This window comes from Juglans regia, chromosome 5, assembly GCF_001411555.2.
Source record: "Juglans regia cultivar Chandler chromosome 5, Walnut 2.0, whole genome shotgun sequence".
Lineage (NCBI taxonomy): Eukaryota > Viridiplantae > Streptophyta > Magnoliopsida > Fagales > Juglandaceae > Juglans > Juglans regia.
Genome location: NC_049905.1, coordinates 12,017,588 through 12,161,766, shown reverse-complemented (window position 1 = coordinate 12,161,766; position 144,179 = coordinate 12,017,588). Strand labels below are relative to the sequence as shown.

General features: G+C 37.5%; 5 protein-coding genes, 1 long non-coding RNA gene and 4 other non-coding genes across 11 annotated transcripts; 8 read left to right on the top strand and 2 right to left on the bottom strand.

The window, feature by feature from the left end:
• Nucleotides 1-3,812: 3,812 nt before the first annotated feature.
• On the top strand, nucleotides 3,813-3,919 carry LOC118348566. The gene has a single exon (XR_004801643.1). It is a non-coding gene; the product is annotated as a small nucleolar RNA R71 (small nucleolar RNA).
• A 13,231-nt stretch (nucleotides 3,920-17,150) lies between these two features.
• Nucleotides 17,151-26,049, top strand: LOC108985107 (secoisolariciresinol dehydrogenase-like). The gene is made up of 3 exons (XM_018957273.2): nucleotides 17,151-17,191; nucleotides 17,330-17,668; nucleotides 25,590-26,049. The coding sequence occupies exons 1-3, from the start codon at nucleotides 17,151-17,153 to the stop codon at nucleotides 26,047-26,049; spliced, it is 840 nt and encodes a 279-aa protein (XP_018812818.2).
• A 4,447-nt stretch (nucleotides 26,050-30,496) lies between these two features.
• On the bottom strand, nucleotides 30,497-30,602 carry LOC118348543. The gene has a single exon (XR_004801621.1). It is a non-coding gene; the product is annotated as a small nucleolar RNA R71 (small nucleolar RNA).
• A 28,955-nt stretch (nucleotides 30,603-59,557) lies between these two features.
• Nucleotides 59,558-61,228, top strand: LOC108981300. The gene has a single exon (XM_018952413.2). It carries the CDS (start codon nucleotides 59,558-59,560, stop codon nucleotides 61,226-61,228), a length of 1,671 nt encoding a protein of 556 aa, XP_018807958.2.
• Nucleotides 61,229-70,947: 9,719 nt separating this feature from the next.
• On the top strand, nucleotides 70,948-97,783 carry LOC109017798 (uncharacterized mitochondrial protein AtMg00810-like). The gene is made up of 2 exons (XM_035690052.1): nucleotides 70,948-72,091; nucleotides 97,713-97,783. The coding sequence occupies exons 1-2, from the start codon at nucleotides 70,948-70,950 to the stop codon at nucleotides 97,781-97,783; spliced, it is 1,215 nt and encodes a 404-aa protein (XP_035545945.1).
• Nucleotides 79,544-79,650, top strand: LOC118348565. The gene has a single exon (XR_004801642.1). It is a non-coding gene; the product is annotated as a small nucleolar RNA R71 (small nucleolar RNA).
• Nucleotides 97,784-98,714: 931 nt separating the features above from the next.
• LOC108991076 (secoisolariciresinol dehydrogenase-like) lies at nucleotides 98,715-99,950 on the top strand. Its single transcript, XM_018965217.2, has 2 exons — nucleotides 98,715-98,819; nucleotides 98,964-99,950. The coding sequence occupies exons 1-2, from the start codon at nucleotides 98,779-98,781 to the stop codon at nucleotides 99,760-99,762; spliced, it is 840 nt and encodes a 279-aa protein (XP_018820762.1). The 5' UTR covers nucleotides 98,715-98,778; the 3' UTR covers nucleotides 99,763-99,950.
• A 9,638-nt stretch (nucleotides 99,951-109,588) lies between these two features.
• Nucleotides 109,589-109,694, bottom strand: LOC118348539. Its single transcript, XR_004801618.1, has one exon. It is a non-coding gene; the product is annotated as a small nucleolar RNA R71 (small nucleolar RNA).
• Nucleotides 109,695-128,839: 19,145 nt separating this feature from the next.
• Nucleotides 128,840-130,405, top strand: LOC108983148 (secoisolariciresinol dehydrogenase-like). The gene is made up of 2 exons (XM_018954698.2): nucleotides 128,840-129,256; nucleotides 129,390-130,405. Exons 1-2 carry the CDS (start codon nucleotides 129,216-129,218, stop codon nucleotides 130,186-130,188), a joined length of 840 nt encoding a protein of 279 aa, XP_018810243.2. The 5' UTR covers nucleotides 128,840-129,215; the 3' UTR covers nucleotides 130,189-130,405.
• An 11,031-nt stretch (nucleotides 130,406-141,436) lies between these two features.
• On the top strand, nucleotides 141,437-143,167 carry LOC109020729. Of its 2 annotated transcripts, XR_004801546.1 has the most exons (5): nucleotides 141,437-141,689; nucleotides 141,783-141,845; nucleotides 141,993-142,068; nucleotides 142,667-142,720; nucleotides 143,136-143,167. It is a non-coding gene; the product is annotated as an uncharacterized LOC109020729 (long non-coding RNA). The 2 variants fall into 2 exon arrangements; XR_004801545.1 differs by lacking the exon at nucleotides 143,136-143,167 and having other exon boundaries at nucleotides 142,667-142,770.
• Nucleotides 143,168-144,179: the final 1,012 nt, after the last annotated feature.

The window sequence follows — 144,179 nt, the reverse complement described above, 5'->3', positions numbered from 1 at the left end:
AAAAAAAAGTTGTATATTTCTAGGATCAACCTATGTATTCAATTGTTGGCTAAAAGGAAGACTATTATTTGGCTAGACCCCGATTTTATACTATTTATGCTAACTAACCTTATTGGGAGATCTTCACTTGCATGTTGTAATTACTGTCCAAAGACTTGCAACGATGCACTAGGTCTCTCATAGCAACCTATTTTTATAAATTGATAGAATTTTCATTTAATTTTATATCTTCTTGTCTGATAGATTTTGTTGTTCCATTAGACTAAAACTTGCATGATGATAATTATGATTTGTTTCTCATTGTCAATGCATTAACATTCATGGGATATTTGCTTATTGTGAGTTTTGTTTTTGCTTTTAGTGAATGCATCTTCCAATTTGAATTACATTCTAGCTCTTAATAGATCCAATTTTACAAAATGGAAAAAACATGTTACTATTGTTCTTGGGTATATGGATTTGGACTATGTGCTTCGGGTTGATGAGCCCTCCAAAGTTTACTAATCAGGGGGTAGCTTATGAGAAAACAGAATGTGCTCACTTGGCAACTTTTCCTCATGAAAGTCCAGGCAGTAAGAAAATAAAGAGGAATAATAAAGTTAAAGTAACTGTAGATTCTGAGACTTCACATACAATTGTGCAATAGAGATAGGATAAGATTTCTACTTGTTACTTTTGCAAGAAGACCAGTTATGTGAAGAATAGTCTCCAGTATCAAAAGTGTCTTGCTAAGAAATATGATTTTTCTACTGTTGTTTTTATTGAAATTTGTGCCACCTAAATCTGGTGGATAGATTTATGAGCTACTATTCACAAAAGTGTTACCATGTAGGGTACCTAAGTGTTGAACACCTAGTGAGGTCGAAAAAGTTCATTTACTTGGGAGATGACAATAATGTTAGAGTGGAGGCAATTGAAGTCTATAGTTTAAAATTAAAGTCTGGTTTTTATTTGGATTTGGATGAGAGTTTTTTTCATACCATCATTTAGACATAATTTAATTATGTTTCTTGTTTAACAAAATTCGGTTATTCTTGTTCTTTTGAAACGAGAAATTTAGTCTGTTACGAGTTTCAAGTGTTATTGGTACTCTCTCTCTTTGATAATCTTTATTTCCTAGACTTGCATGCCTCTCACTTAAACATAATTGAAACCTTGCATGTAAATAATATGCTACAAGTCAAAGATTAATGAATGGTACTTTTTCTATACCGGGGCATTAGTATTTGAGATAAATCTCGAAAGAGAGAATTTAAATGCTAGTGTCAATTAAAATTCTGGGTCCTCTTGATTTTTCAGATTTTAGAATCTGTGTTGAATGCATATAAGGCAAACAAAAAAATAAACGGAAAATAGGTGTCAATAAGAGTTCTGGCATCTTAGAAGTGATACATATTGACATTATGGTCCATTCACTATGAGATCATGGAATGGCCAAAAATATTTTATCACTTTTATAGATGATTTTGGTCATTATTGGTATACATGAAAAATCACAAGTACATGACATTTTTAGGGCTTACAAAGATGAAGTTGAAAATTAAGGCCATTAGATTAGACCGTTGCGGTGAATAATATGGTAGGTATGATGGATTAGGTAAACAATGTCCAAGTCATTTGTGAGGTATTTAAGAGAATGTGGCTTAGTTTCTCAACACATCATACTTTGGACTCCACACCAAAATGGTGTAGTTGCGAGACGAAATTGAACCCTAAAGGACATAGTTAGGAGTATGATAATTGATTCTTTTTAACTAGAGTCACTATGGGGAGATGTCATAAAGACCGTAGTTTTCATTCTCAAATGAGTAGCTAGTAAAACAGTAGCTAAAACTCCATACGAGTTATAGACTGACAAAAGGCCTAGTATTAGGCATTTTCATGTGTGATAACCCGGACTTAGCCAAGTTCTCGTCTATTATTTTCATTATGTTTAGTCTTAGCCCACTTAGTTATCTTGTTAAGTTATGGCATGTAGAAAACCTAGAAAGCAACAAGGGCCTTGCCCATCTTAGGAAAGAGGCGCCAAAGCTCACTAAGGGTCCCAACATGGGCTAGTGAAAATCGACCACCAAGGGCCTTAGGCTTAGGAAAAACCCTAACTAGGTTTTGGCATGGGAGGCGTTTACTTGGAAGAGGGGAAAAGTGTAACACCCAGGCCCAACCTGAGTCTGTTAAATAATTTTGGGCTTATAGATGAAAAGTTCATTTGAGTTTTAACGAGTAATTTCAGAGTAACTTATGGGGTCAACAAATTTATTTTGGCAAAGTTGATTTTTGATTAGGCTCAATGATTGGATGAAGGTCCAAATAATAAATCACGGACCATGGTAGGGCCAGCATATTTAGAACTTGGCCTAATAAAATTTTTCTAAATGTCGAAGATATTGTTGGATGAGAGATTTATTTTGGTCATTTATGGCCTAAATTATTTATTGAGTCCTTGCCCATTAACGTGTCCAATTTTAAGCACACTAGAGTTACAATTTTAGAGTCCCCTTCATGATAAAATTTCTTAAACCACTGCTTCTATATATTTAGACCCATAGACATAAATCAAGCCACACCTTCTACTTAAATTTCTATCAAGCACGACAAGGCCAACACAACACTGAGTCCCACGTCCCCACGTGTCCAGGAAACAACAACAACAGCTAACTTCCCACCTCATGCACATCTTTATCCCTCTACATTCACGACAACAATCTCTATATACATACTACACGTACACGTTAGACCCCATCTTCTAAACTAGGGTTCCCATTGCTTGGATTTTTCAGTGAAAATGGTCTTTTACGTGGCCGCCAGCAAAAGCACTAGCTTCACTACCCAGTTTATGTTCAGTAGTATTCTCCACGCCTTACCTCCAGAATAAGACCACCGTGAACAAGCCATGCCATCCAACAACCTCGCCCCCCAAAGCAAAAATCAACCACTGCAAGCCTCTATCGGAAGCAACAAGATCACCACCAAAAGAAGCCGAAACTGCTCTGTCATTGCACCAAGAAACAGAGCACTTCCATAGCCAGACCTTCCTTCCCAAGCACGCGTTCTGCCACCATTCTCGATGGAAATGGCCACAACCCGGTCTTGCTACACCCTACACCACCTTGCTACACTACTGCCGCCTTCCACCACCGTCGCCCAAGCTACCATTGCTTGTCCAAGTGGCCTCTGTTTTTACTCTACAAAATAGAGGAAATTATTACTTCCACTGAGTGCCACAAACCAACCATCCCACGCCGCCAACTCCCACCTCCACATCGCCACCTTACTGCTCGGCCGCCGCATCAAGCCACTACTCTCTCTTCTTCACGGTAACATATTCTTCCACATGTCATGATCACTCTCTCTCCGTCCTTCCGTCGTGATTTCTCCATCTGGGATTGAACGTGTTTGAATAAGGATTATTTTGACATTGAAAATTAGACACAAAATGGACTTGTTCATAACTCGGTTGGGCAAACGGATTCCCCACTTGGCCATCTACACTAGAATGATTTCCCATGCAATGTTCACAAACAACATTAGTTTGAATAACATTAACATTCATATTACCTACTTGTTGTGATAGATTTGCCATTTGTGCCGCCAATGTGGTAACAGAATCAAGTTCAAAAACTCCAGCCATCTTTCTTGGCACTGCTCTCTCCATAGACCATTGATAGTTGTTGAATGTCAATTCTTCCAGAAGTTCATATGTAGCTTCATGGGTCTTACTCATTAATGTTCCTCTTGTAGCTGAATGAACCATAGATCGATTTGTGGGTCCCAAACCATTGTAAAATGTCTATACTTGAAGACAGGTTGAGAAGTCGTGATGTGGACAGTTGCGTAAAAAATCATTGTATCTCTCCCATGCCTCATATAATGATTCACCCTTAAATTGGGTGAAGGTAGTGATATCATTCCTTAACTTCGTTGTCATGGCCGGAGAGAAATATTTTGTTAAGAATTTTTGGGCCAACTCCTCCCAAGTGGTGATGATGCTGGGGGGCAAAGAGTTCAACCAAGCTTTTGCTTTTTCTCTAACTGAGAAAGGAAAAAATCTCAATCGAATCACATCATCTATCACTCCGTTGTTTTTAAAAATATCACAAATTTTTAAGAAACTTGCAATATAGGCATTAGGATCCTAATGTGACAGCCCCCCAAAATGGACGGTTTGTTGAATCACTTAAATGATGGCTGACTTGATCTCGAAGTTATTGGCTAGTATGGTTGGCTGCCTGCAATGACCTGATCGTATATTTTTAGGGATAAATGATGGATAATTTTATTAGGTACAATAAATCAGTTAAAGCCTATAAAGAATTTATTAGAAAGTTATATTTAATTGAACCTAGTGTTAAGGCTCCATTATTATTATTATTTTTAAAAGTCCAAGCACGTGAGTGTTAGACTCCAAACACTATTACTTTTATGTTTTCCTTTTCATAATAAAACTCCTAGCTATCAGATTCCTTTCATAAATTCTAACCACGCATGGAACTAGTGATTGAGCTGAATTATTGCATATTTTATACATTTAGAACCAATATATTTTATTTATTTCATTACATTATTATTAGTTTTAGATGAAAAAATGGTTAAGATGAATAAATCCGAGTTGTAATTTAAATTGGTTAATAGCATGATTTATGCTTAATTTTATAACTTGTGATTTAATTGGACAATGTTCATTCACATGCACAACATATTTTTGATATTCTATGATTCTTATTTTATTTTATTTCTAATTTTTATTATTTTATTTCTAATTTCAAATTCAAAGGACTTTCAAGTGGGCAAGACATTCGAACAACCTAAGAACTTTCAACTAGTGTAGGACTCTTTGAATAAGGATAATGATGGGGTTTAAGAGTAATTCGGATCAGAGTCCAAAATGCGTTAGGAGACAGAATGGACACACTTTAGTATTTTAATCATAACTTTCCGTTCAATATCGGATTGGTACGATTCTTGATGCGTTGGAAAGCTATCTTAAAGGGCTACTAAGTTGTCTCTAATAAGGATTTCAAAATTTGAACTCCTGAAATGCGTACGTGGTTGCCAAGTTGAGTCCTAAAATTTAAACGATTTTGTGTGTGGAAATATGAAGACATTAGGGTTTCTTTCCTACCCTATTTAAGCATATCATTTGCACGAAATTGGAGACTTTTGCAGAGCAAGGCCGTGCAATTGAAGAACTCTTCCAGAGTCCAATTGCCGCTCCAGCTGCCTCCTCCATTGCCTACCATCTCCACTCCATTCATTTGGCTTGCTCTTTTCACTCTATACTATTTATTTAATTTTAGTTTAAAGTTTATGAAGTAATTTTGAGATTTTTGGCTTAGAAATTTGGGCAATTTATTTGCTATTTATTTTACTTAATGTTGCTATTTTTCTTGCTACTTTAAGATTTCATTGAACAGTGATAACAACTGCAATGGATTAATTTTGAGAATTTGTGATTTGAATACAAGGATGAACCGTAGAATCTTGATTTTGGGAATTTGTGATTTGAATTTGTGCTTTACATTTCATTTCGACACTCAAAAATTCAAAAATATGAATCTAGTCCATGACTAGTGCCCTTTTCATTCTTGTTTCACTCTTCCATCTATTGCACATACCATCATTTTTATTTTCTCTTTTTGAATATTTTCACCATTTTAAATGAGTTTGATTTTAAGTAACTTTCCTTGAGGAGACGATCTAGGAATTTATTCCTAATTATTACGCAACACCCTCTTGCACTTGGGATAGCCTTTGTGCTACTTAGATTCCTTTAATAAATTCCTACCACGCACGGAACTAGTTCCACTGATCCCAAGCACGTACGTCTCTCTTTCTTCACCACTAGGGTTTTCCATTGGCCTATATATAGAGCCCCACTTTAATTTTGTTTTTCCCTACATAACTTGTAACACGGCCAACGAAAGCCACCAGCAACCAATGGAGTAGCCCTCACGTTACCCAGCTCCTTTACGTCGGCCCTTGCACAACAATGCCACGAGATAATCACAAGCACCACCAAGCCCATGGGCAAACCGTGAACCTTCACTCAGTCGTCTCCTCCAAGAAGCCGATCACCACCACGAGTAGCAAGAAGAACATGAATACAGCCCGAGCTGCAGATTGTGTCACGGTCCATAATTGCCACTGCCCCATGTCAAGCCACCACCTCTTTCTTATGCATTGTCCAACAAGCACCTCGACCAGTTGCTCTTTATGCCAATGACCACTGCACGGGTTGCCCCTCCACGTCCTACAATTCATCAACGCCCTTAACCTCATCGAAGGACCTCTGTTCTTGCATCAGAAAACAGAGCACGACTCTTCCCTTCGCAAGCTGCCTAGCCATGAACCACCCTCCACCAAAGCAGTCAACATCTCCAAGCATGGCAGCAACGCCCCGCACGATGAAAATATCACCACCCTCTCTCTTGGTAACTTGCCTCCTCTCCCTTCCACTGTGTCCTCTCCCTCTCGTTCATCTCATCTCTCTCACTCTTCGTCTCTCTCTCTCTCTCTCTCTCTCAGTTGCATAGTTGCCCACTTGCTGGAGTTGCCACCGCGCCCAGCCACGAGCCGCTGCTTGTTGTTGATCACGGTAAGCCACTGCCCACTAGCACTACCTCTCGAGTAAAGCCATTTCGTAAGTTTTTATATACCTATACCATGAAATATTGTGAGGTGTGTTATGGTAAATTACAAAAGTACCCCTACTCAATTAGTGTTGATAGAAGGGTCTATTTATTAGTGTGGTGGGTTCCTATAGTAAAAACCAAGGGAAAATAGATGTTGGATGACAAGAAGTTTTTGAGTATTATTTCTAAGCGACATGTCGATAGTAGAAATCAGGATAAATAAGATACTTAGGCTTGATAGTATTTTAAAGTTAATCATCTGATAAATTGTGAAATTATGCGAAAGGTAAAATAATTGGAGAATGGCGATTTTTTAAGTTTTTTGAGGATTTTAGGTTTAGGAAATATAGATGATTTTAGTAGTTTAGATTTTAAATAAAATCACATGTTTAATTAGAAATTTATGCAAATTACGTGTTTATTTTATAGGCGACCGATTATGTGCCGAAAATAGTGGATTAGCATTGCAAGGCAAGTTGCATGATCATACCCTTACATGTATGTACGGTAAATGACATATCTTTTATGAAAATATTATTCATGTACACCCTCCATTAGAAGCCCCTTTTTACGTACCCAAGACTTGATAAAATTATAAAAATCTATGATTTAATGAGAAGAATTATGCATTAAGTATTTTATGAAAATTCATTTTTTATGAAAGGAGTTATGCATCAAAAGAATTATGAAAAGTCATGATTTTATATGAAAGTTATGTATAAAATAATTTATGAAAATCCATGCATGATTTTATGTAAAGATTTATGCATTAAAATATTTAATAATTTTATGTGCGGAAATATGTATCACGACATTTATGAAAGATTGCAATTTCATTTAAAATCTATGATATGATATGACAAGATACAACAAATATGTATGTGATTTCTTTTGAAATCTATGATATGACAAGTATGCAAGTATGATTACGATGAAGTATGAATTACAAGATATGTAATGGCTCGTGTTATGATATGAAGACGGTATCTATGTTATGGGCATAATGCATTGCTAGGTCATACATGCTGGTTGTGCACCCACTATGTCTTTCTTATGTATGGATTTCACAACTCACGGTCACGGGCGGAATCAGAATCTACTTAGATTCGCTAACCCTAACTCACATGGGTTAACAGTGGGTATCGGCCTACGACAAGTGAAAGATAAGTTCATGTTCATGTTAATGTTATTTACATATGTATTTATGAGTATGCACAATTTTAAGAAATCTTATGTTTATTATGTAACACCCGGACCCAATCAAGCTCAATTTTTTTTTTTTTTAATATTAGTTCATTTTATTTTCTTCACAGGTTATATTTTTTTCTTTTTGCACGTTTTTATTCTTTCCGTCTATATTTCTTTTTCACCCGTAATTCTTCCGTCCACTCCATGCACAAACACAACACAACCCGCACACACGTCTCTCTTATCTCTAGGGTTTTCGCATTATATTTATAGACACATGTTATTCCATGCTAGTAAAACTACTACCCAAACACAAGCCGCCGCACCACCTTAGAATCGCAAGCCAGCCTCCATCCTCTCGGTTTCCTGCACTCCTGTATCAAGAGTCACCCCCACGTAAGCCAGCCCTCCGTCGTCCATACTGCTGCCACCAGCAACCTCCATGCCCAGCTCAAACGAAATCGATGCAACATGTGCACTTCATCTCCACGGATCACGGCTCTTCTGCCGTACACCACAGTCACCACCTTTAACCTATCTTTCCCTCAGCCTCCATGCATGAAGCCGCCATGGTCATTACAGTGAACCCATGCCCCACTGTACGAAACCAAACAGCCCAAAATAAAACCACCGTGATTGCCACTGTTCAGCCTTGGTGCAACACCACAGCTCACCCACAATTCTGCCTTGCATCACCGTACCCGACACGATCTTATTGTCCCCTGTTTTAGCCACCGAAAATAGAGCAACCCAACCCGGTGCACTTGTCGTTCAAAGCCACCACACACGGTGCCAGCGCTTCCACGTCGTTACCACTAGCACAGAGAACTCCGACGGTCACTCCACACCATTCCTATCTGCCGCGTCCCGCTCTGTAAGCCACCGACAGCACCTCCATGTTACACTCTCTCGGCTTACACTATGTCTTTCATTTTTTTTTCTTTTCCTCATTCGTTGGTCTCTCTCTCTCTCACTCTCTCTCTCGTCCAGTGCTCCACCGAGATCACTGTCATCTGCCTAGCCCCTCACCTACGTCGCACGCTACTGCTTGATTTCCTCCTTGAGTAAGCCCTGTCGTGTGTGTTATGCTCGTAAATTTACGTTGGTTTTTTGTTAGTTTTCAAAGAATTAAATGAAATTACCGTAATACCCTTTATTACATGTTATATTAATGGGCTTTTAAACTTTTATTATGTATTAGTACATTGTTATTTAATTATGATTACAGAAAATTATTTTAACATGTTATTTAGTAAAGTTTTATTTTTAAAGTAAATAATATTGGTGTAATGTTATTTTTACATTTTAGATATGATTTAATCTATTTAAAAATAGTTGTGGTTTATTTTAAAATATTGTAGGATAATTATATTATTTAGTATTAAACTTCATAAGTTGTTTTCATTAATAAATAGGTCTGACTTTCAAATGTTTTAGTCATAGTTATTAAATCATCAGTGATGATTTGAAATTTTAGGTTTTGAGGAATTAAATAAGTTATTTTAGAAGCTTAGGATTAAACATCGAAATAAGTGGTTGATTGGAAATTTACGGGAATTACTTGATTATTTTATAGGTGATGATTGTTAATTGTTCGACATTTTGTGAAAAATTCTGAAAAAAAAAGCTAAGAAGTCCAGGTAAGCGGGATTCCTATGCTAGACTTTCCATTAAAATAAAATGAGCTGAGGTTATTTTTGGAAAATATGCATGTTCTGTTATGAAAATAAATTTGAACTACCTCAGTTATTTGTTCTGCATTACTCATGAGATTCTACTTAAGAAGAAAGTTTTTTCTGTCATGATTGGTGTAGACTTGAGCTTACTTTTGACATTTTGTTTCTAAACTTTGAAAAAGAGAGCAAATATGAAATTTTGTGCATAAATTATGTTGTTATATGATTTTGTTCTGTTCTGAAGATTTTGTTCAGTACTCTGTTTCGATAAGACATGATTTCTGAAAACCTTTGGCATGACTCTCTGATTCTGAATTTGATTATGTTTCCGCTTTGTTCAGTTACGGCCCTGCCATGGGTGATAATAGTGGCATACGGCCCAACCATGGGTTACAATAGTGGATACGGCCCAACCACGGGTAATAATAGTGGATACGGCCCTACCACAGGTTATAGTAGTGGTCTCTATTTTGAGTGCACACCTTGGTGACAGAGTGATTTATGTTCTACTTGGCTATCCGCAGATGCACAACCCTACCACGGTGACAGAGTGATTTATGTTCTGATATGATGTTCTGATGATGATGATGATCATTTATGCTATGCCAAAGAATATTTTGAGTGAAATTATTTCTAAATCTTTGCTCTGATATTTTGATAACATGTTTTGCTTCCGCACTATGAAAATGAAAATGTTTTGTTCTGCATTCTGATTTTTGTAAATGCTCATGTTTATATACTGGTATATGTTCTTTGCTTACTGAGTTGTTGAGAACTCACCCTTTATCTCCATATATTTTTCAGATAATTTTGATGGATCAGCTGGACAACAAGAGAAGGAAGTTTTAGCAGGTATCATGATCAAAGTGGAATAAGTGCTCGAGGGTACAAGTGCTTATTTGAAAGTCGTAGTTAGTAAATTGATTTTACTTTTCGGGTATTTTGATTTGATGAGTTAAGGATAATTTCGAATTTTGGAGAGTTTTTTTTAATTTATGTTATTGAGATTTTCTTTATCGTCCCCATGAAGGAACTTAGATATTTGGATTGATTAAATTGATTAATATTTTATTGGATTTTCTGGATTTTATAGTTGTACTATTTAAGTTGATTTGAGGTATTAAGAATTAACTCTCCGGACCTCCGGGAACGGGGCGTTACATATTATGTTTATTGTATGAAGTGTTACTTATTGAGTATTCAATTTATTTTTGTATATTTTTATATTTTTAAACCACCCTAAGTGATGAAATTTATGATGATGAGACTACAGGACAGGACATGACCATAAGAGGCGAGGTAGAGGCCTAGATAGATGTCATGTTCTGTAACGCCCCAAACCTGGTTGGCTTGGAGAATTACTACCTGTCACTTAAGAACATGATTCCCAACACAACTAAATAAAACTCCAAAACTTTATTAGCAAAACTCAATCTCATGTATTCTAAATAACCACATTGAAAACTCTACAAAGTCATTACTGTAGCAAAATAAATTAAGGAGTCCACAATCTCCCGGTAGTCATAACAAACCAAACTAATAATTTCATAAGTCGTACTAAACCCAAGCCCAAGACATAATTAAATCTAAAAGGCATTAAAACTAAAGGACATCAAAATTCATTCTTCTAACATCCTCTCATCAGCTTAATCATGCTCACCAATCTAATCCAGGTCCTCAGATGGACTCTCCACATCATTTGAAAAATATTATGAAGATAGGGGGTGAGTTATCAACAACTCAGTAAGCAGAGGATATATGCTAGCGTGCAAATATGAGCATTTAAAAAGTATAGCATGCAGAACAAAATATTTTCCAGAGTTATCATGCAGAACAGAACCTATTTTCAAAAGTAACAGAGTGATGGTTTTAAGACAAGTAAAACCCATAATACTTTGGCATAACATAAACTGAGTATCATCACCAGATCAAAACAGAGCATCACATAGAGCAGAGACCATGTTTCATCCCCGTGGTAGGGTTGTGCTAACCCCGGTGGCCAAACCAGGCAGAGACAAAGGTGAAATTTTTCTTTCATTCTTCTTAGAGCCCCGAGTGTACACACAGGAAAGATCACAATAAAACCACTTTATTTCCAAAGTGGGTGCACTCAGAGACAGAGAAGTTGGTACCAACCCAAGCAGAGCAGAGCATAACAGAGTAGAGTAGAGCAAAGCAAAGATAGAGTCAGATACAAATACCAGTACACCATGCCAAAGGTTTTCAGATGTTATATCAAAATAATACAGAGTACCAAAACAGAATCAGATAGTTTACACACGCTGACAACAAAAGCAGAATATCTTTCTAAATAAATGCACAATTTTTCATATTCTCAATATCGCTCCCTTTTTAAGATTTCAGAAACCACATGATAAAATTTAGCTCATGTCTACACAATGCATGTCAGAACATATTTTTCCTTTTCTACACAGACTTCATGAGTATGCAAATAAACGACCGAGGTTGGTTTTGTTTCTCCCAAGTTCTCATTTCATCATAAAAATATACAAAGTTTTCAGAAAATCAACATCAGTCTGAATAATTTGTGTAAAGCCTAGCATAGGAACCCCGCTTGCCTGGACAACTTAGTTTTTCAAAATTTTCCTAAAAAATGTCGAGTTGAATATAAATCGTCACCTATAAAAATAATCACATAATTTTCGTAAGTTTTCAATCAATCACAAATTTCGATATTTAAGCCTAAGCTTCTAAAATAATCCATTTTAATATCTCAAAATTTAAAACCCTCATAATCCTAAAATATATCATCACTTCCTAAAAATCACCAATATCCACCATAACCAACGTTAAACTCAAAACCCCAATATTTAAATTCAAAACAGCCAACAAATTTCATAGCATAAACCAATCTCACACAATGAACTCCATCATCCAATCCAACCGACCCCCCTTACTCCTCGGACTCAGTCCGGCATAACCAACAAATACACAGTAAATATGAGTTAGCACGAAAATACATTTAAATCTCAAAATTTCTTTGGAAAAATACTTACAATGCTATAATATAATTTTTGAAAGATCACGGAGGTGCTAGAAGCGGCAACGCAGCAACAAAACAGTGCCAAATGCACTGTGGCCGTGGGTCTCAAAAACCCACTATTAAACAGGAGTAAACGAAGACCTGAGATTGATAGGGTATGGCTTAGGGATGTCGATAAAGTTAGTGGTGGTGGTGGTTGGCCGTGGGTGGCGGCGTAGAGGGCAGTCGAAGGCTAAAATACCCAAAACGGAAAATATTGATGGATGTGCTTCACTAGTGACGGATCGGAGGTGGGGTTGGGTCCAATGGGTTGCTAGGAGGTCGAGGATGATGTGGTGAGAAGATGGTGGCCGGAGGTGGCACGACGGTGGTGTTGGAGTGAAGATAGTGCCGAGGCTTGGTGTGGTGCGTGGGGGCTATCGGCGCCGAGTTAGGGGCTGAAATTACAGGGGGAATCGCCAATCGAATGGGAGGTGAGAGGGAGGGGCGGTGTCGGTCACCGCCGGCGCACGGCAGTGGGCTGGGGGAGATGGAAAATGGACGGGAGAGGAGAGAGGGAGAGACGTGCGTGCGGGAAGAGCCAGGAAAGAAAAGAAAAAAAAAGGAAAAGAAGAAAAAAAACGAGGAAAGAGAAAATGTAGGGAAAGAAATGAGGTTCAATCCTCACATATTGGGTCATAAAAATGATCCAACGGAAACGATTTTTAAAACAGCAAGTGAAATAAAATAATTCAAATGTAATGATTAAAATGAAAATAAATAATTAAAACCAACAATAAGTTAATTTAATTTGAAAAGAAATTTAAACGCATAACAATAATTAATTTAGAGAAAGCACTTCAAAAATAATTTTCGTAAACTAAAAATCATAAAAATAACCCAACTAAAAATCCAATAATTTTAAAGCAAGAGAAAAAATTTTTAAATTAATAACAAATAATCTTTCAATTAAAAAAAATACACTAAAATACGGGGTGTTACATGTTCAGTTTATGATTTAAGATTTAAATAAATTATTCTGATAAGCATATGAGACTTTCGTATATTTTTAAATAAGTACTTCCACAGACTCTATTTTGAATTTTAAGTATTTATTAAACTTTGTTTTATTTATAGAATCTTTCGCATCTGGCGCGTTGTGAAAAAGAAAAGTTATAAGTTCAAGTTTAGTAGCACACTGGCTCTCCAAAAATTCTAAAAATGTCTTTATTGGGGAGCGGGGTGTTACACTGCCTTATACTAGATGTCGCTCGATTGACAGAAGGGATATCATGCAAGTGGCAACCCACACACACACACCACTTGCCAAGTGGCAAGCATGCACACGTTCATCCTCCCAAGGATGATTGAGGGTTTTGTGCTTTGACCTTTTTAGCCATCAGCTTCATTGAACCAAGACACATGAGGACGGTTACTTTTGGAAACTTGGGTTTCGGATGAAGAGGTTTCACACACCACTTGTCAAAGGGACTCTTGATTTTCCCAAAGTGACACCAAGATGAGGAGGATGAGGGGTTTTGGCCATGCTTGAGTCTCTTGCTTTTCCAAGGCTAGAATGTGAGATAAGGAAGGATGTCTATAAAAATGGAAGGGCCGATGGGTGAAGGGTCTTTTTGGACAAATTTCAAGTTCTCACTCTTACTTCTCTTCTCCTCCAATATGCGCTTCTCTTCTCCTCCAATATGCCTAAGCCATTTTCTCACCATTTTTGTCATCATTTCTTGCCAACCATACACCATACCATACATGTACCCTCCACCTTCATCCAACAGATCTCACGAGTGAAGAAGAAAGTGGTGAATCTACCCAAGAAGGAACGTGCACGGTAAGAACCATATGCCCATCTTCATCCACACACACACACCGCCATGTTGAGTGAAGTTGGATCCATGCTTTATTCTGCACATGCACATTCGGGAAATGCTAGGGTTTCTTCTTGAGGGAAGAATTGACCCACCACTAGCATTATACATGTGAGCATGAGATTTTGGAAGAGAGAAAGGCCACGACCGCCCTCTTGAGTTGAAACTACGATCCCTTATCTCTATAGTGTTTGGTCATATGAGTGAAGTCCGAATGTAGGAGGAACCCTTCTAGTCATGAAATGGAGTTCATGAGCCAAAAGGGAGTAAACCCTAGACAAGCCACTCCCACACATGCATCAACTCTAATTTGGGCTTTTGCTTGTGTCTTCATGTAATATTGTTTAACATATTTTAAGCTTGTTATTTGTTAACTCTTCAAATTTTCTATAAGTAGACTATCAACTTACTTTAGATAATGTTTGTATATGTCGTGTAAACGTTGCATTTATTTGTTATCGTATGCTCTCGTTGATTGATGATAATATCTTGCTATGAAATTGGATTTACATGTTGACCTTGCCATACTTACTTGTTATGATGTTTTTGGGTATGGTTAGAATATAGTAGGTCAAGTTGTTGGTTATAAGATGATTTATGAGTTTCAATGATTTGGCCATGTCTATATGTATATGCACGGGTTTAAACATTGTTCTTCTATTGGTTATGAGTTAAGTGCTTTGCCTATGTCGTAAACTGAGTATTCGAATCTTCTAATATTTTTAAGTCGTAACCTGAATTTTCAATGTTTGACTACATGATTACATGACTCACGGCATTCACATGTTCATATGGTCCAGGAAAAGAAAAGTGTTACGAGTCTTATGCCACATGCATTTGGGTTGTATATCAGTTTCAGAGAAAAGAGTCTGTACATATTTTAAAACGACCCAAAATGCTAGGACGAGGGATTGTCTCGGAGGAAGTCCTATATCCACTCTAGAGTGTTTAAATTGGAGTGGTAGCCCTTGGGTCGACAAAGTATCGTCGGCGGGCCTCGAATAGATCCTTGTAAAATGGATACTGGAGCGTGGTAGCACCTAAAGCTAGTAGGTGCCTCACACGTGTCATATGAGGTGAAGGCAAAATTATGAACTGCTGCATAGTTAAAGATTATGACATAATCACTACAGTCGAGTGGGGAACCAACGGTGCATAGGGGAGCCGTGAGGTTCCCAACTATATGCTACAAGAAGTGAACAAGGCAATGAGTTAACGATATCTTACTTGTATATTGTTCAATGTGCAAAGATGAAAAATATGTTTTATTTAAAAGTTAAGTTGCATAAGCCAATTTTTTGTGTCAAGCATATGTCTATGCATTCATTTCATGGTTTGTCTTTATATGCCTATGTTATCTATTGTATGTTGTTTGTTTCCTTATTGAGATTTCTTGAAATCTCACCATGATAATTTACATTACCATTCCCAATCTGGAATGGTAGAAGTTGGTACAGGACAAGAGACCGAACATGGGGGGAAGCACAAGAGGCTAGCACCCCGGATAGTCAAGGAGGCCCTAAAGAGGCCTGAGAGCTCTTCGGAGCTATCCATAGTGGAGAGACTTGAAGCTATCGACCATTTCATTACAGAAGTGCTACAACTTTTTGAAGAGCTAAGGAGGATACTTAACAAGGACAAGGCCAAATAGAGAAGACCTTGTAGGGTTTTGAGAAGGACCTCGGAATATTTTAGTCAAATGGAAACAAGAAAAGAAAAAGGGGTTTATGGTTTATTTTTGGAGATCCCTCTTGTTTTGGGAGATTTCAAAACACTGTTTATTTTGAAGTACTTTGAACAAAATGAAATCTTTTGGGATAATTAATTTGAGTAATGCTATTATGCCACCTCATTTTGTCCCCTCATTTTGACCGCTCATGCATTTATTTCTTTTTTTCTTTTTTCTTTTACCTACTGATTAAGGAAGTGATTGTTAGTGTATTTGTGTATTTTTTTAATTTTTAAAAATATTTAAATATGTTAAAAAAAGGTAAAGAAAAAATGAAGAAAAAAATAAAAGTAAAATTTGTACTATTGGGCACGCCCAACGGTGAAAGTTTGGCAGCACACTAGCACTACCCAAGTATTTTACAAATTTGCTTTAAATCTTACTTAGATTTAAATGAATTTTCGTTGCGATTTATCGCATACTGCTAGAATATTATAGATGCATTGCATCTTAATTGTCATGTACAGGGGGTATGTAGCCTTGAGTTATATGTCCTGATGTTTCAGTCACTATCCAATCCCAAGCGGGAACTAGGGGTGTCACATCATGTCTGGAATTTTTTTGCTGAGGCTAGGCCCTATAGGACTAATGAAAGGAAACTAGATCGAATTAAGAACAATTATAAGCTATTTTGTTGGATACTCGAAAAGATCAGTCTTGATGTAATATTTGGCAAGGATATAATTTTTCTTGTGTTTTTGTATATATAAGTATCTTGTTGGAATGAGTCTGGCCTTCTCGAATACAATTCAAGCCTGGAAAACTTTGTTCAATTTAAAGAATTGTGAGCTATTAAATTGTTCTAGTTTTCTTTTTTGATTCTCGAATACATTAATCGCAAATCAGAAATAGTCAGATAGAGTACTTCTAATTCAAACGCTTGATGTCATGCAACAATACTTTTATAGGGCTTCACACAGCATATAGGTAACGTTTCTGAACTGCTACAATTGAGTTCTCTCCTTATAAAACATCACCAGATCATCACAAGATCATATCCTCACATCAAATTAGCAAGCACTCCCCGCGAGAACACAACCAATAACAAATATCGATATCATGAACGCCGCATCGTCCCTGCTAGCTCCCATTGCTAAGAGGTAATAATAAGAAGCAAAGCTTTTGGTACCTATTTGAGTTAATTTCCTAGCTTTTATATAATTATTCTCTCTCTCCATAGTTTTTGTCATTCGTTGTGATATTTCGAAATCTCCCGTAATAGAATTTGGAATATGCAGGTTAGTAGGCAAGGTTGCTTTGATAACCGGAGGTGCAAGTGGCATTGGTGAGAGTACGGCAAGACTATTCGCTGAACATGGTGCTAAGGTCATCAATGCTGACGTCCAAGATGAGCTTGGTTTCTTAGTTTCCCAAGACAAAAGCATCAATGGTGCCATTTCCCACGTCCACTGCGATGTCACTAGCGAGTCTGATGTCCAGAATGCTGTCAATACTGCGGTGTCGAAGCATGGAAAACTAGACATAATGTTCAACAATGCTGGCTGTATTGGCCAAAACAAAGCATCCATTTTAGACCACGAGCAGAAGGATTACAAGACTGTTTTTGATGTGAATGTCTTGGTGTAACGCCCCGATCCCGGAGGTCCGGAGAGTTAACTCTTAATACCTAATGTGACTCCCCCAAATTCCGCTTGGGATTGGACGGACATTTGAAGTGTCGAGACATGCAACACAAGGTTACCTGCCCCCGTTCATGACATATAGGATACAATATTCCTAACATGCATCTAGCATTATGCAATATTCGCAACGGATAATTTTTTTCTTTAGCAATACTATGCACCAAACTAAAATATCCCAAATACTTAAAACATACTCCATACTTAACGACATACTAAACAACTAAGATCACAATAATAGTCCATAAGGTTGTGATCAAAAGAGTGCTGGAGATTGAACTCCACCAATACAAGTAGTAATCTGAGGTAACTATTGTAATACCATCTACGTCGCACCGTCGCTTAGTCGGCCGTTTCCAGTTGGTCGATTCCCGGTTCTCCTTCAGATCCTATAACAAAATCTACCATTCGGGGGGAATGGTAGTTGGGACTACCATAGTGAGATTTGATTACAAATCTCAGCAAGTTAACGGAAAACTTCCACACAGGTTAATGATGCATGCATGGCAGTAAAAGTATGAATGCATAATCAAATCATAAGTAATCATAGCATAACTTGACATAGAACATAACATAACTGGCATAACTTAAACTGAAACTGAAGCTTAGCATGAACGTGACTTGAAACATAGCATGAACATGAACTTGAAATATAACATGGATTTAAAACATAACATGAACGTGAACATGCATAATTTGAACATGAACTTGAGCATGACATAACATAGATGTGAACTTGGAACATAACGTAAATGTGTACATAACATAACATGAACTTGAAACATATTCTTGTCTCATGGGATTACCATGATTGCGTGAACGTAAACTTGAACGTAACATAACGTGAACTTGAAACATGACTTGAACGTGAAATACATGAACTTGAAATCTTAGTCAATAGACTTAATCATTAAAGTGACCATATGGATACTACACAGGTCCCCTTGAGTTGTGTGTCCCTGCCGATTACCGCATCACATCACAGGTTTCTATACCAGCTGTGGGTGCGTTAATACGTACTCCACAGTTGTTGTGGCCCCACGTATTCTACGTGTCACAATTGTTGTGTCTCACGTAGTGTATGCTCTACAGTTGTTGTGGCCCCATACTTCATGCTCCACAGTTGTTGTGGCCCCATGACTTATTTGTTTGTGCCACACTTGCTGTGGACACACGTAACGTAATGTGTGGCACCATCGGCGTTAGTGCCTGGCGCGCTCCGGTGACCAGCTAATTAGGCCCCATTCGCAACCTGTTGACTGTACTTTGTCAACCTAGGGAATTTCACACCTATTTAGACACTCCAGCGTGAACAAAGGAGTTTCACTAGGATATTACCCCATCCTAGCGCTTAGGGTCGTGATTGACATGAATAACTTAACTGGCATACATGACATTTCGTAACGTGACGTAACATGATCGTGACATAAAAGACAAAAGTCCTGACGTAGCATAACATGACATGAAGATAAGATGACAGACATGACATACTTCAAGACATAAATGTAACAGAATACATTTCATAACATGGCATACATGTAACATGCAACATTTCGTAACATGGCATACCAAATAACAGACAACATTTCATAACATGTGACAGTGAATCTTACATGACATGAAATACATGTAACAGATGACATACTTAACTTAACATGACATGCTTGCAATGTATAGGAATACGTGACAGAATATCTTTTGTAACAGATGAATAATTCATGACAGAATAAATTCTGTGTAACAGATAAATATGTAATGACTTGGCATGACACATATGATAACATGCATACATACAATTTAGTTCCCTTACTTATCACTCATACACATTAAATGATAGTAAGTTAAAAGCTAACTTACCTCGATCGTCGCGTTCTACTAGAATAAAGCACGAAACACGAGGAACTGTAAAAGGTTATTCTAAAAGTTAGAAATTAATTACTAACAATTAGAAATGTGAAAAGAGACAACTTAGAGTAAAATTACCATTTTACCCTCTACATGTGGGTAAATGACCATTTTACCCCCTAACTTAAGGATTTGATATCCTAATTCCAAAAAATTACCAAAATTTACATTCCTCATGTAAATTTTGTCCCAAACTCAAATCTCAACTCAGAAAAATTTAAAACCAATCACAACTATGAAAAACTCACTATGGCCGAAACCTACATAGGCCATTTGTCTTATTTTGGTTGCAATTCTTTCAAGTTCCAAAACTCATGAATAAACCAAAATCTTGTAACAAAGATCTTCCTATCCTAAGTTTAAAAACACCCTTAAAACTATCCATTAAGAAAAAGCTAATTATCAATACCAAACTTTTTGTAAAAAGACCCAAACTTTTTAACAAAAAGTAAACCTTAAATCACAAGTTTTGACCTTAATAAAAACATCTCCAAGAATTCCAAAAAATCAAATCTTACTTCTAACATATTCATAACATCATCCTAAGATCAAACATGCTTTAAAACATCAAACAAAACTCACCAAAAAACACAAAACAACACTTGGAGTTTTTGGTTTTAAACTTAGTCCAAAACAGAAACTGATTTTCCCAACTAACTATGATCAATCTCTTGATCCATGGCTTAAAGACATGTGATCTTCAAACTAACACATCACATGGTTTAAAAATGTGTCCTAAAGAAGATCCAACCATCAAACTTAAAATCACATGGCTAAAATTTAATAAAACATGGATCTAACTCAAAAACATCAAAGTTTAGGCCTAACCAAAATCCTCTTGCATAGAAAATCGTATCTTTAAAAATAATACTAAATATCTTCGAAATAACATCCTAACATGTATATAAGAGGCTTAGGATCATCATATAAAAATATCAAAGCCTTTGGAATAAAATTAAACCACGAAATATTCAAACTTTCACCAAACAGAAACTGTTTTTCCACTTCCAGTTTTCAAGTTTCTAACTCTAAGCAAATCTATCATCAAAAGCTTTATTCATGCAACAAAACCTCAATGAACATTCATAAACACATGTTAACAACACTCCATAAAATTTTCGGACCAAGTTAAGTCCATTAGCTTGGTCAAAACTTCCAAAACATAACAAACTCTCCAGCTTCAAGCCCAGAATGACCTTTCCATGGTTAAAAATACTTTTGACTGACCAAATGAGAATGGAATGAGACTAATAATATATCCACGAAAACTAGGCTCAAAGGTGAACAACTTATGTGAAGGAATCATCGTGCGAAAATACTTACAAAGGGTCGTAAATGGCCACGTAAAAAGTCCCAGAAATCTGCCCAAGAGAGAGCTCTTTTGGGTTTCTCTCTAAGAACGGGAGAAAGAAGTGATAAAATGGAGAGAAGTATGTCTTGCACGACTTTAGACTTCTGGAGGGAGAAGTTATGGGCTTGAATGACCCTTGATTGGATGTGGATATGTGACATAAAGTGGAGAATAGAGAGGGGCAGAGACTGCTTGCAGCAGCTGTGAAAGATGGAGGTTGATGGAGTGGATTTCTCCTTCACATCAAGGCACTATTGGGTGCAGCCAATGGCAGTGGATGGTCTGCCATGTGGGGAGGAAACTTCTCCAAGAAGCTTTGCCAAGGTGGCCAATTTCGTGGGCCTTGGTGGGCCCCACCAAGTGGGCTTCAATTTGGGGTTTAAAGGGGGTTTGGTTAGGGTTTGAGATGCCATCAAGCCCAAAATTAATTTTTCTTGGCCCAATCAAATTCCCAAGGTTTAAAAGGTTGAATAATGATGTCATAACAAGGATTTGATTAATTAATAGCATGTGGAAGTGATTTAATCAAGTGATTAAACACAATGCTAGAAATCGGATTAAAAAGGGTTTGGAGGCCAACTTTAGGGTTTGGGAAAACCATTTAGGGTTTTGGTTTCAACCAAGCTTTTGGGGTTTCAATTGGATTCCAATCATTTAGGGTTTTGCTAGGGTTGAAACCCTCTTTGGTCTGGCACAATTTGGTTGAACAGATGAAACACAACTTTGCTTAGGTGGCATGATCTCACACCTTGATTCCTTCACAAATCTATCTAATGGTTCTTCTTTGTGTCAAGTGCCTAATACCATTCACTAAGTGTGGCTAAAATCTTGCCAAGTGTCCAAATAAAACTTCTCTAACCTAATTTGAACATTCCACACTGTGATTTTGAAAACACTGCAATGGGTGCGCTTATCGAGATTACTATTCACTCCAAAAAAATACATAATAAACTTAGTACTAAAAAATTCTAAATATTCATATTAACTTATAGTGAAAATCGTTTAACGAAATTCAACCCCGAAGTGCCCCTAAAAATAATTTCATAATTTTCAACAAACGTTTCGTCCGGAATTATGAAAATAAGTTAATGCGCCACAAAATCCAAAATAATCCTCTGAGTCTAATGGCGTAGACCATAACGCATTCTGACACTTCTAACTACCTCAAATAATTAAACTCATATTACTTGCACCATAGTGAGTGATAACACTGACTATGTTGATAGACTAAAACCTATGCGATTGGTCGATTTGTAAAAACTTATGGAATTTTCACGAGATTCCTAAAATCAATAGAAATTCCACCAATGAATATCTAGCGGGCTGTTATACCTAATATGAACTTCGATAATACAACTATGAATCCAGAAACTTTCAAAAAATATTAATTCATTTACTCAACCCAAAAATCTATGTTCCTTCATAAAGACAATAAAGAAATTCTCAATAACATAAATTAAAAACTCTCCAAAGACTCGAAAATATCCTTAATTCATCAAATCAAAGTAACCGAAAATAAATCAATTTATGACTACGACTCTTAATAAGCACTTGTACCATCAGACACTTTTTCCACTATGATCATCATACCTTGTTAAAATTTCCTATTCTTGTTCTCCAACTGGACCATCAAAATTATCTGAAAAATATATGGAGATAAAGGGGTGAGTTATCAACAACTCAGTAAGCAGAGGACATATGCTAGCGTGCAAATATGAGCATTTACAAAGTACAGCATTCAAAACAAAATATTTTCCAGAATTATCATGCAGAACAAAACATGTTTTCGAAAGTAACAGAGCGATGGTTTTAAGACACATAAAATCCAGAGTACTTTGGTATAACATAACCTGAGCATCATCATCACATCAAAACAGAACATCTCACAGAGCAGAGACCATGTTTTACTCCTGTGGTAGGGTTGTGCTATCCCCGGTGGCCAAACCGGGTAGAGAGAGAGGTGAAATCTTTTCCTTATTTTTCTCGGAGCCCCGAGTGTGCACACATGAAATACCACTATAAAACCACTTTGTTTCCAACGTGGGTGCACTCAGAGACAGAGAAATTGGTACCAACCCAAACAGAGCAGAGCATAACAAAGCAGAGCAGAGACAGAGTCAGATACAAAATCAGTACATCATGCCAAAGGTTTTCAAATGCCATATCCAAAATAGAACAAAATACCAAAACATAACCAGGTCATTCTTACATACTGAAAACAAAAGTCGGAGCATCTTTATAAATAAATGCACAATTTTTCAGAATTCTCAAATATCGCTCTTTTTCAGATTTTAGAGACATATAAGAAAAGTTAGCTCATGTCTACACAATGCATGTCAGAAAATAATTTTCCTTTTCCACACAGATTTCATGAGTATGCAAATAAAGGACCAAGGTTGGTTTTGTTTTTCCCAAGTTCTCATTTCATCACAAAATATGCAAAGTTTTCAGAAACTCAACCTCAGTCTCAATAATTCGTGTAAAGCCTAGCATAGGAACCTCGCTTACCTGAACTTCTTAGCTTTTCGAAAGTTTCCTCAACAATGCCAAACGAAAAATAATCGTTACCTATAAGAAAATCACATAAACTTTCATAAATTTCCAATCAATCTTGTATTTCGATATTCAAGCCTAAAACTTATAAAATAATCCATTTTTAATTTCTCAAATCCAAAATTCTCATTATTCCTAAAATACCAACATCGCTTTCTAAACTCATCAATATCCAACATAATAACTCCGACTAAAACATTAAATTCTAACTTATTTATGATTGAGATCTTACTATAATTTATAAAACTAAAATAACATAACTATATCGAAGTCATTATAAATAGATAATCGTACTTTTGTTTAAATAAAAAATACTCTTTTAAAAGGATTCAAAATAAGATTTTGCACTTACCGATCACTTCAAAAATTTGTCAACATTTACAAGATAAATATTCCGTTAAAATATCAGTCTCTTAAAAAAACCCAACTTATCAAAATCATTTATGTAAACTTGGAAAATTTTAAAGTTTACAAATACTTATTAAAGGTTTAAAACACAATAATGAAACTTGTAATCTCAAAAGTAACAATGTAAGTTTATTTATTTATTAGATCAACTATGCAATAGCTTACGAAATTCTTCGTCATTTGAAAACATGATCAGAGGGCATAACAGTTATTACTCCTATTCTATTAGGTTACAGACTTACCCATATATATATATATATATATATATATATAAATATATATACACAACAACATGGAAAACAAAAGAAACGAAGTGCAGCGGCAATGACTTACGACTAAACCGAGAGTATGCGTGGAGGGGCATGGCTCGACGGCTAGTTGGAGGAGCTACGGTGGCGCGACTAGAGTGGAATGGAGGTGTCGTCGAGCTAGGTTGAGCACGAAAGAAAGAAAGGGAAAGGTGAGCGAGAGAGAGAGACACATGATGAGGGAATGAGGGAGACACCGAGAGAAAACAGAGGAACACACCAGAAATGGCGTGAGCTTACGGGGGAACTTGAGGCCACGTGCGGCGGACTGGGGTCACCCGGGGCAGTGTCCAATGGTGGAAGCTTGTCCTCCGGCGACTTCTGCTTTCAACAGCATCTTATGCGGCTGCGTTGGTAGTGGCTTAAGGGCAGTGGGTATTTGAGACAAAGATACTCTGTTTTTGAACATCGAAACAGAGGTACTTACGATTTCGTGTGGGCTGAGCATGGTGGCGAGGCTGCTGGATGTAACAGAGGTTGTGGGCTGCAGGTAAACCGTGAGGGTGCAACTACGTGGGAGGCTACGGTGTAGTTTCTGTTTGTTCTTGGCTCTCGATGATGGTTAAGCAGCGTCTCCGTGGGTGGTGCAGTGGCAGAGCAGCGGCTTCCATGGTGGTGTTTTCCGACGTGGGTTCACGGCCATGCTATTGGTGGCGTCAGTTTTCACGTGGGGATGGTGTTTTTTTTTTTCTAAGTGGGTGAGGACCGGGCCGCGGTGATTTTGTGCGGCAGCTAGGTGAGCCGTGACTGGGTGGTTCTGTGATCATTTCTGCATGTGGAGTGGCCGAAAAGCAGTGGATGGTGGCAGACGGGGGAGATGGCAGCAACGGGATGGCTACTTAATCTAGAGTTGAAGATGAACGATAAATCATGAGGAATGAGCGTGAACTATGAAGTTAACTTTGGAATATATATATGGGAAACCGAAAAATAAAACCCTAGAGAAAGCAGGAAGGAGAGACGTGCATGAAGTGAAAATAACATGTGCGTGGCGTGCATGGCATGGAGACTAAAGGGATTTTCTCGTCTTGTGTTTTAGATGGGGCTTTTTCCTTAAAAAAAATTTGGATCTCGATTAACCTCTAATATATATATATATATATATATATAACTTCTCCCACTAATTTTCAGTCCAATAAAAACTTCACCTAATCCAACATATTTAAACATTTAAACCTAGTCGGCAAAATCCCAGAAATGATTCGATATCCATAAAAAATAATATAAAAACAAATTTGAGCTCGTAGTCTAATCCAACAATAATTGCAAATTTCAAGTGGGCTTCGTCATAAAAATTTCAGACCCGAATTCCTTGCTTGGCCCGGGTGTTACCCTTGGGGTCATTTCTGGGGGCAAAACAGGCGGCCAAAGTAATGAGTCCAGCGAAAAGGGGCACCTTTCTATTCACCGCAAGCTGTGTAACACAGTCACATGGATTGGCCTCACACAGCTACCCGGCGTCCAAGCATGCCGTTGTGGGACTAACAAAGAATTTATGTGTTGAGTTGGGTCAGTACAGAATTAGAGTCAATTGCATATCACCATATGGTGCGGCCACCCCTTTATTCCTAAAAGGGATGGGAATAGAGAAGAAGGAAAAGGCGGAAGAGATTTTATCCTCCGCGGCAAATTTGAAAGGGCCAGTTTTGGAAGCAGGAGATTTGGCAGAGGCAACGCTGTTCTTGGCGAGAGAGGAGTCCAAGTACGTGAGTGGGCTCAACCTAGTCATGGATGGGGGTTATAGCGCAACCAATGTAGCTTTTACAAAGACCATACAAAAGTTCTACACCTAAGAACAAAAACATTATGGTCATCTTTTTTCCAAGCATATATATATGCATGTTTTAAGCGTAACCACGAGTCTCAATCGTAATGTTTGTATGTTGAGATCTAAATAATTTCCCATGATGTTCAATAATTGAAATTTAATAGCATATTCCGTTTCTAATCTTGAATCGAGTATTTTATTCTTTATAAAGAGGTTTTCTCATTACTATAATATTTAAATAGGTACGTAGAGGGTATGTTCAAGGTGGATAATTGTTCAATAGCACAGTAATTGAATCAAGATTTTCCCTTATGATCTTCACGGAACACATGCTGGAAACGACAATTGAGAGTACAAGTCAAACAAACAAGCTCTTCCCAAAAATCCTCCAGGTATCGAACACCACATCGCCCTCTATTCCACCAAGAAATAACCACCATCGAATCAATCTCTACTATCACATTTGAAATATTTAATGATTTGCAAAGCCTTAAACCTTTAAGGAGCGCTAGGAGTTCTGCTCTATTGTTTGATCGAAAACCAATAGGATAGGCAAAGGCCTGGGCAAGCAGACCTAAATCATTATGAATAACACCACCAATGCCACAAGAGCCCGGGTTACCGAGACTACTACCATCCGTGTTCAACTTGAACCACCCTGGCGGCGGCTTAAGCCACTTTACCACTTTGCAATAGTTAGCTTTCGGTGCAACCAATTTAATCCGTTGGGCCTCCAGGATAATGCTATCCCAGCGGAACAACCTATTGGGGTTCTAAGCCGCATGATAAAGGGAGCCTATCCACACACAAATAGAATGAACAACAGCTTCATGAGTTTCCAAATTACCTTCCATTCGAGCAAGACATCCTCTCCTCCAAAGACTCCAAGTAACAATAATGGGCATGACAACAATTATAAAACCCACCTGGGAGGAAGAGCTAGAATGCCTGAACCAAGTCATAGAATTAGATTTCCAAGATCTACCAAGAGGAATACCAAAAAGGTTGCCAAAAAAGACCATACTTTTTGAGGAAATTCATCCTCAAATAGAACATGGTTAATATCTTCATGATGGCCTACAATATAATAATCACATTTGGGAACAAGGGGAATACTAATACGGCGCAATCTATCATCCACACTCAAGGCCATATGCCAAGCCATCCAAAAATGGATAGACATTCTTAACGGAAGGCTTTTATGCCAAATCCAAGCATGCCAATCAAGAGAGGAACCTCTGAAACGAGTATAATGCCACACAGATTTGGTAGAGAACATACATGTCTCTGTAGGAGTCCAAACTAGTACATCGTTTTCGGAATTAGGCCCAGATAAAGCGACTATAATATCATCCAGATTATCTTGACCTACTAAGTTCTCAAGAAGATCCACATCCCAACTATCCGGCAATCTATTCTCTTTAACTTTTAGCAGAATTGAACCCACTAATGGCATCTCATTAATTAGAGGACTATTATCCCTCCATTTATCATACCAGCAAAAAATTTCTCATTCGTTAATCTTCCATTTAGAGTTATTCAACAGCAACGGAATATAATTAGCAACCATTCTCCAAAATCTTGACCCTTTAGTAGCATCTACTAGAAACCAAGGTTTTAATCCCACATATTTAGCTTTGAAAAAATTAGCTTATAGAGAAGTACCTTGTAGAAGGTTCCAAGCAAAATGTATATGTAAGGCTCTTTGAGAGTCCTGTAGATGCCGTAAACTGAGTCCCCCTTCTTCCACTGGGTTGCAAATATGTTTCCAAGCCACCCATTTCTTTCTATCTCACCCATTGGATTCTCCCCAAAGGAAATAACTCATCAACCTATGAATCGTGTTGATAGTAGCTTGAGGGACTTGCAAAACAACAAAAAGGTGAAGGGCCTTCTGGATATAACATGCCTTAAGAGAATAAGTTTTTTGCCGATAGACAGAAGCCTCATCTTCAAACCACTGATTTTTTGCCTCACTTATTCCCCATGCCTTCAAGATGAGATTGCTTAAGATGCCCCAGAATTATAGGCACCCCTAGATATTGAAAAGGGAAAGTCCCCTCCACGAATATATAGAATCATCTTCCTTGATAATGTCTCTAGTATAACCTTTGGTCTCCTTTATATAGGCCACCTTGTATAGAGTATTCGTTTTGTGATTAATTAATATTGATCCCAACATGGTATCAGAGAATTCCTTCTAAATCACCTGGTAAAAATTCTACCTATTTTATTTTTTCTGGGGGAGCTATTCTGTTTAACTTTTTTCCGGTACCACTCGTCGTTCCAACGATCTTTTAAGCTTCTTTCTAGTATCTTTTCAAAGGTTTCAACATACTGTTGGAATCCTCCAACAAAGAACTACTCAGAGCTACATCCAGATCTCCAACTAGAGTCTTCACGCATCGCAAGAAGTTTCTACCATGCCTTCTTGCACCTCCATGTTCGTCAGAGCTTCTGCTTCACCCATGTGCACGTGTCCCTCTATCACCTAAGCATCCACATGACCTCCATCAGCACCATTGATCGTCGACTTTTGACCGTTGACTCTGACAGTTGATCAGATGTTTTCTACTTAAATGTTTGCCCTGATTTCATATTTCTAGTCTATGTTTTCATAATATCTCTAGCAATGATTCAAAATTGTATTTCATGTCCAATTCCCATTATTTTGGATGGTACAAACTACACTATTTGGGCTTAATTTATGCGTAGCTTTCTCAAGGGTCTTAAACTTTGGCTCTATGTAACTGGAGATATAATGACATCCACAAAGGGCTCTACTGAGTCTGATAACACCTTTTGGACTCGTTTGATTGATTTGGAGAGTAATCATTATCGTATTCTCACTTAGTTTCATAATACTACCACTCCATGAATTGTTTCTTATTTGGCCCTTTTGATGAGTCATAGTCTTCCTAGGATATACTTTTCACTCCCTACTTATCGGTTGATTGTTCCCAAGAGTACTTACTGATACTTGATCTCTATCAACTAAAGCAAGAACCGTGCTAGAGTATCAATGACAATTTTGCCCACATGCAAATCTTATTTGACCGGCTTTCTCTCTCAGATCCAGCTTGGAGGGATCCAGAGGATGCTAAACTATATGATACACCGAGAGAACATACTTGACTATAATAGTTTTTTATGGCACTACGTGATGATTTTAAACCACTGAGTGAAACTTTAGCATAGGACACCTCGTCAATCATAGGACACAGTCGTTTTTAGCCTTGTTCGAGAAGAGGCTCACTTCTAGACATTGCTTTCCCATCATACCAATTCAGTCTAATCTACCACATCTTCTAGTTCATCATCTTCTCAACCAGAGCCACTTGAAAACGCGAGCCCTCATCGCCCTCCTTCCAAGAATCAGGAATATTGTTGCTATTGTAGACAAATAAGTGTGATTTTTATTATTCTTTTATTTATAATAAATGTCATTTTTCCTTCAATACTATTGATTTTATTTTATTTCTATATATTTTTCTTTATTTTCTTGGATTTGAAAGATTGAGAAGATTTAGTGCGAAAGGAGGGCATTTTGATATAAAATAAGAGACTACGGATCTAGACCAATGAGAGACAGCAAGATCTGAAGAGAGTTGAGGAGATTTGGGCTAAGAAATTTGCTTCCTGAAGGTGTGACAAGAGTTAGGCGATAAGCGAGACATTTTACTTTCTGGGCGAGAAGACATAGCGCATGGCTCCGGGTGGCTAGATTGGGCGACCAGTCTAAGCGATCAACTTAAGCAACCAACCTAAACGACATCGTGGGCAACAACTAGAAAATGCGAGTAGCTTTACTGCTCTGTAGGTTGGTGAGAGAGTTCTATCATCCCGGTAAAGAGTCTTTCCTCTCGGTAGGCGAGGAGACCAGTTATATTCAGTGCACACAACATCTACTTGTTACAATTCTGTGCACTTGCAGATATTTTTAGTACAACAAGTTTTTGGCGCCATTGCCGGTGATTAGTTATTAGTTATTGATATTGATACTAGCTAGATTTTTAGTACTTTGGATTTTATTTTATTAGTTTAAATTGGATCTCAGTTTGATTTTTCTTTTCAGGAATTAGAGGTGCATGCCCCGATGTAAATCATTAGAGCATACACTTTTCGATCTCGAGATTGAAAAAACCATATGTCGAATTAGTAAAGAGAAAAAAGAAAGAGGTCGCTGCATTTAAATTTAATATAGCCAACCAGGAGCACAAGACATTAAGAGACTATGCTATGCCCTTTGTCAGTGGGGCGACATGTAGTATAAGGCGGCCAGCCTAGAAATTTGTGATACTTTTAAACACAAAAGAGTGACAGATGATGTGATTTGACTGAGAATTTTTCCTTTCTCACTTAGGGAAAAAGCAAAAGCTTTGTTGAACTCTTTGCTACCTGGCATCATCACCACCTGGGAGGAGTTGGCCCAAAAATTCTTAGCAAAATATTTCCTTCCGGCCAAGACAGTGAAGTTAAGGAATGATATCACTACCTTCGCCCGATTTGAGGGTGAATCATTATATGAGGCATATGAGAGATTCAAGGTTTATTGCGCAAGTGTCCACATCACGACCTCCTAGCTTGGCTTTAAGTACAAACATTTTACAATAGTTTTGGACCCACAAATTGATCTATTGTTGATGTGGCTGTAGGAGGAGTATCAATAAGTAGGACCCATGAAGCTGCATATGAACTTTAGGAAGAATTGCCATCCAACAACTATCAATGGTCTGTGGAGAGAGCAATATCAAGAAAGACGGCTAGCGTTTTTGAACTTGATTCTATTACCACATTGGCGGCGTAGATGGCAAATCTATCACAACAACTGGGTAAGATAACATTAATGATATTCAAACTAATGTTGTTTGTGATGATTGCGCAGGAAATCATTCAAGTGTAGATTGCCAAGTGGGGAATCCGTTTGCCCAACCGAGTTATGAACAAGCCCATTATGTGTCCAGTTTCCAACGTTAAAATAATCTTTACTCAAATACGTTCAATCATGGATGGAGAAATCACTCTAACTTTCTATGGAACAATAACTAAGTGCTGACTAAACCACCCCAACAGTTTCCACAACACAAGAAGAAGTTAACACTTGAAGATATGATTATGCAGTACATAAAGACTGATATGGTGATCCAAAACAACTTGGCTTGCATGCCAAAGACTGATATTGTGAGCCAAAAAAACTCGGCTTCAATCGGTAATCTTGAGGCACAAATCGGTCAGCTCTTAAACATACTTACCGAGAGGACAACAAGGACTTTACCAAGCAACATTGTGACCAATCCAAGCAACATTAAGAAGTGGGAGACATATGACCAGCCACAGACAATAAATATTGTTAGAATGTTATTAATGCCCACTCATATATCTGAAACTTATTCTCCTTCAATTTCTGATCCACCAATTCCTTTTCCACAAAGATTAACAAAAAATAAGATTGGTAATCAGTCCTCTAAATTTCTTAGTATATTTAAGCAACTGTATATTAATATTCCTCTCAATGAAGGTTTAGAGCAAATGCTTAAATATGCAAAATTTTTTAAGGATATATTATTAAACAAACTGAAGTTGGACGCATAAGACTGTAATGCTAACCGACGAGAGCAATGCAATTTTACAAAAGAAACTGCTGCCTAAGGAACCTGGCCTTAGAGAAGCAAAGCCGACCACTATCTCTCTACAATTGGCGGACATATCTATTAAATACCCTAGAGGACTCATTGAGGAAGTACTAGTGAAACTTGATAAGTTCATCTTCCCGGCCGACTTCATTGTGCTCGATATGGAGGAGGACGAGGAGATCCCTTTGATACTGGGCCGACCTTTCCTTGCGATGGGGAGAACTTTAATCGATGCCCAACAAGGGAAACTCATTTTGAGGGTCGACAAGGAGTAGGTCACTTTTGACGTATTTAAATCTATGGACTTCCCTTCTGAGGTACATTTTTGTTTTCAAATAAGTGACCGAGATGTGGTCATGACCGACGAGACTTATGGAGCTAAATTTCCAAAGCTACCACTTAAGGAACCACCCAAGCTAGAACTCAAATCACTTCCATCAAATTTAAGGAACGAAGTGGCCAAGGAGATCTCCAAGGGGTACACGGCTGCACCTTCAAGGAAAATATTCAATTGGATACCAGAAAAAAAGGGTACATCTCTTACCTTCTCTCATTTTTTGCTTTAGTTTTTCTTCCTTTTTACCATTGAGGATAATTTGTTATTCGAGTTTAGGGGGAAATGATATTATTTTCTTTATTTAAAATAATAGTAATAATAATTGATGATGATGATAAAAAAAAGTATGGTTTGATGAATAAAAAGCCTATAATAAGAATATGATTGAAATTGAATATAATTTTTAGGAAAAATTCTCATTACTTAAGTCTAGTTGTTAATTCTTTACTTGATCTTACTTAATTTGATATTTTCTATATTCAATGAATGCTTCTTATGATCATTAATCGTTTTGCATACCTAGAGAAATTTTATGTGAATTTTGTGAATTTGTATGATCTCAACTTACTCTAGAATTTGTTTAATTACACTCGAGGCAAAATCCTAGACAGAATATTACTGGGGAAATGATTAAGGCATTTTTTTGGACTGATTGAGCCTTTCAAGTTTACCAGTTTATTATCGTTATCCCTAGCCACCACTTTGAGCTTTATTGAATTATATTTTAGCCTTGTATTTTTCTTTCTTGCAAATCTCATATTCCCTACCCTATTTGAGCTTAAACACTGATTTCCTTACCTTTCAAGAGAACAAAATTTAGACAGAGTCACAGACTCACAAGAGCATGAAAGGCAAGAGAAGTAGAAGCTCTGCAAGTAAAGTTAATTATAGCAATATTATCAAAGTAATAAGTTTGGGGGTGTGAAAAGTCAACTTGTCTACTATGTGACCAACAAGAAAAGGTTGACGAGAGTCATCCACAAAGATAGTCGAAAAGGTATGGAATATTTTCATAATGAAAAAAAAAGAAAAAAGAAAAAAAGAAAAGAAAGTCCAACATGGCGAATAGCGGGGTAAAGAGATTGATACTTGAAAGAACAAAAGAAGAGGTATGTTAACAGATTTACAATGATTGAGAAGGGATGTTAGAAATGAGAATACTCTATTTGTATGTTTGTGCTCAAACTTAAGTTCTCTTGTTTTGTTTGAATCTTAAATTTTCTTTGTAGCTTTCTCCCTAGCCTTACCTCACAAACTTAATAATGACCTATTGCTCCTTGGTAATAGTTTCTGTTCTACAATTAGTGGAGAGTATTGTTTTTTTTTTTTTTTTTTGAAGAGCTGATAGCCACACACATAGTGGCTCCGTCCCAAATTTATCAATATGCCCTCACTTATGGCAGATGAATATTGTGGTTACAAGCGAAACATCTAGGAGATTACAAATAAGCAAATAGAACCCTCCCAAATACAAACCAACAAACATAAAGCAGGTAAACAAACTAAACAACTATAATAAGACCAAGACTAAACAGGCCTATATAATAAAACCAATAATCTCTAAACAAGCCTAAAAAAATGACAATCAAAGAACATAAACAAAAAGAACAACCAACCAAGATAAAACTATGATTTTTATATAATTTTTAATACTATTTTATTTATGAAAAATGTCATTTTCCTTCAATACCATTGGTTTTATTTTATTTCTATATATTTTTCTTCATTTTCTTGGATTTGAATGAATGTGAAGATTTAGTGCGAAATGAGAGCATTTTGATTTAAAAGAAGAGACTACGGATCCAAATCGATGAGAGGCACCGAGTTCTAAACAGAGCCGAGGAGATTTAGACTAGGAAATTCTCGATCAGAAGGCACAATAAGAGTTAGGGATAAGTGAGATATTTTACCTTCTGGGTGAGAAGACTTGGCGCAAGGCTCCGACCGACTAGATTGGGCGACCAGTCTAAACGACCAACTCAAGCAACCAACCAAAATGACATCATAGGCAACAACTAGCAAAGGCAAGGAACTTTACCGCTCGGTAGGTTGGCAAGAGGATTCTATCATACTGATTGGGAGTCTTTCCTCTCGGTAGGCAAGGAGACCAACTATATTCAACACGCACGACATCTACCCGGTGGGACCCTTCCGAGTTCTGCAATCAATCTGTTGACCACCAAATCCTCCCAAACACCGTAAATCAAGCCGCTTATTACTGAATCTTCCATTTTAGATAATCTCTTTATTCTTGGGATAATTTCTTTTATGTTAACATTTATCTTTATTTAGAAACTATTTTCTAGATCTTTAGGCTAGATTGTAGCCGCATTTATCTTATTTCCAGATTTGAGTTTTGACATCTATTTAATCTCATCTTGTGTGATGAGTAGGGGAGTTAGTTTTTACGAAAGTCTTGCGTTTAGAGTGAAAATATTCTAGATAGTAGATCTGGAAGAGGCCGATCTGGAGGGTAGAGGCGAGAGCTTCATGCTTCATCAACCAACTCCAACGAAAAACACTAGTTTTATTCTTATTATTTTCAATTTCATTCCGAACTAATTTTTTTTTCTAGAGTTTTGATGTAGTATAGCATTGAACACATAATTTATATTCTAAGTTGTTATATTTTCAATATTTCCATGATTGAGTGTTTATTTTTTGTTCTTAATGCTTGTAATTTTCTAACTAAGTATTGTTTGATCTATTGAATCGCAAAGAGACCGAGAGGTGCTTTGTGATTAAAGTTCTAAAATTAACCACCATTAGTTGAGTGAAAGTAGAGATACTTTATCGTCATTAGTGTGATTTTCATGAAAAATTCAAAAAACTTAATGAGTCTCTAATTAGTTAAATTCACATAGAGATATAGAGTTATTAGTTGGAGATATTTATGTATTGTTCGAGAGAATATATTGAGTAGTTAAGGGATTTTTATCATCAACTTGGGATAATTAGAATTCTATAATGTGAAAGAATAAATTGTGTGGGATTTACTAGGTGTAATCAAACGCTCTAGATCTATTCTTATTATCTTTAAACTCTTAATTTTAATGATCTTTTCTTTAGTTTAGTTTAGATAATCTATTATTTAAATTTCAGTTTACCAAATAGTAATTAATTTAGTAAATTTTAGTATTCGATAGCATAATTAATCCATTTGGGTTCGACATCCGTTTTCTTTAAAAACACTTTACTACTTGATTTTGTGTACTTGCAGATATTTTCAGCACATCATAGACATCCACAACACACTATTGAGAATTGTAGGCATCACTGGAAGGCGCCCCAACCCACAACAATTGCTGCTCATACTGAGAGTCCCACATATCTCATTGGTCCTTCTAGCAAGTCTTCTGAGCCTACTTTCACCCTCTCCAGAGCTGATCTCAAGGATCTAATCAACTAGGCTCTCACCAATTCTAGTAATGCATCTTCCTCTGCCCTCTTAGTCTTGCCAAGTAAAACCTCTCCTTAGATCTTATTCTGCATGTTGCAATCACATGACACCTAACCGATCTACATTTACCAAATCTACACCGTTATGACATTCATCTTCAATACACACAACTAATGGCTTTACTATGACCATTCAAAATATAGGGATGTCCATACATCTAATCTTTCCCAATCTTTTTCATATCCCTAAACTTTCATTCAATCTTCTCTCTGGGCCAATTGTGTGAACCTAGTTACAAGATTGTGTTTGACTTCCTTGGTATTGTTGTATAGGATCCTTGGACTAGTTAGATACATGGGATTGGACATGGAGTTGGGTGATTGTTTCATCTCTCATCCCTCCACCTTCCTAGCCCTAACATTGCTGGAGTTGCATCCACCACTTCTTCACCCTCACTTTCCTTTTGGCACTCTCGTCTTGGTCATGCATCTACATCTCGAGTACAGTCTAAGGGCTTAGTAGGTTCTACATCTACTAGTCCTAGTCTTTTTTATTGCATTTCTTGTCATCTTGGGAAACAACTCATTCCCTCTTAATACTAGTGAGCCTATGGCTTCTACTTGTTTCAATCTAATTTATTCCGATGTTTGGAGATTTTGTAAATGTACCTTTGGTAATACCGTTCCTAGTACGAGTGGCTCAAGATATTGTATAATCTTTGTAGATGATTTCTCTCATAATAAAAAAAACCTGATGTACAACACAACAAACAATGGAGTTTATGCTTTAATCCCTACTCCATCCTCGGATATGATGTAACCATTCACCAAATAAATAGCATCTTAAAAATTACTTCCTATATTCTTTAACCTCTCGTGAGTTTCGCAAACAAAATTATTAAAAGAAATACTGACCGAGACAAATTTTTTAAAATATTTGGTAAGTGTGTGTATATCCAGGAACTTATTACCTACATTTGATATCATTCTCTATTGAGAATGGCAAAAGACATGACTAATTACACATGACATATAGAAGAGAAAGACCTTAGAAATAGAAATATGTCACAAAGAAATATAAACACAACATCAAGAACACATGAGGCTCATTGAGTATACACACAAAGGACGTTAGTTGCACAAACCTGGCAGTGAGAACTAATTCTTTCGATTTCCTTCTTTATTTTCAAGGAATCATCTTTAAATGATCCATCCTACATTAATAAAATGGACAATCGAAAATAATATATGCTTACAACTCCAATTAGGAGGGCTTGTCGTGCATTGAAGCCACCGATCGAGTTTGACACCTATTTTTTAATTAGTGTCTCCACTTTCTCTATCAATTGCTCCAAAATGATATAAATTAAAATCATCATCTGTTCCAAAATATATAGTCTAATGTTGTGGTACTGTGGTCTACGTGCACCTTTGATATATATCTTTGATATAGTCTAATGATATATAAGCCCCGTGCATCTTTGAGGTCTACGTCTCACTTCATGTGAGTACTGTGGTATCGGTTTGTGCTTGTGAGTTCATAATGGAAACAGAGGATTTAGCATCGCAATGGGAGAAGCTACATCTTTCCAAGGAGGAAAGCTCTTTTTTTCATGTCAACCCAGAAACTCACATTGAGGAAGATGCACGGGGCAAATATTGTCTGGTAGGGAAGGCCTTAACTGAAAAGAGTGTTAACAGCGAGGGATTTAGGGTCACAATGTCTCAAATATGGAAGCTGGAGGGATGGGTTATTTTCAAGGAGTTGGGAGAACAATGTTTTCTGATAGAATTCCAAAAGCTGACAGATAAAGAGAGAATCTTAAGTGGACGTCCATGGTTCTTCGATAGACACCTTCTAACCATGTCGGAAGTGGATGAAACAATATCCATTCATGCATTACAGTTTCGGTTTGAACCTTTTTGGGTGCAGTTGCATAACCTGCCGCTAGCAACCATGACAGAAGAGTTTGGTCAGCAGTTCGCAGAAGCAATTGGTCATGTTATCAGAGTTGAAGCCGAGGCTGATGGGCGAGCTTGGGGGAGATGCCTCAGAGTAAGGGTAGCGGTGGATATCCATCAACCGCTTCTGAGAGGGAAATGGCTGATGCTAGGTGAAAAACAACAATGGATTCCGTTTAAATACGAACGTTTACAAAGCTTTTGCTTCAAGTGTGGGGTGCTATTTCACAAAGGAAGGAGCTGCACAAGGCAGAGAGCTGAACAACAAGGCGATGAACAAGTTTCATACCAATTTGGCCCCTGGTTATGAGGGCAACCCAGAAACACAAACATCTTTGACAGGCGTAGGTACGGTGGTGGTGGAGGTGGGAACCACCGCAAGGATGAACAACAAGGAGACAGGGATCGGGTTGCACGTGAAGAACCAAGGTGCAAGGGCAAAGCTCTCGAAGTGGAAGTTTTGGCGGGAAAGCAAGACACGTCCCTAGTGGAAAATGAGGAAGAAAATAAGCAAGGGGTCCAATCCCAACCACCAGCAGAAGAAACAATAGTAGGAGTTGATCCTGTCCAGGGTAGCTACCTTGGGAACCAGTTACAAGATCAGCTAGAAGATCAATCCACTGAAGGCCTGCAGTCAACACACGTGCATGTGTCATCTTTTGGGTCTGACACACCAAAAAAGGACCTTATGTGCAAAGAAGGAAATTGGAACCCCACCTTTGATCATGGAAAGTGGGAAGGTTCAAAAAGGAAGGGGGTGGCTCCTACTAGGAGGTTTGATGTCCCTAGGCAGCAGGTTCCTAGGTAGCAGGATTCGGGACAAGAAAGGGAGTCATGCAAGTTGGCTAGCTCAAATGATCACGTGAAGCATGGTAGGGTTGACTTGGTAAGCACTGTTAGAAGGTGGAAAAGAAAGGCTCGGGAAAGAGACACTCATGAGGAAGGCAATGGTGATAACCCTATGGTTGATACCCCTAACAGGTCAGCCAGAGTTTTCTACCAGAGGGGATGCAAGAGGAGGAAGACACATAGCAACTTGGTCTCAAAAAAGAGTAAAGGACTTGATGACACAAATGAAGACTCACTGGTTCAGGCAGAGGCTGGTCTCCAGCCCTGCCAAAATCAATGAGTATTTTGGTGTGGAACTGCCGAGGGCTTGGGAACCCTCGATCAGTTTGTGTCCTTAGGAATTTATCTAAGGAAAAGTGCCCCTTGTTAGTTTTCCTTGTGGAAACTAAAAGCAGAACAAAAAGAATGGAAGGGATTAGGAGAACTCTAATGATGGATGGTTGCTTTGCAGTTGATTGTGTGGGACTAAGTGGTGGTATTGCTCTCTTATGGAAAGATAAATGGAATGTCAAATTGATTAATTACACTAGATGGCATATCAGTGCACTGATTCAGGAAGATGATTGTGGACCAACATGGCAATTTATTGGTTTCTATGGTCACCCAGATACTGGAAAAAGGAAAGGCAGTTGGCAACTTTTGAAGATGATCAAACCCCCTAGGCCCATGGCCTGGCTGTGCTCTGGAGACTTCAATGAGATCCTTCACCAAAAGGAGAAAATGGGTGGAGCAAGCAGACCCTATAAACAAATTGAGGAGTTTAGGCAAGCAATTGAATTTTGTGGCCTTAATGACATTCACTCGTAGGGACTAAGCTTTACATGGTCTAATAATAGGGCTGGCAGGGAATTCACAAAGGAAAAGATTGATAGAGCAATGGGAAATAAGGAGTGGAATGATATTTTCAAACATAGCTCGTGCACTGCTCTTGCAGCAGTTAAATCTGACCATTCACCACTCCTCATTGAAACATGCAGAACAAGCCACAAGAGAAGGAAAAGAAGAGTGTGCTTCAGATATGAGATGGCATGGGAGTTAAAGGAAGAATGCCATAAGGTAGTCAGTGAGGCATGGAGGAGGGACAATAGATCAAGTTGTGAGGACAGTGACCTGAGAAAACAACTAGATACTTGTCAACAGGAGCTGCTGGCTTGGAAGCAGAAAACAAAGAAGCAGCAGAACTTGAACATCACACAGGGATTACAAAGCATTGGGGAATTACAAGAATCTGGCTCAGGCAATCATCTTGCTTGCATGAAAAGGCCCAAGAGGATGTGGTGTCTGCTATGACAGAAAATGATTTGAAGTGGCGCCAAAGGGCAAAACAACACTGGCTCAAACATGGAGACAGGAACACTCGTTACTTTCATATGCAGGCAAGTCAGAGAAGAAAGATCAATTATATTAAAAGGGTTGAGGTCCCACAAGGGAGGATTGTAACTGAGCAAGCAGAGATTGGAGGTGTATTCACAGGTTTTTTCTCTTCCCTTTTTGCCTCTACACACCCCACTAATTTTGAAAACTGCCTATTTGCATTGGGATCAAAACTGGACTTAGAGATGCAGGCCTGGTTAATGACCCCTTTCAACAAAGAACATATTAAAGATGCTATCTTTCAGATGAATCCATTAGGGTCCCCGGGCCCTGATGGATTCCCAGCTCAGTTCTACCAAAAGCATTGGGAGGTGGTGGGTGAGCAAGTGTGTAATTTTGCACTCAAAGTACTTAACCAAGGTGGTTCATTGAAGGAGGTTAATGATACCTTCATTACCCTCATTCCTAAGGTTAAAAACCCCAAGAGAGTTACTGATTTCAGGCCCATTAGTTTGTGTAATGTGGTTTACAAAATTGTTTCCAAAACCATTGCCAACAGGCTGAAGGTTATTCTGCCTAAACTCATCTCCCTCAACCAAAGTGCCTTTGTTCCCGGGAGACTCATTTCTGATAACACACTGGTAGCTTATGAGATCTTACATTCCATGAACTCAAGAATGAAAGGTAAAAGAGGATTTATGGCTTTGAAACTAGATATGAGTAAGGCATATGATAGGGTGGAATGGCAGTTTGTGGAAGCTATGATCAAGATGGGGTTCCCTCCCCAGTGGATTACTTTAATTCAGACCTGCCTCCAGTCCGTATCATATTCTATACTTGTAAATGGGGAGCCTCAAGAGTCCTTTTTGCCTTCAAGGGGCCTTAGGCAAGGGGACCCTTTATCCCCTTACCTTTTCATCTTATGTGCAGAAGCCCTCACAGCACTTTTAAACCAAGCTGAAGCCTGTGGTGTCTTGACCCCTGTACCTATTGGAAGAAGTCCAATATCAGTGAACCATCTCTTTTTTGCAGATGACAGTCTGTTCTTCTGCCAAGCTAAAGCTGAGGAACTCAGGCATGTGCTCAACATACTGGACATATATGAGAAGGCATCGGGAAAGGTGATAAACAAAGACAAGTCCTCTATTTTCTTTAGTAGAAATACTGGCCAGGCAGCTCAACAACAAATTTTGGAGCTTACAGGGGTTAAATCATGTGGCACCTTTGAAAAATACTTGGGACTTCCTGCTTTGGTGGGCAGAGCAAAGGTGGCATCCTTTCATACTCTTATTGATAGAACCTGGAGTCGAGTTTCCAACTGGAAAAACAAATACCTCTCTGTAGCAGGCAAGGAAGTCCTCCTCAAAGCAGTTCTTCAAGCCATTCCCACCTATGCTATGGGTATGTTCCTGATACCAATCTCCATCACCAACAAGCTAAATCAATTACTCAGGAAATTCTGGTGGGGCTTCAATGAAGATAGTTCCAAAATTCAATGGGTAAATTGGAAGCAACTCAGTCATAGCAAAGAAATGGGAGGTCTTGGTTTTCGAGATCTGAGGAGTTTCAACCTTGCTTTACTCTCTAAGCAAGGGTGGAGAATTTTACAAAACCCAAACTCCTTGGTGGGCAGGATCCTAAAGCAGAAGTACTTCAGCAAGGAAGGGTTGTTAGAAGCTAAAGTGGGGTCAGGGCCATCCTTTGCCTGGCGAGGCATTCATGCAGGGCTAAGCTTGTTAAAAGAAGGTCTCATATGGAGGGTGGGGAATGGCCAACATGTTAACATATGGTCAGCTAAATGGCTACCTTTTTCACCTCCATATAAGATTCAGTCTATCCGAGAGGTGGATTGTTGGTGTGAAAAGGTTAGTGATCTGATTGACCCCCAAGTGCAGCAATGGAAGGAACCCCTCCTACAAGAGCTATTCACCCAACAAGAAATAATTGATATTAAATCAATACCGATTAGCATGAGGGGGAGAGAAGACAAATTAGTGTGGCAATTCACTACAAATGGGCTCTATACTGTCAAGAGTGGGTACCATCTCAATAAAGTTTTGGAGTGTGCTCAAGAAGGGGAGACCTCAGGTAAAGAAAAAGAAAAACAGGCTTGGAAAACTATATGGAAGCTAAGAGTAACCCCAGCTACCAAGATGTTCCTATGGAGAGCATGTAATGAGGCATTACCTACTCTAGCAAACCTAAGAAGGAGGAAAGTGGTGGAACACAGTTCATGCTTGACCTGCAAGCAGGAGGCAGAAACCTCTGGACATGTTCTGTGGGGATGCATTGCTGCTAAAGATGTGTGGGGTCAGGGAGTGAAAAAGGTGCAAAAGCTATCCATGCAAAGTGATCTGATTTTTGATATATGGTCCAGACTCGTTGAGATACTCAGTTTAGAGGAACTAGAAGAAGTGGCAGCAACTATGAGGGGCATATGGACTAGAAGGAACAATACTCTTCTCGGAAAAGAATTCAAACACCCAAATGCCCTCTACCAACTGGCCAAAACAGAACTGGTATTATATAGGGAAGCTCTCGCAGAGGACATAAGGGCCAAACTCACAGCTAATGCAGGGTTTCCAAGGTGGTCAAAGCCTGAGGAGGGGTTATTTAAAGTCAACTGGGATGCTGCTGTAAATCAAAAGGACAGGAAAATTGGAATTGGAGTCCTCATCAGAGATCACCATGGTTTTTTTATTGGAAGTTTATAGGCTCACAGAAATCTCAAAGGATCCTCTTTTGATGCTGAGCCATACGGTATGCTCCTAGCTGCGGTTTTTTGCAAAGAGGTTGGCATTACACATTTTTGTCTGGAGGGTGATTCAAAGCAAGTGGTGGATGTATTGAAGAATTACACAAAGAATGGGAGTTTGGGTGGCTGCCTGGTAGAAGATGCAAGAGAGATTCTGAATTCATATGCTTGTTGGTCAGTTACACATACAAACCGAGAAGCTAATATGGCAGCACATCATCTAGCAAAAACTGCTTTTGGTTGCTCAGAGGATATTTATGCTTTTGAAACATGCCCCTCGTATATCTTACATATAGTCACTAAAGAAATGTTGTAGTGTTTCTTTTACTCGATTATGTTCCTGGAGTTTGATGTATTTGACATCTTTGATTGATGAGATCAGTTCTTTCATCAAAAAAAAAAAATGTTGGTTCTTTGAGTCTTGATAATTAATGAGTCTCGTAACAAGTATTTAATAATAAAAATCAGTTATAAAATGTAAAAAACAGAAGAGATAAGATGAGATGAGTTGAGATTAAAGTTAAAAAGTTGAATAAAATATTATTAGAATATATTTTTTAATATTATTTTTGTTTTGAGATTTGAAAAAGTTGAATTGTTTATTTTATTTTATATTAAAAATTAAAAATTATAATAATTATATGAGATGAGATGAAATATTTTTTATAAACAAACGAGTCCGTAGTTTCTCCTTCAAACATAAAAGTTCGTGAATAAACTGCAGTACTCGTGCTTTATTCATAGCTGTCATATACCCGCGTTAATAACTACATAATTAGCTAATTCTCTCAATTTTACCTTAGAAAGGAATAAGCATAACATCCTGAAGTTATCAAATTAAAACTAATTTTAAATAAGAAATGATAGTTGCAAGTCGTGAGTATACAAACGCCACGCAATCATTTAAAAAAAAATACAAAATTTATATAAAAAAAATAATTTTTTAATAATAAATTATACTCTTTTTCAAAATAATTATACAATATTTACACACTCTACAATTACATATATCATTACTCTTTTCCCTCAAACCAATAATGGAGACGAACTCTTGTCTGTTGAGTGTGAGTACTACGTCATTTCCACTTTTCCAGCTATCAGCTTACCATCAGAGGTCCCTTTCGGCAAATATTTCTGTCTACCCATAACTAATCATTAACGCATTGTTTGTTTGCTTAAAATTTTTCAATTTATTTCATTTATTTTATCTAATTATTATAATTTATTCAAATTTTCATATAAAATAAAATAAACAATTTAACTTTTTCAAATTTTAAAATAAAAATTATATTAGAAAAATATATTTTAATAATATTTTATTTAATTTTTAATTTTAAGCTTCATTTAGAAAGTAAATTCATCTCAACTTATTTTTATAACTTTTTTAAATTCCAATACAAGATATAATAAATAATTTAATTTTTTCAAATTCTAAAATAATAATAATAATAATAAATAATATTCTAACAATATTTTATCATCTCACTACAAGAAATATGTTATTTACCAGCGATTCATAAATCGCTACAAAAAAATTGACTGCCAATGGACATTATTGACAGCGATTTTAAACTCGCTGCATGTTTTAATACGAAACAGTATAGGACCTTAGTTAATTTGTTAATTACGGCAATTGTGAATGTTTTAGCAACGACTTTGGGCGCCGCAAAATGTTTTAACTTGTTACGACAAAAAAATTTACGCCGGGATTGATTCTGGGGCGGCAAAAGACGAAAATACATAAATTTCCCCCCAAAACATTTTCGCCCCATGGCCTGTTCTTCTCCACTTCGAGGAAACCCAAGAAATACGAAAAATCCACTCGCCAAACACCAAACGTACCTTCCACCTCCTGCTTATGCCGACGATCACTCCTGTTTGCGACAGACGAAACGCCACTTGAAGGCCTCACTGCCGAAACTCCTCCATTCACCTTCGGAGTCCCATTTTCCCAGCGCCCTTCTCTAGCTCCCCTATACTTTGATGTTCCTCCATGGACAGCTCACCTACAACTTAAAGTTCCTCCTACCCCAGTTTACATGTTGATTTCTGACTTCCCCGATGATATTGCTTCAATATTTTGAGTCGTTTCTTGCCCCTTGAATTAGATTGGGAAATAGTGCCTCCATATTTGGCTGGGAACTAAGTTTTTGGGCATCTATTTTGCGAACGATCGAGGCTAATTTTTAGGGAATAAATTCCCTTTCAGGTATATTTTTGGGTCTAATTTTTCTATCAGAGAAACCTTCCCAAATTTCTTGCAGTGCTTCATAGATTTTTTGTTTGTTTCTACAATTATTTTTTGGCACTGTCAATCTGATTCCCATGGTCTTCCTTGAGGTTTAATTTTTGTATATCTGCCTTATGCGTATGTGGTGGTCTAAGCTGTGGATATTACTAAAATGCAGTGATTCGTGGGTGATATTCTTGCAAAAACAGAGCCTTTTCTGTTGTAGTGTTTATGGCCCTTTACAAGTAGCTTCTAATATGTAATTAGAAGATTTCTGTGAATAATGTTGTGTTGTTTGAATGTGCATTTCTTAGAGTTTTGTGGGAATTGTTTTGCTGATCATGAATTATTGTACGTTAACTCTTTCCTTGGGCACCCATAAAGAATAAATGCCTTTTTTGAAAACCCATTAGATTTTCTATTTTTGATATATACAAATACTTAGATCCATCCCTCTCAGTTCTGTATGATATATTGATCATCTATAACTATCAGAAATAGAAATAATGCCTTGTGAACAATCAGAGTAGATCAGAAAACGTACAAGTGTGGAACTTTTCTTGCAGAAAGTAATATTGACATTGATTCATGATGAACCTTATGAAGATCCTTTGCTTCTAGTTAAGGCCACAGTTAGGGAAGATTGATTTAGATATTTGGCTGCATTTCATTGTTTTTCTTCCAATTCTTCTTTCTGTTTGCATGCATGCATTCTACCCAATAGACTATACTAGCTAAAATATTCAAGAGTTAATTAATTAGGTTTGGAACTAGATACTAGATCTTTGTGCTCAACATGATTACTTAATGCAAGCTGTTTAATTGATAATTGGTGTAAAGAAGTAGAAGTTCCTAGTTAAATAAGATGAAACAGTTCATATGAATATTGGTAGTGCAATAATGTAATAAATAACTAACTTCAACAAGCTGGCTAGGAAATGAATTGTCCAACTTGATCATGTTGACTTTCATTTTAAGCTGAATTTGAGATCAGTTTTAAGTGACAGGATCATTCAACTCATATTATTACTACCCATATAAACATTTTAAGTAGCATTAGGATAAATAAACAATCTTTAATACCGATAATATTTATCTATATTTCTCTTATTAATTGAGATCATGAAATGCAAAAAAGACCTAGATCCTTGATGATAAATTTCCTTCTGCCCACAATTAATGGGCTAAAATGGAGGATTATAAGCTTATTTTAATGAAATGTAACTCTTTTGTACCTTAAAACTATCACAAAGTCTCAAAGATGGATTTTCATCATGAATAAAGTCTCTCTCTCTCTCTCTCTCTCTCCTTTTTTTGTTGCCTCTGTCTTTCTCTCATCAATCCTTTTTTTCTTGTGGGCTTCTTCATTTAGGTAGTACTAGATGTGATGCAATATTGAGAGAGGTACACTTAACTGGTGGTGCACATAACAATATTTTTATTGTTCATAATATAAATTGAATAAAAAGAAATGCTACTCTTTATTATTAATTTTTCATGCTTTGTCACACCAAATTATGTGACACATTTTAAGTAGCTTCCTTGAAAGCCACTGTATTGATTACATTTTAAGTAGCAGCTTCACTACAAGAAAAAGGTCCTTTACCACGCATGAAACAGCTTTACACCAACTGTATTGAAACAGTTCATATGAATATACGAAGGTGCAATAATGTAATAAATACCTATTCTATATATATAACCTTTAAATTGGAATTAGGTGTAGAGACACAGATTGCAGCAGCTGGTATCTAACTTCTACTTTTTTCAACAAGACAATTATTTGCCTAAAACTAGTTGCTTATCATATATATATGCAGGTTATTGAGAAGATCTTCTGTTTTAAATACAGTGGTTTGAATCATGTTTTTGACTATGTTTAACCCTTTATGACTATGTAATATCCGGGCTTAGGCCCAGCCCGTTGGAGAAGCCCAGCCACGAGCGGTTTGGGTGAGACCGAACGGCGTCGTTTGGGTGAAGGGGTTAATTTCCCTTTTACGGAAACACTGTTTTTCTTCTTCGCGTTGCCTCCCCCATTCCTCTGCAATTCCGGATCTCACTCACCCGTGCGCACCAACCCACGACTCCAGCAGTTGTGTTTCATCTCTTTTCACACTCAAGGTTCGGTTATTACTCATTTTTACAGATTACTCAATCGGGTTCTCATTGTTTTTCTTCTTCTTCATCTCTTCACCGTGTGCTCAACTCAAGGTTTTGAAACTTCAAATTATTCTTCCATTGCAGATTTTTTCGGCTTCTTGAACAGAGATTGGTAACTCCTCTCTTTTGTTTATTTTATTTTTACTTCTTCTCCTTCCGGTTTTACTCTTATGGGCCTCATTACCATCTTCGGTTTCACTCTGTTTTGACGCACACACGCACGCTACTTGTTTAGCCGTGCATCACATTTAGTCAATTTTCCCCTTTACGCAGACCATTAATTTATTTCAGTAGAAAATTTTGTGACTTTTATTTTGGGTTGATGTATTTTTTAATTGTTAGAACAGTGGAGTGTGTTAGAAATAAGGATGTTGAGGAGTATAATCTTGGGTGTTTTGTGAGACGGTTTCTGAAGTATTATTTCAGACTCTTTGGTGTGAACAATGGATGTTTTGGAACTGGTTGTATTGAAGTTTCGTGCAAGTATTAAATTGTTGAATGATTAGAGTAATGATGCGTGCACTGAAATCGTCTTATTCAAAGGTTGGAAGTGGTTTGGGTTGGATTATGTTTTAATTAATGGAGTTACTGTTGTTGGTTTTGGAAATAATTATATTTGGTTTGGTGTTATAGAAGGTGGTTGTTTCGGGTTTTAAATGCGAATGGATGAAGAGAGTTGTTCGGGTTTAATTGTTAGGATAGTTATTGAGTTGTGAAGGGATTGTTTTGATTTATTACTTAATAAATAGTAGCCTACTAGATTGGTTATTAAATGTTGGATATATGTGCTTTTGTTTAGGTGGTGTTACTATTAGAGTTTCGGCTCAAGGTGTTGATAATTCGAAGAAGTCAGGTAAGCGGGGTTCATATACTAGTTTTGCATAAAAGAAATAAAATGAGGTTGACTTTGAAAATAAACGTGTTTGTTTTTTTAAAAGAAATGATCTGAAAACAACATCAGATGTTTATTCTGCATACGCATAAATTCAATATAAGAGAAAGTGTTTTCTGTCATGACTGGTGTAGACATGAGCTAGTTTTGTGCACTTTGTTTCTGAACTATGTAAAAGAGCGAATAAGAAATTCTAAAAGTTTTGTTATGAACAAATGAGAATATTTTGTTTATGTTTATCTCGAACATGTGAAATGATCTGAAGCTTTTCAGTGTTTTGTTTAGACATGATGTATCATCTGAAAATCTTGGCATGAAGTTCTGATTCTGTATATGTTTGTAACCGGATTTTCGGTGAAATCCGTTCTGTTTCTGTTAAGGCCCAGCCACTGGTATAATGGTGGTTTATAACCCTACCACGGGGGTGAAACATGGTATACGGCCCAGCCACGGGTATAATGGTGGTTTATAACCCTACCACGGGGGTGAAACATGGAAAATGGCCCAGCCACGGGTATAATGGTGGTTTATAACCCTACCACGGGGGTTAAACATGGTATTGTTCCGATGTGTTTATTAAACGATGATATGATTATAAGGTGTCAGTTTAGAAATGCCAACGGATTCTCTTTTTGGAACAAGTTTATTTTTCTGAAAACTTTGCTCTAATGTTTTTGTACAAGTTTTGTTTCTGCATTCTGAAAGTAAATATTTTGTTTGGCTTATCAAATGTTATAAATGCTCATGTTTACATGCTAGTATCTTCTCTCTGCTTGCTGAGTTGTTGATAACTCACCCCGTTAATCTTCATAATATTTCAGATGACATCGATGGCTCAGCTGAAGATCAGTATTAGAGTCTATGGAGAAGATTAGCATTGATTTGTTGTTGGATATCTCATGATATTAGTGTTGGTGTTGGAGGTTAATTATCTTTCTTAAGTTGCTTCAATGGATTTAGACGGTTTATGGAGACTATGTTAATGTTTTATTATTTCTAGTTGTTATTTGAGACATGAAGAAGAGTTGATTTTATTTGGGTTGTTGGATTGAATATTGGATAAATGAGTTTATTTGATTTATTTAATTGAAGTATTTACATTCGATTTGAGGTCTGGGAAAATTGATATATTCTTGAATTTGGAAGTACTCTAGCCTTGTTAGAGTTGATTATCAAGTTTTATGAGTTAACTCTCCGGACCCTCGGGGACGGGGCGTTACAGACTATGTGTTAAACTAGTGGAGATGAGTTTGTATTATTTTTAACACTTTTCTAATATGATAATACCCTATGTAAGCAGCCGAGGATTTTATTCAAACTAGTAGGGAAATTAGAATTTCCTGGTCTGTCGAGAGCTACTCTTGCTGTTTTTGCTATGCTTTCACACAAAAATGATGTGAATTCTTTGGTTTTCTTCAAATCTAATATGCTTGGGATATGTAGTTTAGATTGTGGTTAAATGAGGGATGTTTAAGAGCATGAATCTACCAAAGCTGCTAGCTGTCCATGGCAGTGCAGAAAATTCTGCACTGCATTCTGTTTTGCTTCTTCAACCAGTCCATTTCATCCCCATTTTTTATTTGCATCTTTTGCTCAAACAAAGTTATTTGTTTGTATCCAAAGATTGAAAATAAGGGACAAATACCAGCCATCTTGTGAGCTTTATTAGTTCATTTAATTTTGGTAACAAGTTACTAACAAGTTGTCAAATGCCATTTCAATAGTGAAATTTCCAGATTTTTTACACTTCCTTGCTCTCTTCCATTTCTAAGTCAATTCCTATCATTTGTACATTCTTAACCCACGATCTTCATATATCTTTCATGTGTGAAAGATCAATTGCCTTTATTGGACAGCAAGTATGCTATTAGTCATTTTCATGAATTCCTTTATAATGCTTGAAATGAGGAGTTTCATAGTTTTGGCTTAGTGCTAAGTATGGAGAGAAGTTAAATGGGTTGAGGTTGTGCTTTGCAGTTGATTTTTGCTAAGTGAAGAGGAGGTAAGGAAAGTGCTTTGTATTTATTGTATTTGATAGGATTTTATTATAAATATGGCTCTATATATGGAAGGTACATACTGAATTGGTGTGTTGTCATGTAATGGTACTCCGTATAACACAAACTCATTTAACTTGGTTGCTAGTAGAGTGACTTGAAGGTGAGGTTAGAGGTGTGTGCCAGTTCCTTTCCCAGCGATTTTATGTCTGCTGCAAAAGAAATTGCCGCAACATGAGCCTCAGGGCCAGCGATTAATAATTCGTCGCACGTTTTAAAATCCAATCTTCATAAAAACACCAGGCCAGTCCATATTTATTTTTTGCAACGATTCAATGGATTTTAGAGTCGAAAACACCGGCCCGGTCCATATGTGCTTATTTATTTCTACTTTTTCAAATATTGAGAAGATCTTCTGTTTTAAATATTGAGTTTCAATCACAGCACGACTATCTTTAACCCTTTATGACTATGTGTTAAACTACTGCAACATGAGAATGTATTATTTTTAACACTTTTCTTCAAGATAATAGGCATTGTAAGCAACCAATGATTTTATTCAAGGGGGTAGGTTCAATTAGAATTTTCTGCCTTGGTGCTGAGAGCTACTCTTGCCGTTTATGCTATGCTTTTGCACAAATATGATGTGAATTCTTAGGTTTTCTTGAAATCTAGTATGCTTGGGTTGTGTAGTTGAGATTGTGGTTAAATGAGGGATGTTTCCGTTGAGCATGAATGTCCTTCAGCTGCTGGCTGTCCATGGTAGTGCAGAAATTCTGCTATGCACTCTGTTTTGCTTCTTCAACTAGTACATTTCATCCCCATTACTCATTTGCATCTTTTGCTCAACCAACGTTATTTGTTTCTATGAAAAACTATTGCAAACAAGGGGCAAAAACCATCCATCTTGTAAGCTTTAGCTCTTCATTTAATTTGGTTCCAACAATTTACTAAAAAGTTGTCAAATGCCATGTGAATGGTGAAATTGCCAGATTTTTTTTGCTTCCTTGTTCTCTTCCATTTCTAAGTCAATTCCTATCATTTTTACATTCTCAGCCCACGATCTTCATATATCTTTCATGTAGAAAACTCAATGGCCTTCATTGGACAGCAAGCACGCTATTAGTCATTTTCATTAATTCCTTTCGAATTCTTGAAATGAGGAGTTTTAAAGTTTGAGCTTAGTGCTAAGTATGGAGAGAAGTTAAATGAGAGGGAGGTTGTGCTTTGTAGTTGATTAACCCTAAGTGAATGGGAGGTAAGGAAAGTGCTTTGTGTTTATAATTGACAGGATTTTGAGCTAAATATGGCTCTATACCCTGAAGGTACATACTGAATTGGTGTGTTGTTTAGTACTGGTACTCCATATAACACAAGCTGATTAAGTGTTGTTGCTAGGAATTTGTGTGTGCGTGTGGCATGCACTAAAATCTGAATATATTGTAAGCTGTCGTACTCATCATATTTCTCGTGTATTCACTAAAATCTTAATAGGATGTAAGCTACCATTTTTCTTTTGGGGCTTAAATCAATCTTTTTATCTTTTTCTCTTTCAATTAACTATTAAGATATGGATGCCAAGAAAATCTTAAATAAGGATATGAACTTAGTTAGAAGTGATGATGGATTGGGTTATCTTTCTTGATGGAAGGAAATTTTTCTTTTTTTGATACATGGAAAACAAAAGTTTTGGCATGTCTATATAAAAGTTTGTCTTTTGGTTATATTTCCTTGTATCAGACATGCATGTGATAGATTAGGTTTCTTATGGTGTGCTTCTGATATCAAATTTCCAGGTTTCTTATGACTAAATAATCAAGCCCACGAGCTTCATACTCATTGGAATCACACTATATATAGTGATTACTTAAGGACAACAAATTGCTTTGAAAATTGGTTTAGAACTTTTGTTTCAACTTTAATAATTCCTACCTCTTAACTTTTGGTGAATGCTCCCTGCCAAAAGTCTTTTTTTTTTTTACTTTACTATATATACTGTTAAGTTCAATGATCTTGCTCAACTATGTTTTTTCCCTTTCAACAAGTCTGGGATTAGTTGCAGGTGCAGTTCGACAGTGTAGTTACTATAGATTTTGGGTTCTTTATTTAAGTTGCAGCCATAAAATGCCAATCAAGAAGTACCTTAATAGAGTTAAAATATTGTGAACTTGGGTTCTTCATTGGTGCTTCACTAAAATTTCTGAACACTTAAACTTCTTTGGTACATTTGCATAGTTGCTCGGGATATTTAGTCATTTAATTATTGGCCATGCATGCCCACCAACCCTACTCTGTCCTTCTCTCTTTTTCTGCCAGAGTGAAAAAAAAAATATATATATACAAGCACTATTTTTCCCATATTGCTTTCTAAAGCTATTCATCATACAATTTTTTTTACTGCTCTTATTCCAGGACCATACTAAGTATGCCCCTTTTGCCTTCAACAAGTGCCTCCCTTCAGCTCATCCCATCCTACTAACATAAACCTTCATAAGCCTCTTCATACACATCAAGTTTCCATCAATTTAGTTATGGGGCTTTTGCTTGACTTGATTTTGAGGGCTAAAATGCAGAGAGCAAACATGCCAAGGTAGGTAAGAGGCATATAATGCATAATCTCTATATGAAGTTCAAATAAAAATTTATACACAGCTATTCTTCAAAATTCCCAACTCGAGTTGAACCCTAAAATACAAATATTCATTAAGGGTAATGAAAAGATACCATGCATATACCTACAACAATTAAAATGCATTTGTGTATATATGCTATTAATGTTTCTAATACCAACAAAGTGTATATTGCATGCTAAATTGAAAGCAGTTTCTTGCAATTTCTGGGTTACTTTTAGTGTCATGTAGTTGAGATTTGGTAAAAGTAATTTTATTAATTGGAAACTTTTAGATCGAACTAAGTATTGATTGATGTTTAGCCCTTGCTATCAATATGTACTTGTCTAAGCCGAGCTCAAGCTTATAACTAGCTTCCCTACTTTGTGCACTAGTATACGGGACATCCTATTTCAAATTACTACTTTTTTTAAAATGAAACTACACTTACAGAAATCTTGAAAATACAATACTACATGAAATTTAATGAACTTATAGGAACTCAACCCAATTGTTGCTTCCATCCATTTATCTTTCATGTACAAAACCCAATGGCATTTATTGGACAACAAACATGCAATTTGAATGTATGCTCTAGTTATTTATTTAGGATGCTTGGAATAAGGACTTTTAAAGTCTGGCTTAGTGCTAAGTATGGGTAGAAGTTAAATGGTTTGATGTTGTGCTTGTTAGCTGAGAATGGCCTAAGTTCAGAGGATGTAAAGAACATGCTTTGTAGTTGAAATTATATAGTTGGTTTATGCAGTTAAGATTGTGATTAAAATCATTACTGGTTTATTTGTTTGCTTTTATTTGTATATTTGTCTTTTGTTTATTGATTTTGTTTATGTTATATTCTTCTATTAAGATTTAATCTGAAACTTTATTAGATTTTTGGGTGCAGATTGTAGGACGGACGTTGAGTGCTTTTGATTAAAAAGCACTTGATTGAGCCCAACGGCCTTGGGTAAGCCATTTCACCCAGGGGTGAGCTGAAACAATTTTAGTTGGGGATTGAAGGTAACGATTACCCATACATAGCTGCAAATCCTTCTTCCTTTCATTTCATGAATTCTCAAAACATAGATGGATGTTTTGTTGTTAGTGTTATTATATATGCTAGACCTTCTGAGTTTGGAATATATATATATATATATATGGTTTATTATTAGATAATCCATCTAATAATAATTGTATTCTACTTAACAAATTCCACATGCTGTTGGTTCTTTGTTTTGGGTGATGTTGTTTGCCGGTAAAGTTATTTTTCCTTGTAGTGGCTAATTAATTAATTTGAATTTGAGTTAGATTGATCAGCTAGAATTTAATTTCCTTTACTTAATAACACAATTGGTAGATATAAAATAACAACAAAGTACTCAAGGATCCTTAAGCAAGACCATGCAAAAAATGCCAACCTAAAGGAATTCTGCATGCAAACCGAAAAACAATAAGTACCAAGTCAGAATAAAGCTGTTAAGTACTGCTTAATGCATCTATATTTTTTCCTTGGATTAAACAATGTATTTTGTTAGATTATATATATTGGACAAGTATTATCTTGAACTACCTGAAACAGTATGAACTATATAAGGTAGATAAGCAGTTTCTGCCGACCAAATAAGAAAAAGTGGTTAGTGTTATGGCCTCACAAACGAACAAATTCCTCCTTCCATCTTATAATGAAAACCTGATTACTTCTTGAATCTTCTCTCTTTTCTTAGCTTCTATATATAATCTTCAACTATAATGTTGGACCAATTATGATGCATGCTTACTTTTGTTTGGAAAATTGCTTTAACAATATTACATTTCAATCTTGGATTAATTGTAATTTCCATAGATCAAAACAGAAATTTGAACTCACCCACCTCAAAGAATGAAATGGAAAATTTAGAGAGCATAATAAAGCGTGAGCTGAAGAATCAAGAGGTGTAATTTTTTTTAACAAGTAAGATAATAATTTAATAATAGAAGTAAATAGGCATTGCCCAAGTATATATGAGGTACTATACAAACACCATATCTTGAACCTAGCTAGTTACATGATTCCAGAGGTGTATGCAAACACCACAGCTTAGATCACCTTGCTATATATTGAGAAAGCAACTTAGTTGTAGGTTGTAGGCACGAGTAAGCAACACAGTTCACTGCCTTAAAAAAATATTGGCCCCAAAGTCCCCCAACAACACAGGGTAAGCAACACAGTTCACTGCCTTTAACCTTCTCAGATCCCGTCTGTTTTTCTGTTTTCCTCTACAGTGAACTATATTATACTAACCTTTGGTATGCAATAAATGAACAGTGCCACACATATATGCTCTTTAAATACAGGGGCAACCTCTATAACATCCTTCACAGTCTTGATTAGAGTTTCCTGAATTCCACGTAAAGGTTACTCCCATTGGCGCCACGCTCTAAAAGCCTAGTGTCTCAACCACCTTCTAATATGCTTTTTATGAAGTGAACTAGGTGCCTCCAATTCTCTTCTTCAAACAACTTCTTATTCATTCTTCTAAACGTGAATGCGCACTATGGTGAGTTTTTCATCGAACTTAGTTGTTTACGGTCCATGCTTAACTAACTTTCTTCCCCTCCCATATCGTGCTTCAGATGGACAAAAGTTGGATGAATGACCCCGATAAGCTTGTATCACCTGCATACGCCGAAGGCGTTAAATATTTCCTCGCACAAGCACGAAACCATGCAAGTGGAAGGGATCGCATCCGGTGTCCATGTCGTGCATGCCTTAACAATCTGTGGCTGCCTATATTTGAGGTGGAAACCCATTTGTTTATGAAAGGGATCAACCCAAATTACACGCAGTGGATATTTCATGGGGAGGAGGAGACAACATGGTAGGTCAGTGATGAAGATATTGATGATGATATCAACCAAGAAGACGATTACAAAGATGACATTAGGGGTGGGCTCCGACTCTGACGGAATCAGAGTTGTCGTTTCTGACAAAAGTCAGAGCCGAATTGCCCCTCCGACTCCGACTCCGAAATGAGTCAGAGTCCGATTCTGATCGGAGTTCAGAGCTCCGACCTCCGAACGGAGGTCGGAGCTCCGACATCCGATCAGAACTCCGAACGGTGGTCAGAGGGAGTTCCGAACGGAGGTCGGAGCTCCGACTCGGAATTAAATTTTCGAACTCCGTTCATTAATAAATTTATAGTTGTTGTTTTCTATTCTTTTTTTTATTATTATTTAAATTTTGTTGTTCAATTTCGTTTCAGATAGTGAGCAACATATATATTTTTTTAAAAGTGAACCATCTACAAATATTTGGTTTATTCAAGAGTTTTCAATAATTTAAATTTTCCTTCTGATTTTGTTACTAAATTTTGATTATATCTTTAATTTGTTTTATGTCCGTCTGAAATTTAGCATTAAAAGTGCTCATGGCTCATTAGTCAAAAATTACACAGATTTAAAATTTTATAGAGAAGAATGATGGTACGAATTTGTATAATTAGATTAATTTCAGTTGGATAATAAATATATAAATATAAATATATAAATATAACTATATAAATAGTTTAAAAAGTAAATAACATGTATGATGTAGCCATAAGTTATAACAGTCCCATTTATAACATAATAACAATATGACTCAGCCTTGAAATATAACTACATAAAAATTAAACACGGATTTTACTCAAATGCTTTTTGTTACATTGGTCATGCTTGAAATGAAGATAGAAAGTTGCAATCAATAAATGAAAAAATATTGATAATAAAAAATTGAACACGGTAAAAGAATAATTTGATTCTTACCAAGAAAGGGGGTTCTCTCAACTCCATCCCAATTCTCAAGTAGCGTCCGTTCCAGACTCTCAATCATCGTTAATTATGTTAGGGTTCACAATTAGATCTATAAAATCATAAAAAGTAGAAGTTAGAAACATTAAAAATAATTAAATCATCATTTAAAAGCATATAAACTTACCCGATTCAAGCCTATAGCTCTCGGCATCAATGCCAACGGTATCCAGTCCAATAGGCGTTTCACTTATTCAATTTTGTGTACAAACGAGGGCCTCCACGGTTGACGGTGACAATGAACTCCAATAAGCATTCAACACACGACCTCCAGTGCTAAATGCCGACTCTGAGGCAACCGTAGTGACAGGAATGACTAGCACATCTCGAGCCACACGGGAAATGACTGGATACTTGGTGGAATTAACTTTCCACCAAGTTAATAACTGAAATACATCACTAGGTGCCTCGACAGCTTCCATAAAATATCGTTCAACCTCAGATGTACAATGCATAATATTCCTTGTTGACATGAGTTGATGATACTGCCGTATAATACGATGGCCTCTAACCCCTACAGATGGGTCGGTATCACCTGAGGAAACTATTGATCCTGTCGGCCTCAAATGTGAGGAGCTACCAGCTGCGGATGAAGGCTGAGCACTAGTACTGTAGTGATTATATAAGTCATCAACATCACTTCTTAACAATCTAATAAACTTTGCAGCCTTCACTACCCCAAGGACGGAATTTACCCAAAATTCTAGAACGGCCAACTTAACTCGAGGGTCAAGGATCACTGCCACAAATAGCAATCTATTTATCTTCTCAATATTCCCCCAATAGTTATCATATTTGATCTTCGTCCTCGTAGCCATAGCAGATAACAATTCAGCAGAGTCAGTATAACTATTTTCCAACTGGAAGTGAAGCTCCGAGAGCTCGCTGAAAAATGAGTTTGCAGTCGTATATTTGGATTCAGATAGCCGCATGGTTATCTCATAAAAAGTTCTTAAAAATTCAACAAAATAACTCACATTGGTCCAATCATGTGCGTCCGGCGCAGTGAGCCCCTGTCCTGCTGGCTCCTACAAAGCATACCTCAGGCCCCCATCCTCGACCTCCATCCGCTCGAATGCTTTTTGGTACTTCTGTGCCACATCCAACATCATGTATGTAGAATTCCATCGAGTCGGAACGTCCAAGCACAACATACTAGAACATTCAATCTTCATATCTTTTGCTATTGCCTTAAACTTGGCAAGCCTTTGAGGGGAACCCCTCACATATCGTATAATGTTGCGGACTCGGGTTATGGAATCATCAACCTCTTTTAATCCCTCAAAAACTATGAGGTTAATGATATGAGCACAGAATCGAACGTGAATAAACTCGTGGGCCCGAATGACATCATCTCTCACCGTCGTGTTCCGCTTAAACCAATCAATTGTTGTTTCATTCGCACTGGCATTGTCAATTGTAATACATAGCACTTTTCGAATTCCCCAGTCCTTTAAACAATCATCCATTTTCGCCCCAATGGATGCACCTTTATGATCCACAATTTCTTTAAAACTAATAATTTTTTTATGCAAAATCCACTCACTGTCAATGTAGTGTGCTGTGATACACATGTAGCAGACGTTTATGTATGGAAGTCTATGTGTCAGTCCTAAACGACACTCTCTGGCTAGTGGTAATAAACATCTTCCTCATCTCCTCCTTGTCCTTCGCATGCCTCTTCATACAATCTCGCATCACTGTATACCGTGATGGAATGGAAAATTGTGGCTCAACAAAATTTAAAAACTTTCGAAAGCCTCTTTTCTCGACTGTGGTAAATGACATCTCATCAGTAATTATCATCTCTACAAGCATGTCCCTCAACATCTTCTCACTGTATTGAGGGATGACCAATTTCTTAGTCTGTGTACTATCAGTGGCTGTAGAAGTTTGGTAATTGAGGTTGGTCTTATCAGTGGCTTGCAATCCCTTCTCTATCTTATATCATTGGCAACCATTTAGATGTGCTATTAACACACTGGTACCTTGCTTCTTCGAATGGCATCCACAAAGTGATCCACAGTAATGGCATCTTGCTACCGGGTTCGCAATATCACCAGGAATTTTGGTGAAATGCTCCCATGTCCACGACCTCTTTTTAGAAGGCCGTGGTGGTTGATCTTGCTCACTGGGCATTTCCTCATCTTCGTTGAACATATCCTCATCCTCTATATCAACTAGGAGTGGGAGTCGACTACTCGCACAAGATGTAGCTGCTCTAGATGTAGCTGCCATAGATGTGGCTCTAGGGGTAGAAGTACCCACCGGTGTAGGAGTTGTAGCATTGGCATCCGCCACATCCCCCTGTGGACGATCATCTCCACTATGTCTAGGATCCATATCACAATCAATGAAGCTGAAAAAATTAAATTAGAAGCAAAAAATTAGTTTAAAAATAAACTAGGCTATTGTATTATTGTATAGGACATGTATTATTGTATCATAATGTATTATTGTATCGATGTATTATTATATTGAGGTTCGGTTGACGTGCGCTCGACTCAGCGGAACCCATCCAGAGAGGTTCGCTCGACGTGCGCTCGAAGTGGCGCTTGAGCGGAACCCATCTAGAGAGGTTCGATCGACGTGCGCTCGAAACGGCGCTTGAGCAGAACCCATCCAGAGAGGTTTGCTTGACGTGCGCTAGATGTGGCGCACGAGCAGAACCCATCCAGAGAGGTTCGCTCGACGTGCGCTCGACGAGGCGCACGAGCAGAACCCATCCAAAGAGGTTCGCTCGACATGCGCTCAACGTGGTGCTCGAGCAAAACGCATCCAGAGAGGTTCACTCGACGTGGTGCTCGAGCAAAACCCATCCAGAGAGGTTCGCTCGACGTGCGCTCGACGTAGCGCTCGAGCAGAACTCTTCTAGAGAGGTTCGCTTGACTTCCGCTCGACATATCGCTCGAGCTAATATTCAATACAACGTGTGCTCAACTTGCGCTCGACACCTTGCTCGAGCGCAAGTGTTCAATACAATATAAAATTCAAGGTTTTGAGCGCCGTGATTTGTTGGGACTATATTCAATACAACCAATTCACAAGAATCACAACTGCTGGCTCCAATTCATAAGAGACGTGCTTGAATTAAATTTAGGGCTCATAACCTTACTCTCACCGTAGGTGGAAGCTGAACAGAGGAGTAACGACGAACGGAGTCACGCTGGCAAGAAAGACACAAGACGTGAGGCGCGAAACTGCTTCACTGGTTCAGTGAGATGCGAGAGAGAAGGGAGAAGGAAGAAGGAAGCAGAAGAAGGAAGAAGAACTGAAGAAGGAAGAAGAAGGGGGGTGATGCCGTTCTTTTTCCCCCTTTTTAATATGAAACGACGCCGTTCCATATTAAGTGGAACGGTGTCGTTCAATTTTTAAAAAAAAAACACAGCTGTAAAACGACATCATTTTATAGCTGGGTTTTATAAAAAAAACTTTAGGAGTCGGAGTCGGAGCTCCTAGTAGCTCCGATTCCGACTCTGACTCCGAATAGTTATTGGAGCTACTCCGAATTCTGACAACTCCGACGGAGTCAGAATTTTTGGAATTTTGCACACCCCTAGATGACATGCAAGATATGTTGGATGACATCCGGGCAGGCACCTTCGTTGATGTGCCCCAAGATAGCACTCCTGCGGCAAACAGGCCACCAAAGACTGTAGATTCACCAGCACTATCTTTCGACCAACTACTAGAGGATGCCCGACGTCCGTTATTCGATGGGTGTACAAAATTTTCAAAACTGTCATTCGTTGTCAAGTTGTTACACATCAAATCAATCGGTGGCTGGTCAATGAAGTCATTTGACATGCTACTTGATTTGTTGAGGTCTGCCTTTCCTGATGCCCTATTGCCACAATCATATGAGGAGTCAAGGTCTTTGGAGCGCGGTTTGGGCTTCAAATACCACAAAATCCATGCGTGCCCCAATGACTGCATTTTATTTTGGAAGGAAAATACTGCTCTTAATGAATGCCTTGTATGTAAGGCTTCGAGGTGGATACCAAATACACACGGGTCACGCGCGATACCTCAAAAAGTGTTGCGCCACTTTCCTTTGAAACCGAGATTGCAACGCCTCTTTATGTTTGCAAAGATAGCAGGTGATATGCGATGGCACAAAGAGCAACGGATTCAGGAAGATACTCGTATAAGACATCCGGCCGACTCTGAGTGCTGGAAGAAATTTGATGAAGATCATGGTTGGTTCGCTGGGGATCCTAGCAATGTTAGGCTCGGTCTGGCAAGTGATGGCTTCACTCCCTTCAACAACTTGGCTAAACCTCATAGCATTTGGCCAGTGATCCTTGTACCCTATAACTTGCCGCCATGGTCATGCATGAAAGAACAATTCTTCATGACATCTTTGATTATTCCTAGCCCAAGGTCACCAGGGAATGATATCGATGTATACTTGCAGCCGTTGATCGATGAACTGTTTGAATTTTGGCAAGATGGGGTACCTACATATGATGCCTTAACTAAGGAGACGTTTATGTTGCATCCTGTCTTATTGTGGACAATCAATGATTTTCCTGCCTACAGGAATTTGTCTGGCTGGTCAACAAAGGAGAAATTGGCTTGTCCGTCTTGCAATTCTGACATAGACACCAATTGGTTAAAATATGGTCAAAAACATTGTTACATGGGACATCGACGTTTCTTACCACCAGATCACATGTGGAGAAGGAGGAAAGGTTTGTTCAACGGTAGAGAAGATCATCGCATGCCACCAAGGGATATAGGAGCTGAAGATATTCAAACCCAATTGCAGATGATTGGGGATGTTCAGTTTGGCAAATCTCATAGGAAGAAAAGACGCACTGCTGAAGAGCTGAACTGGACAAAGTCTAGCATATTCTTCGTGTTACCTAATTGGTCAACAGTTCGACTTCGGCATAATTTAGATGTTATGCATATTGAGAAGAATATTGCCGATAACATCTTATTCACTTTAATGAATAGTGCAGGGAAAACTAAGGATAACATCAATTTAAGGCATGACTTGGAGATTTTGGGCTATAGAAAAGAATTACACTTGAGGCGTGATGGTCATCGTGTAACAATGCCATATGCTGACTACACATTACATGGAGATGAAAGGAATAAATTTTGTGAGTGGCTGTCTAATATCAAATTTCCAGATGGGTTCGCTTCGAATATCTCGAACTGTGTTTCTCTACGTGATTGCAAAATCTTAGGGTTGAAAAGCCACGACTGTCACGTTTTCCTTCAATGACTACTCCCCATTGCTGCTGGGGATTATTTAAGAAGTGACATTGCCTTGGCTTTGACTGAACTTGTACTTTCTTCAAAGAGTTGTGCGCTTGAACACTGGATGTCAATCACCTGGACCAACTCCAAACTGATATCGTCACCATTCTATGCAAATTGGAGATGATATTCCCTCCTTTATTTTTTGATGTTATGGTCCACCTAGCTGTCCATTTACCTCGTGAGGCCAAACTTGGGGGTCATGTACAATATAGGTGGACGTACCCATTTGAGAGGTATCTCGGCAAATTCAAGCGATATGTTAAGAATAAAGCCCGCCCAGAAGGTTCAAAAGCCGAGGCCTACATTCACACCGAATGCTTGACATTTGGCTCCATGTACCTCAAAGACATTAGACGAGATTTACTCGAGCGGACCGCAACATTGATCCTGACGAAGAGGAAATGTTTGATGGTTTCAGAATTTTGAACCAGAAAGTTCGTCCCTTGGGCATAGCTTCTAATGTGCAATTAGAAGATAAACTCTTTAGGGCAGCCATCTGGTACGTGCTCAACAATTGTGCGGAGATCCAACCTTCTATAGAGTAAGCATGAACGAGTCTACTTAAGTAGTCAACTTCCATTAGATCTTAACAAGGTGTTATGAAACCAATACTAGCTAACTTGAATTTTTTGCGTCGACTCAATGCACCAAATGCAGGGAACACTACGAGATGTGTTAGGTACAACACCCAAATTGCATCGATCGCATGCATCAAACTGAGTTTCCAACTTGGTTCAAGCAACGTGTAAGTCCTTATCCATCCCTATCTAAGTTGAAATGCTAACGCATTCATTTGAATCGCTTCGGAATTGAGAAGAATAAAAGTTGTATAATTTTTTTTTTTTTTTTTTTTGTATAGATCCAGGAACATCGTGCCTCGCATACACTTGTGTCCACTGATATGTATGCATTAGCTTGCTGGCCTGACCGTTGGGTTGCAACATACGCTGCTTGCATAGTTAATGGAAAAAGGTTTCATACTAAGCAACGCGAACTTCGTCAGTGTACACAAAATTCAGGGGTGTTGGTAACCGGTGATGAGGCCACAAATAACGTCGACTTCTACGGTGTTATTAATAATATTGTAGAGTTACGCTACATGGAGTGGCATCGGGTGTACCTATTTGAATGTGATTGATTTGACGTTGGTGATCGAAAACGAGGGGTGCGGGTGGATGACCATATGATTAGTGTCAACATGAACAGAACTTGGTATATGGATGAACCATTCGTGTTGGCAAGTTAGGCAGATCAATATTTCTACATAAGAGATTTAAAAGCGAAAGGGAGTTGGGGTGTTGTGCAGAACTATACAAATAAGAATGTATAAAATATTCTGCCTGTTCTGAGGGTTCTCAAAGATATTGATGGTGAATCAAGTACTCATGATGTCTATCAAGAAGATGAGTCATCATATTATTATGAATCAGTGCTGTGTGATAATACAGATCAAGTGGCAACTCCACTGAATAGGCTTGATATACTACCTAGCCATGTTGATGCACGAGAAATCATGGATCCAGATGGTCAATGCATAGATTCAACCGGCTTTATTAATGATGACATGATCACATTTGATTTTGGAACTGTGGTCAGTGAGGGGGAATATTCAGATGATGAGGACCTATCAACAAATGAGGGGGAATGTTCAAATGAGGAGGACGTAAACACAGAGGATGAGTCTGTGTCATATTTATAACAACAACCCAGGAACTTCGTGAAATTAAGGTTGACATCTTAGATTTATTGTTTGAAATTCCCATGTGTACATAGACAGCTGACAAAATGAGATTGTTTGAAATTGGTATATGCATATATTTAGAATTCAGTATGAGATTGTATGAAACATATGTTTTGATTTAATTCTAACCTGCATGAAGGATTTGAATTCTCATTGGGTGAACTACTTACCATGCAAATAACAATCAAGTTTGGGTGGTAGTGTCCATGTTTTACAACATCCATGCCTAATTTAAACGAAATCTAACATGTGCGATTATTTGCTTCAGGTGACGTCTAACTCTTCAAGGATCTTTCATGAGGAGCACTATGCATTATGAAGGTATAAATTTTGACAATTCAGTTATTCCTCTGTCTGCACTAAATGCTCATAATGTAAGGGTTAGTCTATCCAAAAGTAATTGAGAATGGTAGATAAATTGCACGTTTTACGAACATGTCTGTGACTTTGAGATTATTATGTTCAATTCATTTATCAATTTTATCATAAGCTAGTTAACTTGTACTCGTGCATGTAACCAACCGGGACCCAATTCAAGAGGCGAAGGGAGACTTCGAGGTACTCATGGAACGCGTTATATACCATACTCAGCTCGTCACATCCGACCACGTGGTGTGAAAATATCTTCATATCATAGCACGAAGGAGTGTAATCAATCCTCCTCGGATGGCTCGACACAGCCCCCAAGTCCCCCACCATTCGCCAACCCAAATCACGAGCCAGAACCTATTCAAGAACCCCCACCTAGTGCAATGGAACAATCACCTCCTAGAGAACAAACTGGTGCATGTTTTTCCAATTCTTTAATTTTGAGGGCGTTATCATAGTTGTATGTGTTAATTAGAGTGTGAATATTACACATTATACTTAAAAACACTAATATATTACACCTTTAACTTGATTCCAGTTGCCCCCACGGAGGCCGTATCTACTACGGAACAGAGGAAGCGAACTCGTGGGCCAGCTAAATGCATTTTCTTTGAGAAGCTAAGGAAGAACGGGAAAGTCCAATTGAAGATAAATGATGGTGAGACAGCCCCATGTTGTAAACACGCTTCTATGTTCACAACACGAGTATCGTGGATTGTTAAACAATATTGCGACATGAGTTACAAGCGTTGGTCGGATGTCCCACAAACCATTAAAGAGGAGCTCATCGACCGTATTCGGGTAAGTCATTGGTTATGTTTAGGGATTATTTGAAAGTTGTTTATGTAGTTTAATCGTTGCCCAAATAACGATATCAACCATAATGATTTGCATGTTGCCTTATGTAGAGTGACTTTGTTTTTGACTGGGAATGCGAAAACCACCGATTGACAGTGACAAAGGCCCTACGTAAGCGCTTCAACTCCTTCCATCACAACTTACACAAGATTTATCAGAGTTATGGAAGCCTCGAAGAAGCGTTGGCTCATGGAACTAGCTTGGTGGACCCCATTGTATGGGTGAAGTTATGTGGAAGGTGGGGCAGCAATGCCTTTAAGGTACATATGCTCTTTGTCACATTAAACTATATTTCAATCAATTTAATATGTTGCAATTTGAATGTGGGAAATCTGTTTGTTTATCATAAGTAATCTTTCTATGATGCGTATGGCAGAAAATTTCAGATCAAAATTGGGAGAACCGAAAAAAGCAGGCGATTAATCACACAACAGGAGGTAAATAATTCGTGCGATTACTTGAGTAGAAGGTATCTATAAGGGAAAACAATCTTTTCATTTCAATTTCAATGTGAAAATGCACTTTACTTGGATATTTTAGTGACAATATTACATTACTGTTGGGTAGTGATTACTCATAGGTTTTGGGCTTAAAATCCACATACAAACACAATAATAACGTTTTCTTATATATATAATATTCTTATGGGGTGTTGCTCACACATGTAGCGCACTAAGAATGGGAATTTGGCCTACTTCTATAAGGAGACGCGCTGGTCGAAGAAGAAGAATAAGTTTGTGACAGATGCTACAGAAGAAACTTATGTGAGTAGTTCCCTTGTCCAATTCTCAAGTATCTATGTCTAATTCTAGATTTGTTAATAATCATTGTTCTGTCAATGTGCAGAAGGAGATGCAAGGTAGGTTGGATGGCCTTGGACCAGAGCAACGTAGTGATGAGGCAGCAGCGACTGTCTTTAGGGAGGTCCTTGGCCATCGACCTGGATATGCACGAGGACTTGGGGAGATGGTCATCCCCGAGTCATGTAGACAACGTGACAAACTTTAAATGCAACAATACCTGTCTGAGATTGAAAAACACAAGAAAGATTCTGAGCAATATAAGAAAGATGCTGAACAATATAAGAAAGATGCTGAAGACTACAAAAGTTAGCTGGATGAAATGAGGAGTGAGATGCGGGATCTTAGGGAGCATCAGATACAGAATGACAACCTTATGCAGTCATTCTTTAGGGGTTTTACATCATTCACTGAGTCAGCTCGACAGACTCAGTGTAACGATTCCCCCTCCCCATAAGGGGCTTCTCCTATTTTGGAATTTTTTGGGGAGTTTTTTTCTAGTGACTGTGACACCGAGGAGATGTATCAGTTTGGGTGTCGTTGATGCTTGGGTGGTATTTTGTTAGTCTATACGACACTGGGCAAAATATATATATATATATATATATATATATATAGAACTATATATATAATGGGATCTATGTCTACACTGAGGAGATAAAAAGTTGGGTGTCGGCTTTTTGAGAAGGTTTTGAGCATATTTTCAGACTCCCTATTTCTCTTCCAAAAATACTATTGAGACTGTAATTTTATTTCTTCCTATATCACATTTTTCTTTGGTTTGATATGCTTTGCAGTGATGTGGTGCCCCAAGGCAGATGATGGGATGTGGCTTGGAATACAGTGTAGGACGAAGGTTGATTTTCATTAATTTGTTGTTTGTACTTCCATTCAACGCTCATGGATTAAATTCTGTGGGATATAATCCATGAGTGTTGGATGTTTAGTCATTTGTCTATAGTCCTACTACACATGGGTGTAAAGTAACATGTCTTAACATATAGTCCAGTTTTTTTTGAGCTAGATTGACAAAGGCCATATTCTGTTTGTAGGTACAGAATATGTCTTTGACACCTTCAAAATGTCGGAAGATGTGTGGTTAAGGTGGATGAGGCATGCATTGTCCACAGAGACCGAAGCCATCATGGGTCTTCTTCTTGGTAAAGACCAATGAGGTTCAGTTATGATGTTCCCATTTCTGATATCAAATATTGTCGTTTTTACGTTCTTGTTTTATCTTCAGCAAAAGTTAAGATTGGCTGGTGGGTTTGGTGCTTGTACTTGAAGTGAAGCTTGAATGGTTGGAAAATGTCTGATTTGGGTTGTTTATATATGGTTTTTTGTAAGCCACTATAATTATAAATGATGTGCAGGATTTTTGAATTTAAAGTTGGGGCTTGCATTTTCGTAAAGGTTACTATTCGTAGTAGATCAGTGTTATGGACTGGCAATGTGAATGCTTGTTTATTTGTTAATAATTTCCTTGGTTGGTTGTTTTTTTACTTATGCCATGTTTTAATCTTTTTTGGGTAAGAGATAAGTTTGATAGCTAAGAACCTATAAAAAATAAATTTTGGTAAGAGCCTTTGAAGAACGTGGATGGATTTTTTTCAATTTGAGCCTCAGACCATTTCTCAGTAATTCTTTCTAGAATGGATTTTTTTTAGAATATTGTTTCTGTTTATGCTAAGGGAACGACGCTCCTATTTCATGTGAGGTTGTGAAATTAACTTGAAAAAACAGAATCACTACGGTTACTGGAAGAATGAAAATACAATTGGGTGGTTTCATTCTCATCCTCATATTACAATTCTTCCTTAGGTTGTACGTTGGTATGCATTGACCATCTACTATTTTTCTTGGTTTATTTTTTGTTATATGTTCCAATATTGTTGTTAATTACAGAAATTTTTAAAGATTTAATCTTACTTTACCAATCGATATTGTGCTTTAGGCGTATATGTCCTTTTAATATGTACTACAAGATATCATATGTTGTTTACATATGCAATTATCGCTGCATTGAAAGTGATTATTAGATATATATTTGCTTGGAAGGTTTGAACCAAAAAATGCTTTGTACTTTTTTCAGATGTGCGAACTCAGGAAATGTATCCCCTTGTGGACTCTGGGTTTATCGTGCTGATATTTTTGTGCTTTAGTGAAGATGACCACAAGATATGTGTTAAATGCAAGGTTATTCAGGAAGTAGCCTTGTAAACAAGCTCTTTTCCCATTCTGCCTTGGGGTGATTTTAAACGTGCTGTGTGTATGAGTATTTGGAGTAAAAATGGGTTGCAACAATCAGAGTTTCCCTCTTTTTTTGCTTTCAGTTATTTATAGTGTGGATAATATCTAGTTTTGTTGGAATATACAAACTCATATTGAAGCTTTGGAGTTGAAGTCAAAAGAAGCTAAACAGAAAAGTGAAGTCAGATTGCAAAATGAGATAATTCCAAATAATAGTGAAATTAAATCCAAATGCAAATGTGATAATTAGTTAGAATGTTAAGTGAATATCTTCTGTTTCTGTAAAGTGAAGTTAGTTAGTATACGTGTCTATAAATAGAAAGGTTGTAAAAGTATTATGCATGCAATTCTGCAGAATAATAAATTCACATTGAATTTTTGTTCTCAATCTTTAGTTTACATTTCAAGTTCTCTGTTCTTCTCAATCTTGAAGTTACAGATTTTACATGGTATCATCGTCCATAAACATTCCGCTGCCCTCATGATTTTTCTTTTATAATTCTTGCTTTTGTTTCTTATGCTTCTATGGCAGAATCCTCTAATAATAATTTCTCTGAAAATTCTTCTTTTCCTTTGGGGAATCCATCTGATGATTCCTCAAGTCACTACTACTTGCATCCATCTGATAATCCTGGAGCCCTTCTTGTATCTGAAATATTTTCTGGTGATAACTATGTGGCTTGGAGTCGGTCCATCACAATTGCTCTCACAGTCAAGAACAAAGTTGCCTTCATCGATGGGAGTTTGCCTCAGCCTAATTCTACTAACTCTCGACTTAAGATTGCTTGGTTGCGAGCCAACAATCTTGTGCTTTCTTGGCTAATGAATTCCATTGCAAAGGATATTCGAGGTAGTCTTCTTTATTTCAATAGTGCTGCTGACATCTGGAATGAGTTAAAGATTCGATACCTGCGTAGTGATGGTCCAAGAGTATTTGCCTTAGAGAAATCCTTAAGTTCTATCTCTCAAGGCTCAAATTCAGTCACTGAGTATTTTAGTGCTTTCAAAGCACTATGGGATGAACACATTAGTTATCGTCCCCTTCCAACTTGTAATTGTGGATTTTTGGAAAAATGTACCTGTGCAGTATTGAAGAATCTTGCTGATCAACAAGAAGCTGACTATATCATGAAATTCTTGATTGGTCTGCATGATTCTTTCTCAGCAATTCGAAGCCAGCTATTGCTTCTTTCTCCATTACCATCAATGGGAAAAGTTTTCTCTTTATTGATACAAGAAGAGAGCCAACGTTCCTTAACTAATGCAGTGCATATTCCCCTTGATTCTCATGCTATGGCTGCTGCACAACCATCTACACAAACATATTCAAATGCTGTTAAGTTCAGCAAAGTCAAAGGCAAATCAGATGTCATTTGTTCCCATTGTGGATTCTCTGGACATCTTGTAGATAAGTGTTTTCAGCTTATAGGTTATCCACCAGGTTGGAAAGGGCCTCGAGGAAAGAGAATTAATTCCACACGATTGTCCAATGCAAACATGGCATCTTCTATGGAGCAAAACTTAAATAACCCAACTATGTTTTTTTCTCAAGAGCAAATACAGAATTTGATCACTCTTGCCAATAGTCTATCCACTTCTTCTACCAATCCTAATCCTGCAGTTAACACTGCCTCTACATCAGGTAATAACTCCATCTTTTGTTTAGCTAATGCCTCCTTAAATCACATCTCTTCTTGGATATTAGATACTGGAGCAACAGATCACATGATCTGTTCTCCTCATCTGTTCACGTCTATAAAAATCCCAAACAAACCCTCTTCAGTCCATTTACCAAATGGTCATTCAGTTCCCATCATTTTTACTGGTACTGTTAAAATCTCACCTGATTTAACTTTACACAATGCCCTTTATGTTCCTTCTTTTCATGTCAATCTCATTTCTGCTTCTAGGTTGACTAAAGAAAATTCTGTTGCCTTGTTTTTCTTTCAATCTAAATGTGTATTGCAGGACCTCAGCAAATGGAGGATGATTGGGCTTGCTGAAGTCAGAAATGGCCTGTATCACCTCATCAATCTTTCTGCTGCTACACAAAAGGAAATTCCTGGTTCAAACAGCTCTTTCTTGGCTAACACATCTACCATTAGTCCTAACATATGGCATTTTCGGTTGGGACATTTATCTTCTGCCAAACTTAAACTCATTAGTTCTATTGATCCTTCTGTAAAAACATCTCACAAACATGTTTGTGAGATCTGCCCTCTAGCAAAACAAAAGAAGCTGTCTTTTCCTGTATCACAAAGCAATTCAAATAAAGCTTTTCAGTTAGTACATTGTGATATTTGGGGTCCTTTTTCCACTATCTCACATTCTGGCCATAAATTCTTTCTTACTATTGTGGATGATCATACACGTTTTACTTGGCTTTTTCTTATGAAAGCAAAATCAGAAACTCGAGTTTTACTAGCCAACTTCATTACATATGTTCAAACTCAGTCTGATTCTCAAATACAAACTTTTAGAACAGACAATGGCCAAGAATTCAATATGCCTTCCTTTTATCAAGAAAATGGTATAATACATCAGCTATCATGTGTAGAAACTCCTGAGCAAAATGGTAGAGTTGAGAGAAAACATCAGCATTTGCTAAATGTTGCTAGAGCCCTTCTTTTTCAATCTAAACTGCCTTTAACATATTGGACTGAGTGTGTATTGACAGCAAAACATCTCATAAATCGAACCCCCTCATCTGTGCTAGATAATAACACACCATATGCTCTCCTTTTTCACAAATCTCCAGCCTATAACTATCTTAAAGCCTTTGGCTGTTTGTGTTTTGCCAGCACAATCCATACCAGTCGAAGTAAGTTTCATCCAAGAGCCTCAAAATGCTTATTTCTTGGGTATCCACCAAATATCAAGGGATACAAAGTGCTTGATCTCCTTACCCTTAAAATCTTTGTTTCCAGAAATGTCATTTTTCATGAGAACATTTTTCCTTCTCTTCCAAACTCTACTCACACACCTTTTGTTTTTCCTGATTTTCCCCCAATACATGACTTCACAGTACCCATTAATCCACCAAATCCACATTCTGCAATTCCAGAACCTCCTCCTTCACAGAATCAATTGCTTTCTGAAGTACCAGAATCTATAACTTCACAAAATTTCTCTTCTGCTATTCCAACATCAGAACCTATTACTTCACAGATTAATCTTGAAAATGTAAACCTTCGAAGATCTGAAAGAATAAGGAATCCTCCTTCATATTTGCAGCATTTTCATTGTGGTAATATGGCTCACTCTACTTCAACATCTCAAAAATCTCCTAGCTGCTGCATTCCTTCTTCTGGTAAGCCATACCCTCTTGCTCATTTTCTTTCAACACATAAATTGTCACCTAGACATGCAGCATTCACTTCTGCTGTATCATCTATTTTTGAGCCTAAGACATTCAAACAAGCCAATTCTTCTCCACATTGGCAAGCAGCCATGTTAAATGAGATCAAAGCTCTTGAATTAAATAAAACATGGGAACTTGCAATATTACCTCCAAATAAGGTTGCCATTGGATGTAAATGGGTATATCGTGTTAAGTTCAAAGCTGATGGCACAATTGATTGATACAAGGCTAGATTAGTAGCAAAAGGCTACACCCAACAAGAAGGCCTTGATTATTTTGACACATTCTCACCTGTAGCTAAGATGACAACAGTGAGAACATTGTTATCCATTGCTGCCATTAAGAATTGGCATTTACACCAACTTGATGTAAACAATGCTTTTCTTCATGGAGATTTAAATGAAGAGGTGTATATGCAACTACCACCAGGGTATTCTTCACCAACTGATCCGAGAGTTTGCAAACTCAAAAAGAGCCTATATGGTCTAAAGCAGGCCTCAAGACAATGGTTTTCCAAATTGTCATCTTCTCTACTTCAATTTGGTTTTATTCAAGGGAAGTCTGACTCCTCTCTATTCATCAAGCATAATTCAAACAGTTTTATAGCACTCTTGATTTATGTTGATGATGTGATTCTTGCTTCTAATAATCTTGCTGATATAGTCAATGTCAAAAGGTTCTTACACGACTCTTTCACTATAAAAGACTTGGGAGAACTAAAGTACTTCTTGGGGATAGAAGTGGCTCGATCAACCAAAGGCATAACTTTATGCCAACGAAAATATGCCTTAGATATCTTGCAAGATAGTGGTTTTTCAGGTTGTAAACCTGTGGCATTTCCTATGGAGTCTACATTAAAACTGAGTGCAAATGACTCATCTCCACCTTTGACAGATCCTGCACAATACAGAAGATTAGTGGGCAGGCTATTGTACCTCACTATAACTAGACCTGACTTATCCTACTCAGTCCAAGCACTAAGCCAGTTCATGGCTAATCCTAGTAGTAATCATCTTCACGCTGCTGAAAGAGTCCTCAGGTATATCAAAGCAACACCAGGCCAAGGTATATTTCTGTCTGCACATTCCCCTCTTCATCTAAAAGCCTACTCAGATAGTGATTCGGGTGGTTGTATTGACACTAGAAAGAGTATCACTGGATTCACAGTGTTTCTTGGTGACTCTCTTATATCATGGAAATCAAAGAAACAGCCAACAGTTAGTCGATCCTCAGCTGAGTCTGAATACAGAGCTCTAGCCTCTACCACATGTGAACTACAATGGTTGATCTACTTGCTAGCTGACTTAAAGGTCCCTCATCCACAGGCTATTCTGCTTTATACAGACAGCAAACCAGCTTCTGACATTGCATCAAACCCTGTCCAACATGAAAGAACAAAGCACATCCAACTCGACTGCCATTTGGTCCGAGAAAAATTGCAAGAAGGTTTGATCAAGATCATTCACATCCCATCCAAACATCAGCTGGCAGATATTCTAACTAAACCACTTGGTTCCCTCAATTTCCATCATCTGATCCGCAAGATGGGAATGATCAATATACATTCTCATCTTGAGGGGGGGTGTTGGAATATACAAACTCATATTGAAGCTTTGGAGTTGAAGTCAAAAGAAGCTAAACAGAAAAGTGAAGTCAGATTGCAAAATGAGATAATTCCAAATAATAGTGAAATTAAATCCAAATGCAAATGTGATAATTAGTTAGAATGTTAAGTGAATATCTTCTGTTTCTGTAAAGTGAAGTTAGTTAGTATACGTGTCTATAAATAGAAAGGTTGTAAAAGTATTATGCATGCAATTCTGCAGAATAATAAATTCACATTGAATTTTTGTTCTCAATCTTTAGTTTACATTTCAAGTTCTCTGTTCTTCTCAATCTTGAAGTTACAGATTTTACAAGTTTACTCAATTTCTGGAAAGTTGTTGTCTGAAACCGCTTGAAATATTCATTGAGTTTTCTGCCCCTGTGCAACAAGTTTGATGGCCTACTTATACAGTAAATTCCTAATGCTCAATAGGTCAGAAAATTTAACTGCTGTTTCAACATATATAGATCAGAAAATTTTATTGATGCTCATAGCTAGGCATTTACCAAGTACACGGGACATATGTATACTTTTATTTCTTCGATCCGAGAGAGAGAGAGAGAGAGAGAGAGAGAGAGAGAGAGAGATTCACATTAACTCAAGGGAGTAGGGAGTTGGGGAGGAGTGAGGAGAACCATAAAGCCAAAGCCATAAGATATGGTAAGTGTGAGACATACTCATTTTTTGGGAAAACAAACAATCCCTTGAATTAGATCGCATTGGGGTGGAAAATCTAGAAGCCATAGTACAATAAAGATTCATAGTAGGAAAACTGTAACTATAAAATGACATATACTAACGGAGCAGTGAAACTATATTATAGAAGCAATGGGCGCACCTCATTTAATTACAGTCAATACACAAATTTCGAATGGAACTCAATCCCGAATACCAAGTTCAACACTAACGTCCTTGATACTGTTCAAATAGTTTTCAATCTCAAATTTCACTGGTTGTTCTTCTAGTCATAATGTAATCAAAACTATCTTGATTAAACTCATAATTGATTTTTTTTTGTTTTCCTTAATGTTGTGCAATTTGTTAATATTGTCAAATACAAGGATGAAGAGTATGAGAAGTGTTGCGCAATATATATTTTCGACGTAGCATACCCCCAAGTCGAAGACGATATGCTTGGTTGTTGTGTGCTAATGCCGATGAACGGTCCCACTTAAATAGAGTTGTGGAACATGGTAGTAGAAATTGGGGTGGATAGTCTAGTGGCAACTTGATTTGTTATGACCGTCGTGGTTATTTATTATACTAGATGTAGCTCAGTTTGTACTTGATATGAGAATATAATACACCACCCTAGTGTATAAATACATATGAGTTTGGATGAGTATTTATTACTTGCATGCGTTGTTGGTTGAATACTTGAATGAATGCAGCACAAGTCAGTTGAATATTGCATTTAGGAACAACCAAAAACCAGGCCTAGGAAGAAAATGAGGTCAAATGGTTCCCACTGAATTCAGTTTTCCCGACGATTTTAAGGTCAGCAGCGGCGAATTTTTTCGCCGGTAAATTCATTAAGATGACGCAAGGGGCCACTACCAACGATTTTCAAATCGCTGCAAACATTTCAATACCTTCGATTTATTTCTCGCTGCTAGTCAATTTACAAACAGTCTGTATCTCTTACGGCATCTTTATGATCGCTGGAATTGAGTGCACTTACGGAACAAATCAATTTCCGGCAAACAAAAAATCGTTGTTAGTATTAAATGGCGGCGATTATTGTATCCCTGCAAAAATGATCTTGTAACGAAATTCTAATTTTCCGGCGATATTAGAATCGCCGTAATCTTATATTTAGCAGCGATTTTAGTAGTGCGGCGAAAGGGTTTCCAAACGAACAACTCAATCCCAGCGATGTTAATATTGCTGTAGAAAGATCAATACCGGCGAGATATAGATCGCCACAAAATGATCTTGAAGGGAAAGGGGAATTCACAACGAACTTTTATCGCTGGAACTTGCATTTTAAAACAGTTAATTATTTAGCGGCGATTTATTAATATCGCGGCTAAAGGAAATTACCAGCAATATTTCACTTTTTGGCGATGAAAAGAGATCGCTAGAATGATTTTTTCCCAATGATTAATGGCAGCGTCGTTTCTTCAAATTGCGGCGATTATATGATCTATAGGCAGCGAAAAAATTTCGCTGGGAAACAAAATGCAATGACGGCGAATTTTAGTTTCCATTGGAGTAGATCTAATATGGGGCTTTAATACCAGCGAAATTCCAGCGAGATTGAAATCGCTGGTATAGGTGTAAGGCGGCGTAAACATGGGTTGTACCAGCAAAAATGTATCGCTGGTAAAAGTATTGTTCCTTGTAGTGTCTCAACTCATCTCAAATCAAATCAGTTCAATATTTAAACATATTTTTAATCTCAATTCATCTTATCTCATTTTATCTCATATATATAAAAAAAACAAAAACAAAAATAACAGTATCTCAAGTTGATTAAAATAAAAAATGATTTCAAAAAATAAGGCTGGGAAGATCAAATAGTATATGCTAACAACTGCAGTGCCCTGTCTTTTGTCCAAACTGGCAGATGGCTCTTAGATATATAATTATTTATTGGTAAGGGCTCCGACAAGAATATTATATGACAAGATGGAAAATCCAGCTATTTTAAACCTGTCTGCTATAGTGGATCTAACTATTTTATATAAACCCGTCCGTTATCATTGGAGTTGGAGACCGGAGATGGAGAATCTGACTCCGTCCCTAGATGGTGCCTCTATAACCTACTTCATCCTTTTTATAAATATTGACAATGGATCGATAAATATTATCAATTTTATATAAAACAAGTTGATGAAGACTTGCGGGAATATATGGTTCATCGCCTAAAGGGCAACTAATTGAATACAAGTGGTTGCCCAAGAATGAAAGGAATATGTATAACTCAAAATGTTCATCTTATTATGTTTTTCAAGAATTGGGTCGTAGTAGATAACAATGGGTTGACCCTAACCCATTTTGACCAATCCATTGTTATTCTGAATAGTTAGTTAATTGGGTTTGATGGCCTGGTTAACTGTGTCGCCCGATTTGCCCATGATCCTGACTTGGTCCGATCGATTAAAATTATAATATTTTATTATTTTAATAATATTTAAAAAAAAACTTCTTCTTTTATCTGAATATCTCTATCATAGACATTTTATTTAATATTATTTTATTTATTCTCATAATTACTTTGTTTGAGAAATTCATTGGCAATCCATACCATAGGCTTTGAAAGATTAAAGTGATATGTTGCCTAAGTGACCTCTATCATGGAAATTTTTTCCTTGGCCTAAAAAAGGTCAAAAAAAGAAAAAGAAAATTCAATGGATTGCATCTAGTTACATCTACATCCATGCAAATAACAATCTGTCCAAGGCAAGGTTGTAACTTGGCCAGGTCAAAGATAGTATAAGGTAGTTGAATGTAAGTTGTATAATTTTGGGATCAACCTATGTATTCAATACTTGGCTAAAAGGAAGACTATTATTTGGCTAGACCCCGATTTTATACTATTTATGCTAACTAACCTTATTGGGAGATCTTCACTTGCATGTTGTAATTACTGTCCAACGACTGGCAATGATGCACTAGGTATCTCATAGCAACCTATATTTATAAATCGATAGAATTTTCATTTAATTTTATATCTTCTTGTCTGATTGATTTTGTTGTTCCATTAGACTAAAACTTGCATGATGATAATTATGATTTGTTTCTCATTGTCGATGCATTAACATTCATTGGATATTTGTTTATTGTGAGTTTTGTTTTCTCTTTTAGTGATTGCATCTTCCAATTTGAATTACATTCTAGCTCTTAATAGATCCAATTTTACAAAATGGAAAAAACATGTTACTATTGTTCTTGGGTATATGGATTTGGACTATGTACTTCGGGTTGATGAGCCCTCCGAAGTTTACTAATCAGAGGGTAGCTTATGAGAAAATAGAAACTGCACACTTGGCAACGTTTCCTTATGAAAATCCAGGTAGTAAGAAAATAAAGAGGAATAATAAACTTAAAGTAACTGTGGATTCTGAGAGTTCACATACAATTGTGCAATAGAGATAGGATAAGATTTCTACTTGTTACTTTTGCAAGAAGACCAGTTATGTGAAGAATAATTATCTCTAGTATCAAAAGTGTCTTGCAAAGAAATATGATTTTTCTACTGTTGTTTTTACTGAAATATGTGCCACCTGAACTTGGTAGATAGATTTATGAGCTACTATTCACTCAAGTGTTACAATGTAGGGTACCTAAGTGTTGAACACCAAGTGAGGTCGAAAAAGTTCATTTACTTGGGAGATGACAATAATGTTAGAGTGGAGGCAATTGAAGTCTATAGTTTAAAATTAGAGTCTGATTTTTATTTGGATTTGGATGAGAGTTTTTTCGTACCATCATTTAGACAAAATTTAATTATGTTTCTTGTTTAGAAAAATTCGGTTATTCTTGTTCTTTTGAAACAAGAAATTTAGTCTGTTATGAGTTTCAAGTCTTATTGGTACTATCTCTCTTTGATAATCTTTATTTGCTAGACTTGCATGCCTCTCACTTAAACATAATTGAAACCTTGCATGTAAATAATATGCCACAAATCAAAGATTAATGAATGATAATTTTTCTATACCGGGGCATTAGTATTTGAGACATATCTTGAAGGAGAGAATTTAAACGCTAGTGTCAATTGAAATTCTTGGTCCTCTTGATTTTTCAGATTTTAGAATCTGTGTTGAATGCATATAAGGCAAACAAAAAATATATGGAAAATAGGTGTCAATAGGAGTTCAAGCATCTTAGAAGTGATACATATTGACATTCTGGTCCATTCGCTATGACATCTTGAAATGGTCAACAATATTTTATCACTTTTATAGATGACTATTGTCATTATGGGTATACATGAAAAATCACAAGTATGTGACGTTTTTAGGGCTTACGAAGATGAAGGTAAAAATTAGCTAGATAAGAAAATTAAGGCCACTAGATCAAACCATTGTAGTGAATACTATGGTAGGTATGATGGATTAGGTAAACAATGTCCTAGTCATTTCTGAGGTATTTAAAAGAATGTGGCACCGTTCCTCAACACACCATACTTGGGACTCCACACCAAAATGGTGTAGTTGAGAGACGAAATTGAACCCTAGAGGACATAGTTAGGAGTATGATAACTGATTCTATTTTACTAGAGTCACTGCGGGGAGATGCCATAAAGACCGTAGTTTTCATTCTTGATCGAGTAGCTAGTAAAGCACTTGCTAAAACTCCATATGAGTTATGGACTGACAAAAGGCCTAGTATTAGGCATTTTCATGTGTGATAACCCGGACTTAGCTAAGTTCTCGTCTATTACTTTCATTATGTTCAATCTTAGCCCACTTAGTTATCTTTTTAAGTTATGGCACGTAGAAAATCTAAAAAGCAACAAAGGCCTTGCCCATCTTAAGAGAGAGGCGCCAGAGCTCAATGACGGGCCCAACATGGGCAAGTGAAAATCGGTCACCAAGGGCCGTAGGCTTAGGAATAACACTAACTAGGGTTTTGACATGGGAGGTGTTTACTTGGAAGAAGGGAAAAGTGTAACACTTGGGCCCAGCCCCAGTCTGTTAAATAATTTTGGACTTATATATGAAAAGTCTATTTGAGTTTTAACGAGTAATTTTAGAGTAACTTACGGGATCAAAAAATTTATGTTGACAAAGTATGAATTTTTTATTAGGCTCAATGATTGGACAAAGCTCCAAATAATAAATCACAAACCACGGTGGGGTCAGAATATTTAGAACTTGGCCTAATAAAATTTTTCTAAATGTCAAAGATATTGTTGGATGAGAGATTTATTTTGGTCATTTATGGCCTAAATTATTTATTGAGTCCTAGCCCATTATATTTAGACCCATGGACGTAAATCAAGCCACACTAGAGTTACAATTTTAGAGTCCCCTTCATGATAAAATTTCTTAAACCACTGCTTCTATATATTTAGACCCATGGACGTAAATCAAGCCACACCTTCTACGTAAATTTCTATCAAGCATGACAAGGCCAACACAACACTCTGTCCCACGTCACCACGTGTCCAGGAAACAAGCATAGCAGCTAACTTCCCACCTCATGCACATCTTTATCCCTTTACGTTCACGACAACTATCCCTATATACATACAACATGTACACGTTAGACCCCATCTTCTAAACTACAGTTGCCATCGCTTGGAGTTTTCGATGAAAATGGTCTTTTATGTAGCCGCCAACAGAAGCACTAGCTTCACTGCCCAGTTTATGTTCAGTAGTATTCTCCACGCCTCACTTCCAGAATAAGATCACCATGAACAACCCACACCGTCCATCAACCTCTCCCCCTGAAGGAAAAACCAACCATTGCAAGCCTCTACTTGAAGCAACAAGACCACCACCGAAAGAAGCCGAAACTGCTCTGTCTTTGCACTAAGAAACAAAGCACTTCCACAACCAGACCTTCCTTCCCAAGCATGCGTTCTGCCACCGTTCTCGACGGAAATGGCCACAACCCGGTCTTGCTACACCCTACACCACCTTGCTAAACTACTGCTGCCTGCCACCACCGCCGCCGAAGCAACCATTGCACGTCCAAGTGGCCTACGTTTTTACTCCACAAAATAGAGGAAATTATTGCTTCCACTGAGTGCCACAAACCAACCATCCCACTCTGCCAACTCCCACCTCCACATCGCCATCTTACTACTCGGCCGCCGCATCAAGCCACTGCTCTCTCTTCTTCTCGGTAACATCTTCTTCCACATGCCATGATTACTCTCTCTCCGTCCTTCCATCATGATTTCTCCATCTGGATTGAACGTGTTTGAATAAGGATTATTTTGACGTTGAACATTGGACACATAATGGACTTGTTCATGACTCGGTTGGGCAAACGGATTCCCCACTTGGCAATCTACACTAGAATGATTTCATGCGCAATGATCACAAACAACATTAGTTTGAATAGCATTAACATTCATATTACCTAGTTGTTGTGATAGATTTGCCATCTGTCCCGCCAATGTGGTAATAGAATCAAGTTCAAAAATTCCAGCCGTCTTTCTTGGCACTGCTCTCTCCGTAGACCATGGATAGTTGTTGGATGCCAATTCTTCTAGAAGTTTATATGCGGTTTCATGGGTCTTACTCATTAATGCTCCTCTTGTAGCCGAATGAACAATAGATCGATTTGTGGGTCCCAAACCATTGTAAAATGTCTATACTTGAAGCCAGGTTTGGAGGTCGTGATGTGGACACTTGCGCAATAAATCCTTGTATCTCTCCCATGCCTCATATTATAATTCACCCTAAAATTGGATGAAGGTAGTGATATCATTCCTTAACTTTGCTGTCTTGGCCGGAGGGAAATACTTTGTTAAGAATTTTTGGGCTAACTCCTCCCAGGTGGTGATGATGCCGGGCGACAAAATGTTCAGCCAAGCTTTTGCTTTTTCTATAAGTGAGAAAATGTCTCAATCAAATCGCATCATCTATCACTCCGTTGTGTTTAAAAATATCACAAATTTTTAAGAAACTTGCAATATGGGCATTAGGATCCTAATGTGACAGCCCCCCAAAATGGACGGTTTGTTGAATCACTTGAATGATGGTTGACTTGATCTCGAAGTTATTGGCTAGTATAGTTGGCTACCTGTAACAACCTGATCCTATATTTTTAGGGATAAATGATGGATAATTTTATTAGGTACAATAAATGAGTTAAAGCCTATAAAAGAATTTATTAGAAAGTTATATTTAATTGAACCTAGTGTTAAGGCTCCATTATTATTATTATTTTTTAAAGTACAAGCACATGAGTGTTAGACTCCAAACACTATTACTTTTATGTTTTCCTTTTCATAATAAAACTCCTAGCTATCAGATTCCTTTCATAAATTCCAACCACGCACGGATCTAGTTCCATTGATCCCAAGCACGTACATCTCTCTTTCTTCACCACTGGGGTTTTCCATTGGTCTATATATAGAGCCTCACTTTCATTTTGTTTTTGCCTACATAACCCGTCACACAGCCAACGAAAGCCACCAGCAACCAACGGAGCAGCCCTCACGTTACCCAGCTCCTTTACATCAGCCCTTGCACAACAACGCCACAAGATAATCACAAGCACCACCTAGCCCATGGGCAAACCGTGAGCCTTCACTCAGTCATCTCCTCCAAGAAGCCGATCACCACCACGAGTAGCAAGAAGAACATGAATACAGCCCGAGATGCAGATTGTGTCATGGTCCGTAATTGCCATTGCCCCATGTCGAGCCACCACCTCTTTCTTATGCACTGTCTAGCAAGCACCTCGACCAATTGCTCTCTATGCCAATGACCATTGCACGAGTTGCCCCTCCACGTCCAGCAATTCATCAACACCCTCAACCTCACCGAAGGACCTCTGTTCTTGCATCAAAAAATAGAGCACGACTCTTCCCTTCGCAAGCTGCCCAACTGTGAACCACCCTCCACCATAGCAGTCATCATCTCCAAGCATGGCAGCAATGCCCGAACGGTGAAATTATCACCACCCTCTCTCTTGGTAACTTGCCTCCTCTCCCTCACACCGTGTCCTCTCATCTCTCACACTCTTCTCTCTCTCTCTCTCTCTCTCTCTCACAGTTGCATAGTTGCCCACTCACTGGAGTTGTCGCCGCACCCAGCCACGAGCCACTACTAGTTGTTTATCACGGTAAGCCACTGCCCACTGGCACTACCTCTCTAGTAAGGCCATTCCGCAAGATTTTATATACCTATACCATGAAATATTATGAGATGTGTTATGGTAAATTACAAAAGTACCCCTACTCAATTAGTGTTGATAGAAGGGTCTATTTATTAGTGTGATGGGTTCCTATAGTAAAAACCAAGAGAAAATAGATGTTGGACAACAAGAAGTTTTTGAGTATTATTTCTAAGCGACATGTCAATAGCAGAAATCAGGATAAATAAGATATTTGGGCTTGATAGTATTTTAAAGTTAATCATCTGATAAATTGTGAAAATAAGTTATGAAAATCCATGCATGATTTTATGTGAAGATTTATGCATCAAAATATTTATGAAAAATCACGATTTTATGTGAGAAAAATCATGATTCTAAGCGAAAGAATGCGATTTCATTTGAAATCTATGATGTGATATGACAAGATATAACAAATATGTATGCGATTTCTTTTGAAATCTATGATATGACAAGTATACAAGTATGATTGTGATGAAGTATGAATTATAAGATATGTAACGGCCTGTGTTATGATATGTTATGGGCATAATGCATTGCTAGGTCGTACATGCTGGTAGTGCACCTAGTATGTCTTTCTTATGTATGAATTCCACAACTCACGGTCACGGGTGGAATCAGAATCTACTTAGATTCACTAACCCTAACTCACATGTGTTAACAGTGGGTATCGGCCTATGACAAGTAAAAGATAAGTTCATGTTCATGTTAATGTTATTTATGTATGTATTTATGAGTATGCACATTTTTAAAAAACCTTATGTTTATTATGTTTACTAAATGATGTGTTACTTATTGAGTATATTCAATTCATTTTTGTATATTTTTATATTTTTAAACCATCCTAAGTGATGACATTTATGAGGATGAGACTACAGGACAGAACATGACCATAGGAGGCGAGGCAATAGATTCATGTTCAGTTTATGATTTAAGGTTTAAATAAATTATTCTAATAAGCACATAAGACTTTCGTATATTTTTAAATAAGTACTTCCATAGACTCTATTTTGAATTTTAAGTATTTATTAAACTTTGTTTTATCTATAGAATCTTTCGCATATGTCGCATTGTTAAAAAGAAAAGCTATAAGTTCAAGTTTAGTAGCACACTGGCTCTCCAAAAATTCTAAAAATGTCTTTATTGGGGAGCAAGGTGTTACAGTGTCGTATACTAGATGTCCCCCATTGACAGAGGGCATATCATAGTCTTTTAATGCCTTGTGCTCCTGGTCGGCCCTATTAAATTTAGATGCTGCGACCTCTTTCTTTTTCTCATTATTAATCTGACATAAAGTTCTTTCAATCTCATAATCGAAAAGTGTATACTCTAATGATTTAGATGGGGGAATGCACTTCTAATTTCTGAAAAGAAAAAATCAAACTGAGATATAATTTAAACCAATAAAATAAAATCCAAAGTAGTAAAAATCTAGCCAGTATCAATATCAATAACAAATAAGTAATCCTCGGCAACAGCACCAGAAACTTGTTGTGCTAAAAATATCTGCAAGTGTACAAAATCATAACAAGTAGTAAAGTGTTTTTAAAGAAAACAAATGTCGAACGCACATGGATTAATTATGCTATCCAGTACTGAAATTTACTAAATTAATTATTATTTGGAAAATCAAAATTTAAAGAATATATTATCTAAACTAAACTGAAGAAAAGAGCATTAAAATTAAGATTTTAAAAATAATAATAATAGATCTTGTAACGCCCCGCTCCCGTAGGGATCGAAGAGTTACTCCCTATAACTTAAAACTCACAATTCATTATAACATCATCAGAATACTACAAAGTCTCTTAATAAAATCCGCCACTTCTCAGAAATCTTCTATGAGTAATCCACTATGCTTAGATAATCATCTCACCGATGCTCCATAATCCTGATCCTTAGCTGGTCTATTAAAAAATCATCTGAAAAATAATTGGAGATAAGGGGTGAGTTATCAACAACTCAGTAAGCAGAGGACATATACTAGCGTGTAAACATGAGCATTTTCACAGAGTTCAGAATGCAGAAACAAAACATTTCAGTATCAATATGCAAATCTCAAAAAATAAATATTATAAGAAAATCAGAGCGACTTTTCAAATATTTCATATTCAGAAACCAACTTTTAATATTCAAAGACTCATTTGGCACAACATGACTGAACACTTGGAGAATTACTACTTGTCACCTCAGATCATGTTTCCCAACACAACTAAAATAAAACTCCAAAATCTTATTAGCAAAACTCAATCTCAAGTACTCTAAATAACCACATTGAAACTCTACAAAGTTATTAATGCAGCAAAATAAGCTAAGGAGTCCAAAATCTCCCGGTAATCATAACAAACCAAACTAATAAGTTCAAAAGTCTTACTAAACCCAAGCCCAAGATATAATTAAATCTAAAAGACATAAGACATCAAAATTCATTCTTCTAACATCCTCTCTCAGCTTAATCATGCTCACCAATCTAATCCAGGTCCTCAGTTTGACTCTCCACATCATCTGAAAAATATTATGAAGATAGGGGGTGAGTTATCAACAACTCAGTAAGCAGAAATCATATGCTAGCGTGTAAACATGAGCATTTACAAAGTAGAGCATGCAGAACAAAATATTTTCCAGAGTTATCATGCAGAACAGAACATATTTTCAAAAGTAACAGAGCGATGATTTTAAGACAAGTAAAACCCATAATGCTTTGGCATAACATAAACTGAGTATCATCATCAGATCAAAACAGAGCATCAAACAGAGTAGAGACCATGTTTCACCCCCGTGGTAGGGTTGTGCTAGCCCTGGTGGCCAAACCAGGCAGAGACAGAGGTGAAATCTTTCCTTTATTCTTCTCGGAGCCCTGAGTGTGCACACAGGAATGACCACAGTAAAACCACTTTGTTTCCAAAGTGGGTGCACTCAGAGACAGAGAAGTCGGTACCAACCCAAACAGAGCAGAGCATAACAGAGCAGAGCAGAGCAAAGCAGAGACAGAGTCAGATACGAAAACCAGTACACCATGCGAAAGGTTTTCAGATGTTACATCAAAATAATACATAGTACCAAAACAGAATCAGACAGTTTACACACGCTGAACACAAAAGCCAGAACATCTTTCTAAATAAATGCATAACTTTTCATATTCTCAATATCGCTCTTTTTCCAGATTTCAGAAACCACATGAAAGAATTTAGCTCATGTCTACACAATGCATGTCAGAACATATTTTTCTCTTTTTCGTACAGATTTCATGAGTATGCAAATAAACGACCGGGGTTGGTTTTGTTTTTCCCAAGTTCTCATTTCACCACAAAAATATGCAAAGTTTTTCAGAAAATCAACCTCAGTCTCAAATAATTAGTGTAAGGGCCTAGCATAGGAACCCCGCTTACCTGACTCCTGCAACGCATTATCTATGACTTGAATACGATCTCTATCCGTCTCGTCACCTATTCATAAAAATAATATAAACTAAATATTAAAGTCCAACAACACAAAATTAGTCTTAGACAACTTAAGACCCAATTTCTAGACCATAATTCAGTAAGTTTAATCCAACTTAAACAACCAAATAACAATCTGGACAGCCCGCACTTCGACCCAAAATATTCTATACCAATCTCAGTATTGTCCAATACAAGCATCAAGACCAATGCCAATTCAAATTCCAATAACTCACACTTATTCCAACAGTTCGCAGTCCCAAACAATTACTAACAGTTTAACTAACAACACTACACAAAGCACACTTCTTCCCATTCACAACTCCATAACAGAAAATATAAACTAATACCTCCAAAAATTAAACTGTACTGGACAAAGAAAATTAAATTCCCTTCTAAATAATTTCCCAACCACCAATCCAAACGACCCCCCCTTACCTCTCGAACTCGGTCCGGCACAACCAACAAAAACACAGTAATTATGAATTAGCACAGAAATATATTTAAATCTCAAAAGTTCTTTGGGAAAAAAATACTTACAATGCTATAATATAATTTTTGAAAGATCACGGAAATTATGAAAGCCAAATGCACTGTGGCCGTGGGTCTCAAAAACCCACTTTTGAACGGGTGTAAACAAAGACCCGAGATTGATAGGGTAGGGCTTAGGGATGGCGGTGAGGCTAGTGGTGGTGGTGGTTGGCCGTGGGTGGCGGCGAAAAAGGCGGTTGAAGTGCAAAATCACCCAAAACGGAAATGTTGATGGTGGGGCTTCACCGGTGACAGATCGGAGGTGGGGTTGGGTCCATTGGGTTGCTAGGAGGTTGAGGATGATGTGGTGAAGAGATGGTGGCCGGAGGTGGCGCGACGGCGACGGCGGCGCAAGGAATGCCGCCGCTTCGTGTGGTGCGTGGAGGCTAACGGCGGCGCGGCTGGGGTTGGAAATCGGACCATCAACAACTCCCAACAAGCATGAGTAATGTTCTCTCAAATCTATTTCCATAGGCAATTACATCATACTCGAATTAGTCCCCCAGTAGCACAACACGTCCAGTATTCCTAGGGTGACTATGATATCCAAAATCTCATTTTTCCACAAGAGCCTTAATACAACATCCAAGGAATCTCAATGATTAATAGCTCTATTCAATAATCTATACTAACCTCAATTGACTCCTATGGTATAACTTCCAAATATTCATTGTATTCTACCTTTGGTAACCTAATGGTCATTTCCAAAGTTAACCATCAATAACATAATTGGTACAACTGAGTGATTAGTCTCCAACTACAAGTATCGTCTCAAAAATTCAAGTCACGACTAATTTCTCAAAATCAATACAAAATTTGAACTCCTAATTACAACCAAAAATATCACGCTCCTGCTGCGCACTCTGATAATTCGCCACATGCATAAAATTTACGTCCTCATAAAAACAACATCATTGAATACAAGGTGGCTCCATACCTACTGACCAGAAAACTCTTATCACATTTTGGTAGAAAAATGTTTGATCTCCCAAAACCATAAATTATTATACTTTTTCCTCAAAATCACCAAGAATGCCTTCTTGAATCTACACCAACTATCATCCTTAAATTGATATGGATCAAATCCCAAAATCTGTCATTACAACCCCGAACTAATAACAATCATTTCCTAAAGTCTGCAAAATCTTAAACTTTTGGTGAAATTTCCGTAAGTCTATCCTTAGAGTTTGTTGAACTTAAAATCTTCTATTCTAAAGCCTCGTGTCATACATCCATGAAATCGAAAACCTCAAATATCTTACTACCTAAGTAGATCACCCAGACTATGCCGCTCCTTTCAAAACATGAAATTATAAATGCACACTAAGTCGATAAAAGTTCAAGCTTACTCTGCTAACAGAAACCAACTTTATTTGTATCCATATTCTTATTTTATTGTGATACCCCATATGATATGGATAAGGGTAGGTGGTGCATGGGATCTCACATTGCTGGGGAATGAAAAGTTCTTGCTCTTTATAAGGTTCCAATGGGGCTTTAATTGTATCATTGACTAGTCTTTTTGGAGTATAGGTTATGTGGTTTAGGCCTTTTATTGGGACGTTACAAATGGTATCAGAGCCTATCCCAACTAGAAATGTGGGACTTGAGCCGTGCCACCTACAATGCATAGGCCCGACGAGGACGTCGGGAATTTAAGGGGGGTAGATTGTGATACCCCATATCATATGGATAAGGGTAGGTGGTGTATGGGATCTCACATTGCTTGGGAAGGAAAAGTTCTTGCTCTTTATAAGGTTCCAATGGGGCTTTAATTGTATCATTGACTAGTCCTTTTGGAGTATAGGCTATGTGGTTTGGGCCTTCTATTGGGACGTTACAATCTTCGTCTTATCATATCATATCAGAGCATTATATCATAACAGAGACCATGTTTAACCCCCGTGGTAGGGTTGTGCATCCTGCGAAAAGCCAAGTAGAACATAAATCACCATGTTACCATAGCGATTGCACTCAGAACAGAAATCCACTATTATATCCCGTGGTGGGCCAGAGGTCACTATTGTATCCCGTGACAGGGCCAGAGGTCACTATTATATCCCGTGACAGGGCCAGAGGTCACTATTATATCCCGTGATAGGGCCACATATCAGAGCAAAACAGAATCAAAATCACCATATTAGAGTCAGAATCAGAGTCAGAACTAAATCAGAAAGTCATGCCAAAAGTTTTTCAGATGCCACATCATATTAAAACAAAGTTCCGAATATTCAGATCATTTCACATTTTCCAAAACAGATTCAAAACATCTTCACGTCACATGCGAAATTTATCAAATTTTCATATTCACTCATTTGTCTCAGTTCAATAACAGAATCCCAAAAATAAGTTCATGTCTGCACCAGTCATGACAGAAAATACTTTCTTCTTAAACAGAATCTCATGAGTATTGCAGAACAAATATCTGAGGTTGTTTTCAGATTCTTTTTCATAACAAAATATGCACATTTTCCCAAAAAGGACCTCAGTTCATTTTATTTTATGCAAAGTCTAGCATAGGAACCCCGCTTACCTCGACTTCTTAGCTTTTTCAGAATTTTCCTCAAAGATGTCGAATAATAATTAAGCGTCACCTATAAAATAACCACGTAATTCTCGTAAATTTCCAATTAATCACGTATTTCAATATATAAGCCTAAACTCCTAAAATAACCTATTTAATTCCTCAAAACCTAAAATCTCATAATCTCGAATCATAAAACATCGCTTTCTAAAATCATCAATATTGATTTAATAACTTTGACTAAAACATTTAAAAGTTTACCTATTTATTATTGAAAACAAACTATAAAGTTTAATACTAGATAATATAATTATCCCAAAATATTTTAAAATAAACCATAACTGTTTTTGAATAGACTAAATCATATCTAAAGTGTAAAAACAACATTACACCAATATTATTTACTCTTAAAATAAATATTTACTTAATAATATGTTAAAATACTTAAATGATTTTCTGTAATCATAATAAAAAAAAGTTTATTAACACATAATACAAATTTTAAAACACTTGGCATAAGTTGCAGTTCAAAGGGTAAAAGAGTAATTAAATAAAATTAGCCTAGAAGCATGAAGTACACTTACATAAAAACTAATTTCTTTGAATAACACAGCAGCTACGTACGCGACGGAGGGCACGAAGGCAGCGAGCTGGGTAGTTGCTTATTGAGGTGGGGGCGTCGGTAGCACACTGGTTAGAGAGAGAGACCATCTAAAGAGAGGGAGAGAGAGGAACCTTACGTAGAAAAGAGAGAGAGCTCGACGCGAGAGAGAGAGAGAGAGAGAGAGAGAGAGAGTGAAGCTCACTGTGAGCCTAAGGTGGCGCGCGACAGACAAAAAAAGGCTAGGCGGAGGTCGACAGTGGTGAGCTCGATGGGTGGGCAGTGATGATGCTTGAGGCTGAGGCAACCGGTGTGGAGGAGTTGCGGTATGTCAAATGCTCTGTTTTTAAGATGTAAAAACAGAGGTGCAAAAGAAGGCCAAGCAGACAGCTTTGGCTGTCAACAGAGGTGTGTGGAATTGGGCGGTGGGCCGGCGATGGTGGCTAGACGTAGTGCAATGGTTGCCCACGGTTGCTGACCTCCACGTATGAGCGGGACGTTCTCACGATAATGGCATGTTGCTGCGGTTGAGGCCGTGACGGAGGTGATGGCGCACAGTGAGGCGTTGAGCCTTGGTGATGGACGTTTACTGGGCGTCAGTTTTACGTGTGTGGAGATGGAGATTGGCGTCGAACTAGGAGGGGCTGCACGATGGTGGTCTCTGGAGGCTGGTGGCAGCGACGGCACAGGGTAGTTTTCCAAGTCTAAGATGAAAAATGTGTATCTATATGGTTGATAAAAAAAATAAAAAAAAATAAAACCCTAAAGTTTGAAAAGAGAAAGATGTGCATGGGGTAGTGCCATGCGTGGGAAAATAAAATAAATAAATAAAACAATAATAATTAAAGTCCAACCATAAAATTATTCATTAAAGCAAAAAGCAAATTTAAAAACAAACACTAATTAATATCACCAAAGCACATCAAAGCAAATTTCACAACTGAAGAATTATAAAATAAATCCAACGAGAAAATTCAATAAATTTTAAAACAAGAACAATAATATTTAAATTAATTAAAAAAATAATCTTCCATATAAAATAAATAAATACGCTAAAATACGGGGTATTACAGATCTAGAGCGTTTGATTTCATCTAGCAAATCCCACATAATTTATTATTCCTTGTTATAGAATCCCAATTATCCTAAGTTGATAATAAAAATCCCTTAACTATTCAATATTTTCTCTTGAACAATACTAAAATTATCTCCAATTAATAACTCGACTCCTTAAGTTCTTTGAATTTTTCTTAAAAATCACATTAATCGCAGTAAAGTATCTCTACTTTCGCTCAACTAATGATACTTAATCCTAGAGCTTTAATCGCAGATCACCTCTCAATCTCATTGCGATTCAATAGATCGAATAATAATTAGTTAGAAAATTGCAAGCATTAAGAATAGGGAATAAACACTCAATCATGAAAATATTGAAAATACGATATCTTAGAATATAAATTGTGTATTCACTGCTAGACTACCTCAAAGCTCTAGAAAATCCCATAAGATGAAATTAAATAGATGTCAAAATTCAAATCCGGAAACAAGATAAATGCGGCTACAATGTAGCCTAAAGATTTGGAAAACAGTTTATAAAGATAAAACTTAACATAAAAGAAGTTATCTGAAGAGTAATGAAATTATTTAAAATGGAAGATTCAGTAATAAGTGGCTTGATTTACGGAGTTGGGGTGGATTTGCTAGTTAGCAGATTGATTGTGGAACTCGGAAGGGTCCCACCCGATAGATGTCGTGTGCGCTGAATATAACTGGTCTCCTCACCTACCAAGAGAAAAGACTCCTGACTAGGATGATAGAACCCTTTCGCCAACCAACCGAGCGGTAAAACTGCTCGCCTTTACTAGTTGTTGCCCAAGATGTCATTTAGGTTGGTCTTTTAAGTTGGTCATTAGACTGGTCGCCCAATCTAGTCACCCAGAGCCTTGTCACCTAGAAGGTAAAATATTTCACTTATCGCCAATTCTGGTCGAGCCTTCTAGTCGCGCCTTCTAGTTGCGACTTCTAGTCGCCTAAGTTTCCGTGGCTCTCTTCAAATCTTGCTCCCTCTCATCGGTCTGAATCCGTAGTCTCTTCTTTTATATCAAAATGTGCTCCTTTCTCACCAAATCCTCTTGTTCCTTAAAATCCAATAAAATAAAATAAAAATGTAGAAATAAAATTAAATCAATAGTATTGAAGGAAAACTGACACTTTTCATAAATAAAAGAGTGATAAAAATCACATAAAAATAACACTTATCATTAAATATGGTATTTGTCACGTTGTAATGCTCCAATATGATGAAGATGATGTCTCAAATTTTGATATGCCAAAGGATTTTGAATAAGAAAGTTATCTGAAAGCTTCGCTCTGAAATATTTGGTAACATGTTTTGATTTTGCATTCTGAAACCAAATGTTTCTGATTATCCATTTTGAAAGTAAATATTTTGTTCTGCATTCTGAATTCTGAAATACTCATATTTACATACTAGTATATGTTCTCTACTTACCAAGTTGTTGATAACTCACCCCTTATCTCCATAATATTTTTCAGATAATTTTGATGCATTAACTGGAAGTCAGGAATAGGGAGTAATTGCAAGTTTTGTTGATCATAGAAAATTAAATGCCTTAGGGTACAAGGACTTTTTGGAGAGTCTTTTTGGTAGAGTCGATATTTTATGTTGCTTTGGTATTTTGAGTAATGGATATTTCTAGTCTTTGTGGATATGTTAATGTATATTATTGAGGTACTTCCGATGTGTCCTTATGTAAGAACATGTATATTCATGTTGAACAAATAGGTTACTATGTTATGGAGACTCTGGGTTATTTTAAAAGTGTTATTGGAGATGATTTTAGGTGAAATGCATTAACTATCCAGACCCACGAGGACGGGGCGTTACAAAAAGCTTTTCATTTTTCCTAGAATTCCCATAGTTAGGAACCTAGGGAAGAAGCACATTCGATAGCATAGGGATGCCATGTGGCCAACATGCAAACCAACACCTAGGGTGCATTGAACCTGGACATGGAAGTGAAAAAAATGGGACTACATGCCTAGCTATGTGGAGCCAACAACGACATGCCACGTGTCTCACATGCATAACTTACCTCTAGGTTACTTTGTATCTTGACGTAAAAGTGGGTAAGGGGAGTAAGAGAAATTAGGGTTTCGATAAACCCAAAGGACCCACACACCACCCATAGAATTTTAGTAAGTTCCAAGGTGCAATGATTTGAGAAAGGGAAGGGGCGCATGGAGACACTACAAATCAGAGCCACAAGTCTCCAAGAGACTTATAGGACTTAGGCCATAAGGTTTGCACGCCAACCATGGAGAAGCCAAGCACCCCTTTGACACTTGTCACGCATGGAGGGAAAGCATGAGAGTTTCTAGAAGAGTCGCATGGGGAAAAGGAAGAGGTACATGGGGAAGGCACACGTCCATAGATTCTAGAAGAATGTTTGTGAGAGGAAGAGAAAGAGGTGGACAGCTAGGGCAAGACCCTCACACCACATGTCACATGCATAGGGAAACAACACCCACCAACCACCCAAGTCTAGAGGAGAGGAAAGGTTGCCTAGGGAACCAACACTACATGCCACCCAAGTCTAGGGAAGAGGAAGAGGCCTTGTGAGGGAAATAAGGAGGTTCAGCCAACCCACACACACACACACACCACTTGCCAAGTGGCAAGCATGCACACGTTCATCCTCCCAAGGATGATTGAGGGTTTTGTGCTTTGACCTTTTCAGCCATCAACTTCATTGAACCAAGACACATGAAGATGGTTACTTTTGGAAACTAGGGTTTCGGATGAAGGGGTTTCACACATCACTTGTCAAAGGGACTCTTGATTTTCTGAAAGTGACACCAAGATGAGGAGGATGAGGGGTTTTGGCCATGGTGCCACATGGCACCCATGCTTGAGTCTCTTGCTTTTCCAAGGCTAGAACATGAGAGAAGGAAGGATGTCTATAAAAGTGGAAGGGCCGATGGGTGAAGGGTCTTTTTGGACAAATTTCAAGTTCTCACTCTTGCTTCTCTTCTCCTCCAACATGCCTAAGCCCTTTTCTCACCATTTCTGTCATCATTTATCGCCAACCAAACACCATACATGTACCCTCCACCTTCATACAACAGATCTCACGAGTGAAGAAGAAAGTAGTGAAACTACCCAAGAAAGAACGTGCACGGTAAGAACCATATGCCCATCTTCATCCACACACACACCGCCATGTTGAGTGAAGTTGGATCCATGCTTTCTTTTGCATATGCATATTCGGGAAAGGCTAGGGTTTCTTCTTGAGGGAAGAATCGACCCACCACTAGCATTATAAATGTGAGCATGAGATTTTGGAAGAGAGAAAGGCCACAACCACCCTCTTGAGTTGAAACTACGATCCCTTATCTCTATAGTGTTTGGCCATATGAGTGAATTCCGAATATAGGAGGAACTCGTCTAGTCATGAAATGGAGTTCATGAGCCAAAAGGGAGTAAACCCTAGACAAGCCACTCCCACACATGCATCAACTCGAATTTCGGCTTTTGCTTCTGTCTTCATTTTATATTGTCTAATATATTTTAAGCTTGTTATTTGTTAACTCTTCAAATTTTCTGTAAGTATACTCTCAACTTACTTTAGATAATGTTTGTATATGCCGCGTAAACGTTGCATTTATTTGCTATCGTATGCTCTCATTGATTGATGATAATATCTTGCTATGAAATTGGATTTACATGATGATCTTGCCATACTTACTTGTTATGATGTTTTCGGGTATGGTTAGAATATAGTAGGTCAAGTTGTTGGTTATAACATGATTTATGAGTTTCAATGATTTGGCCATGTCTATATGTATATGCACGGGTTTAAACATTGTTCTTCCATTTAGTATGAGTTGAGTGCTTTGCCTATGTTGTAAACTGAGTATTTAAATCTTCTAATATCTTTAAGTAGTAACCTGAATGTTCAATGTTTGACTACATGATTACATGACTCACGACATTCACATGTTCATATCATCTAGGAAAAGAAAAGTGTTATGAGTCTTATGCCACATGCATTTGAGTTGTATATCAGCTTTAGACAAAAAAGTCTGTACATATTTTATAACAACCCAAAATGCTAGGATGAGGGATTGTCTTGGTGGAACTCCTATATCCACTCTAGAGTGTTTAAATTGGAGTGGTAGCCTTTGGGTCGACAAAGTATGATCGGCGGGCCTCAAATAGATCCTTGTAGAAAGGATACTGGAGCGGGGTAGCACCTAAAGCTAGTAGGTGCCTCACACGTGTCATATGAGGTGAAGGCGAAATTGTGAACTGTCACATTGTTAAAGATTATGACATAATCACTACGGTCGTGTAACACCCCGTATTTTAGTGTAATTTTTACTGAAGGATTTTTATTATTTATTCAAAAATTTATCCACTTATTTTAAAATTGGTTGGATTTTTAGTGAGTTTATTTCTATGATTTTAATTTGTTAATTTGGTGAAAATTATTTTATTGTGTGCTTTCTTGATATTTATTTATTGTTATGCATTTAAATTGCTTATAATATTTAAATTAATCACTGGGTGATTTAATTATTTCAATTTGACTTTACCATTACGTTTAAATTATTTTATTTAATTTGTGGTTTTAAAATCGTTTCCGTTGGATCATTTTCGTGACCCAAGTTATGAGGTTTGGACCTCATTTTTTTTCCCCTCTTTTTCTTTCCTCTCCTTTTCTTTTTCTCTTTTTTCTTTTCTCCTTATTTTCCTTGGTTTCTTCTCTCCCGCGCGATCTCTCTCTCTCCTCTCCTCCGCCCGTTTCCTTCTCTCCCTCCCAGCACCGTCGTCCGCCGGCGGTGGTCGACACCTCCCAGCCCCTCCGCTTCCCCTGCCGCCGACGAAGCTACCCCTCCATTTTTAGCCTCCCTTGTGCCGCCGTTAGCCACCATGAGACCCACGAAGCCGCGGCACTCTTTCCGCCGCTGCGCCGCCGTCGTTCCACCACCGGCCACCATCTTCCTACCACTTCATCCCCAACCTCTTGGCAATCCTTTGGACCCAACCCCGGCTCCGATCCGTCACCGGTGAAGCCCCACCAAGTCCATTTCCGATTTGTATACTTTTGGCCTTAAACCACCATGTGCGCCGTCTTCCACGGCAAACCACCACCACCATTGGCTTCACCGACCTCTCTAGGCCCTACCCTATCATTTTGGGGTCTTCGTTTGTCTCCGTTGAAAAGTGGGTATTTGTGACCCACGGCCACAGTGTATTTTACACTGTGGTGTTGCTCAGACGTCGCCTTTTTCAGTTTCGTGATCCTTCGGAAATCATTATATAGCAATGTAAGTATTTTTTTCAAAGAATTCTCGTGAATTTAATGTATTTTTGCACTAGCACATTACACTGTATTTTAATTGCTGGTTGGTTTTGCCGGACTGAGTCCGAGGAGTAACGGGGTTGATTGGATTGGGTGATGGAGTTGTTAGTATGATTGGTTTAGACTATGAGATTTGTTGGCTGTTCGGGTTTAAATATTGGTGTTTTGTGTATGACGTGGGTTGTGGTGGATATTGGTGATTTTATGAAGTAATGATATACTTTGGGATTATGAGGATTTTTAAGTTTTGAGAAATTAAAATAGATTATTTTAGAAGCTTAGGCTTAAATATGGAAATCCGTAATTGGTTGAAAACTTACGGAAATTGTGTGATTATTTTTTATAGGTGACGATTATTAGTCGACTCAACATTTTTTTGAAGAAATTTCTGAAAAGCTAAGAAGTCCAGGTAAGCGGGGTTCATATACTAGTTTTGCATAAAAGAAATAAAATGAGGTTGACTTTGAAAATAAACGTGTTTGTTTTTGAAAAGAAATGAGCTGAAAACAACCTCAGATGTTTATTCTGCATATGCATAAATTCAATATAAGAGAAAGTATTTTTCTGTCATGACTGGTGTAGACATGAGCTAGTTTTGTGTACTTTATTTCTGAACTATGTAAAAGAGCGAATATGAAAATCTGGAAGTTTTGTTATGAACAAATGAGGATATTTTGTTTATGTTTATCTCCAACATGTGAAATTATCTGAAGCTTTTCAGTGTTTTGTTTTGATATGATGTGTCATCTGAAAATCTTGGCATGAAGTTCTGATTCTGTATATGATTGTAATCGGATTTTCGATGAAATCCGTTCTGTTTCTGTTAAGGCCCAGCCACGGGTATAATGGTGGTTTATAACCCTACCACGGGGGTGAAACATGGTATACGGCCCAGCCACGGGTATAATGGTGGTTTATAACCCTACCACGGGGGTGAAACATGGAAAATGGCCCAGCCACGGGTATAATGGTGGTTTATAACCCTACTACGGGGGTGAAACATGGAATATGGCCCAACCACGGGTATAATGGTGGTTTATAACCCTACCACGGGGGTTAAACATGGTATTGTCCCGATGTGATATTAAATGAAGATAAGATTATAATGTTTCAGTTTAGAAATGTCAACGGAAGTTCTTTTTGGAATAAGTTCATTTTTCTGAAAATTTCGCTCTAATGTTTTTGTACAAGTTTTGTTTCTTCATTCTGAAAGTAAATGTTCTGTTCGGCTTATCAAATGTTATAAATGCTCATGTTTACATGCTAGTATATGCTCTCTGCTTACTGAGTTGTTGATAACTCACCCCGTTAATCTTCATAATATTTCAGATGACATCGATGGCTCAGCTGAAGATCAGTATTAGAGTCTATGGAGAAGATTAGCATTGTTTTGTTGTTGGGTATCTCATGATATTAGTGTTGGTGTTGGAGGTTAATTATTTTTCTTAAGTTTGCTTCAATGGATTTAGACGGTTTATGGATACTTATGTTAATGTTATATTATTTCTAGTTGTTATTTGAGACATGAAGAAGAGTTGATTTTATTTGGGTTGTTGGATTGAATATTGGATAGATGAGTTTATTTGATTTATTTAATTGAAGTATATACGTCGATTTGAGGTTTGGGAAAATGGATAAATTCTTGAATTTGGAAGTACTCTAGCCTTGTTAGAGTTGATTATCAGGTTTTATGAGTTAACTCTCCGGACCCTCGGGGTCGGGGTGTTACAGGTCGAGTGGGGAACCATCAGTGCACAGGGGAGCTGTGAGGTTCCCAACTATATGCTACAAGAAGTGAACAAGGCAATGAGTTAACGATATCTTACATGCATTTTGTTCGATGTGCAAAGATGGTAAATATGTTTTATTTAAAAGCTAAGTTGCATAAGCCAACTTTTTGTGTCAAGTATATGCCTATGCATTCATTTCATGGTTTGCCTTTATATGCCTATGTTATCTATTGTATGTTGTTTGTTTCCTTATAGAGATTTCTCGAAATCTCACCGTGATAATTTCCATTACCATTCCCAATCTGGAATGGTAGAAGTTGGTACAGGACAAGAGACCGAACATGGGGGAAGCACAAGAGGCTAGCACCTCGGATAGTCAAGGAGGCCCCGAAGAGCCCTGAGAGCTCGTCGGAGCTAGCCATAGTGGAGAGACTTGAAGCTGCAGACCATTTCATTATAGAAATGCTACAACTTTTTGAAGAGCTAAGGAGGATACTTAACAAGGACAAGGCAAAATAGAGAAGACCTTGTAGGGTTTTGAGAAGAACCTCGAAAGATTTTAGTCAAATGAAAACAAGAAAAGAAAAAGGGGTTTATGATTTATTTTTGGAGATCCCTCTTGTTTTGGGAGATTTCAAAACACTGTTTATTTTGAAGTACTTTGAACAAAATGAAATCTTTTGGGATAATTAGTTTTAGTAATGCTATTATGCCACCTCATTTTGACCGCTCATGCATTTATTTATTTATTTATTTTCTTTTACCTACTGATTAAGGAAGTGACTATTAGTGTATTTGAGTGTTTTTTTATTTTTTAAAAATATTTAAATATGTTAAAAAAAGGTAAAGAAAAAAATAAAATGTGAAATTTGTACTATTGGGCACACCCAACAGTCAAAGTTTGGCGGCACACTAGCACTACCCAAGTATTTTACAAATTTGCTTTAAATTTTACTTAGATTTACATGAATTTTCGTTGCGATTTATTGCATACTGCTAGAATATTATAGTGCATTAAATCTTAACTGTTATTTACAGGGGTATGTAGCCTTGAGTTATATGTCCCGATGTTTTAGTCACCATCCAATCCCAAGTGGGAATTGGGGGCATCACATCATGTCTGGAATTTTTCTGCTGAGGCTAGGCCCTATAGGCCTAAGAACAATTATCAGCTATTTTGTTGGATACTCGAAAAGATCAGTCTTGATGTAATATTTGGCAAGGATATAATTTTTCTTGTGTTTTTGTATATTTAAGTATCTTGTTGGAATGGGCTCTCTTCCTCCCTCTGCGCTCTCTCTCGATTTGCCGAAAAAAAAGAACTCGGTCATAGATCCGGCGTGAGGGGTGGGAGCTTCGGCTCCCTTCCCCTCCCTTCCTCCTCCTCCTCCTCCTTCCCTTATCTTCTTTGTAGTTTTTGTTTTGTGTTTTTGTGTTTTTTCAGGAGAAATAAGTGTGAACCGCCGATCTAGGTCTTCCCGCCGCCACAAGCCAGCACGCGCCCCGCCATGGTAATGCCCTGCCGCCGATCTTAAAGACCACCGAATACGGCACCGAACGGAGCGGCGAGTAGCCCGCACGCGCGGCTCGAAGTTACGGCGTCGGTCGACGCGTGGCCTCCACGCACCACCCGGGAGCCCTCCGCCAACACCACGTGCGGCGTTTCTGGAGTCTGTGAGTCCGAGACCTCCAAGGTCGACTGGCGGTTCCCCCCCAGAGTGGCGCGTGCACTGCACGCGCCACAGCAGCTCCTGTGTTCTGTTTTGTTGCAGTGTTTTTTCTTTGTAGTTTTCTTTGTGTAATGTAGTCTCTAGGATAAATAAAAATCCAAAAAATTAGTACCTTCGGATTTTGGTCCGAATGGAGTATTAGTCCCCCCTCCGCGTTGACGGAGTTGTTGGGGTTTGGGATACCCTACCCTGCTTAGTCAGGGTATGGGACTTTGTAATCTCTGTCCTGGACAGAGAAGGTATTCTCTCTGAAGATTTAGGTCTTTAGAGATTTACTGTCTGGACTAGACCATGTCAGTCACGAAAGTGTATTGGGGAGTTAGTAACGTTTGTAATTGATTTGTTTTTCAAATCAACTTTGTAAGTCCTCTCTTAATGAAGGTTGACACCTGTTTACTCAAAAAAAAAAAAAAAGTATCTTGTTGGAATGAGTCTGGCCTTCTCGAATACAATTCAAGCCTAGGAAACATTGTTCAATTTAAGAAATTGCGAGCTATTAAATTGTTCTAGTTTCCTTTTTTGATTCTTGACGTCTAGAGTTTGACTTCTATATTTGAATTAATAAAAACAAAATCAAATAGAATACTTCTAATTCAAACGCTTGATGTCATGCAACAATACTTTTATAGGGATTCACACAGGATATAGGTAACGTTTCCGAACCGCTACAATTGAGTTCTCTCCTTATAAAACATCACCAGATCATCACAAGATCATATCCTCACATCGAATTAGCAAGCACTCCCCACGACAACACAACCAATAACAAATATCGATATCATGAACGGCGCATCGTCCTTGCTAGCTCCCATTGCTAAGAGGTAATAATAAAAAGCAAAGCTTTTGGTACCTATATATTTGAGTTAATTTCCTAGCTTTTATATAATTATTCTTTTTCTCTCCATAGTTTATATCATTCGTTGTGATATTTCGAAATCTCCCGTAATAGAATTTGGAATATGCAGATTAGCAGGCAAGGTTGCTTTGATAACCGGAGGTGCGAGTGGCATTGGCGAGAGTACGGCAAGACTATTCGCTAAACATGGTGCTAAGGTCATCATTGCTGACGTCCAAGACGAGCTTGGTTTCTCAGTTTCCCAAGACAAAAGCATCAATGGTGCCATTTCCTACGTCCACTGCGATGTCACTAGCGAGTCTGATGTCCAGAATGCTGTCAATACTGCGGTGTCGAAGCATGGAAAACTCGACATAATGTTCAACAATGCAGGCTGTACTGGCCAAAACAAAGCATCCATCTTAGACCACGAGGAGAAGGATTACAAGAGTGTTTTTGACGTGAATGTCTTGGGGTCATTTCTGGGGGCAAAACACGCGGCCAAAGTAATGATTCCAGCGAAAAGGGGCACCATTCTTTTCACCTCAAGCTGTGCAAGTCAGTCACATGGATTGGCCTCACACAGCTACACGGCGTCCAAGCATGCCGTTGTGGGACTAACAAAGAATTTATGTGTTGAGTTGGGTCAGTACGGAATTAGAGTCAATTGCATATCACCATATGGTGCGGCCACCCCTATATTTCTAAAAGGGATGGGAATAGACAAGAAGGAAAAGGCGGAAGAGATTTTATCCTCCGCGGCAAATTTGAAAGGGCCAGTTTTGGAAGCAGGAGATTTGGCAGAGGCAGCGTTGTTCTTGGCAAGCGAGGAGTCTAAGTACGTGAGTGGGCTCAACCTAGTCGTGGATGGGGGTTATAGCGCAACCAATGTAGCTTTTACACAGACCATACAAAAGTTCTTCACCTAACAACAAAAACATTATGGTCATCTTTTTTCCAAGCATATATATATATGTATGCATGTTTTAAGCGTACCTACGGGTCTCAATCGTAATGTTTGTATGTTGTGATCTAAATAATTTCCCATGAAGTTATAATAAATTCATGGGGCCATGATGTTCAATAATTAAAATTTAATAGCATATTCCATTTCTAATCTTGAATCGAGTATTTTATTCTTTATAAAGTGGTTTTCTCGTTACTATAATATTTAAATAGGTACGTAGAGGCCAGGCACGTGCAAGGTGGATAATTCTGCAATAGCACAGTAATTGAATCGAGATTTTCCATCAATGAATTGCGGGTTATCGCGATAATTTGAAGTTGGTTAGCTCATTTGTATTGACGGCACTCCAGTCACTACCCAGCATTCCAGTCAAAATGGCTCGACCCCATATGTAACCAGTGACAGAACCATGACTGCATGATTCAATCGGCCAATTAGACAACTAGAGTTTTTGTTACAGTTTTAGCAAGAAAATGAGGATTTTGTCCAGGAAATATCTGATTGAAAGTCTATTTTTTGACACCCCGTACACATTATTGGATTGGGTCCCAAAATGATGAAAAAATATTAGTATTTTAATTCTTTTCTGACTACGATGGTTCCACAATATATATATATATGTTCTGTCCTGCCTGCTTGCATTGGTCAATATAGGTGTCACAGCGTTATTGATGGGGTTGGATATTTGTTTTTGAATGTTTGAATCTAGATCCGACGTGATTAATTTATATATTTGAACAAATAGATCATGAGTTGAGAATGGTCCATATAGGTGTCCTGAATGACTAGAACGGTATACAGATTAGTTGCAACAATAGTGACCCTCTGCTTCACCCATGTGCACATGTCCCTCTATCACCTAAGCATCCACATGACCTCCATCAGCACCATTGATCATCGACTTTTGACCGTTGACTCTTCTACTCAAATGTTTGCCCTGATTTCATATTTCTAGTCATGTTTTCATAATATCTCTAGCAATGACTCAAAATTTTATTTCATGTCCAATTCCCATTATTTTGAATGGTACAAACTACACTATTTGGGCTTAATTTATGCGTACCTTTCTCTCAAGGGTCTTTTTTATTTTTTTTGATAATAGGACTGATCTCATTAATCATTAGAATGACTTACATCAACTCAAGCTAAAACCAGGAGATAACAATTACAACATTTCCTTAGAGACTATAGGAAAGATACATGAAGGACAAGTTTCAAGATCATAGGTATCCTCTGTGGCTTCCAGTGCATTGTTGGCTAGGAGATGTGATGCCATATTGGCCTCTCGATATACATGAGTCACAGACCATACTGCATACAAGTTGAGTATCTCCCGTGCATCTTCCACAAGACAGCCTCCCAAACTCCAGTTCCTGGCGCAGTTTTGCAATAAATCCACCACTTGCTTAGAGTCCCCCTCTAGACAGACATGTGTTAGTCCAATTTCTTTGCAGAAAACAGCTGCTAGAAGTAGGCCATAAGCTTCCGCATCAAAAGGGGTTTCTACTTGCCCGTAAGCTTCCCATGACCAGTCCATCATGATCTCTAATGAGCACTCCAATTCCAATTCTCCCTTCCTCTAAGTTGACAGCCGCATCCCAGTTCACCTTTAAGGAACCCACCTCAGGTTTTTTCCATTTTGGCACCCCTGCACGAGCATTAAACTTAACTGCTCTATCCTCTGTAATAGCTTCCTGGTAGACTGCAAGATCTGTCTTGGCCTGTTGATGAAGAGCCGTTGGGTGTTCGCACTCCTTACCATGGTAGGTGTTGTTCCTTCTGGACCATAGTCCCTTCATAGTTGCTACCACCTCCTCTAGTTCCTCAAGGCTGAGTATCTCTACCAGTCTTGACCAAATTTCAAAAATCAGATCACTTTGAAGAGATAACTTTTGCACTTTCCTCATTCCCTGGCCCCATACATCTTTGGCAGCAATACATCCCCATAAAACATGACCCGAGGTTTCTTGCTCCTGCTTACAAACTGGACATAAACTGTTTTCAACCACTTTCCTTCTCTTCAAATTAGCTAGTGTAGGAATGGCTTCTTTGCAAGCTCTCCATAGGAACATCTTGGTAGCAGGAGGTACTCTTAGCGTCCATATGTATTTCCAAGCTTGTTTTTCCTTAGCTTTGCCTGAGGTCTCCCCTTCTAGTTCACCTTCCAATTCAATATTGAGGTGATATCCACTTTTAACTGTATAAATTCCATTTGGTGTAAACTGCCATACAAGCTTATCCTCTCTTCCCCCCAAACTAATTGGGATGGCTGTGATGTCAGCCACTTCCTTCTGGGAAAACATCTCATGGAGAATAGGTTTGTTCCACTGCTGCAGATGGGGGTCTATAAGGTCATAAACATACTCACACCAGCAGTCCACTTCTTGGGTAGATTGAATTCTATATGGGGGGGTAAAGGGTATCCATTTATCAGTCCAGATCTTCACTTGTTTGCCATTCCCTACCCTCCATACAAGCCCTTCTTTCAACAGCCTTAGACCAGCATGGATACCTCTCCAGGCAAATGATGGACCTGTCCCCAGCTGAGCTTCCAGCAACCCCTCTGATTTAAAATACTTCTGCTTGAGAATCTTTCCCACCAGAGAATTTGGATCTTGTAAAATCCTCCAACCTTGCTTAGCTAACAAGGCTAAGTTAAAACCCCTCAAGTCTCGAAAGCCCAGTCCTCCCAATTCTTTGCTGTAGCTTACTTGTTTCCAATTGACCCATTGGATTTTGGAAGAGTCTTCATTGAATCCCCACCAGAACTTCCTGAGTAGTTGATTTAACTTGTTTGTTATAGAGGCTGGTAGCATAAACATCCCCATGGCATAGGTAGGGATGGCTTGTAGGACAGCTTTGAGCAGCACTTCTTTCCCAGCTGCCGAGAGGAACTTGTTTTTCCAGTTTGTAACTCTACTCCATGTTCTATCAATTAGAGAGTGAAAAGAAGCTACCTTTGCTTTGCCCATCAATGCAGGAAGCCCCAAGTATTTTTCAAAGGTGCCAGAAGACTTCACCCCTGCTAGCTCCAAGATTTGTTGTTGAGTTCCCAAGCCAGTATTGTTACTGAAAAATATAGATGACTTGTCTTTGTTTAGAGCCTGTCCCGAGGCCTTCTCATAAATATCCAATACACTGAGCACGGACCTAAGTTCCTCAGCTTTAGCTTGGCAGAAAAGCAAGCTGTCATCAGCAAAGAAAAGGTGATTAACAGAAATGGGGCCTCTTCCAATAGGGACTGGAGTCAGAACTCCACTAAATTCAGCTTTGTTTAGAAGTGCAGTGAGGGCTTCTGCACACAAAATGAAGAGGTAAGGGGACAAAGGGTCCCCTTGCCTAAGTCCTCTAGAAGGTAAAAATGGTTTTTGAGCCTCCCCATTCACAAGAATTGAGTAAGAAATTGACTTGAGGCAGGTCTGAACTAAGTCCAATCCAATGAATAGGGAAACCCATCTTGGACATAATGGCTTCCACAAAATTCCTATTCCACCCTATCATAAGCCTTGCTCATGTCTAGTTTAAGGCCATAAACCCTCTTTTGCCCTTCATTCTTGATGTCATGGAGTGTAGGATCTCATATGCTACCATAGTGTTGTCTAAAATAAGTCTCCCGGGTACAAATGCACTTTGGTTGAGAGATATAAGCTTGGGCAGAATGATCTTTAGCCTGTTAGCAATAGTCTTTGAGACAATTTTATAGACAACATTACACAGGCTAATTGGTCTGAAATCAGTCACTCTTTTGGGGTTTTTAATCTTGGGTATGAGAGAGATAAAAGTATCATTAACCTCTTTTAGTGAGCCACCTTGATTCAGGACTTTGAGGGCAAAATTGCAGACTTGCTCACCCACCACCTCCCAATGTTTTTGATAAAACTGAGCAGGGAAGCCATCCGGGCCAGGGGAGCCTAAAGGGTTCATCTTGGAAATGGCTTCAGTAATATTTTCTCTAGTGAAAGGGGTCATTAACCACTCATTCATCTCCATATCCAGTTTGGTTTCCAGGGCATGCAAACATGAATCAAAATTAGAGGGATTTGTGGTTGTAAAAAGTGAAGAGAAATAACCTGTGAATACCCCTCCAATGTCTACCTGCTCAGTTACAGCTCTTCCATGAGATGCCTCAATACTTTTAATGGTATTGGTTGTCCTTCTTTGACTTGCTTGCATATGGAAGTAGTGAGTGTTCTTGTCACCAAGCTTGAGCCAATGCTGCTTGGCCCTTTGGCGCCATTTTAAGTCCATTTCTGTCATTGAGGACACCACTTGCTTCCTGTGTTCTTCTCAAGGTGGCAACATGATCACCTGTGCCAGTATCCTGGAGGTAACCAATTCTTTGTAGACCCTGTATGATGTCCCTTCCCTCCATCTGTTTTGATTTCTGCTTCCAGGCCAGCAGCTCCTGTTTGCAAGCTTTCAATTTGTTTCTCATTAAGCTGGCCTCACAGCCTATTCCATAGCCTTTTTTCCAAGCGTCACTTATTACCTTTTGGCATTCTTCCTTGAGTTCCCAAGCCATCTCATATCGAAAACACTTTCTTCTCCTCCTTATCTCCTGCCTTACACTGTATGTATCAATGACAAGGGGTGAATGATCAGATTTAATTGCAGCCAAGGCAGTACTCGATCCATGAGTGAAAAGGTCAAACCACTCCTTGTTCCCGAGGGCCCTATCCAGTTTCTCTTTTGTGAACTCCCTTCCAAATCTGTTATTAGACCATGCAAAATACAACCCCAGTGAGTGGATATCATTAAGACCACAGAACTCTATAGCTTGCCTGAAATCCTCAATTTGTTTGTAAGGTCTGCTTGCCCCACCCACTTTCTCCTTTTGGTGAAGGATCTCATTAAAGTCTCCAGCCACCAGCCAGGCCATGGTGCTGGCTGGTTTTAACATCTTCAAAAGCTGCCAGCTGCTGCTCCTCTTTCCAGTCTCTGGGTGGCCATAAAAGCCTCTGAATTGCCAACTTGGACCACTTTCCTCCTCCTGGACTAGTGCACTAATATGCCATCTCGTGAAGTTAATAACTTGGACCTTCCATCTTTCTTTCCATAAGAGAGCTATTCCACCACTAAGTCCCATTCCCTCTACAGCAAAACAACCATCCATCTTCAGAGACCTCCTGATCTCCTCCATCCTTCTATTTCTACTCTTAGTTTCCATTGGGAAAACTAATGAGGGACACTTCTCCTTAGATATGTTTCTGACATTAACTGTCCGAGGGTTCCCAAGCCCTCGCCAGTTCCACACCAAGATACTCATTATGTTGGGCAGGGCTGGAAACCAGCCTCTGCCTGTACAAGAGAATTTTCCTTTGGAACAACATGTTCCTTAAATTTTTTTGAAACTGCATTAACATGTGTTTTCCTTCTTTTGCAGCCTCTCTGGTAGATCACTCTGCCTGGTTTATTAGAGGTCTCAGCCAGTGAATTAGCACCAGTTCCATCCTCCTGGCTGGCTCTTTCTCGTGCCTTCCTCTTCCATCTTCTTACTGTGCTGCCCAAGACTACCTCCCTGAAATCACGTGATCTCCAGATCTGTTTAACCTATCTCTCATCATCTTCTTGTCAGAACTGTGTGAGCTATGGGTGACTTGACTTCCAGACGGTGCCAACTCATTACACTTAAGGGTTTCCTTAATTACGGGATTTTCTGGAGGCCAATATCCGCCCCCATACTCATGTGCTTCTTTTGGAAAGTCAGGCTCTGGCTCCATACTCAAGCTGGTTCCATGTGTGACCTTTTCAAATGTTCCTCCCACGTTGTCAAAGCCATCTTGCACATGCGTTGACTCCCTTTCATCCAAGCGAGGGAGCCCTCTCTGATCTAGAGGTAGGTTCCCAAGAGAGCCACCCTGGATACCTTTGCCACCTTTTTCTTCGTTTGGTGGGTGAGATTGGACCCCTCGAGATCTTCTATCCTCCTTTTCCTCTGGATACATGTCATGTTCCCCTGCACAGTCGTCAGCCTTGTCAACCTGGCTAGTGTACTTTGCCTCCTTACTTTCATGTCGGTTCCCTTCCCCATGTTGAGCACCTTTGCGGTGGCTGCCATCCTCTCCACCACCGTATCTAAGCCCGTCGAAAATATTTAAGTTCCTGGGTTGCCCTCGTAACCATGGACCAAACTGGAGGGGGAGCTGTTCCTCACCTTGCTGATCGATTCTCCGCCTTGTGCAGCTTTTCCCCTTATGATACAGAACCCCACACTGGAAACAGAAGCTCTACAGTCTTTCATACTTAAAGGCGATCCAGTGCTGTTTGTCACCCAGCTTCAATCGTTTCCCTCTCAACAGAGGTTTGTGAAGGTCCACCGCTACCCTTACTCTTAGGCATCTACCCCAAGCCCGTCCATCAACCTCAGCTTCTACCCTGATAACGTGGCCAATGGATGCTACAAACTTTTTCCCAAACTCTTCATTCATGGTTGCCAAAGGAAGGTTGTGCAACTGCACCCAAAAGGGTTCATACCGAAACTGTAATGCATGGATAGACATTGATTTATCCACTTCCATCATGGTCAAAAGATGTCTATCGAAAAACCACGGCCTTCCACTTAGGACTCTCTCTTTATCTCCCAACTTTTGGAACTCAATCAGGAAACATTGTTCTCCCAGCTCTTTGAAGATAACCCACCCTTCCAACCTCCATAACTGGGACATAGTGGCTCTAAACCCCTCACTGTTAACGCCTTTTTCAGTTAGAGCCTTCCCCACAATACTGTTTTTGCCTCTGGTATCTTCTTCTGTGTAATTTTCAGGGTTGATGTGAAAGAATGCATTTTCCTCCTTGGATAGGTGGAGTCGTTCCCATTGTATTGCCAGGTCTTCTCCCTCCATTTCCAGCCTTAAAACAAGAAAAAAAAAATACTATGCTCACAAAAAGTGAGACGTAAAACCTTTGAGGAGCCTCAAGGCACTAGAACCTCACTCTTTTCTCCCAGAGAGAAGGAAGGCACTCCGAATCATCCACATTCTAAACTCCATCAAGGGTCTTAAACTTTGGCTCTATGTAACTGGAGATATAATGACATCCACAAAGGGCCCTACTGAGTCTGATAACACCTTTTGGACTCGTTTGATTGATTTGGAGAGTAATCAATATCATATTCTCACTTAGTTTCATAATACTACCACCCCATGAATTGTTTCTTATTTGGCCCTTTTGATGAGTCATAGTCTTCCTAGGATATGCTTTTCACTCCCTACTTATGGGTTGATTGTTCCCAAGAGTACTTACTGATACTTGATCTCTATCAACTAAAGCAAGAACCGCGCTAGAGTATCAATGACTGTTTTGCCTGCATGCAATTCTTATTTGACCGGCTTTCTCTCTCTGATCCAGCTTGGAGGGATCCAGAGGATGCAAAACTATATGATACACAGAGAGAACATACTTGACTATAACAGTTTTTTAGGGCACTACGTGATGATTTTAAACCACTGAGTGAAACTTTTGCATAGGACACCACGTCTATCATAGGACACGGTTGTTTTTAGCCTTGTTCGAGAAGAGGCTCACTTCTAGACATTGCTTTCCCATCATACCAATTCAGTCTAATCTACCACATCTTCTAGTTCATCATCTTCTCAACCAGAGTCACTTGAAAACGCAAGCCCTCATCACCTTCCTTCCAAGAATCAGGAATATTGTCGCTATTGTAGACAAATAAGTGTGATTTTTATTACTCTTTTATTCAAGATAAGTGTCATTTTTCCTTCAATACTATTGATTTTATTTCATTTCTATATATTTTTCTTTATTTTCTTGTATTTGAAAGATTGAGAAGATTTAGTGCGAAATAAGAGCATTTTGGTATAAAAGAAGAGATTACGGATCTAGACCAATGAGAGGCAGCAAGATCTGAAGAGAGTCGAGAAGATTTGGGCTAGTAAATTTGCGACCAGAATGCTACAAGAGTTAGGCGATAAGCGAGATATTTTACCTTCTGGGCGAGAAGACTTAGCGCATGGCTCCAGGCGACTAGATTGGGCGACCAGTCTAAACGATCAACTTAAACAACCAACCTAAATGACATTGTGGGCAACAACTAGCAAATGCGAGCAGCTTTACCGCTCGGTAGGTTGGCGAGAGAGTTCTATCATCCCGGTCAAGAGTCTTTCATCTCGGTAGGCGAGGAGACCCGTTATATTTAGCGCATACAGCATCTACCTGGTGGGACCCTTTTGAGTTCTGCAATCAATTTGCTGACCACCAAAGCCTCCCGAACTCCATAAATCAAGCTGCATAATACTGAATTTCCTATTTTAGATAATCCCATTATTCTTGAAATAATTTTTTTTATGTTAACATTTATCTTTAAAAACTATTTTCCAGATCTTTAGGCTAGATAATGTTTTCAGATTTGAGATTTAACATCTATTTAATCCCTTTTTGTGGGATGAATAGGGTAATTAGTTTGTAGGAGAGTTTGAGTTTAGAGTAACAATATTCTAGAGTTCATTCTTTGAGTTTCTTTCGTGGAGGTGGATCTGGAGGACAGAGGCGAGAGTTGAATGCTCCATCAACCGACTCCAACGAACAACACCAATTTTATTCTTGTTCTTTTCAATTTCATTATGAATTAATTTTATTTTCTAGAGTTTTGATGTAGTCTAGCATTGAACACATAATTTATATTCTAAGTTATTGTATTTTCAATATTTTCATGATTGAGTGTTTATTCCTTGTTCTTAATGCTTACAATTTTCTGGCTAATTGTTGCTCGATCTATTGAATCGCAATGAGACCGATAGGTAATTTGTGATTAAAGCTCTAGGATTAAGCACTATTAGTTGAGCAAAAGTAGAGATACTTTATCGTGATTAGTGTGATTTCAAGAAAAATCTAAAGAACTTAATGAGTATCCAATTAGTTAAATTCACATAGAGATATGAAGTTATTAGTTGGAGATATTTTTGGTATTGTTCAAGAAAAAATATTAAATAGTTAAGGTATTTTTATCAACTTGGGATAATCAAAATTCTGTAATGAGGAAAAATAAATTTTGTTGGATTTGTTAGGTGAAATTAAACGTTCTAAATTTATTCTTATTATCTTTAAAATCTTAATTTTAATGTTATTTTTTTCAGTTAAGTTTAGATAATCTATTCTTTAAATTTTGATTTTCCAAATAGTACTTAATTTAGTAAATTTCAGTATTCAATAGCATAATTAATCCATGTGGGTTCGACATCCGTTTTCTTTAAAAACATTTTACTACTCGTTACAATTCTGTGCACTTGCAGATATTTTTAGTACAACAAGTTTCTTATGCCATTGCCGGTGATTAGTTATTTCTTATAGATATTGATACTAGTTAGATTTTTACTACTTTGGATTTTATTTTATTAGTTTAAATTAGATCTCAGGTTGATTTTTCTTTTTAGGAATTAGAAGTGCATGCCCCGATGTAAATTATTAGAGCATACACTTTTCAATCCCGAGATTGAAAAAATCTTATGTTGGATTAGTAAAGAGAAAAAAGAAAGAGGTCGCCTTATTTAAATTTAATATGGCCAACCAGGAGCACAAGACATTAAAGACTATGCTATGCCCTCTGTCAAAGGGGCGACATCTAGCATAAGGCGGCCATCCTAGAAATTTGTGATACTTTTAAACACAAAAGAGTGACAGATGATGCGATTCGACTGGGAGTTTTCCCTTTCTCACTTAGGGAAAAAGCAAAAGCTTAGTTGAACTCTTTGCTGCCTGGCATCATCACCACTTGGGAGGAGTTGGCCCAAAAGTTCTTAGCAAAATATTTCCTTCCGACGAAGATAGCGAAGTTAAGGAATGATATTACTACCTTTGTCCAATTTGAGGGTGAATCATTATATGAGGCATAGGAGAGATTCAAGGTTTATTGTGCAAGTGTCCACATCACGACCTCCTAGCCTGGCTTTAAGTACAAAAATTTTACAATGGTTTAGGACCCACAAATTGATCTATGGCTTATGTGGCTGTAGAAGGAGCATTAATGAGTAAGACCCATGAAGCTGCATATGAACTTCTGGAAGAATTGGCATCCAACAACTATCAATGGTCTACGGAGAGAGCTGTGTTAAGAAAGACGGCTGAAGTTTTTGAACTTGATTCTATTACCACATTGACGGCGCATATGGCAAATCTATCACAACAACTAGGTAAGATGAACGTTAATGCTATTCAAACTAATGTTATTTGTGATCATTGCACAGGAAATCATTCAAGTGTAGATTGCCAAGTGGGGAATTCGTTTGCCCAACCAAGTTATGAGAAAGCCCATTATGTGTCCAGTTTCCAACGTCAAAATAATCCTTACTCAAATACGTTCAATCCTGGATGGAGAAATCACCCTAACTTTTTATGGAACAATAACTAAGTGCTAGCTAAACCGCCCCAACAGTTTCCACAACACAATAAGAAGTTGACACTTGAAGATATGATTATGTAGTACATGCAAAAGACTGAAATGGTGAGCCAAAACAACTCGGCTTCAATCCATAATCTTGAGGCACAAATCGGTCAGCTATCAAACATACTTACCGAGAGGACAACAAGTACTTTACCAAGCAACAGTGTGACCAATCCAAAGGAACATGTCAAAGTCATAACATTGAGAAGTGGGCGAACATATGGCCAGCCACAGACATTAAATATTATTAGAATGTTATTAATGCCCACTCATATATCTGAAACTTATTCTCCTTCAATTTATGATCCACCAATTCCTTTTCAACAAAAAATAAGATTGATAATCAGTCCTCTAAATTTCTAAGTATATTTAAGCAACTACATATTAATATTCCTCTCAATGAAGCTTTAGAGCAAATGCTTAAATATGCAAAACTTTTTAAGTATATATTATCAAACAAATAGAAATTTGAGGCATAAGACTATAATGTTAACCGAGGAGAGCAATGCAATTTTACAAAAGAAACTGCCGCCTAAGGAACTAGGCCTTAGAGAAGCGAAGCTGACCACCATCTCTCTACAATTAGCGGACAGATCTATTAAATACCCAGGAGGACTCATTGAGGATGTACTAGTGAAAGTTGATAAGTTCATCTTCCCAGCCGACTTCATTGTACTCGATATGGAGGAGGACGAGGAGATCCCTTTGACACTGGGCTGACCTTTCCTTGCGATGGGGAGAACTTTAATTGATGCCCAGCAATGGAAACTCATTTTAAGGGTTGACGAGGAACAGGTCACTTTCAACGTATTTAAATCTATGGAATTCCCTTCTGAGGTACATTCTTGTTTTCAAATAAGCGACCAAGATGTGGTCATGACCGACGAGACTTATGGAGCTGAATTTCCAAAGCTACCACTTAAGGAACCACCCAAGCTAGAACTCAAACCACTTCTATCAAATTAAATTACCCAAGTACCCCTGTAATGCAGCGGAAATATCTATCAATTCACTCAACAAATTGGTTAGTATTCAAGCATGCAATTAATTTAATAATTAAACAATAACATAAAATAAAACAATTGCATAACACTAAGATTGGTATTGAAGGGAAACCCTTTAAAAAATTCTTTAAAGGTAAAACTCTACAGGGCAACCAAACCCAAGAAAGTCAATCTTATTATTTGAAAATCAATTACAAGTACTCATCAATTACAAAACTTTTGCAACTTGACTCTCTTACTTGCCAAGACAAACAACCTGTTTGTCTTTTACCGTAGTAGTAGCCAGAACCTCTAGCGATCTTCAAATATTGCCTTTCCTCCTAGAACTCTAGTGGCTGAAGTCCAATCACACGATCCTCCATGCTCGAAGCACGATCACACTCAAAGAGAGATCACAAATATGAAAATTCACTAAGGAATTTTCTCACCAAACAATGCACCAGAAAGTGCTATAGAAAATACAGATACGAATCACTAAAAGTCTTAACCAGTAGAATCCCTTAAATAAACTATCTGGAAAGAGTTCCAGTTTCAATAGGATTCTGCTGACGGCTAGAATCTGTCGCGAAGACATCTCCTGACGGATTGCTGACATGCCGCGATAACTCTTCTCTGCAGTAACTGATTTCTGTTCAGCTTCTGTTCTGGATAACTTCTTGATAGTTCGAACTTCTTTCTAGTTGATATTTTTTTTTTGAATCTTCTATCCAGATCACTTGATATCTTCTATCCTTTCGAACATTCAATCTTGATCAAAAGTCTTTTGAACCTTTATCTATTTAATCAGTTATCTTAGAATTTAAATATTCATAGATAAAGATAAAGACAAACCTTTATCTATTAATCTATTTATCTTTGAATTTAAATATTCATAGATAAAGATAAAGACAAATTACATTCATCCAATAATTCAAATAGGTCATAGTTATCTAATCCTAGCCAACAAACTTTTACATCAACAAAATTTAAGGAACGAAGTGGCTGGGGAGATCTCCAAGGGGTACACGGCTGCACCTTCAAGGAAAATATTTAATTGGAAGACCAGAAAAAAGGGGGCATCTCTTACATTCTCTCATTTTTTGCTTTAGTTTTTCTTCCTTTTTACCATTGAGGATAATGTGTTATTTAAGTTTAGGGGAAAATGATATTATTTTCTTTATTTAAAATAATAATTGTAACAGCCCGCTAGAAATTCATTGGCGGAATTTCTTTTGACTTTAGGAATCTCGTGAAAATCCCATAAGTTTTTACGAATCGACCTATTGCATAGGTTTTAGTCTGTCAACATAGTCAGTGTTATCACTCACTATGCTGCTAGAAATATGAGTTTTATTTATTTGAGGTGGTTAGAAGTGTCAGAATGCATTATGGTCTACGCCATTAGACTCGGTGGATTATTTAGGATTTTATGGCACAATAGCCTATTTTCATAATTCCGGACGAAACGTCTGTTGAAAATTGTGAAATTATTTTTAGGGGCACTTCGAGGTTAAATTTCGGTAAAAGATTTTCACTAAAGGTTAATATGAATATTTAGGAATTTTTAGTACTAATTTTATGATTCACTTTTTCGAAGTGAATAGTAACCTCGATAAGCGCACCAATTGCAGTGTTTCGAAATCACAGTGTGGAATGTCCAAATTGGATTAGAGAAGTTTTATTTGGACACTTGGCAAGATCTTAGCCACACTTAGTGAATAATTTTAGACACTTGGCACCATAAGGAACGTTTGTTGGATTTGAAGGAATCAAGGTGTGAGATCATGTCGCTTAAGCAAAACTTTGTTTCATCTGCTCAACCAAATTGTGCCAGATCAAAGAGGTTTTCAATCCTAGTGAAATTCTAAATGGTGGGAATCCAATCGAAAGCCCAAAAGCTTGGTTGAAATCGAAACCCTAAACGGTTTCCCCAAAACCCTAAAGTTGGCCTCTAAATATTTTCTAATCCGATTTTTAGCATTGTATTTAATCACTTGATTAAATCACTTCCACATGCTATTAATCCTTCAAATTTGTGTTAGAACATCATTATCCAACCTTGTTAACCTTGAAAAAATTGATTGGGCCAAGTGATATTGGATTTGGGCTTGATAGCAACCCAAACCCTCTTTAAACCCCAAATTTTAGGCCCATTCGGTTTAGGCCCATTAAGGCCCACGAATTTGGTCACCATAGGATTGCTTCATGGCTAAGTTTTGTACCCCCACTTGGCTGGCCAGATCTGTACAAGAAGAGCCTAGAAGGTTCTTGAAAGACAAAGCAAAAGGGCCACCTCACTCTTCCACTCTCACACTCCACCTTGAGAAAAGATCTTGGTCTGATTTTTATGAGAAGAAAAGGCCAACACTCAACCATTCCTTCAGTCCTATCACTTTACATAGCTTGTGTAAGAAGCTCTTCAGTCCACTTCCCACGAAAAAGCAACTCTCCTTTACACTTTTCCTTCATAGAACACAAAAGACACTCTCGGACAGTTTTTCGTACCTCTTTTGAATGCCTGTTTCGAAGCTTTTGTAAGTGTTTCCTCGCAACGTTTCCTTCATGAAAGTTGTTTCTTTTGGAGTCTAGTTTACGTGGATATCTTATTTGTTCCATTTGAAGATCTTTTGATTGGTAAAAAGTTGTTTAGACCCCAGAAAGGTCATTCTGGGCGATAAACTGGAGAGTGTGTTATATTTTGGAGTTTTTGACCAAGCTATTGAATAGATCTTGGTCCGAAATTTTTATGGAGTACTGTTAACATGTGTATATGATTATTGGTTGAGGATTTGTTGCATGATTAAAAGTTTTGGTGAAATATTTTCTTAGGTCTAGAAACTTAGAAACTGGAAGAGGAAAAACAGTTTCTGTTTTGAGAAAGTTTAAATCTTTTATGGTTTAATCTTATTCCAATGGCTTTGATATTTTTATTGGAAGATCCTAAGCATCTTATATACATGTTAGAATGTTATTTTGAAGATATTTGATGTTAGTTTCGAACATATGAAATTTTATGGAAGGAGATATTCGGTTAGGCCAAAGTGATGATGTTCTTGGCTAAATTTATGTTTTGGTTGATGTTTACCCATGTGATCTTGAGTTTGAAGCTTGGATCTGTTTTAGGACACCTTTTTGAACCATGTGATGTTTTGGTTTGAAGATCACTTCTTTATAAGTCATGGATCAAGAGGTTGATCAAAACAAGTTAGAAACAAAATTCTGTTTTGAACTTAGAAGAGAAACCAAAAGTTCAAGTATGGTTTTAGTGATTTTGATGACTTTTGTTCATGATTCAAAACATGATTATTCTTAAGAATATGTTATGAGTGTAGTAGAAGAAAAATTTTGGTTTAATCATGAGTTTTGAGATTTGAAAGAATTACAACAAAAAGCAAAGGAAATAGCCTTTGTAAGTTTCGGCCATATAGAGTTTTGATGGTTGTGTTTAGTTTTAAATTTTTATGAATTGATATTTGAGTTTAGGACAAAATTTACATAAGGTATGTAAATTTTGGTGATTTTTGAAGTTATGATGCAAAATCCTTAAGTTAGGGGTAAAATGGTCATTTTCCCACATGTAGAGGGTAAAATGGTAATTTTACTCTAAGTTGATATTTTTCCATATTCCTAATTGTTAGTGATTAAGTTCTAATTTTTAGAAATCACTACTTTCAGTTTCCCGTGATCGCACTTGAGTTTTGTCTCGAAGCACGAAGATCGAGGTAAGTTAGCTTTTAACTTACTATCAATTTAATGTGTATGTGTGATAAGTAAGGGAACTAAATTGTATGTATGCATGTTATCATATGTGCCATGCCAAGTCATTACATATTTATCTGTTACACAGAATTTATTCTGTCATGAATTATTCATCTGTTACACAAGATATTCTGTCACGTATTGCTATACATGCTATACATTGCAAGTATGTCATGTTAAGTTAAGTATGCCATCTGTTACATGTATTTCTTGTCATGTAATATTCATTGTCACATGTTACGCCACGTTAAGAAATGTTGTCTGTTATATGGTATGCCATGTTACGAAATGTTGCATGTTACATGTATGACATGTTATGAAATGTTCTCTGTTACATTTATGTCTCGAAGTATGTCATGCATGTCGTCCTACGTTCATGTCACGTTATGTTACGTCAAGATTTCTGTCTTTTATGTCACGTTCATGTTACGTCACGTTACGAAATGTCATGTCTGCCAGTTAAGTCATTCATGTCAATCACGACCCTAAGCGCTAGGATGGGGTAATATCCTAGTGGAACTCCTTTGTTCACGCTGGAGTGTCTAAATAGGTGTGAAATTCCCTGGGTTGACGAAGTACAGTCAACAGGTTGCGAATGGGGCCTAATTAGCTGGTCACCGGAGCGCGCCAGGCACTAACGCCGATGGTGCCACACATTATGTTATGTGTGTCCACAGCAAGTGTGGCACAAACAGATAAGTCATGGGGCCACAACAACTGTGGAGCATGAAGTATGGGGCCACAACAACTGTGGAGCATACACTACGTGAGACACAGCAATTGTGACACGTAGAATACGTGGGGCCACAACAACTGTGGAGTACGTATTAACGCACTCACAGCTGGTATAGAAACCTGTGATGTGATGCGGTAATCGGCAGGGACACACGGCTCAAGGGGACCTGTGTAGCACCCATATGGTCACGTTAATGATTAAGTTTATTGAATAAGATTCCAAGTTCAAGTCATGTTTCACGTTATGTTACGTTCAAGTTTACGTTCACGCAATCATGGTAATCCCATGAGACAAGAATATGTTTCAAGTTCATGTTATGTTATATTCACGTTCACGTTATGTTCCAAGTTCATGTTATGTTATGTTCACGTTTACGTTATGTTCCAAGTTCACATTTATGTTATGTCATGCTCAAGTTCAAGTTCAAATTATGCATGTTCACGTTCATGCTATGTTTCAAGTCCATGTTATGTTCCAAGCTCACATTCATGTTATGTTTCAAGTCACGTTCATGCTAAGCTTCAGTTTCAGTTTAAGTTATGCCAGTTATGTTATGTTATATGTCAAGTTATGCTATGATTACTTATGATTTGATTATGCATTCATGCTTTTACTGCCATGCATGCATCATTAACCTGTGTGGAAGTTTCCTGTTAACTTGCTGAGATTTGTAATCAAATCTCACTGTGGTAGTCCCAACTACCATTCCCCCGAATGGTAGATCTTTTACAGGATCTGAAGGAGAATCGGGAATCGACCAACTGGAAACGGTCACCTAAGCGACGATGCGATGTAGGTGTTCGTACAGTAGTTACCTCAGATTACTACTTGTATTTGTGGAGTTCAATCTCCATCACTCTTTTGATCACAACCTTTTCGGACTAGTGTTGTGATATCAGTTTTTGAGTATGTCATTATGTATGAAGAATGTTTTAAGTATTTGGGATATTTCAGTTTGGTGCATAGTATTGCTGAAGAAAAAAAAATTATCCGCTGCGAATATTGCATAATGCTAGATGCATGTTAGGAATATTGCATCTTATATGTCATGAACGGGGGCAGGTAACCTTGTGTTGCATGTCTCGACGCTTCAAATGTCCGTCCGATCCCAAGCGGATTTTGGGGGGCGTCACAATAATAATAATAATTGATGATGATGATGATAAAAAAAATATGGTTTGATGAATAAAAGGCCTATGATAAGAATATGATTGAAATTGAATATAATTTTTAGGAAAAATTCTCATTACTTAAGTCTAGTTGTTAATTCTTTACTTGATTTTACTTAATTTGATATTTTCTATGTTCAATGAATGCTTCTTATGATCATTAATCGTTTTGCATACCTAGAGAAATTTTATGTGAATTTTATGAATTTGTATGATCTCACCTTACTCTATAATTTGTTTGATTACACTCAAGGTGAAATCCTAGACAAAATATTACTGGGGAAATGATTAAGGCATTTCTTTGGACTGATTGAGCCTTTCAAGTTTACCTGTTTATTATCGTTATCCCTAGCCACCCCATTGAGCTTTATTGAATTATATTTTAGCCTTATATTTTTCTTTCTTGCAAATCTCATATTCCCTACCCTATTTGAGCTTAAACACTGATTTCCTTACCTTTTAAGAGAACTAAATTTACAGAAAGTCACGGACTCTCAAGAACATGAAAGGCAAGAGAAGTTGAAGGTCTGCAAGTAAAGTTAATTATAACAACATTATCAAAGTCATAAGTTTTGGGGTGTGAAAAGTCAACTCGTCTATGGTGTGGCTAACAAGAAAAGGCCGACGAGAGTCATCAACAAAGGTATTCGAAAAGGTATGGAATATTTCTATAATGAAAAAAAAAAAGAAAAAAGAAAAAAAGAAAAGAAAGGGTCCAACATGCCGAATAGAGGGGTAAAGAGATTGATACTTGAAAGAACCAAAAAAGAGGTATGTTGAAAGATTTACAATGATAGAGAAGAGATGTTAGAAATGAGAATACTCTATTTGTCTGTTGGTGTTCAAACTTAAGTTCTCTTACTTTGTTTGAATCTTACATTTTCTTTGTAGCTCTCACCCTAGCCTTACCTTACAAGCTTAATAAAGACCTATTGATCATTGGTAATAGTTTCTGTTCTACATTAGTGGAGAGTATTGTTTTATTTTTTGAAGAGCCGATAGCCACACATATAGCGGCCCCATCCCAAATTTATCAATATATCCTCGCTTATAGCAGAGGAATATAGTGGTTACAAATGAAGCATCTTGGAGATTACAAATAAGCAAATAAAACCCTCCCAAATACAAACCAAAAAACATAAAGTAGGTAAACAAACTAAACAAGCCTATAATAAGACCAAGACTAAACAGGCCTATATAATAAAACCAATAACCTGTAAACAAGCCTATAAGGGAGTTAGTTTTTAGGAAAGTCTTGTGTTTAGAGTAAAAATATTCTAGATGGCAGATCTGGAAGAGGCGGATCTGGAGGGCAGAGGCGAGAGCCGCATGCTTCATAAACCAACTCCAACGAAAAATACTAGTTTTATTCTTGTTATTCTCAATTTCATTATGAATTAATTTTATTTTCTAGAGTTTTGATGCAGTCTAGCATTGAACACACAATTTATATTCTAAGTTGTTATATTTTCAATATTTTCATAATTGAGTGTTTATTTCTTGTTCTTAATGCTTGTAATTTTCTAACTAAGTATTGTTCGATCTATTGAATCGCAATGAGACCGAGAGGTGATTTGTGATTAAAGTTTTAGGATTAACCACCATTAGTTGAGCAAAAGTAGGGATACTTTACCGTCGTTAGTGTGATTTTCAAGAAAAATTCAAAGAACTTAATGAGTCTCCAATTAGTTAAATTCACATAGAGATATACAGTTATTAGTTGGAGATATTTATGTATTAATGGATTTTTATCATCAACTTGGGATAATTGGAATTCTATAACGAGGAAGAATAAATTGTGTGGTATTTACTAGGTAAAATCAAACGATCTAGATCTATTCTTATTATCTTTAAATTCTTAATTTTAATGATCTTTTCTTCAGTTTAGTTTAGATAATCTATTATTTAAATTTCAGTTTTCCAAATAGTAATTAATTTAGTAAATTTCAATATTCGACAGCATAATTAATCCATTTGGGTTCGACATCCGTTTTCTTTAAAAACACTTTACTACTTGATTTTGTGTACTTGCAGATATTTTCAGCACAACACAGACATCCATGACACACTATTGAGAATTGTGGGCATCACTGGAAGGGTCCCCAACCCACAATAATTGATGCTCATACTGAGAGTCCCACATATCTCATTGGTCCTTCTAGCAAGTCTTTTGAGCCTACTTTCACCCTCTTCAGAGCTGATCTCAAGGATCCAATCAACTAGGCTCTCACCAATTCTAGTAATGCATCTTCCTCTACCTTCTTAGTCTTGCCAAGTAAAGCTTCTCCTTAGATCTTACTCTGCATGTTACAATCACATGACACCTAACCGATCTACATTTACCAAATCTACACCGTTATGACATTCATCTTCAATACACACAACTAATGGCTCTACTATGACAATTCAAAATATAGGGATGTCCATACATCTAATCTTTCCCAATCTTTTTCATATCCCTAAACTTTCATTCAATCTTCTCTCTGGGCCAATTGTGTGAACCTAGTTACAAGATTGTGTTTGACTTCCATGGTATTGTTGTATAGGATCCTTGGACCAGTTAGATACATGGGATCGGACATAGAGTTGGGTGATTGTTTCATCTCTCATCCCTCCAACTTCCTAGCCCTAACATTGGTGGAGTTGCATCCACCACTTCTTCACCCTCACTTTCCTTTTGGCACTCTCGTCTTGGTCATTCATGTACATCTCGGGTACAATCTAAGGGTTTAGTAGTTTCTGCATCTACTAGTCCTAGTCTTTTTTATTGCATTTCTTGTCATCTTGGGAAACAACTCATTCCCTTTTAATACTAGTGAGCCTATGGCATCTACTTGTTCAATCTAATTCATTCCGATGTTTGGAGATTTGGTAAATGTACATTTGGTAATACCGTTCCTAGTATGAGTGGCTCAAGATATTTTATAATCTTTGTAGATGATTTCTCTCATTATACCTGGAATTTCTTAATGAAATAAAGTTCTAAATTATTAGATATTTATTGCAACTTTGCCAAAATGATTGAAACTAAGTTCTAGTCTTTTTTTCTTATAGTACTTTAGTGTATACACAACGTGCTTTTCATGATATCCTCAAACATTATTGCATTATTCTTCACCTTTGATGTCTAGGTATCTTGCAACAAAATGGGAGGGCCGAATATAAACTTGGACACATTCTAGATACCACTCATGCTCTCCTGCTATCACCATCCTTGCCTACTCCATTTTGGGGTGAAGCCTCTCTCATCTTGGTCTACCTCATCAATTGGTTGTCTTCTCCTATTCTTAATATTGATACTCCTTATGAGAGACTGTTTGGCTCCACTCCTACATATCATCACCTACACGTTTTTGGTTCGTTCTGTTTCATTTTACATCAACTACACAAGCACACCAAACTCAAGCCTCGCTCTCAATTTTGTTGCTTTCTTGGATATGGGATCAAACACAAAAGCTATATTTGTTACAATCCTGTGTAACATTGTCTTCGAATTTCCCATCGTGTGGTTTTTTGGGAACATTCGTTCTTCCACGGGGTTGATAAATTTTTGATGTCATCATTTCCACTTTTTCCATTGACATCCCTACAAAGACACACACCTTTGCCCAACCCCCTGATATTATCTTCCCCGAATCAAGCTCACTCAAACTACACACATCTGATGGTTGGTCCTAAGACCGCTACAATCGAGTCCCTAAGTCTGTCTAATCTGCGAATCTTGTTGACGATCCACATTCGGACCTTTGACGTTCCACCCAAGTAAGATCTCTACCCTCACATCTCCATGATTTTCATTGCTTTCATCCCTTAACTAGCTTGCATGAACCTCACTCCTCTCATAAGGCTTCCACTAACACCCTTTAGCATGCTGCAAAAAAAGGGGAAGTTGATACTTGGGATCTGGTCAATTTGCCTCCAAGGAAGCCTATTGTTAGGTATAAGTGAGTTTTCAAAATTAAAACTCGCTCAAGTGAACTGTTGATAGATACAAGGCTCAACTTGTGGACAAGGGATTTACTCAATAATACATTATTGATTATGAAGATCAGTAGCCAATTAAACTCAAACCCAAATCCACTTTTGGCCAAGGGATTTACTATGGAATATGGTACTCTTTTTGGGTGCTTAAAGCAGTTTTTTTTTTATTTTTTATAAATTCATCAAACATACTATCTTTTCTTTAGGGGAGGTTTGGATAATGAGTTGAGATGAGATGATTTGAGATGAAAGTTGAATAAAATATTATTAGAATATTATTTTTAAATATTATTATTGTTCTGAGATTTGAAAAAAAATTGATTTGTTTATTATATTTTATATAGCAATGTGAAAAAAGTTGTAATGAATAGATGAGATGAAAGACTTTTTATATCTAAACCTTCCCTAAAAGAGCTTTTAAACTATTAAAAACACTTTCTAAACCTCCAAACTCAAACCCAAACATGCACTGAGTAAAATAAAATCATTTACTGACGATTTGGCTTCTCTCAATCTTGTGATTGTGAGCACCCTTTGCCGCTGAAGCATTAATCGAGAGCCCTATGGATCTTTTTTATGCGTTCTTCAGTGGTAGCAAGACTTATTCACATATATATATATATATATATCCTCGGACTACAAATTTCATCATTCCAAATCAAACAATTTGTGATTCATTAGTACGAGGCTTTGTCTCTCGGTTCCAAATTGTAGCACCCGGGCCCATTAAACCCAAGGCCGTTCATTGGATTCTCTGGTTTCTTTTTTTTTTTTTCTCTCTCGTTTACACGCAGCTGAGTAACCTCCTCTACCCCCACCACGTCGTTCGCTATGAGCTTCCACTTGCTGCTTGCATTTTATCTTCTCAACCGTTATTCAATTTCAATTTCTAGACTTCCGAAGATTTCTCCACCCAATCTCCATTATCTCCACGTGATCTAGGCAGTTTGAACTTTGAACTTTCTTCCCCATTTTGAGTTCCCTTCTTTTATTTTTGTTTTCGCCAACACGTAGTCTCGCCCACCTATTTTTTTTTTATTGTCTTCTACTTGTAGTGCTTTTCAATTTCTTTTTCTATCCTCTCAAACTCTCTGTATTTATCTATCTTCTCCGCACCAGCACCTGGAAACTCTGCCATCCAACCACCTCGGGTCAGCCTCCATAGCTCAGCGCCACTGTGTCCTCAACGAAAGCTTGTCCCATGAACCCGTTGGCCTCCACTGAACCAGTCAAGATCATCGTCAAAAAGGAATCAGCACTGTCACGCGTGTATCCCTCCTCCGCGAATCAGACAACGACTCTCCTCCTCAACCACCTTGTAAGGCGCTGCCTCACGTCAGAAATACCATGAAAACAGCCCAACCACCGTGCCCAGCTGCCCAGAAACTTCCTTTGCTTTGCTATGCCAAAAACAGAGCAACCCACCACCAGTTTCACCTTAAACCACAACTCCTTGTGTCAAGCGAACCCACCGCAAGCTACCCAGCCACCACTAGCGTCACACGGTGCAGCCCTTGCCACACTCGAGCAACCACCCAATCACCATGAGCCCTATCTTGAACCACCAGCCGTTGCTCCAAGTGTCCCCACGCTCGGCCATTCGTAGTTGATAGATGAGGGCTTGAGACATAGTCGATCTTCTGAACATTACTGACGCCGTGCTCAAATCCTTCGTCCATGGTTGCACCACCGTGCACGACCTCCACCCCTCACATGCCAGGCCACCGTGCTCACCACCGTCGATCCCTGTCCAGCTCTCTGTCCTGTCGTGTAACGCCCCGGTCCTGCAGGGGTTGAAGAGTTACTCCCTATAACTTAAAACTCACAATTCATCAATGTAATTATAGACTCCAAAATATAAAGTCATCAGAATACTACAGAATCTCTCAATAAAATCCGCCACTTCTCAGAAATATTCTATGAGTAAACCACTATGCTTAAATAATCATCTCACCGATGCTCCATAATCCTGATCCTTAGCTGGACTATTCAAAATCATCTGAAAAATATATGGAGATAAGGGGTGAGTTATCAACAACTCAGTAAGCAGAGGACATATACTAGTATGTAAACATGAACATTTTTACAGAGTTCAGAATGCAGAAACAAAACATTTCAGTATCAATATGCAAATCTAAAAAATACATATTATCAGAAAATCAGAGTGACTTTTCAAACATTTCATATTCAGAAACTAGGGGTGTAAATTTAAACCGGAAAACCGGAAAACCGGACCGGACCGGACCGAACCGGACCGGTTGGTCCGGTTTTGAACCGGTCCGGTCCGGAACCGGTTCCTATTTTATGAAAACCGGCCGGTTCCGGTCCGGTTCCGGTTCCGTAGTTTTTGGAACCGGACCGGACCGAACCGGACCGGTTGGAAAAAAAAATATAAAAATTAATTTATATATTATACAAAATATTTATATATATAATATATAATTATATGTTAAATTTTTATATATAATATATATAATTATATATCATATATGAAAAATTTTTATATTATAATTTATAAATAATAACATAAAATGTTAATCTTAAATATGAACATTTGTAATTTATTTGATCATATGTTATTAATATAATTATATATAAGATAATGTTGTTATAATTTATAAAATAAAAGTTTAATCTTAAAGATAAAAATTTAATTGATCATATACTTTAAGCATAATATATATATTAAATTTTTAATAATATTTTATAATAAGAATTAACACTTTATTATATGTTTTTTACATTTAAAAAAAACCGGACCGGACCGGACCGGAAACCGGTAAAACCGGAAGTACCGGTTTAGGAGGGTAATCGGGGCGTAATCGGTTTTGAAAAATACAAAACCGGTACATACCGGTTCGGTCCTAGATTTTGTCCAAAACCGGACCGGACCGGTTACACCCCTATCAGAAACCAACTTTTCATATTCAAAGACTCCTATGGCACAACATGATTGAACATCTTTGTCTTATCATATCATATCAGAGCATCATATCAGAACAGAGACCATGTTTAACTCCTGTGGTAGGGTTGTGCATCCTGCGGAAAGCCAAGCAGAACATAAATCACCGTGTTACCAAAGGGATTGCACTCAGAACAGAAAACCACTATTATATCCCATGGCAGGCTAGAGGTCACTATTATCTCCCGTGACAGGGCCAGAGGTCACTATTATATCTCGTGACAGGGCCAAAGGTCACTATTATATCCTGTGACAGGGCCACATATCAGAACAAAACAGAATCAGAATCACCATATCAGAGTCAGAACATAATCAGAAAGTCATGCCAACAGTTTTTCAGATGCCACATCATAATAGACCACATAATCAGATCACAAAACATATTTTATGCACAAAATTTCATATTCGTTTTTTTTTTTTTTTAAAGTTCAGAAACAGAATGTCACAAATAAGCTCATGTCTACACCAGTCATGACAGAAAATACTTTCGTCTTAAACAGAATCTCATGAGTAATGCAGAACAAATATCTGAGGTTGTTTTCAGATTTCTTTTCATAGCAAAACATGCACAATTTTCAAAAAGGACCTCAGTTCATTTTATTTAATGCAAAGTCTAGCATAGGAACCCTGCTTACCTGGACTTCTTAGCTTTTTTAGAATTTTCCTCAAAGATGTCGAACAATAATTAAGCGTCACCTATAAAATAACCACGTGATTCTCATAAATTTTCAATTAATCACGTATTATAATATATTAGTCTAAACTCCTAGAATAACCTATTTAATTCCTCAAAACCTAAAATCTCATAACCTCAAATTATAAGACATCACTTTCTAAAAATCATCAATATTGATTTAATAACCTTGACTAAAACATTTAAAAGTTGACCTATTTATTATTGAAAACAAACTATAAAGTTTAATACTAGATAATATAATTATCTCAAACTATTTTAAAAATAAACCATAACTATTTTTAAATAGACTAAATCATAACTAAAGTGTAAAAATAATATTACACCAATATTATTTACTCTATAAAATAAAACTTTACCTAATAACATGTTAAAATACATAAGTGATTTTTCTGTAAGCACAAATAAAATAGAGTACACTAATACATATTTAAAAGTTTAAAGCACGCCAATACAGCTTGTACTCAAAGGGTAAAGATGTAACTTACCTCAAATAATATATGCTTGACCAACTAATACGGTAAGCTTTGCTATTTGAAAACATGCTCATACTACGTGAGGTAGTTTACGCGGCAGAGGCACACCGTGAGTGAAGGGAACGTGCGACAACGTATGGAGCTGGCTGAGGTTGGCGGTGGTGGGTGTGGCACTTGGTGCGGTGGAAGGTGGTGAACTCGGCGGAGCAGAGAGAGAGAGAGAGAGAGAACAACACCGTGAGAGAGGGCGAGGGCAGCGCAAACGTGCTTGCGATAGCTGGGCCAGGCTGTTTCTGGTGGAGGCTTGCGGTGGTGAAGGTCATGCAGGGATTGATTAGGGGGTTGAGAACATGGAGGCGAGGCTTCAAGGGAGGTGATGGCGTGGAGGATAAGGGGTTGTCCGTGGTGCAACTACTCTGTTTCGGGGAGGAAAAACAGGGGAAATCCGTGGTTTGCAATAGAGGCTGCGAGAGGCGTTGGGCGGAGGCTTCACATGGCTGGGCACTGTGGCTTATGGTTCTACAAGGGGTTGGGCAAAGGCCAGAGGCTTTCGTCGTGCAGGGGGAAGCTTGCATGGGGTGGTTTCCGTTCGGCTGCGTGCACAAGGGCTGGTTTTTCTGATGCAGCAACACTCGAAAAATGATGCCAAGTTGCGTCTCGGCAGTCTCGTTTGCGGAAGTGGAGTGGTGGTTGGTTGTGGTCTGTACTAAGGTTCACGATGGGGGTGGTCTTTTTCCTAGTGGCTGAGAACCGGGCTGGAGGGTGGTTTGCTTGCAAAGAGAAGTGGTTGGCTACGATTTTGCGTGGCAGGGCAGCGGTGTGAGGTTTTTTCGTGCTGGAAGTATGTGTGTATTTATATTGGTGATTGAACAAAAAAAAGAAACCCTAGAGGGATGAGGGAGACGTGCGTGTGGATGAAAACTGAGTTGTGCGTGTGTGTGGAGTGGATAAAAAAAAAAACATTAGAGACGTGCGTGTTCATGCATGCCGTGGACGAGAGTGAAACTTAAGGGGAAAAAGAAAAATAGACGGAAAGAATGAAACGTGTGGTAGTTAATGTGTGAATAAAATAATGATAATAAAATAAAATAGAACAAACTAAAACAAAATAACTAAATAAATAAATAAATAAAAACAAATTGAGCTTCAATGGGTCTAGGTGTTACATGTCGCGCCTTCAGCTTCCCTTAGTGAGTATGCCTCTTTGTTTCCTAGTTTTGATCCAGGCGTTCTTTTTGGTTTATCCCACTTTTCTTTTATTTTTTTCTAGCAGTACCCAACGTGCATGCATGTTGATGTTTTCATTTTCCAAAAATGCCCCTCTTCATTTAGATGGTTTCATATTCGACCGTTTTCATATTAAACTTGTGTTAAGTGGGTCTTGTTTGTAGCATAAGAATTTACATTTACGGATTCAAGTTAAATTACTAAATATTCTTACAATTTGATTTTTGGGTAATAAACTGTAAGTATTTTTAATCTTTTAATTTTTTTTAAGCACTTTACGGTTGTGTTTGGATGTTGATGTGAGTTGAGTTGAGTTGAGTTAAGATGATAAAATATTGTTAGAATATTATTTTTTAATATTATTATTATTTTAGGATTTGAAAAAGTTGAATTGTTTATTATATTTTATGTTGAAATTTGAAAAAGTTGTAATGATGAGTTAAGATGAGTTGAGAGGAGTTAAATAACCAAACTTTATCTGAAATAAACCTTGTATGGTTTTATCTGAAATAAACCTTGTATGGTTTTAATTTAGATATGGTTAGTAGTTTGCAATGAGTTTTTTTTAAAAAAAATATTATTAACTATATTTTTTTATGAACTACTATTATTTAAAGAAATTTACGATTTCCTATTACATCATATGCTGGTGGTATTAGATTTAGGATATTTTTGGGTTTTACGAAATTTTAGTTTTTTTTAGGAAAATAGATTGCTTAGCATATCAGTTGTAAGCATTGAAAAATTGTGTTAAATTTAGATATTCATGAGAGTACGTGACTATTTTATAGGTGACGATTGATTTTCATTCAATAATGCTGTGGAGAAATTCTGAAAAGTTAAGAAGTTCGAGTAAGCAGGGTTCCTATGCTAGACCTTACACGAATTATTGAGACTGAGGTTGACTTTCTGAAAACTTTGCATATTTTTGTGATGAAATGAGAACTTGGGAAAAACTAATCTCGACCGCTTATTTGCATTACTCATGAAATTTGTATGAAAAAGATAAAATATTTTCTAACATGCATTGTGTAGATATTAGCTAAATTTTGTCATATTGTCTCTGAAATCTGAAAAAGAGCGATATTGAGAATCTGAAAAATTGTGCATTTATTTAGAAAGATGCTCCGATTTTTATTTTCAGTATGTGAGAATGATCTGATTATATTTTGGTACTCTATCTTATTTTGATATGGCATCTGAAAACCTTTGGCATGGTGTACTGATTTTGTATCTGACTCTATCTCTACTCTGCTCTGCTCTGTTATGTTCTGCTTTGTTTGGGTTGGTATCAACTTCTCTGTCTCTGAGTACACCCACCTTGGAGACAAAGTAATTTTATTGTGGTCTTTCCTGTGTGCACACTCGGGACTCCGAGAAGAATAAGGGAAAGATTTCACCTCTGTCTCTGCCCGGTTTGGCTACCAGGGATACCACAACCCTACCACGGGGGTGATACATGGTCTCTGCTCTGTAAGATGCTCTGTTTTGATGTGATGATGATAAGTTATGTTATGCCAAAGTACTACGGGTTTTACTTGTCTTAAAACCACCACTCTGTTACTTTTGAAAACATGTTTTGTTCTGCATGATAACTCTGTAAAATATTTTGTTCTGCATACTGTACTTTGTAAATGCTCATATTTACACGCTAGCATATGTCCTCTGCTTACTGAGTTGTTGATGACTCACCCCTTATCTTCATAATATTTTCAGATGATGTGGAGAGTCCAACTGAGAACCTGGATTAGATTGGTGAGCATGATTAAGCTGATGAGAAGATGTTAAAAGAATGAATTTCTTATGTTCTTTAGATTTAATGTCTCCTAGATTTAATTTTACCTTGGGTTTAGTAAGACTTATGAAACGATCAGTTTGGCTTGTTATGACTATCGGGAGATTGTGGACTCCTTAGTTTATTTTTCGTTACAGTAATGACTGTGGAGTTTTCAAGGTCCTTATTTAGAATATATGAGATTGAGTTTTGCTAATAAAAGATTGAGTTTTGCTAATAAAGTTTTTGGAGATTTATTTTAGTTGTGTTGAGAAACATATTTATAAGTGACAGATAGTAATTCTTCAAGCCACCTAGATTTGAAGGGTCACACAAATATCGAACCAATAGACTAAAAGAATACTTAAATAACAATGGAGTGAGATTTTTGTTCTCTTTTATGGAAAGAGACATTTTGCCAAGTCTCCTTACCGTGTTTTGAAATTATTTTGTTGACTTTAACTTTACACCTGTCTATATATCATGCTTATTATAATATTGGTTTGGTGAGACATGTTTATATTAATAAGTCTTTTATTGTAATTGGGGCGTTTTTGACTGTGTTTATATTGACTCCTTATCCTGAATTGACATTAATAGGTGTTTATATTATTATATATTATGTTTATTTGTATAAAAAATTCATTGGGTATCTAATTTTCACAATTATAATTTATACCACGCATTTCTCGTTTACTCTTCAAAGAGCACAGTTGCCACGCGATTCAAAGTCCATGGTAATGGCCGCCAGCCACCACCAAAGCGTTTCTGTCTCTCTTTTTTTAATGTTTTCTCTTTTTGGTATTTTAATAGTTCTTGTTTTGTTTTTTTTTATACGAAAAATGATAAATACAAGTCCAAAATGAACAGATTTCGGACAAACCTTTTATAAAAAGTAGACTACCATAAAAAATTGTGAAAAACTCCTTTCTAGCTTCTTGGTGGAGCTCATATTTTAACAAAAAACTTGTATAAAGTTTGTACATTTAAAACTTGTAACTAGCATTATTCTTTTTATATACATTTGTTAATGAGGCAGCAAGGAATTAAGTTGCCACCTATCAATTAATTGTCACATGGGAACCGTGGAAGAGAGTTAACAGGGTATTAAAATTTGAATTGAGTTCTACAATTGAGTTCTCAATTGCAATCCTTCTACAATTGAGTTCTCTCCTTATAAAACATCACCATACAAGATCTTATATTCACATCAAAACACCCTCGAACGACAACACAAACAATAATAAATATCATCATGAGCGGCTCATCGTCCTTGCTAGCTCCCATTGCTAAGAGGTAATAATAAAAAGCAAGGCTTTTGGTACCTATGTGTGTTAATTTCCTTTTATCTTATTCTCTTTCTCTCCATCGTTTATATCAATTGTTGTGATATTTCTTGATTTCCCGTATTAAAATTTGGAATATGCAGATTAGCAGGCAAGGTTGCCTTGATAACTGGAGGTGCAAGTGGAATTGGCGAGAGTACGGCAAGACTATTCGCTAAACATGGTGCTAAGGTCATCATTGCTGACATCCAAGACGAGATTGGTTTCTCAGTTTCCCAAGACAAAAGCATCAATGGTGCCATTTCCTACGTCCACTGCGATGTCACTAGCGAGTCTGATGTCGAGAATGCTGTTAATACTGCGGTGTCGAAGCATGGGAAACTCGACATAATGTTCAACAATGCAGGCCGTACTGGCCAAATAGATGAAAACATCTTAGACCTCGAGCAGAACGATTACAAGAGAGTTTTTGATGTGAATGTCTTGGGGTCATTTCTGGGAGCAAAACACGCGGCCAAAGTAATGATTCCAGCGAAAAGGGGCACCATTCTATTCACCACAAGCAATACAACACTGTCGCATGGAATGGCCTCTCACACCTACACGGCGTCGAAGCATGCCGTTGTGGGACTAACGAAGAACTTATGTGTTGAGTTGGGGCAGTACGGAATTAGAGTCAATTGCATATCACCACATGCTTTGCCCACCCCTCTGCTCCTAAAATCGATGGGAATAGACAAGAAAAAGGCGGAAGAGATGATATCCTCCGCTGCAAATTTGAAAGGAGCAGTTTTGGAAGAAGGAGATTTGGCAGAGGCTGCGTTGTTCTTAGCGAGCGAGGAGTCCAAGTACGTGAGTGGGCTCAACCTAGTCGTGGATGGTGGTTATAGCACCACCAATATAGCTTTTCCAGAGACCATACGAAAGTTCTTCAGTACCTAAGAACGGAAAGCATTATTCTCATCTTTTCTCCAAGCATATATGCATGTTTTCAGCGTACCTACGGGTCGCAGTTGTAATGTTTGTATTCCCCTGAAATTATAATAAATTAATGATTAAAATTTTTACTACGAATTATATTGCTGAAGTAGTTGATAGCGTATGAGTAATTGAATCGAGATTTACCCTCAATGAATTGTAAGGCATGTTTATGGTCAAAGCTGGATGTTGAATTAAGCTGTATACCCACATGATGAAAACTATAAGGCCAATTTGACTAGAAGAAAAACCTTCTTTCCCGGCAAAACACAAAAGATCTTTATTTACCCTAATCTTTTTTCCTCCACAACGCTTGTTCTTCTCCACTTCGACGAAACTCAGACCAAAAGCAGAAAACCCATTTCTCCACATGAAAACCATAAGGCCAATTTGTTGATCTGTCAGTCCGTGCATTGGTCAATATATATTAATATAGGCGTCAAAGTTATTGATGGGATTGGATATTTTATTTTTGAATGTTTGGATTTCAGCATGGTCCATACAGATGTCCCGCTTGAAAGTTTCAGCATGGTCCATATTACATCTTAATTAGGGCATTTTCGTCAGGCACCAAAGAAGATGATAACAATTGCACCTTATTAAATATGTCAAATATTGTTTTATAATATATATATATATATATATATATATATATAATTTTTTTTATCTTTTTATTAGAGGAAACATGAAATTGAATTTCCATATCACGTCAACTATTGTTTGATTGACACGTGGACTTTGAGCCACATGACAACTAGCTAGGCTGTAAGAATAATTAATGGGAAAGGAACAGCGGCATAATTGTAAATTTCTTCAAACTTAAGGAGTCAATTACAAAAATTTACAACGCAAGGAATTTCGCAAAATTATAGAATCGACGTATATTAACCTTAAGGGTATTGCTAGCCAGGCTAATCGTCGTGCCGCTAGCACAAATGCGAGTTTTTATTTTTTTTTAAATTTTTTTAACATATTTAAATATTTTTAAAAAATAAAAAAATTATATCAATACACTATAAATTACTTTCTTAATCTTTAAGTAAAAAGTAAAAAATTAAATATAGATCAAAATGAGAGACAAAATAAAAGGACAAACTCACCTTAACAATGCTATTCCAATGAAAACGATTGAAAAGATGCGTACGAACGTGCATGATAATTGCTCCCAGGTCATGTGAGTATCTTCCAGTTCAAGAAACAATTGTAAACTAAAATGATTTTTTGCTTAGATATTTATGGTCGCATATAAATGTTTTTGACAAATTATTTCACTGCTAATATTTGTGGCAAACAAATAGTCTTATCACTGCAATAGACTATCTTTTGTGATAGAGGAAATCGTCACAAAAAATTGTCAAAATGTCACTAAAGATATTTGGTGACTGTTTCACTACAAGGTTCAACACTTTTACCACGATTATGTATCGCTGGCTATACCCACAAAATCGCTGGCATACATGCAGCCCAACGATTTATAAGTCGTTGCAAGATCGCCGGTATTAAAGCCTCACTTTACATCTAGTCCAACGGAACCCAAAACTCGCCGCCATATATTTTTTTCCCGGCGAATATTTATTCGCCATTTACCAATACTTAATCGCCGCAAATTCAATATAGGATTCAGTTGTTAAACGCTGGGAAAGATTAGTGGCAGCGATTAATTTTTTAAGCTAAAAGTGAAAATATCGCTGCCAATTATATTGGCCAGCGACTCATCAAAATCGCCGTAATATCTAAATCGCCGTATGTAGGTGCATTTGGCAGCGATTAATAGTCGCCGAGCTTCATTAATACCCGCGATTTTTTTATCATTGCAATTGGAGTTGTACTTTTTTTACCAGCGAACATGAGATCGCTGGCAAATACTAGTTTATGGCGAGTTTTTACTCGCTGCTAATTGATGTTTCAATTCGATAAGTCTTTAGCGGCGATATTTACATCGCCGCTATTGACTTATAGACATCGATTTTTAGTATCGCCGTAATTTATGTTCTGCTATTTAAATTTATTTGCGGCGAATTTTTAATCGCTGGTATTGAGGTTTTAGTAGCGATTTGTACATCGCTGGTTTAGGACAATTAAAGTTTTAGTTTTTAGCGGCGATAAATTAGTCGCCGGTAAAGGCGTTTAATTCGCCGCTAAAACTTAATTCGCCTTTAAATTTCCTAGGCCTAATTTTCTTTCTAGGCCTGGTTTTTAGTTGTTCCTAAATGCAACATTCATAATCAATGGCTGCTTCATTCATTCAAGTTGAACATCGATATAACATGCAAAATAAAATCCCATCAACAAGCATCCAAGCCCATCAACAAATCCAAACTCATATGTATTACAATGGGGTGCGGTATTGTATTCTCATATACAAACTAAGCTAAATCCAGAATAATAAATAACCATCACAGTCATCCAACTTTTGTAATCAACTCTACTATCCACTAAAATAACACCACCAATATCATCACAAAGCCCTAAGCGTAGTCTCTGTAAAGTAATAGGGAAGCCCCCCCACAAAAATGTGGTCAAGCCCCTCAAGCCCATGTACAGATCCCACAATTAACCCAATAGTGACCAGGTTCAGTACTGAATTGGGCTGGCTTGGACCAAGTGTTGCAGCACGGGATGGGTTGTAAGCACTAGGTCTCCTCACCTTAATAGGGGCACCTTGGAAAAAGTAGAAACAATGAAAGAGGTCAGTCCCATGTCATGTACTAACCCATCCAACTAATACATAGGTGGTAGCTTATGATGACAAATCGAACTCAAGCACCAAAATACCTGGACCAGCAGTGTTTCCTCCAATTGCAGCCATAACATGACCGAAATATGTTGCAACAGACTGCAGTAGAACATTTAAGATAATTAGGGTACCCTTGGGTTTTCTCAATGAGCATGGCTAACAAGAATAAATTGTAAACCAAGCTTATAACTCTAGACCAGTTTTTGCACTCCAAATGGGGCGGCTTTTTGTGTTCTTTACTTATGTTTTATGGAAGCAAATTTGAACCGAAATAAATTAGATGCAACTGCACCTGGGCTGAACTCATGCATACTTGTGATATCATGGGAATAGACCCTCAAATAATGTTTCCCGTCATACATACTTGTATTCCTCCCTGTAAAAGTTGATTATCCCAGTGAGAGGCATGCTGAATATCCAATGTATCCTCGATATACCTTCACAACTTTTGCTAAAATATTAAAAACTTTTAGTGGGATAAATATTTTGCTTCTATAAAATTTCCAGCCTACACAATAGACAAGCATATTCCATTTATGGATGGATATTTGGTGAATGTTAAATTGCATATTGGTTTTTGCTGTTCAAAGGGAGTTGTTTTGAAAGGAGAATTCCATAATAATATAATAAAAGAGGGGCCAGAAACATAATGCTTACTCTATTATATTACAACACTATCACGTGAATATACAATACTAGTTTACCAAATTAATTCAACAATACATGCTAAACTATGACCCTCAAAAGCCCAATAGCTTCCAATCCGTCCATTTCTAACTCCTGCAGGAACTAATACTAGTTTAGATTTTTTTTTTTTTTTTGGTATTTTGGAAAGCAAGCAGCAGGACGCACTCAATGGAAAACATAATGGAAAATAAAATCCAGCTGAGTGTACGTACAACTGACAGAACAAGACCAAATCCAGCTTCATCCTTGGTAAACATAATGGAAAATAAAGGCTGTCCTAATTTACTCTCAAGAAACAAAATCCCCAAAGCAATTAATAACTTAATTCCCATCCAACAAACCCAAAGTGACATAATGGCACAGCACGCACTCAACATGCAGGGACAAACACATGCTATCTAAACGTTTTCTCCTTGGACCAATATTAATGTTAGACTATCATCATCATCATCATCTAGGATCACGTCTCATTCTCAGAAGTTGTAAATTCTGGAATAAAAAAATTAGAAACATTAATCATATATATAATTATAAGAAAAATATTATTTTTGGACAATTTCGCAAAGAATGGTCCAAATCTGGCTAGCTAGCTATATGATCATGGTATTAGAGGATTGGCGCCATGAGTCCTTGATCAGCTCTGGAACTTAATTAAATCACAAAGACCTTATTTCCATAGGCAGGGACTGATAATATATATTATATAAGTGGTCTGTAAAACAAATTAGGCTTAGCTTAGCTTGAGAATGACTGGAAAATTAGGGACTGTTCGTGATATATATAACCTAATTAGTAATACTATCATGATCTTCTTTTTCTTGTTTTGGTAATAATTAGCAATCAAAGGTTAATGCAGCCAAGTTGGATTAACAACGTACGTCTTACCTATACCTACCTACTTGTTGATCAATGAATATTTGGCTAATTATAATATATATATATATATATATATAATTAAATACAAATTGCCACAACTTAATTGCTGGACAGCTTTACACTGAATTAGCAAATGCATGCAATGGATCGGAGCCAAGCATCAAAGGACGAGTTAATTTATATATAATATGAATAATGAATATATATTAGTTAGCTAGACCTACCACCACCTAATTATTTATATATATATATATGGACACGATGATCTTGCTGAATGCAACTCATTAGATTTGTTTGGCTTTCATTGACCAAATTAAAATACCTAATTCCCTCATTGCATGATTTATTAATTTGTTTTTTCATTCTGGCTAGCTTTTGCTTTAAGAGGGTCCCGTACGTACGTTCTTCTTCCTAGCTAGCTAGCTAGCAATATACATATATAAATATATATATATATATATGTATATTATATCAGAGAAAGACTAATATATATGATGATTGATCTAAGAACCATGCATGCATGCACCCAGCTGGGGGGTACAAGTTCATGCATGCATGGGCATCTTCTATCGATCCTTCTAGTACCAGCTTGAAGTTTGAAAAATTCATGAGTTGGAAGCTGTTTGAACCAATAAATTCATGGGAATTAATTAATGTCAGATCTGGTCGATCGCTATCTACAAACAATTCAGCTTTGTATAATAACGTCCTGAATTTTTTTTTTATTATTATTATTTTTATGGATATTTTAATGGTAGAGAACGCCGACGAATTTGAGTCATAATCTAATTATCCCAATACTATTAAAAACAAAGTAAATATTAAACACGATGAGTAATATATATCATCTTTAATTAAATAACATCGTGCTCATAATTCTCTCTATGCTGCCAAGTCAAAGCAATGTGAACATATATCTCCTTTTTTGTCTTACATATTATATACACGTACAAGTGAAAGCTATAGCCTATACGATTAATGCAGGGACAAACACCTGCTATTTTTGTGTAGGATCGATTTTCTTTTTACTTTATCAGTACCTCAAACTACAGTTCTTTTTGCTACAAACACAAAAAAATAATACAGTTCTTTTTATAATTACGATTTGACCACCAAGTCCCTAGAAATTGTCAAGTTTTGCATTATATCCTACCATATATGTAACCTAACATGTGTATATATATATATATATATGAGCGTATGACTTAATTCGTTACTCCCCCATAAACAGTTGGATTTTAATTAAATGAGTAGAGAATTTGCAAGGAAAGTAGTTGTTCGAAACTAATAATATATGATCTGATAGTTTGGGATCGATAGGATTGCAAATTAATTCAACAAAACATCTTGTATAGAATCCAATCACAAATAAAGCATATCAGAGAGCAAGACTAGAGCAAGACTGGCAGATTTTTTAAATAAGTTGTGGCATTACCTTTGTTAGTCTCTGTATGCGTGAGGCTGCAACTTCATGCACAACAACTCCATCCGTCATAACTTCAAGCACATCCTCAACAAAGAGAGCATAGGTACTAGCCTGGAATTACAAGCAAATTGTATTTGGTGGGGATTGTGAGTTTTACAGAGAATATTCAATGGTCAAGACTCAAAATCACCAAGTTGAGAAGTAAAGAGGCTGACATTTCAGAAACTATCCCATACATGACTAGTTATATCTTTAATTATCAAAATTATTATTTGAAAATATAAAGGATATGATGCAGAAAGGACATACACATTGCATGAAGGGCTAGATAAAGATGTCTTTGAATTTGACCAACGGAGGTCCAAGGGCAAAGAGCTCAAAATGGATTCTTCATCTACACCTCTCGTGGCAAGACATTTGTACTGAACATGCACGATATTGTCCATCATCAGAATTTCAGCCCAAGTACTTATCATCCACGGGATTAAAATCATTTCATTGTCACTGCACCAATCATAGCAGTAAACACTAGGACTATATCGTCAACTCAAACCATAGATGTCCAAGAACAAACTGAGATCATACCAATTTACATACCACTTATATGGCAACCCCATATGGCACCAATGCGAAAAATGGTCCCTATTTGGCAAGTGTGTGGTATTTTAAGGGAAATTAATTATAGACATTTGAAGATAAGTACAAGCGACACTGGAGACTTGCAAAATATGTGTAACTACTATAGATTGTAATGGGCTGAGTTTTCATGATTTAATCATCTCTTTTCCTGTTCCTAATCAAGAGTTCATCTTGTATACTACTCGTGTGCTTGGGCTATGCCTTTTGGGATTTTAATAAAAGTTTAATAGTTATGTGGATATTAAGGAATTTAGGAAGTGATGGTATTCTAGAATTAAGAAAAATTTTACGTTTTTGAGGAATTAAAATAGGTACTTCAGGTGTAACATGAGATTATCTGTTCATTAGAGATTTATTTAAGTTATAAGAATTTTCATAGGTGACGATTGACAATTGTTCAGTACTGTTGTGGAGAATTTCTGAAAAGCTAAGAAGTCCAGGTAAGCGGGGTTCATATACTAGTTTTGTATAAAAGAAATAAAATGAGGTTGGCTTTGAAAATAAGCATGTCTGTTTTTTAAAAGAAATCTGAAAACGACCTCAGATGTTTATTCTGCATATGCATAAATTATATATAAGAGAAAGTATTTTCTGTCATGACAGGTGTAGACATAAACTAATTTTGTACATTTTGTTTCTGAACTATGCAAAAGAGCAAATATGAAAATCTAAAAGTTTTTGTTATGAATAAATGAAAATATTTTGATTTTGTTTATTTCGAACATGTGAAATGATCTGAAACTATTCAGTATTTTGTTTTGATATGATGTGTCATCTGAAAACCTTGGCATGAAGTTCTAATTCTATATCTGAATGTGATTTGATTTCGATGATGTTCTGTTTTATTTTTGTTAAGGCCCAGCCACGGGTATAATAGTGGTTTATAACCCTACCATGGGGTGAAACATGGTATACGGCCCATGCACGGGTATAATGATGATTTATAACCCTACCACGGGGGTGAAACATGGTATATGGCCCAACCATGGGTATAATGGTGGTTTATAACCTTATCATGGGAGTGAAACATGGTATACGGCCCAGCCACGGGTATAATGGTGATTTATAACCCTACCACGGGGGTTAAACATGGTATTTGTCCCGATGTGATGCTATGAGATGATATGAATATAATGTTTCAGTTTGGATATGCCAAAGGATTTTCTTTTTGAGAACAAATTTGTTTTTCTGAAAATTTTGCTCTAATATTTTGTACCAAGTTTTGTTTATGGGTTCTGAAAATGAATATGTTGTTTCTGTATTCTGAAAGTAAATGTTTTATTCTGGATATCGAACTTTATAAATGATCATGTTTACATACTAGTACATGCTTTCTGATTACTGAGTTGTTGATAACTCACCCCTTATCTACACAATATTTTTCAGATATTTAGATAGTTCAGCTGAGGATCAAGATTTTGAGGCATTGGATGAGATGATTTAAGTATAGTGGTTTGAATCGAATTTTCTATATGATATTGGGAATTTGGAATCTATTCTTTATATTGTTGAAATGTGAGTTTAAGTGTTAGGAAGTAACTCTCCGACCCGTGCAGGACCGAGGCGTTACAACATTCATCTTCAATACACAGCTAATGGCATAACTTTGACCGTTCAAAATCTAGGTAGTGTCCATACTTCTAATCATTATGTTCCTGATCTTTTTCATGTCCCTAAACTTTCATTCAATCTTCTCTCTGTGGGTCAATAGTGTTAAATTGGTTATATAATTGGGTTTGACTTCTTTGGTGTTGTTGTACATGACCCTCGGACCAGTTAGATAGTTGGAACTGGGTGTAGAGTTAGGGGCTTGCTTCATCTCTCATCTCTCCACATTCCAAGCTCTAATGTTGTTGCACTTGCTTCCACCACTTGTTACTTTCATTTTGGCACTCCCGTCTTGGTCATGGATCTATCTTCAGAAGAATTATTGGGTTCTAAGGGTTTAAAAGATTTGACATCTACTAGTCCTAGTAATTTTGATTGAATTTCTTGTCAACTTGGGAAACAATTGGCATTGCCTTTTAGTACTAGTGAGTCTATGGCATGTGGTTGTGTTGATCTAATTCATTCTGATGTTTGGAGACTTTCTCCCGTTCATAGTATGAGTAGCTCAAGATATTTGGTAATCTTTGTGAATCACTTCTCTCGTTATACTTGGTTTAATGAAATCAAGTTTTGAATTATTAGATATTTATCACAACTTTGCCAAAATGATTACAACTCAATTCTCAAAACGCATTAAAGTCTTTTGTTCTGATAATGCTTTAGAGTCTACACAACGTGCCTTTCATGATATCCTCAAACATTATCGCACTATTCTTCACCTTTCATATCCAAGTACGTCACAACAAAATGAGAGAGTTGAACTTAAACTTAGACACTTTCTAAATACCACTCATGTTCTCCTCCTATCATCATCCTTGCGTACCCCGATTTTGGGGTGAAACCTATCTCACTTCGGTCTACCTCATCAATCAATTCCCTTCTACTATTATTAATAATAATACTACATATGAGAAATTGTTTGGCTCCACTCTTGCATATCATTACCTACTAATTTTTGGTTCGGCCTAGTTTGTTTTACTTTTAAGCACACAAGCGCGCCAAACACAAGCCTCGCTCTTAATTGTTCCACTTTCTTGGATATGGGATCGAAAACAAAGGCTATATGCGTTATGATCTTATGTCACATCGTCTTTAACTTTCCCAACATGGATTTTTTTAGAACATCGGTTGTTCCACAAGGTCGAGAAATTCCCGATGTCATTGTTTCCACTTTTTCCTATTGACATCCCTACGAGACGCACATCATTGCTCGACCCTCTGATATTATCTTCCCAGAATCAAGCTCACCTGAACAACACACATCTAATGGTCCTAACGCCGCTACAATTGAGTCCCTAGGTTCTTTCCAATCCACAGATCTTGTTGACGATCCATATTCAGACCTTTGTCATTGCACCCAAATAAGATCTCTACCATCACATCTCCGTGAGGTTGATGTTCCTCTTGCACGTCTAAAACTATTGAAACTATTGATGGGGAAGTCTGTGTGATCTTTTCTAAGGTTCAAGTTCTTAATGGTTTTGAAGTTTATGAGACAACATCCAACGTTAGATGTTATCCATTCATTTATACGCAGTTGTTGGGGGTTGGCTTCTCAGTCGGTGGTTTCTGCCATGCGTCATCCTTGTAATGTTTTCATGCAGTTTGCAAATGAGATGGATTTCTTGAAGGCTCTTTCAAGAGAGGCCACAGATATTGATGGAGTGTTTTATCGAGGGTTTTATTGGCATCTAGAGTTTAATGAAGAAAAAGAGCCATCGTTGGTGCCTGTTTGGGTGGTTCTTCTGGGGTTGCCACCAAACTTCTATCATGAGTCATTTATGAAGAATATTACAGCCCCATTAGGTCGGTTATTAGGCCGAGATAATCCAACTAGGTGTGCCACGAGAACTTATGGGGCTCGAGTTTGTGTCGAGATGGATGCGGCGAAGAATCCCATTCATGGGATCTAGATTGGTATTCCGCATAAGGAGTCCAATTTTTATGTAGACATTGAGTATGAAAATTTACCAGCCTATTGTTGCAGATGTAATACTCAGGGACATAATTTGAAGACCTGTCATTGTAGGGATGAAGGAAAAAGTTGGATAGGAAAAAGAAAGAAGGGGAAAAGCCTATGAAAGTATGGATGCCTAAGCCTCAAAATGAAGAAGCCATGCAAGGTGTGGATGATTAGAATTTAATTCCAAAGGACCCTAAATTGCCGTCTAATTCTAGAAAGGAGGAACTAGATCAAATGGATCCAGGTAATTCTGTTGGTGTGGTACTTGTTGTACAGCATGCAGACGTCGATTCTAATCCGGTTGTTCTTATAGAGAAAACGGTGGATGCTACTATTGCTATTAGGGTTAATGTAGAAGAGGGAGAGGTTTTGGTTGAGGATATGGGAGTTATGGAGAATCGAGATGCCTTACTGGTTCAATTGAAGGTTGCGGAGGATTGGTGATACATGCTTATCTATTAATAGGTGTTTTTTGTTGAGGCATTTTTATTTTTATAGGAAATAGACATCATTTCATTCTATAAGGAAGTTACATCTATAACTCAAAATTACAAGCCAAATTAAATTCTTGTTGAAAGCTCTCCGTATACAAATATTTTTGTGATGGCATTGTCTGAACTTCAAAAACTCTCAAAAGAGAGAGTGTCAACCTCTGTATAAAACAGAGGTAGAACCAACCCGCATCCAAACTCCATCCTCATTTGGAGGAAAAGTAAACACTACACACATCCTCCTAATCGGAGGAGAGAGGAATCAACACTACTATGGATATATATCTAATAGCCTATTTTACTTTATTTTTCTTATAAATAACATCAACAAACAAATACTAACAAAAACACACCAACATAAAGTCGAAAATACAGAATGTGGAAACCACCAAATAAAATCAACAAAACAGAATTGGGAAAACAAAAGGGCAGATAGTGATCGCGCGTGACATTATATAGTTATTTGTTAAAAAACTCATCATTGGGTTTCCAATTTTCGCAATTAACTTCCTATATTTGACAAAACTCACATTCTTCTTGGTGGAGCCCATGAGGGTTCCTCCAACCAAAATCAGGGCTTTTATTGCGCAAATGGAAAAAGATTCATGGTCAATAAATTAAGAAACTACCTGAATGCAGGCCTTGATGTATGGTCAATAATTAATTTGTCATACCCGGGCCCAAGGCCCAAGGGCCTTCTAAAAATATTTGTGTGTGTTTCAGTTTCGGATGACCCCAGGACGTCGACGTTTTTGGTAAGTTTTCTTTTCCTTTCAATTCAATTTCTCCTCCCCTTTTGAGTTCTCCCTCTTCCCCGACGGGTTTCTTCCCAGTTCTCTATCTTCCGTAAATCTCTTCATCTCACCCACCCCCACGTTTCGTCAGTTTACCTTCTCCTTACATCAAGATTTTTCCCTCTCAACAAATCGGGCTACTCTCAAACTCTCCTCCTCTACGATTTTCTTCACCATTTCTTTTGGGCTGCAGAATTCATGACCTCTCCAATAATTTTTCGTTATCATCGATTTGTTCCACACGGTAAGCCTCTTTTTCTCTCCCTCCCAATTCCTTTGTTTTCCTATTCTTACCTCTTCGACATTTTCATGAATTTTTCCTTGAGCATATGTACAGTCTACTCGTGGGTCTCGAGATTCTAGTGTTGTCGTCGAGCCTTGCAACGAAACTACTAGATTGGTAAAAAGTTTCTTCTCCCACCGTCCAACTTCAGTCTCATTATTTTTATTTTTACCCTCTATTTATTTTTTACGCACACCGTCTCTGTTTGAGTTCACTGTGCACACACTCAGTTTATATATATATATTTTTTTCTCTTCTTCGCAGAGTATTTTTCTCCATATAGCAGTGCCCCTTGTGTTTGTCAGTTGTTTGTCAGGTGTTGTCATAGAGTCCAACGCCGGTAAGGCATGTTACTCTCTTATTCTCTTTTTTTTCATCGCTTAGAAAAGAAATTGGGATTTATAGGATTTTTAAGTTTAGTTATTTTAATTATTTATGTTAAAGTGTGGTGTTTTTGGTTGATGTGTGTGGCGAATAGAAGTGATTGATGGCTGCTCGGGCTGGTTTATTGACTGTGTGTGCAATGGGTGTTTGAGCTCGTTATGTTGGGTGTATTATGAGTGGCGTAGATACCCAAGTCTTGAAATGTTGGATGATTAAAAATTTATGATGGTTGCGCTGAAGTTTTATATTGAAGGTTGGAGTTGATGTGGTTGCTTGTGTTATGTTTTAAACACAGGAGTTGCTGTTGTTGGTTTTGGAGATGTTTTATGGTTGGTTTGGTGTTGATAAAAGGTGGTTGTATGGGTTGAGTTTGATTGCTGGGTGGAGATTTTAGTGGCTGTGTTAGGGTCTAAATGCTAATGGTTCAAGGATAGGACTGCTCGGGTTTAATTTATGATAGTTATTGTGTTAAAATGGACTGTTTTGGATTATTACTCAATAAATAGTAGCTTTCAAGATTGGTTTATTAAATGTTGGGTATATATTTTGTTTAGGTGGTGTTATTACTAGAATTCGGACTCCAGGCATAGAGAATACACGGAAGTCAGGTAAGCGGGGTTCATATACTAGTTTTGCATAAAGGAAATGAAATGAGGTTGACTTTGAAATAAGCATGTTTATTTTTGAAAAGAAATCTGAAAATGACCTTAGATGTTTATTCTGCATAAGCATAAATTATATATAAAAGAAAATATTTTCTGTCATGATAGGTGTAGACATAAGCTAATTTTGTACATTTTTTTTTCTGAATTATGCAAAAGAGCAGATATGAAAATCTAAAAGTTTTTGTAATGAACAAATGAAAATATTTTGATTTTGTTTATTTTGAACATGTGAAATGATCTGAACCTATTCAGTATTTTGTTTTGATATGATGTGTCATCTGAAAACCTTGGCATGAAGTTCTGATTCTATATCTGAATGTGATTTGATTTCGATGATATTCCGCTTTGTTTTGTTAAGGCCCAGTCACGGGTATAATGGTGGTTTATAACCCTACCACGGGGTGAAACATGGTATACGGCCCAGGCACGGGTATAATTATGGTTTATAACCCTACCGCGGGGGTGAAACATGGTATACAGCCCAGCCATGGGTATAATGGTGGTTTATAACCCTACCATTTGGGTTAAACATGGTATTTGTTCTGATGTGATACTATGAGATGATATGAGTATAATGTTTCAGTTTGGATATGCCAATAGATTTTTTTTTTGGGAATAAGTTTATTTTTCTAAAAATTTCGTTCTGATATTTTGTACCAAGTTTTGTTTATGCATTCCGAAAGTAACTATGTTGTTTCTACGTTCTGAAAGAAAATTTTTTGTACTACATATTGACTGTCATAAATGCTCTAGTATATGCTCTTTGCTTGCTGAGTTGTTGATAACTCACCCCTTAGTCTTCATAATATTTTCAAATGACATTGAAGGTTCAGCTGAGGATCAGTATTAGAGTTTGTGGACAAGATTAGTTGTGGATAGTTATTGGGTATCTTGTGGTATTAGTGTTGTTGTTGGATTTTATTTATTTAGTAGGTTGATTTCAATATGTTTAGACGGTTTATGTAGACTTATGTTAATTCTATTTTATTATAGTTTGTTAATTGAAACACGAAGAGAAGTTGATATTTTATTTGGGTTGTTGTATTGAGGATCTGATATGTGAATATGTGTGGTTTATTAATTTGAAGTATTTACGTTTGTTTTGGAGTTTTGGAAGTATATATTCTTGGATTTAGAAATATATTAGTATTGTTGGAGTTAATTATCAGATAACATGAGTTAACTCTCCGGACTTTCGGTGTCGGGGCGTTACATAATTGGTCACATGCAATAAAAGATGATGTCGTTGAACCACCAGAACCTGATGACCATCGGTGCCTAAGAGCAATTGTCCAAAGATTAGCTACTAGGTCGCTATCAATTCCGAGATCGATCTCAACCAGATGACCATCGGTGCTATCTTCCGGTCCTCTAATTGAAGCAAAGTTACCTAAATCTTATG

Bases quoted from the DNA above. Each gene is read 5' to 3' on its own strand.
- LOC108981300 (XM_018952413.2), top strand. From the start codon at position 59,558: ATGCAAGATATGTTGGATGACATCCGGGCAGGCACCTTCGTTGATGTG.
- LOC108985107 (XM_018957273.2), top strand. From the start codon at position 17,151: ATGAACGCCGCATCGTCCCTGCTAGCTCCCATTGCTAAGAG. The intron at 17,192-17,329 runs GTAATAATAAGA...TGGAATATGCAG, and splicing joins CTAGCTCCCATTGCTAAGAG to GTTAGTAGGCAAGGTTGCTT. The intron at 17,669-25,589 runs CTTGGTGTAACG...CCGGGTGTTACC, and splicing joins ACTGTTTTTGATGTGAATGT to CTTGGGGTCATTTCTGGGGG.
- LOC109017798 (XM_035690052.1), top strand. From the start codon at position 70,948: ATGACAACAGTGAGAACATTGTTATCCATTGCTGCCATTAAGAATTGG. The intron at 72,092-97,712 runs GTTTGATCAAGA...GTGTTTTTTCAG, and splicing joins CCGAGAAAAATTGCAAGAAG to GAGAAATAAGTGTGAACCGC.
- LOC108983148 (XM_018954698.2), top strand. From the start codon at position 129,216: ATGAGCGGCTCATCGTCCTTGCTAGCTCCCATTGCTAAGAG. The intron at 129,257-129,389 runs GTAATAATAAAA...TGGAATATGCAG, and splicing joins CTAGCTCCCATTGCTAAGAG to ATTAGCAGGCAAGGTTGCCT.
- LOC108991076 (XM_018965217.2), top strand. From the start codon at position 98,779: ATGAACGGCGCATCGTCCTTGCTAGCTCCCATTGCTAAGAG. The intron at 98,820-98,963 runs GTAATAATAAAA...TGGAATATGCAG, and splicing joins CTAGCTCCCATTGCTAAGAG to ATTAGCAGGCAAGGTTGCTT.